This window comes from Artemia sp. Qi Xiang Cuo, chromosome 9 (genome assembly GCF_049724085.1).
Source record: "Artemia sp. Qi Xiang Cuo chromosome 9, ASM4972408v1, whole genome shotgun sequence".
Taxonomy (NCBI): Eukaryota; Metazoa; Arthropoda; class Branchiopoda; order Anostraca; family Artemiidae; genus Artemia; species Artemia sp. Qi Xiang Cuo.
Window position 1 is genome coordinate 47,945,417 of NC_142802.1, and position 105,667 is coordinate 48,051,083.

Consider the following 105,667-nt stretch of genomic DNA (forward strand, 5'->3'; position numbering starts at 1 on the left):
GGTATTCAGTAAGGCGAGGGATATCGTAATCAGTGTCTATACCCTTTAATAGACAAAAATATTTCTTTTCGATAAGTTTAGCTTTAGAATTTGCTAAAACTGAGGGCACAGGCTTGCAAAAAACATTCATAGTCACATTATCGATTCTTACAACAAGTTTATCGTTGGACGATCGTATGCAGCTAATTGCCTCTTGACCAGAGATCTTGTCAATTACCTCTCTACGATTTGCTGGGTTATTCAAAACCTTAGGCACATGCGAGATAACAACTGTGGCTAGATTATCATTCGCGGGGACAGTAGGTAATGCCGGGAAATTCATATCATAATTTGTGAGTTTAGAATCAATAACTTCTAGAGTTCGGCCAATTTTAATAATCTTGGTAGCTAATCGTGAATATGCTACAGCCGGTATGGTAGGAACTTCGGTTGGAAGTTGGATCACATAAATAGGAATAGTTATGTTCTCAGAATCACATTTCCGGATTAAATCAATCATATCTCTGATATTGTTTGTAATTGCTTTATTGCCAACGCGCTTAGGACAACAGTCATCTGGAACTGTAGCTGAATATAGTTCAATCTTTGCAGTTGAAACAGCCGAATTCTTAAAAAAATCAACCGCATGACTCATGATGATATCGTCGTCAATTCCCGCTTCTAAATTCACTTGGATAAAGTTCAAAACAGGCGAATAAACATACCTGTCATTATCGCTTGCAGCACTCATAGTCCGCTTTAAACCGGTTTATCTAGGCAGGCAATTCACATCACGTCTTGTCTTGGCAAGAGCTAAATGAATAAGTTACCCACACTTTTTCATTCACTGTCTTCACAAACTCATTATTATCTTCTCTCTTTTTTGTATGTGGAAAGGCAGTGCGGTCTTCGTGATTATTTTATACATACTTTTATTTTATACTTTAAAACTTTATACTTTATACTAACCACGCTTTTATACTATTTTTCATACTTCTAAAGCAGCGTTTACAAGCGTGGCTAGCTAAAATTCCATGTCTATACACGTGTCTAGCCAAAATTCAATATCTGAGCAACGACTGTTCAAATGTAAAAGTTCGCAATTAGCTAAAACAGCAAATTTAGTTTCGAATTGTTATTTTTAGTAAATCAACAAAGCTTATGTGGGCAAAACTTTCAAATATTAATCTCTGTTTTCACTGTCACAAGATAATTCATGAGATAAGCAAAAGAATTGCCTTAGTGTGCTTCACTTTTATGTCTGGTGTTGCATATTTGCCTAAAATGAAAAAAAACAACAACAATTAATGAGAAAACAAAAATTAAGTTTCAGTTTAAAAATGTAAACATAAATGATGAAAATAGTGGAACTAAACACATTCTGATTGGCTGTAATACAAAATCCTGGACATTGAGTTCTAGAGTCTAGAACTCAATGCCTAGCCAAGCGCCTTGTCTAGCGTGTCTAGCTAAGCGCCACATTTTACTTGTGAACGGTCGTTGCCTAGACATTGAATTCTGGCTAGACATGTGTCTAGACGTGGGATTCTAGCTAGACACGCTTGTGAACGCCGCTTAATTCTCTTTTCAGTTTGTTTATAATTTGTTTTTCTATTTCAGAATAAATTAAGACAAAAGCATACCACTGAAGGTGTTCAGCAGAGGTACAGTGTCCATTATTCCCCTCTTATAGATAGGGATGAAATTACAGTGAATAATTCTCCTGATTCAGATGATGAACAAACTTCAGAACAAATTCTAAGCATAAGAACTTAGTGATCTATGTTTTATTTTTTCAGTGTTTTATTATTAGTGATAAACTTTAGCGAATATTTCTCATCTGTGAAATTGAGAAACTTTTGAAATTGTCAATGGAGTCACATAGTGTCCTCACTGGGTACATCTTGAAGGTATTAAGGTATCAAATACCATTAAGGTATCAGATGACATTAGGTATGAAATGAAAACTTAAAGGTATTAAGCAGTTGAGCTTTTACTTTAGTGTCGCTATATTCAAAACGTTCCAAAATAATTTTACCTTTTTACTCTGACTTTTTTTATATTTAGTAACCTTGATGTTAACAGGGGACAACTTGCATAACTTACAGCCCTTGCATTGGGGGCCTTTGTCAACCCCGGAGGCATCGTTATTTCCTCTTTGGACTATTTTTGAACAACATGGTTATCTCAAAATATTTATCGGATATGTTTTAAGAAAACAGGCGTGGTGGGGGTAAGTTACCCTCCGATCAATTTTGACTCCCAAAAAGGGCACTAGAACTTCTGATTTTCAATCGAATGAGGTTTTTAAAAACTTGTTTTAAATTTAGTAACCTTGATGCTAATTGAAAAATAAAGTCAAACCTGAAATTCTGGACAGTATCTTTTTAACAAATGCTAATATATTTAGGCTAAATTGAACTTTTCAAAAAGAAAATTTTGGTCTTTTTTCTTAAAATAAAATTCTTTTCTTACAACTCAACATTATTCTCAATTTCTGATGATTGGGAATTTATAATCTTAATAAATAATATTTATACTTTATCATTTTATGGAATATTTATTTTTTGGAAGCGATCAGTTTGACCTCTGAATGACGTGATTGGCTAAAATTTCTCCTGCCCCTAACATTTCTCCTGCGTGATTGGCTAAAATATTGTAATTGCCCATAATGTACAGTATTTTTCTCTGGCACCTTTCCAAATTAAAAAAGAGCAAATTAGGTGACGTGAAGCTTGAACGTTTATGCAATGTTTCTAAGTGCCAATATTTCTAAATATTGAAAATGAGTTATCTAATAGAAGGATGGAGGGGGGGCAATAATTTTTGTTTATGTGAATGGATTCAGAAAGAAATTGTATGCTGTCTAATAAGGAAGAAATTGTCTAATATGGTGCATATTTAAAAAAGCTTTGTATCTTGTTGCCTATTCCAAATATGGCGTGATACTGTGTTATGAAACTGAAAGGGGGTTGACCTAGGAGAAGGCCGGGTGCCCCTTTTCTAGAAGGGCACACTTTTTTTATTTTTATTAGAGGTAATCTAAAGCCACGAATTGGAAATTAAAGCTGGTGGGCTTCTTAAATTGATAAAAATAACATTGAAGTTTGAGTTCTAAGGTTAAATAAAGTAATCGCAGTATTGCAGTTTTAACACAATATTCTAGTTTAAAATTTTTATGTGTTAAAGAAAAGGGTCTCGGACAGGGACGTAATTATCTATGGGATACGGGGGCAACTCCACTACCAGACCCCGGTTTGAACACCCTCGGACCTCAGTTTGCCCCCCTCCCTCCCCAGCTGAAAAATTAGTTTCTTCAACATCTTTTCAAAACTAAGATAAGCCTGCATAATTCAAGCATCAACAGAAACGGGTCAGTTTTCTTTAGTATATCTTAACACTTTTTGTTACTATATGGCTCATTTTTCACTGTAATTTTCACTTGATTTGGGAAAATATGCTCCAACTTGCCCCCCCTCCCCGGTATTTTGATGAAGTTACGCCACTGGTCTCAAATGCTAGACAATTTCCATGTAAGACAGACTTACATTTTTGACAGTAACATCTTATGAATGAATTTTTTTTTCGTATAACCCTTAGACTGATAGAAACAGCTTAAAATTTTGACAGTTTAGTGAACCAAGGCAGGCCTGGAAACTTTATAATTCATACCTGTCTGTTGTAAGCCGTTCTATCGATGCGTGGCAACCCTGGTAGCAACTCTAGCCAATAAACTAACATAGCTTTATGCTGTATTGACCTTTGATTGCTTTCTGCCGTCATACTGCTGTCAGTGCTGGTGGGCTGTCATAGTGCTGTCAGTGCTGGTGCGCTGTCATAGTGCTGCCAGTGATGGTGGGCTGTTATAGTGCTGTCAATACTGGTGGGCTGTCATAGTGCTCTAAAGAGTTTTCAAAATCATTATTTTATTGCCTAAATTCGTACTAAATTTCTAAAGAAATATTTTTTCGTCGATGTCCCTATGATAAGAGTCACTTAAATGAGTCGTCTGGTTGAAAGTTCCGGGTTTGATTAGTGTTTCTAGAAATAATACATTAAATTTTTAGCTTTACTATTATACTAGAATATTGACATTTAGTCTTTTTATATCATCCTTATTTTTAGGGACATAAATTCACGAAAATTGGGGGGGGGGGGGTGGCAAAAATGTATTTGTCAAAATCTAGGTTTAGGCAACTTTGTTGTTTGATATAGTTTTTTTTTTTTTTTAAGTTAAAGTTCTAAAAAGCTAGATTTCAATAAAAATACCAATAAAGGATATTTCCAAAATCTGGTGGGGTGGGGGCTATACCCAGTACTTTTGAGCTGTTATTAGTTTATTGCTACAAAAGCGGAGTGGTAATTAAGGCCTTGAAACTGCAATTGGGTGTATAAATTAGTAGCCTTGGGGGATTTGGTGGGAATATATACAACATGACTTAAGCAAAACCAAATTTCTCAAACTACTACAACTTCTCAAGTAACTTCTCAAAATATTACAAACCGATATTAAAAAACCGGAGTGTGAATTTGGCATTTAAATTTAGGATGTGGGGGCTGGTTACATATTTTCAAAACTTACGGATATCGGATATACTTGTATCCCAAAAATGAGACTCAATTTTGGTGCCGGAGCCGACCACAAAAATTCAGACACCGCACATCTGTAATTAGCGAAAAACTTTTTTAGAGGGAAAAAAAAAAAAAAAAAAAAATCAAAAATTTATGGCTAAAAAAGATCACTTATCCAAGATGATGATACTCACTTTGTAATGGCCTTGAAAAACTTGTTTAAAAAGATGCATATTTTATTGTTTCTCTACCCTAGAAAACAAAAACAAAAAAAAAAAATTGTAAGTATCTTAGTTGGTAATTCAGATTTTTGACAACTGAACAAATTAATGATCCTATTTAGAGTTTTGGCGAAAATCGAAATTTTACAAAAGAAAAAGACCCGTCCCTATCTATTTCGAATTAAAGCAGTCGAGTGGCGAAATTCTGGAAATGTTCAGTCTCACTTTTCATCGTTAAAGAAGGGCCATTTAGTTTCGTAAATAATTAAGAAGTAATGCGCCAGACCAAAGCTTTTGTTTATCCTATCATTTTAGGAGGGGTAGAGGAAGGATTAGAAAGTCATGCTCTAGGCCAAAGCTTTTGTTATCCTTTCCTATTGCTCATTTGTAAATTGGTGGCTTCCTATGAGTGATTATAGATTTGGCAAATAATAAAATAATCATAGTTAGATAAACAAAGGGGAATGAAATTTCGAGCATAATTTTGGAATTAGTATGGAAATAATTTTGCAATCTCATCAGGTACTATAGCTCTATTGTAGTAACCGGACTTCTAAAGTATAAGTGATATTTCCTTGTTTTTGTCTCATCTATATGTGTTATAAGTCGCTTTGGGGCTTATTTAGATGGAAGATATATTTCTGAGCGGGCCTATTTAGCGCGTGCCATTTCACTGAACTTATGTAGTGTTTTTTTTAATGTTTTTCAGAGAATGTGTAGCTTCTTTTCTGAGCCTTTCTTTTATCGTTTTTTCACTTTTGAGCCTTCAAATTACTAGAGAAAACACTGTTTCTAAAATAATTTCTGAAAAGTTTTTTGTTTTCAAATTTGCATTTCTAGTTTGAACAACTTCTTACTTTAGTTAAATGTATTGAATTGAGATGTAGAGTAGTTTTACATCAAATTTGATGTGTTTTTCAAATTTTTTCTGTAACCCTCCGAAGAATGTTTCCATGTTTCAGGAATTATAGCATGTTTCAAATGAATATAGCATTAACCTAAAGAATATGGGTAACTTTTAAGAGTGGAAACTGGCGCTATTTCCAGAAAAAAAAATCAACGCCATATAGAGTCTGGCGACACTTGTCATTTTTTCAAGCTTTGTATTCGTTTTTCTGTCAGGAATTGAGATCAGATTACTATACTAATTTTATCAACTGGACAAGTTAAATTAATTTTCTTATTATTACACTAAAAAAAATTATAAATACCCTAGATGCTAGATGACGCTGGGATTTTTTTTTGTGTTTATTAGTGCCAGTCCCAACTCCTACAAGTTATCCTTTAATACCCTACCCATACCCTTTGGTAGTAACCTGTGGTGCACTTAATACTTTATTCTTTTCTATCCTGCATCAGATCACTTAAAAACATAATTAAAAGGTAATATTAGAAACAGTTTTCAACTTTTGAAAAATTCTAGTTCTTTCAAATTTTAGAGAACCAAAATAAGAAAAAAATATATTAGTAGAATAAACAAACGCAAAGCCCGGTGGCAAATAATTGCTTTGTTTAAAAACAAACAAGATTTTATTCAAACAAAATTGTTGGACTCAAAAGTAGTCTAATATTAACGTAGGATATAACATTTGTTTCTTATTCCTCATCTATAGTATTTTCTATGACTTCAAACATGGATGGTTAGAAATGGAAAACCTAGCGGTAAATAAATAATTGTGAAAATTATTTTAGTTACTTAAGGAGGGAAAAATTATGTTTTTATGAAATCATACTTTCTTTTCTTATTTTTATATATTAATTTTTTAAGGCTTAGAACGAGAATTGTTACTATTTCTCTCTGATATGCTGTGATTATTACAAGAAATGCGAATGTAAATTTTCGCTATTTATTTGTTTCGAACAAAGTTTGTTTTGTAACACTTTTGTCGTGAGACGTCTAATCTGGATTACGACTGGATTTTATTTGTCATTTATTTTATTATTATTTGCTGTGCGTTCGAATATGTATCGAATATAGCTTGTGTGATCAAATGTGTATTAAATTTTTGTTACGATTTAAATGGTTGATTTGTACTGAGTGGCGTGAGAATTTATGGAAATAAATAGATGATATATTTTTAATGCTATTAACAGCTTTAGTTGTTAACCGTTCCGTCATTTAGGAATGGAGTGAGAATGTACTTTAGAGTATGTGGAAACACAAAGGCCCCGAGATACATCGAAATGGAGTGAACCCATCGTTTCAGGATCCTTTGCATATTTGCCGAGCAAATTTCACTTTTTGCAAAAACAGAGGTGACTTCAATGCTATCAAAAGCTTTGTTTTATAACCATTCTGTCATTTAGTAAAGGATTAATAATGCATCTTGGAGTAAGTGGAAACAACAAAGGTCCTGAGATACGTGGAAGTCGAGTGAACCCATCGTTTCAGGATCCTTTGCATTTTTGCCGAGTAAATTTCACTTTTTGCAAAAATAGAGGTGACTTCAATGCTATCAAAAGCTTTGTTTTTTAACCATTCTGTCATTTAGTAAAGGATTGATAATTCAAATTGGAGTAAGTGGAAACAACAACGGTCCTGAGATACGTGGAAGTCGAGTGAACCCATCGTTTCAGGATCCTTTGCATTTTTGCCGAGTAAATTTCACTTTTTGCAAAAATAGAGGTGACTTCAATGCTACCAAAAGCTTTGTTTTTTAACCATTCTGTCATTTAGTAAAGGATTAATAATTCACATTGGAGTAAGTGGAAACAACAAAGGTCCTGAGATACGTGGAAGTCGAGTGAACCCATCGTTTCAGGATCCTTTGCATTTTTGCCGAGTAAATTTCACTTTTTGCAAAAATAGAGGTGACTTCAATGCTATCCAAAGCTTTGTTTTTTAACCATGCTATTAAAAGCTTTGTTTTTTAACCATTCTGTCATTTAGTAAAGGATTCATAATGCATCTTGGAGTAAGTGGGAACAACAAAGGTCCTGAGATACGTGGAAGTCGAGTGAACCCATCGTTTCAGGATCCTTTGCATTTTTGCCGAGTAAATTTCGCTTTTTGCAAAAATAGAGGTGACTTCAATGCTATCAAAAGTTTTGTTTTTTAACCATTCTGTCATTTAGTAAAGGATTAATAATTCAAATTGAAGTAAGTGGAAACAACAAAGGTCCCGAGATACATATAAATGGAGTGAACCCATCGTTTCAGGATCCTTCAAATTTTTGCCGAGTAAATTTCACTTTTTGCAAAAACAGAGGTGACATCAATGCTATCAAAAGCTTTGTTTTTTAACCATTGTGTCAATTAGTAAAGGATTAATAATGCACCTTGGAGTAAGTGGAAACAACAAAGGTCCCGTGATACGTGGAAGTCGAGTGAACCCATCGTTTCAGGATCCTTTGTATTTTTGCCGAGTAAATTTCACTTTTTGCAAAAATAGAGGTGACTTCAATGCTATCAAAAACCTTGTTTTTTAACCAGTCTGTCATTTAGTAAAGGATTAATAATTCAAATTGGAGTAAGTGGAAACAACAAAGGTATCAAAAGCTATCAAAAGCTTTGTTTTTTAACCATTGTGTGAATTAGTAAAGGATTAATAATGCACCTTGGAGTAAGTGGAAACAACAAAGGTCCCGTGATACGTGGAAGTCGAGTGAAACTATCGTTTCAGGATCCTTAGCATTTTTGCCGAGTAAATTTCACTTTTTGCAAAAACAGAGGTGACATAAATGCTATCAAAAGCTTTGTTTTTTAACCGTTCTGTCATTTAGTAAAGGATTAATAATGCATCTTGGAGTAAGTGGAAACAACAAAGGTCCCGAGATACGTGGGAATGGAGTGAGCCCATCGTCTCAGGATCCTTTGCATTTTTGCCGAGTAAACAGCTCTCAATTACTTGGACTGTCTGTCTTGGCTTTTCTATTTCTACAATCAGCCATGTATTGATACAACCTACTGCAAAATACTTGATAACTTCAATTCAAAATCAAAATCAGGTGACTTCAATGCTATCCAAAGCCTTGTTTTTTAACCATTCTGTCATTTCGTAAAAGATTAATGATGCATCTTGGAGTAAGTGGAAACAACAAAGGTCCCGAGATACGTGGAAGTCGAATGAACCTATTGTTGCAGGATAAGTTAATTTCACTTATTGCCATAATACAGGGGACTTCAATGCTATTAAAAGCTTTGTTTTTTAACCATTCTGTCATTTAGTAAAGGATCAATAATGCATTTTGGAGTAAGTGGAAACAACAAAGGTCCCGAGATACATAAAAATGGTGCGAACCCATCGTTTCAGGAGCCTTCACATTTTTGCCGAGTAAATTTCCATTTTTTCAAAAACAGAAGTGACTTCAATGCTATCAAAAGCTTTGTTTTTTAACCATTCTGTTATTTAGTAAAGGATTAATAATTCAAATTGGAGTAAGTGGAAACAACAAAGGTCCCGCGATACGTGGAAGTCGAGTGAACCCTTCGTTTCAGGATCCTTTGCATTTTTGCCGAGTAAATTTCACTATTTGCAAAAACAGAAGTGACTTAAATGCTATCAAAAGCTTTGTTTTTTAACCATTCTGTCATTTAGTAAAGGGTTAATAATGCATCTTGGAGTAAGTGGAAACAACAAAGGTCCCGAGATACGTGGAAATGGAGTGAGTCCATCGTTTCAGGATCCTTTGCATTTTTGCCGAGTAAACAGCTCTCAATTACTTGGACTATCTGTCTTGGCTTTTCTCTTTCTACAATCAGCCATCTCTTGATAAAACCTACTGCAAAATACTTGATGACTTCAATTCAAAATCAAAACCAGGTGACTTCAATGCTATCCAAAGCTTTGTTTTTTAACCATTCTGTCATTTAGTAAAGGATCAATAATGCATCTTGGAGTAAGTGGAAACAACAAAGGTCTCGAGATACGTGGAAGTCGAACGAACCTATCGTTTCAGGATCCTTTGCATTTTTGCCGAGTAAATTTCACTTTTTGCAAAAATAGAGGGGACTTCAATGCTATTAAAAGCTTTGTTTTTCAACCATTCTGTCATTTAGTAAAGGATCAACAATGCATCTTGGAGTAAGTGGAAACAACAAAGGTCCCTAGATACGTGGAAGTCGAACGAACCTATCGTTTCAGGATCCTTTGCATTTTTGCCGAGTAAATTTCACTTTTTGCAAAAATAGAGGTGACTTCAATGCTATTAAAAGCTTTGTTTTTTAACCATTCTATCATTTAGTAAAGGATCAATAATGCATCTTGGAGTAAGTGAAAACAACAAAGGTCCCGAGATACATAAAAATGGAGTGAACCCGTCGTTTCAGGATCCTTCACATTTTTGCCGAGTAAATTTGACTTTTGCAAAAACAGAGGTGACTTCAATGCTATCAAAAGCTTTGTTTTTTAACCATTCTGTTATTTAGTAAAGGATTAATAATGCATTTTGGAGTAAGTGGAAACAACAAAGGCCCGTGATACGTGGAAGTCGAGTGAACCCATCGTTTCAGGATCCTTTGTATTTTTGCCGAGTAAATTTCACTTTTTGCAAAAATAGAGGTGACTTCAATGCTATCAAAAGCTTTGTTTTTTAACCATTCTGTCATTTAGTAAAGGATTAATAATTCAAATTGGAGTAAGTGGAAACAACAAAGGTCACGCGATACGTGGAAGTCGAGTGAACCCATCGTTTCAGGATCCTCTATATTTTTCCCGAGTAAATTTCACTTTTTGCAAAAATAGAGGTGACTTCAATAATATCAAAATCTTTGTTTTTTAACCATTCTGTCAATTAGTAAAGGATTAATAATGCATCTTGGAGTACATTGAAACAACAAAGGTCCCGTGATACGTGGAAGTCGAGTGAACCCATCGTTTCAGGATCCTTTGTATTTTTGCCGAGTAAATTTCACTTTTTGCAAAAACAGAGGTGACTTCAATGCTATCAAAAGCTTTGTTTTTTAACCATTCTGTTATTTAGTAAAGGATTAATAATGCATTTTGGAGTAAGTGGAAACAACAAAGGTCCTGAGATACGTGGAAGTCGAATGAACCTATCGTTTCAGGATCCTTTGTATTTTTGCCGAGTAAATTTCACTTTTTGCAATAATAGAGGGGAATTCAATGCTATTAAAATCTTTGTTTTTTAACCATTCTGTCACTTAGTAAAGGATCAATAATGCATCTTGGAGTAATTGGAAACAACAAAGGTCCCCAGATACATAAAAATGGAGTGAACCCATCGTTTCAGAATCCTCCACCTTTTTGCCGAGTAAATTTCACTTTTTGCAAAAACAAAGGTGACTTCAATGCTATCAAAAGCTTTGTTTTTTAACCATTCTGTCATTTAGTAAGGGATTAATAATGTATCTTGGAGTAAATGGAAACAACAAATGTCCCGTGATATGTGGAAGTCGAGTAAACCCATCGTTTCAGGATCCTTTGTATTTTTGCCGAGTAAATTTCACTTTCTGCAAAAACAGAGGTGACTTCAATGCTATCTATAGCTTTGTTTTTTAACCATTCTGTCATTTAGTAAAGGATTAATAATGCATCTTGGAGTAAGTGGAAACAACAAAGGTCCCGAGATACGAGGAAACGGAGTGAGCCCATCGTTTCAGGATCCTTTGCATTTTTGCCGAGTAAACAGCTCTCAATTACTTGGACTATCTGTCTTGGCTTTTCTCTTTCTACAATCAGCCATGTCTTGATAGAACCTACTGCAAAACACTTGATGACTTCAATTCAAAATCAAAACCAGGTGACTTCAATGCTATCCAAAGCTTTGTTTTTTAACCATTCTGTCATTTAGTAAAGGATCAATAATGCATCTTGGAGTAAGTGGAAACAACAAAGGTCTCGAGATACGTGGAAGTCGAACGAACCTATCGTTTCAGGATCCTTTGCATTTTTGCCGAGTAAATTTCACTTTTTGCAAAAATAGAGGGGACTTCAATGCTATTAAAAGCTTTGTTTTTCAACCATTCTGTCATTTAGTAAAGGATCAACAATGCATCTTGGAGTAAGTGGAAACAACAAAGGTCCCTAGATACGTGGAAGTCGAACGAACCTATCGTTTCAGGATCCTTTGCATTTTTGCCGAGTAAATTTCACTTTTTGCAAAAATAGAGGTGACGTCAATGCTATTAAAAGCTTTGTTTTTTAACCATTCTATCATTTAGTAAAGGATCAATAATGCATCTTGGAGTAAGTGAAAACAACAAAGGTCCCGAGATACATAAAAATGGAGTGAACCCGTCGTTTCAGGATCCTTCACATTTTTGCCGAGTAAATTTGACTTTTTGCAAAAACAGAGGTGACTTCAATGCTATCAAAAGCTTTGTTTTTTAACCATTCTGTTATTTAGTAAAGGATTAATAATTCATTTTGGAGTAAGTGGAAACAACAAAGGCCCCGTGATACGTGGAAGTCGAGTGAACCCATCGTTTCAGGATCCTTTGTATTTTTGCCGAGTAAATTTCACTTTTTGCAAAAATAGAGGTGACTTTAATGCTATCAAAAGCTTTGTTTTTTAACCATTCTGTCATTTAGTAAAGGATTAATAATTCAAATTGGAGTAAGTGGAAACAACAAAGGTCACGCGATACGTGGAAGTCGAGTGAACCCATCGTTTCAGGATCCTCTGTATTTTTCCCGAGTAAATTTCACTTTTTGCAAAAATAGAGGTGACTTCAATAATATCAAAATCTTTGTTTTTTAACCATTCTGTCAATTAGTAAAGGATTAATAATGCATCTTGGAGTACATTGAAACAACAAAGGTCCCGTGATACGTGGAAGTCGAGTGAACCCATCGTTTCAGGATCCTTTGTATTTTTGCCGAGTAAATTTCACTTTTTGCAAAAACAGAGGTGACTTCAATGCTATCAAAAGCTTTGTTTTTTAACCATTCTGTTATTTAGTAAAGGATTAATAATGCATCTTGGAGTAAGTGGAAACAACAAAGGTCCTGAGATACGTGGAAGTCGAATGAACCTATCGTTTCAGGATCCTTTGTATTTTTGCCGAGTAAATTTCACTTTTTGCAATAATAGAGGGGAATTCAATGCTATTAAAAGCTTTTTTAACCATTCTGTCATTTAGTAAAGGATTAATAATGCATCTTGGAGTAAGTGGAAACAACAAAGGTCCCCAGATACATAAAAATGGAGTGAACCCATCGTTTCAGAATCCTCCACCTTTTTGCCGAGTAAATTTCACTTTTTGCAAAAACAAAGGTGACTTCAATGCTATCAAAAGCTTTGTTTTTTAACCATTCTGTCATTTAGTAAGGGATTAATAATGTATCTTGGAGTAAATGGAAACAACAAATGTCCCGTGATATGTGGAAGAGTAAACCCATCGTTTCAGGATCCTTTGTATTTTTGCCGAGTAAATTTCACTTTCTGCAAAAACAGAGGTGACTTCAATGCTATCTATAGCTTTCTTTTTTAACCATTCTGTCATTTAGTAAAGGATTAATAATGCATCTTGGAGTAAGTGGAAACAACAAAGGTCCCGAGATACGTGGAAATGGAGTGAGCCCATCGTTTCAGGATCCTTTGCATTTTTGCCGAGTAAACAGCTCTCAATTACTTGGATTATCTGTCTTGGCTTTTCTCTTTCTACAATCAGCCATGTCTTGATAGAACCTACTGCAAAACACTTGATGACTTCAATTCAAAATCAAAACCAGGTGACTTCAATGCTATCCAAAGCTTTGTTTTTTAACCATTCTGTCATTTAGTAAAGGATCAACAATGCATCTTGGAGTAAGTGGAAACAACAAAGGTCCCTAGATACGTGGAAGTCGAACGAACCTATCGTTTCAGGATCCTTTGCATTTTTGCCGAGTAAATTTCACTTTTTGCAAAAATAGAGGTGACTTCAATGCTATTAAAAGCTTTGTTTTTTAACCATTCTGTCATTTAGTAAAGGATCAATAATGCATCTTGGAGTAAGTGGAAACAACAAAGGTCTCGAGATACGTGGAAGTCGAACGAACCTATCGTTTCAGGATCCTTTGCATTTTTGCCGAGTAAATTTCACTTTTTGCAAAAATAGAGGGGACTTCAATGCTATTAAAAGCTTTGTTTTTCAACCATTCTGTCATTTAGTAAAGGATCAAAAATGCATCTTGGAGTAAGTGGAAACAACAAAGGTCCCTAGATACGTGGAAGTCGAACGAACCTATCGTTTCAGGATCCTTTGCATTTTTGCCGAGTAAATTTCACTTTTTGCAAAAATAGAGGTGACGTCAATGCTATTAAAAGCTTTGTTTTTTAACCATTCTATCATTTAGTAAAGGATCAATAATGCATCTTGGAGTAAGTGAAAACAACAAAGGTCCCGAGATACATAAAAATGGAGTGAACCCGTCGTTTCAGGATCCATAACATTTTTGCCGAGTAAATTTGACTTTTTGCAAAAACAGAGGTGACTTCAATGCTATCAAAAGCTTTGTTTTTTAACCATTCTGTTATTTAGTAAAGGATTAATAATGCATTTTGGAGTAAGTGGAAACAACAAAGGCCCGTGATACGTGGAAGTCGAGTGAACCCATCGTTTCAGGATCCTTTGTATTTTTGCCGAGTAAATTTCACTTTTTGCAAAAATAGAGGTGACTTCAATGCTATCAAAAGCTTTGTTTTTTAACCATTCTGTCATTTAGTAAAGGATTAATAATTCAAATTGGAGTAAGTGGAAACAACAAAGGTCACGCGATACGTGGAAGTCGAGTGAACCCATCGTTTCAGGATCCTCTGTATTTTTCCCGAGTAAATTTCACTTTTTGCAAAAATAGAGGTGACTTCAATAATATCAAAATCTTTGTTTTTTAACCATTCTGTCAATTAGTAAAGGATTAATAATGCATCTTGGAGTACATTGAAACAACAAAGGTCCCGTGATACGTGGAAGTCGAGTGAACCCATCGTTTCAGGATCCTTTGTATTTTTGCCGAGTAAATTTCACTTTTTGCAAAAACAGAGGTGACTTCAATGCTATCAAAAGCTTTGTTTTTTAACCATTCTGTTATTTAGTAAAGGATTAATAATGCATTTTGGAGTAAGTGGAAACAACAAAGGCCCCGAGATACATGGAAGTCGAATGAACCTATCGTTTCAGGATCCTTTGTATTTTTGCCGAGTAAATTTCACTTTTGCAAAAATAGAGGGGACTTCAATGCTATTAAAAGCTTTGTTTTTTAACCATTCTGTCATTTAGTAAAGGATTAATAATGCATCTTGGAGTAAGTGGAAACAACAAAGGTCCCCAGATACATAAAAATGGAGTGAACCCATCGTTTCAGAATCCTCCACCTTTTTGCCGAGTAAATTTCACTTTTTGCAAAAACAAAGGTGACTTCAATGCTATCAAAAGCTTTGTTTTTTAACCATTCTGTCATTTAGTAAGGGATTAATAATGTATCTTGGAGTAAATGGAAACAACAAATGTCCCGTGATATGTGGAAGAGTAAACCCATCGTTTCAGGATCCTTTGTATTTTTGCCGAGTAAATTTCACTTTTTGCAAAAACAGAGGTGACTTCAATGCTATCTATAGCTTTGTTTTTTAACCATTCTGTCATTTAGTAAAGGATTAATAATGCATCTTGGAGAAAGTGGAAACAACAAAGGTCCCGAGATACGTGGAAATGGAGTGAGCCCATCGTTTCAGGATCCTTTGCATTTTTGCCGAGTAAACAGCTCTCAATTACTTGGATTATCTGTCTTGGCTTTTCTCTTTCTACAATCAGCCATGTCTTGATAGAACCTACTGCAAAACACTTGATGACTTCAATTCAAAATCAAAACCAGGTGACTTCAATGCTATCCAAAGCTTTGTTTTTTAACCATTCTGTCATTTAGTAAAGGATCAATAATGCATCTTGGAGTAAGTGGAAACAACAAAGGTCTCGAGATACGTGGAAGTCGAACGAACCTATCGTTTCAGGATCCTTTGCATTTTTGCCGAGTAAATTTTACTTTTTGCAAAAATAGAGGGGACTTCAATGCTATTAAAAGCTTTGTTTTTCAACCATTCTGTCATTTAGTAAAGGATCAACAATGCATCTTGGAGTAAGTGGAAACAACAAAGGTCCCTAGATACGTGGAAGTCGAACGAACCTATCGTTTCAGGATCCTTTGCATTTTTGCCGAGTAAATTTCACTTTTTGCAAAAATAGAGGTGACTTCAATGCTATTAAAAGCTTTGTTTTTTAACCATTCTATCATTTAGTAAAGGATCAATAATGCATCTTGGAGTAAGTGAAAACAACAAAGGTCCCGAGATACATAAAAATGGAGTGAACCCGTCGTTTCAGGATCCTTCACATTTTTGCCGAGTAAATTTGACTTTTTGCAAAAACAGAGGTGACTTCAATGCTATCTATAGCTTTGTTTTTTAACCATTCTGTCATTTAGTAAATGATTAATAATGCATCTTGGAGAAAGTGGAAACAACAAACATCCCGAGATACGTGGAAATGGAGTGAGCCCATCGTTTCAGGATCCTTTGCATTTTTGCCGAGTAAACAGCTCTCAATTACTTGGATTATCTGTCTTGGCTTTTCTCTTTCTACAATCAGCCATGTCTTGATAGAACCTACTGCAAAACACTTGATGACTTCAATTCAAAATCAAAACCAGGTGACTTCAATGCTATCCAAAGCTTTGTTTTTTAACCATTCTGTCATTTCGTAAAAGATTAATAAAATTCATATTGGAGTAAGTGGAAACAACAAAGGTCCCGAGATACGTGGAATCGAACGAACCTATCGTTTCAGGATCCTTTACATTTTTGCCGAGTAAATTTAAGTTTTTGCAAAAATAGAGGGGACTTCAATGCTATTAAAATCTTTGTTTTTTAACCATTCTGTCACTTAGTAAAGGATCAATAATGCATCTTGGAGTAATTGGAAACAACAAAGGTCCCGAGATACATAAAAATGGAGTGAACCCATCGTTTGAGGATCCTTCACATTTTTGCCGAGTAAATTTCACTTTTTGCAATAACAGAGGTGACTTCAATGCTATCAAAAGCTTTGTTTTTTAACCATTCTGTCATTTAGTAAAGGATTAATAATGCATTTTGGATTAAGTGGAAACAACAAAGGCCCCGTGATACGTGGAAGTCGAGTAAACCCATCGTTTCAGGATCCTTTGTATTTTTGCCAAGTAAATTTCACTTTTTGCAAAAATAGAGATGACTTCAATGTTATCAAAAGCTTTGTTTTTTAACCATTCTGTCATTTAGTAAAGGATTAATAATTCAAATTGGAGTAAGTGGAAACAACAAAGATCCCGCGATACGTGGAAGTCAAATGAACCTATCGTTTCAGGATCCTTTGTATTTTTGCCGAGTAAGTTTCACTTTTTGCAATAATAGAGGTGCCTTCAATGATATCAAAAGCTTTGTTTTTTAACCATTCTGTCAATTAGTAAAGGATTAATAAAACATCTTGGAGTAAGTGGAAACAACAAAGGTCCCGTGATACGTGGAAGTCGAGTGAACCCATCGATCCAGGATCCTTTGTATTTTTGCCGAGTAAATTTCACTTTTTGCAAAAATAGAGGTGACTTCAATGCTATTAAAAGCTTTGTTTTTTAACCATTCTGTCATTTAGTAAAGGATTAATAATTCAAATTGGAGTAAGTGGAAACAACAAAGGTCCCCCGATACGTGGAAGTCGAGTTAACCCATCGTTTCAGGATCCTTAGCATTTTTACCGAGTAAATTTCACTTTTTGCAAAAACAGAGGTGACTTCAATGCTATCAAAAGCTTTGTTTTTTAACCATTCTCTCATTTAGTAAAGGATTAATAATGCATCTTGGAGTAAGTGGAAACAACAAAGGTACCGAGATACGTGGAAGTCGAGTGAACCCATCGTTTCAGGATCCTTTGCATTTTTGCCGAGTAAATTTCACTTTTTGCAAAAATAGAGGTGACTTCAATGCTATCAAAAGCTTTGTTTTTTAACCATTCTGTCATTTAGTAAAGGATTAATAATTCAAATTGGAGTAAGTGGAAACAACAACGGTCCTGAGATACGTGGAAGTCGAGTGAACCCATCGTTTCAGGATCCTTTGCATTTTTGCCGAGTAAATTTCACTTTTTGTAAAAATAGAGGTGACTTCAATGCTATCAAAAGCTTTGTTTTTTAACCATTCTGTCATTTAGTAAAGGATTAATAATTCACATTGGAGTAATTGGAAACAACAAAGGTCCTGAGATACGTGGATATCGAGTGAACCCATCGTTTCAGGATCCTTCACATTTTTGCCGAGTAAATTTCACTTTTTGCAAAAACAGAGGTGACATCAATGCTATCAAAAGCTTTGTTTTTTAACCATTGTGTCAATTAGTAAAGGATTAATAATGCACCTTGGAGTAAGTGGAAACAACAAAGGTCCCATGATACGTGGAAGTCGAGTAAACCCATCGTTTCAGGATCCTTTGTATTTTTGCCAAGTAAATTTCACTTTTTGCAAAAATAGAGATGACTTCAATGTTATCAAAAGCTTTGTTTTTTAACCATTCTGTCATTTAGTAAAGGATTAATAATTCAAATTGGAGTAAGTGGAAACAACAAAGATCCCGCGATACGTGGAAGTCAAATGAACCTATCGTTTCAGGATCCTTTGTATTTTTGCCGAGTAAGTTTCACTTTTTGCAATAATAGAGGTGCCTTCAATGATATCAAAAGCTTTGTTTTTTAACCATTCTGTCAATTAGTAAAGGATTAATAAAACATCTTGGAGTAAGTGGAAACAACAAAGGTCCCGTGATACGTGGAAGTCGAGTGAACCCATCGATCCAGGATCCTTTGTATTTTTGCCGAGTAAATTTCACTTTTTGCAAAAATAGAGGTGACTTCAATGCTATTAAAAGCTTTGTTTTTTAACCATTCTGTCATTTAGTAAAGGATTAATAATTCAAATTGGAGTAAGTGGAAACAACAAAGGTCCCCCGATACGTGGAAGTCGAGTTAACCCATCGTTTCAGGATCCTTAGCATTTTTACCGAGTAAATTTCACTTTTTGCAAAAACAGAGGTGACTTCAATGCTATCAAAAGCTTTGTTTTTTAACCATTCTCTCATTTAGTAAAGGATTAATAATGCATCTTGGAGTAAGTGGAAACAACAAAGGTACCGAGATACGTGGAAGTCGAGTGAACCCATCGTTTCAGGATCCTTTGCATTTTTGCCGAGTAAATTTCACTTTTTGCAAAAATAGAGGTGACTTCAATGCTATCAAAAGCTTTGTTTTTTAACCATTCTGTCATTTAGTAAAGGATTAATAATTCAAATTGGAGTAAGTGGAAACAACAACGGTCCTGAGATACGTGGAAGTCGAGTGAACCCATCGTTTCAGGATCCTTTGCATTTTTGCCGAGTAAATTTCACTTTTTGCAAAAATAGAGGTGACTTCAATGCTATCAAAAGCTTTGTTTTTTAACCATTCTGTCATTTAGTAAAGGATTGATAATTCAAATTGGAGTAATTGGAAACAACAAAGGTCCTGAGATACGTGGAGGTCGAGTGAACCCATCGTTTCAGGATCCTTCACATTTTTGCCGAGTAAATTTCACTTTTTGCAAAAACAGAGGTGACATCAATGCTATCAAAAGCTTTGTTTTTTAACCATTGTGTCAATTAGTAAAGGATTAATAATGCACCTTGGAGTAAGTGGAAACAACAAAGGTCCCGTGATACGTGGAAGTCGAGTGAACCCATCGTTTCAGGATCCTTTGTATTTTTGCCGAGTAAATTTCACTTTTTGCAAAAATAGAGGTGACTTCAATGCTATCAAAAGCTTTGTTTTTTAATCATTCTGTCATTTAGTAAAGGATTAATAATTCAAATTGGAGTAAGTGGAAACAACAAAGGTCCCGCGATATGTGGAAGTCGAGTGAACCCATCGTTTCAGGATCCTTTGTATTTTTGCCGAGTAAATTTCACTTTTTGCAAAAATAGAGGTGACTTCAATGCTATCAAAAGCTTTGTTTTTTAACCATTCTGTCATTTAGTAAAGGATCAATAATGCATCTTGGAGTAAGTGGAAACAACAAAGGTCCCGAGATACATAAAAATGGTGCGAACCCATCGTTTCAGGAGCCTTCACATTTTTGCCGAGTAAATTTCACTTTTTGCAAAAACAGAGGTGACTTAAATGCTATCAAAAGCTTTGTTTTTTAACCGTTCTGTCATTTAGTAAAGGATTAATAATGCATCTTGGAGTAAGTGGAAACAACAAAGGTCCCGAGATACGTGGGAATGGAGTGAGCCCATCGTCTCAGGATCCTTTGCATTTTTGCCGAGTAAACAGCTCTCAATTACTTAGACTATCTGTCTTGGCTTTTCTCTTTCTACAATCAGCCATGTCTTGATACAACCTACTGCAAAATACTTGATAACTTCAATTCAAAATCAAAACCAGGTGACTTCAATGCTATCCAAAGCTTTGTTTTTTAACCGTTCTGTCATTTAGTAAAGGATTAATAATGCATCTTGGAGTAAGTGGAAACAACAAAGGTCCCGAGATACGTGGAAGTCGAATGAACCTATTGTTGCAGGATAAGTTAATTTCACTTATTGCAAAAATACAGGGGACTTCAATGCTATCAAAAGCTTTGTTTTTTAACCATTCTGTCATTTAGTAAAGGATCAATAATGCATCTTGGAGTAAGTGGAAACAACAAAGGTCCCGAGATACATAAAAATGGTGCGAACCCATCGTTTCAGGAGCCTTCACATTTTTGCCGAGTAAATTTCCATTTTTTCAAAAACAGAAGTGACTTCAATGCTATCAAAAGCTTTGTTTTTTAACCATTCTGTTATTTAGTAAAGGATTAAAAATTCAAATTGGAGTAAGTGGAAACAACAAAGGTCCCGCGATACGTTGAAGTCGAGTGAACCCTTCGTTTCAGGATCCTTTGCATTTTTGCCGAGTAAATTTCACTTTTTGCAAAAACAGAAGTGACTTCAATGCTATCAAAAGCTTTGTTTTTTAACCATTCTGTCATTTAGTAAAGGGTTAATAATGCATCTTGGAGTAAGTGGAAACAACAAAAGTCCCCAGATACATAAAAATGGAGTGAACCCATCGTTTCAGGATCCTCCACATTTTTGCCGAGTAAATTTCACTTTTTGCAAAAACAGAGGTGACTTCAATGCTATTAAAAGCTTTGTTTTTTAACCATTCTGTCATTTAGTAAAGGATTAATAATGCATCTTGGAGTAAGTGGAAACAACAAAGGTCCCGAGATACGTGGAATCGAACGAACCTATCGTTTCAGGATCCTTTACATTTTTGCCGAGTAAATTTCAGTTTTTTCAAAAACAGAGGTGACTTCAATGCTATCAAAAGCTTTGTTTTTTAACCATTCTGTCATTTAGTAAAGGATTAATAATTCAAATTGGAGTAAGTGGAAACAACAAAGGTCCCCCGATACGTGGAAGTCGAGTTAACCCATCGTTTCAGGATCCTTAGCATTTTTGCCGAGTAAATTTCACTTTTTGCAAAAACAAAGGTGACTTCAATGCTATAAAAAGCTTTGTTTTTTAACCATTCTGTCATTTAGTAAAGGATTAATAATGCATCTTGGAGTAAGTGGAAACAACAAAGGTCCCGTGATACGTGGAAGTCGAGTGAACCCATCGTTTCAGGATCCTTTGCATTTTTGCGGAGTAAATTTTACTTTTTGCATAAACAGAGTTGACTTCAATGCTATCAAAAGCTTTGTTTTTTAACCATTCTGTCATTTAGTAAAGGATTAATAATGCATCTTGGAGTAAGTGGAAACAACAAAGGTCCCGAGATACGTGGAAATGGAGTGAGCCCAGCGTTTCAGGATTCTTTACATTTTTGCCGAGTAAACAGCTCTCAATTACTTGGACCATCTGTCTTGGCTTTTCTCTTTCTACAATCAGCCATGTCTTGATAGAACCTACTGCAAAATACTTGATAACTTCAATTCAAAATCAAAACCAGGTGACTTCAATGCTATCCAAAGCTTTGTTTTTTAACAATTCTGTCATTTCGTAAAAGATTAATAAAATTCATCTTTGAGTAAGTGGAAACAACAAACGTCCCGAGATACGTGGAAGTCGAATGAACCTATCGTTTCAGGATCCTTGGCATTTTTGCCGAGTAAATTTCACTTTTTGCAAAAACAGAGGTGACTTAAATGCTATCAAAAGCTTTGCTTTTTAACCATTCTGTCATTTAGTAAAGGATTAATAATGCATCTTGGAGTAAGTGGAAACAACAAAGGTCCGGTGATACGTGGAAATGGAGTGAGCCCATTGTTTCAGGATCCTTTGCATTTTTGCCGAGTAAACAGCTCTCAATTACTTGGACTATCTGTCTTAGCTTTTCTCTTTCTACAATCAGCCATGTCTTGATACAACGTACTGCAAAATACTTGATTCAAAACTTCAATTCAGAACTTCAATTCAAAATCAAAACCAGGTGACTTCAATGCTATTCAAAGCTTTGTTTTTTAACCATTCTGTCATTTCGTAAAAGATTAATAATGCATCTTGGAGTAAGTGGAAACAACAAAGGTCCTGAGATACGTGGAAGTCGAATGAACCTATCGTTTCAGGATCCTTTGTATTTTTGCCGAGTAAATTTCACTTTTGTAAAAATAGAGGGGACTTTAATACTATTAAAAGCTTTGTTTTTTTACCATTCTGTCATTTAGTAAATGATCAATAATGCATCTTGGAGTAAGTGGAAACAACAAAAGTCCCCAGATACATAAAAATGGAGTGAACCCATCGTTTCAGGATCCTCCACATTTTTGCCGAGTAAGTTTCACTTTTTGCAAAAACAAAGGTGACTTCAATGCTATAAAAAGCTTTGTTTTTTAACCATTCTGTCATTTAGTAAAGGATTAATAATGCATCTTGGAGTAAGTGGAAACAACAAAGGTCCCGTGATACGTGGAAGTCGAGTGAACCCATCGTTTCAGGATCCTTTGTATTTTTGCCGAGTAAATTTCACTTTTTGCAATAATAGAGGTGACTTCAATGCTATCAAAAACTTTGTTTTTTAACCATTCTGTCATTTAGTAAAGGATTAATAATGTAAATTGGAGTAAGTGGAAACAACAAAGGTCCCGCGATACGTGGAAGTCGAGTGAACCCATCGTTTCAGGATCCTTTGCATTTTTGCCGAGTAAATTTCACTTTTTGCAAAAACAGAGGTGACTTCAATGCTATCAAATGCTTTGTTTTTTAACCATTCTGTCATTTAGCAATGGATTAATAATGCATCTTGGAGTAAGTGGAAACAAAAAAGGTCCCGAGATATGTGGAAATGGAGTCAGCCCAGCGTTTCAGGATTCTTTACATTTTTGCCGAGTAAACAGCTCTCAATTACTTGGACTATCTGTCTTGGCTTTGCTCTTTCTACAATCAGCCATGTCTTGATAGAACCTACTGCAAAATACTTGATAACTTCAATTCAAAATCAAAAACAGGTGACTTCAATGCTATCCAAAGCTTTGTTTTTTAACCATTCTGTCATTTCGTAAAAGATTAATAAAATTCATCTTGGAGTAAGTGGAAACAACAAAGGTCCCGTGATACGTGGAAGTCGAATGAACCTATCGTTTCAGGATCCTTTGCATTTTTGCCGAGTAAATTTCACTTTTTGCAAAAATAAAGGGGACTTCAATGCTATTAAAAGCTTTGTTTTTTAACCATTCTGTCATTTAGTAAAGGATCAATAATGCATCTTGGAGTAAGTGGAAACAACAAAGGTCCCCAGATACATAAAAATGGAGTGAACCCATCGTTTCAGGATCCTTCACATTTTTGCCGAGTAAATTTCACTTTTTGCAAAAATAAAGGGGACTTCAATGCTATTAAAAGCTTTGTTTTTTAACCATTCTGTCATTTAGTAAAGGATTAATAATGCATCTTGGAGTAAATAGAAACAACAAAGGTCCCGCGATGCGTGGAAGTCGAGTGAACCCATCTTTTCAGGATCCTTTGCATTTTTGCCGAGTAAATTTCACTTTTTGCAAAAACAGAGGTGACTTCAATGCTATCAAAAGCTTTGTTTTTTAACCATTCTGTCATTTAGTAAAGGATTAATAATGCATCTTGGAGTAAGTGAAAACAACAAAGGTCCCAAGATACGTGGAATTGGAGTGAGCCCATCGTTTCAGGATCCTTTGCATTTTTGCCGAGTAAACAGCTCTCAGTTACTTGGACTGTCTGTCTTGGCTTTTCTCTTTCTACAATCAGCCATGTCTTGATACAACCTACTGCAAAATACTTGATAACTTCAATCCAAAATCAAAACCAGGTGACTTCAATGCTATCCAAAGCTTTGTTTTTTAATCATTCTGTCATTTCGTAAAAGATTAATAATGCATCTTGGAGTAAGTGGAAACAACAAAGGTCCCGAGATACGAGGAAGTCGAGTGAACCCATCGTTTCAGGATCCTTTGCATTTTTGCCGAGTAAATTTAACTTTTTGCAAAAATAGAGGTGACTTCAATGCTATTAAAAGCTTTGTTTTTTAACCATTCTGTCATTTAGTAAAGGATCAATAATGCATCTTGGAGTAAGTGGAAACAACAAAGGTCCCGAGATACATAATGAGATCATGCGAGTGAACCCATCGTTTCGAGGATCCTTCACATTTTTGCCGAGTAAATTTCACTTTTTGCAAAAACAGAGGTGACTTCAATGCTATCAAAAGCTTTGTTTTTTAACCATTCTGTCATTTAGTAAAGGATTAATAATGCATCTTGGAGTAAGTGGAAACAACAAAGGTCCCGTGATACGTGGAAGTCGAATGAACCTATCGTTTCAGGATCCTTTGTATTTTTGCCAAGTAAATTTCACTTTTTGCAAAAATAGAGGTGACTTCAATGTTATCAAAAGCTTTGTTTTTTAACCATTCTGTCATTTAGTAAAGGATTAATAATTCAAATTGGAGTAAGTGGAAACAACAAAGTCCCGCGATACGTGGAAATCGAGTGAACCCATCGTTTCAGGATCCTTTGTATTTTTGCCGAGTAAATTTCACTTTTTGCAAAAATAGAGGTGCCTTCAATGATATCAAAAGCTTTGTTTTTTAACCATTCTGTCAATTAGTAAAGGATTAATAAAACATCTTGGAGTAAGTGGAAACAACAAAGGTCCCGTGATACGTGGAAGTCGAGTGAACCCATCGTTTCAGGATTCTTTGTATTTTTGCCGAGTAAATTTCACTTTTTGCAAAAATAGAGGTGACTTCAATGCTATCAAAAGCTTTGTTTTTTAACCATTCTGTCATTTAGTAAAGGATTAATAATTCAAATTGGAGTAAGTGGAAACAACAAAGGTCCCGCGATACGTGGAAGTCGAGTGAACCCATCGTTTCAGGATCCTTTGTATTTTTTCTGAGTAAATTTCACTTTTTGCAAAAATAGAGGTGACTTCAATGCTATCAAAAGCTTTGTTTTTTAACCATTCTGTAATTTAGTAAAGGATTAATAATGCGTCTTGGAGTAAGTGGAAACAACGAAGGTCCCGCGATACGTGGAAGTCGAGTGAACCCATCGTTTCAGGATCCTTTGTATTTTTTCTGAGTAAATTTCACTTTTTGCAAAAATAGAGGTGACTTTAATGCTATCAAAAGCTTTGTTTTTTAACCATTCTGTCATTTAGTAAAGGATTGATAATTCAAATTGGAGTAAGTGGAAACAACAAAGGTCCTGAGATACGTGGAGGTCGAGTGAACCCATCGTTTCAGGATCCTTTGCATTTTTGCCGAGTAAATTTCACTTTTTGCAAAAACAGAGGTGACTTCAATGCTATCAAAAGCTTTGTTTTTTAACCATTCTGTCATTTAGTAAAGGATTAATAATGCATCATTGGAGTAAGTGGAAACAACAAAGGTCCTGAGATACGTGGAAGTCGAGTGAACCCATCGTTTCAGGATCCTTCGCATTTTTGCCGAGTAAATTTCAGCTCTTTTGCAAAAATACAGAGGTGACTTCAATGCTATCAAAAGCTTTGTTTTTTAACCATTCTGTCATTTAGTAAAGGATTAATAATGCATCTTGGAGTAAGTGGAAACAACAAAGGTCCCGAGATACGTGGAAGTCGAGTGAACCCATCGTTTCAGGATCCTTTGCATTTTTGCCGAGTAAATTTCACTTTTTGCAAAAATAGAGGTGACTTCAATGCTATCAAAAGCTTTGTTTTTTAACCATTCTGTCATTTAGTAAAGGATTAATAATGCATCTTGGAGTAAGTGGAAACAACAAAGGTCCCGAGATACGTGGAATTCGAGTAAACCCATCGTTTCAGGATCCTTAGCATTTTTGCCGAGTAAATTTCACTTTTTGCAAAAACAGAGGTGACTTAAATGCTATCAAAAGCTTTGTTTTTTAACCATTCTGTCATTTAGTAAAGGATTAATAATGCATCTTGGAGTAAGTGGAAACAACAAAGGTCCCGAGATACGTGGAAGTCGAGTGAACCCATCGTTTCAGGATCCTTTGTATTTTTGCCGAGTAAATTTCACTTTTTGCAAAAATAGAGGTGACTTCAATGCTATCAAAAGCTTTGTTTTTTAACCATTCTGTTATTTAGTAAAGGATTAAAAATTCAAATTGGAGTAAGTGGAAACAACAAAGGTCACGCGATACATGGAAGTCGAGTGAACCCATCGTTTCAGAATCCTTAGTATTTTTGCCGAGTAAATTTCACTTTTTGCAAAAACAGAAGTGACTTCAATGCTATCAAAAGCTTTGTTTTTTAACCATTCTGTCATTTATTAAAGGATTAATAATGCATCTTGGAGTAAGTGGAAACAACAAAGGTCCCGCGATACATGGAAGTCGAGTAAACCCATCGTTTCAGGATCCTTAGCATTTTTGCCGAGTAAATTTCACTTTTTGTAAAAACAGAGGTGACTTCAATGCTATCAAAAGCTTTATTTATAAAACATTGTGTCATTTAGTAAAGGAATCATAATGCATCTTGGAGTAAGTGGAAACAACAAAGGTCCCGAAATACGTGGAAGTCGAGTGAACCCATCGTTTCAGGATCCTTTGTATTTTTTCTGAGTAAATTTCACTTTTTGCAAAAATAGAGGTGACTTTAATGCTATCAAACATCTTTGTTTTTTAACCATTCTGTCATTTAGTAAAGGATTAATAATGCATCTTGTAGTAAGTGGAAACAACAAAGGTCCCGAGATACGAGGAAATGGAGTGAGCCCATCGTTTCAGGATCCTTTACATTTTTGCCGAGTAAATTTCACTTTTTGCAAAAACAGAGGTGACTTCAATGCTATCAAAAGCTTTGTTTTTTAACCATTCTGTCATTTAGTAAAGGATTAATAATACATCTTGGAGTAAATGGAAACAACAAAGGTCCCGTGATACGTGGAAGTCGAGTGAACCCATCGTTTCAGGATCCTTTGTATTTTTTCCGAGTAAATTTCACTTTTTGCAAAAATAGAGGTGACTTCAATGCTATCAAAAGCTTTGTTTTTTAACCATTCTGTCATTTAGTAAAGGATTAATAATGCATCTTGGAGTAAGTGGAAACAACAAAGGTCCCGCGATACGTGGAAGTCGAGTGAACCCATCGTTTCAGCTCCAAGAGAAATTTGCTACTTACTTAAAATTTTTGATAATTCCTTAAATGAAATTTCTGCATTGTGTGTCCATGAGGTAACATGAGTGTGTTACCTATTTACAATTCTATCATAATTTTTTGAATGAAATTTCAGTATTGTGTATCCAATAGGTGAAAACAATAAAGACTTTATTACTTACTTGCGATTTTATTATGATTTCTTGAATTAAATATCTGTATTGTGTCCAGGAAGCGAATTCAAGAAAGCTATTGTTACTTACTTACAATTTCTTCATAATTTAATGAAATGAATAAAACTATTCTGAAGAATAAAGACGGGTTAAGCTTAAAGATATTTATTGCTTAAACGTATTAACATATTTGTGAAAGAATTTGCCACTTACTTACAATTTTTGATAATTTCTTAAATGAAATTTCTGCATTGTGTAGCCATGAGGTAACTTCAAGAAAGAGTTTGTTGCTTACTTAGAGTTTCGTCATAATTTCTTGAATGAAATGTCTTTTTTATTTATCCAGGAGGCGAATTCAAGAAAGAATTTGTTCCCATGTGTCTGACAATAGATGTATACAAATTCCTTTCCGTAAAGCTCTTTTAAAAGATACAAAAACTACTTATTTAACACAAAAATTTCATTTTTAATGACCATCAAGTAAGGAAAAATCACACGGAATTAGGCAACTGAGTCTCTCAATCCCCATAAAGCACTTTTAAAAGATAAAAAAACTACTTATTTAACACAAAAATTTCTTTTTTTTAAAGACCAACAAGTAAAGAAAAAACACATGGAATTAGGCAACTGAGTCTCTCAAACCCTGTAAAGCTATTTTAAAAGATACAAAAAATACTTATTTAACACAAAAATTTCGTTTTTAATTACAACAAAGTAAAGAAAAATCACACTGAATTAGTCAACTCAGTCTCTCCATCCACGTAAAGCTCTTGTAAAAGATACAAAAACTACTTATTTAACACATAAATGTTTATTTTAATGGACACCAACTAAATAACAAACACAAGGAATGATGCTAATGAGTCACTCCATCCCCGTTAAGCAATTATAAAATATACACATACTACTTATGTCACTAAAAAATTCCGATTTTAATGTCCATCCAGTAAGGAAAAATCGCATTGACTTAGTCACCTGATTCTCTCCATCACCATCCAGCTATAAAATGTGTGACCAAATAACAAAAGTACACACACAAAAATCTTTTATGATGACAAAAAAGTAAAAAAAAATCCCAAGGAATTAGGTAACTGAGTCTCTCAAACCCTGTAAAGCTCTTTTAAAAGATACAAAAACTACTTATTTAACACAAAAATTTCGTTTTTACTGACCACCAAGTAAAGAAAAATCACAAGGAATTAGGCAACTGAGTCTCTCAATCCCCGTAAAGCTCTTTTAAAAGATACAAAAACTACTTATTTAACACAAAAATTTCGTTTTTAATGACCATCAAGTAAAGAAAAATCACACGGAATTAGGCGACTGAGTCTCTCAATCCCCGTAAAGTTCTTTTAAAAGATACAAAAACTACTTTTTTAACACAAAGAACCCCCATGTAACTGAACCCCTGTATAACTGAAACCCTGTACAACTGAACCTCCTTACCAAATTTCATTACGTTTAATATCTAGCCACCAAATGCTCCAAGCCTCAGAAGAAAAAGGGATTTTGAAAACAGAGAGCCCGATTTTCGAAAAAAAGGGGTACCCCCCGGGCACCTGACTCCCCTTGTAACTGAACCCGTGAATTCACAATGTCATTCTATCGTTACTTTTCAATTAAGCTATTGAATACTCTCTAGCAATGTCTCTTGTAAACGTCAAATCTATTTAGTATCTGAGCTTATTCTTTGTATTGTTGACACAAATGGTCCAAGCCTCAGAAGAAATTGGGATTTTGAAAACAGGGAGCCCGATTTTCTAAAAAAAGGGATGACCCCAGTGAACCTGACGCCCCGTGTAACTGAACCCGGGTATAACTGACACCCCCCAGGCACCTGGATCCCCTGTCTCGGAACCCTCGTGCCCGTCACCCCTCTCTGTAACCCCTCCCCCTCAGAACACTTTTCAGCCATTTCTTTTTAAATTGACAAATTTTTCAAACGTTACTTATGTATTATACAGATCACATCGGCGAGGTAAAGCTAGATCAAGTCACAATGTCATTCTATCGTTACTTTTCAATTAAGCTATTGAATACTCTCTAGCAATGTCTCTTGTAAACGTCAAATCTATTAAGTATCTGAGCTTATTCTTTGTATTGTTGACCCACAATCTACAATCCTCAGAATAAAAAGGGATTTTGAACACAGGAGTAAATATTTTCGAAAAAAAGTGACCACCCCCGTGCCCCTGACTCCCCGTGTAACTGACCCCGTCGCTCCCTGACCCCTCACGGTCCCAGAGCGCCTTGGGCTATGACCCAGTGGGCCCGGCCTCCTGCGCTGCCACCCATCCCCCTCAGCACACTTTTCAGCCATTTCTTTTTAAATTGACAATATTTTTCAAACGTTACTTATGTATTATACAGATCACATCGGCGAGGTAAAGCTAGGTTAAGTCACAATGTCATTCTATCGTTACTTTTCAATTAAGCTATTGAATACTTTCTAGCAATGTCTCTTGTAAACGTCAAATCTATTAAGTATCTGAGCTTATTCTTTGTATTGTTGACACAAATGCTCCAAGCCTCAGAAGAAAAAGGGATTTTGAAAACAGGGAGCCCGATTTTCGAAAAAAGGGGTACCCCCGTGCAACTGAATCCCCTTGTAACTGAACCCGTTTATAACCAAAACCCCCCGTGCAACTGAATCCCCTTTAACTGAACCCTCGTGCAAGTCACCCCTCTATGCAACCCATCCCCCTCAAAACCCTTTTCAGTCATTTCTTTTTAAATTGACAATATTTTTCAAACGTTACTTATGTATTATACAGATAACATCGGCGAGGTAAATCTATGTCAAGTCACAATGTCATTATATAGTTACTTTTCTATTAAGCTATTGAATACTTTCTAGCAATGTCTCTTGTAAACGTCAAATCTATTAAGTATCTGAGCTTATTCTTTGTATTGTTGACACAAATGCTCCAAGCCTCAGAAGAAAAAGGGATTTTGAAAACAGGGAGCCCGATTTTCGAAAAAAAGGGGTACCCCCCGTGCAACTGAATCCCCTTGTAACTGAACCCGTGTATAACCGAAACCCCCCCTGCCACTGGCTCCCCTTTAACTAAGCCCTCGTGCCAGTCACCCCTCTCTGCAACCCATCCCCCTCAACACACTTTTCAGCCATTTCTTTTTAAATTGACAATATTTTTCAAACGTTACTTATGTATTATACAGATCACATCGGCGAGGTAAAGCTAGGTTAAGTCACAATGTCATTCTATCGTTACTTTTCAATTAAGCTATTGAATACTTTCTAGCAATGTCTCTTGTAAACGTCAAATCTATTAAGTATCTGAGCTTATTCTTTGTATTGTTGACACAAATGCTCCAAGCCTCAGAAGAAAAAGGGATTTTGAAAACAGGGAGCCCGATTTTCGAAAAAAGGGGTACCCCCCGTGCAACTGAATCCCCTTGTAACTGAACGCGTGTATAACCGAAACCCCCCGTGCAACTGTATCCCCTTTAACTGAACACTCGTGCAAGAAACCCCTCTATGCAACCCATCCCCCTCAAAACCCTTTTCAGCCATTTCTTTTTAAATTGACAATATTTTTCAAACGTTACTTATGTATTATACAGATCAGATCGGCGAGGTAAAGCTATGTTAAGTCACAATGTCATTCTATCGTTACTTTTCAATTAAGCTATTGAATACTTTCTAGCAATGTCTCTTGTAAACGTCAAATCTATTAAGTATCTGAGCTTATTCTTTGTATTGTTGACACAAATGCTCCAAGCCTCAGAAGAAAAAGGGATTTTGAAAACAGGGAGCCCGATTTTCGAAAAAAGGGGTACCCCCCGTGCAACTGAATCCCCTTGTAACTGAACCCGTGTATAACCAAAACCCCCCGTGCAACTGTATCCCCTTTAACTGAACCCTCGTGCAAGTCACCCCTCAATGCAACCCAGCCCCCTCAAAACACTTTTCAGCCATTTCTTTTTAAATTGACAATATTTTTCAAACGTTACTTATGTATTATACAGATCACATCGGCGAGGTAAAGCTAGGTCAAGTCACAATGTCATTCTATCGTTACTTTTCAATTAAGATATTGAATACTATCTAGCAATGTCTCTTGTAAACGTCAAATCTATTAAGTCTCTGAGCTTATTCTTTGTATTGTTGACACAAATGCTCCAAGCCTCAGAAGAAAAAGGGATTTTGAAAACAGGGAGCCCAATTTTCTAAAAAAAGTGGTACCCCCCCTGCACCTGAATCACCTTGTCACTGAAACCGTGGATAACCAACTCCCCCAATGTCCCGGGCGCCCCGGAAAATAAACACGCGTGCCCGACCACCCTCGCTGCACCCCCTCCCCCGGAAAACACTTTTCAGCCATTTATTTTTAAATTGACAATATTTTTCAAACGTTACTTATGTATTATACAGATCACATCGGCGAGGTAAAGCTAGGTCAAGTCACAATGTCATTCTATCGTTACTTTTCAATTAAGCTATTGAATACTCTCTAGCAATGTCTCTTGTAAACGTCAAATCTATTAAGTATCTGAGCTTATTCTGTGTATTGTTGATGCAAGCATCTCATTCTTTAATTACCCGTTGACAAAGAGTGTAATGCTACCAGAAAAACCTGTTTGGTACGGGGGCCTTGGCAAAGTATAAGGTTCTAGTCTTTGAAATTGCGTCATTCCCCTGGCAAAGAGTGTGATGCTCCTGTAGAATAGGACTACTAGAAGAACCTGTTTGTACGGGGGCGTTGTAGAATAACATGGTATTTGCTATAGCTTCCATAGAAATAGTACCTTGGTTACTACTGGGGGGCAGTTAAGCTCGATATATAAGTTCGGGATTGATTGATATATTGTAAGAAAGAAATAATTTGGAAGATGTCAAGATGCCAAATTGGAAGAAAACATAAAATCAGCAAATTTTGGGCATAGTTTATATTGATCCATCAGGGGGGGGGGCAGTTAAGCTCGATATATAAATTCGGGATTGATTGATATATTGTAAGAAAGAAAGAATTGGAAGATGTAAAGATGCCAATTTGGAAGAAAACACAAAATCAGCAAATTTTGGGCATAGTTTATATCGATGCATCAGGGGGGGAGGGCAGGGGCAGTTAAGCTTTATATATAAGTTCGGGATTGATTAATATATTGTAAGAAAGAAAGAATTTGGAAGATGTCAAGAATTCGGAAGAAAACACAAAATCAGCAAAATTTGGGCATAGTTTATATTGATGCATCAGGGGGGGGGGGGCAGTTAAGCTCGATTTATAAGTTCGGGATTAATTGATATATTGTAAGAAAGAAAGAATTTTTTTATTGTAGTGCTTAATTCAGATGAGAGGATAAAGTAGATTGTTGCCGAATCTCTCACTATTTCTTTTATCGCAGTCACTATTTCATTAATTTTTTGCTCTAGCCATGATACGGTCTTTTCCCGAGAATAATTTAAGACTTTTAAAGAGCGTCAGTAATAGCTAAGGAAATGGCTTATATTTTAGTTTGATGTTGATGGTATCTCCTTAGTCCTGAAGAAACGAAGGGGAAAAAGAAAATAGTGAAAAAATAAACTATTGATAGAAAAGTAACGAGAAAGCAAGCTGAAAAACCCTCAAACTAAAAAAGTAAACGAACGTAACAAAATAAATGAAAAAGCGAAAGACTATATTCCGACAAAAGAAAGTGAAGACAAAAAACCAAGAAAATGCATAGTTACTTACCTTTGCAACTGAAGTCATTCATAAGTCGCCTTTTGGCCTTGTGGAAATCTAAAGGACAACTAATTCAAATGAATCAAAATGGTTTAAGGCTGAAATTTATCTTGTTGAAAAGGTTACGTCAATAGCCTTCCTGTTTGGTCTTCTTTTTCTTGGACTTTGAAGCAAGTTGAAAGAATAAAATTTCACTTATTTTGCCCTTTTTGCGGGAATCATTAATCGGTCTTTATTCCTGTCTTTTATTTGTTTTGACTTCTAGTGTTCTTTCGAAATCAAAAGGGAAAACATATCGAAATAAAGTTTGATCACTATTGAACATGCTTCCTACTTCAAATTGCTAAGTAGATCAACTTTCTTTTCAAGGTGTTCGCTGCGAAACTTCATGCCCTCGTGGCTTCTATGGCATAGACTGCCAAATTCCTTGTCCTTGTTCACATAACAGTTCATGTGACCTTCGTACTGGAGCTTGTGTCTGTGAGAGAGGATGGAGAGGTGAAGACTGCTCAAAGCCTTGTCCCAAAGGCACTTTTGGACACAGCTGCACAGGAAAATGTCCGCCATGCGTCAATGGTATGCTAGAATATTGAAATTATAGTATGATAATCGTACCTGCATACAGGGGAAGGGATGGTGTTACCCCCCCCCCTTGCTTAGGACTTACTTAGAATAGTTGCAAAAAGGTACTTTTTAATATTTGTGAGTAGAAAACCTGTGAATTGTTTGGATTATTTTATTAAGTAAAGTAGAAAACGTACATGAATTTGCAGTGTCCTGGAAGACTTAGCAATACCGAAACTAAGGTTCAAATGAAGATGCTAATTTTGAAACACTGTACTGGTGAATTAGAACGCTTGTTAAACTTGCATACGGAGCTCTGTCACTCTGGGACCCTATTTCCTTGATAGGGCTTGTCCCTGTCTTGAATATAAATTTTACAATGTTGAACTGTTGTGAATAGTTACCTTTTCCAACAATAAATAGCTTAAGAAATGAAGGGTCTATTCTATAATTAATTTTTAAAACGATTTTTTTGTATAAAAGTAAAGAGCGCAGTTGAAATTTAAAACAAAGGAAAATTACTGCTGTGTGGTTTATGCAATATATTTTTGAAAACTGTTTCAAACAAGCTAGCTCATGTTATTTCCCTATATAAGTGGAATTTGGCAAAACTAGCGCTTTACTGAAAACTGAGCTTTCTTGAGTTTTTAAGAGAGTTAAAATCGCATCATAAAAGTTATTGGTTTCAGGGCCGGTAAAGACTATTGAGACCTTCGTATATAAGTTATTTTCTGCCGGCTTTTAAGGTTTTCTTGTTTCTAATTCTGTTTTGTAGCGTCAGTTTGTGTTTTCCATAAACCACTAGTTTTCGGTATTCATTTCAGAAGTCATAAATTAGCTTTTAAATGAGCCCTTGAACAACTCTCTAGGATGTTCCAGTGCCCCACCCAGCCTATCTTTTGCGCAAATGACATCCGAGTGGCACTTTTAGGGTGCCATATGGCGCTTTATGATGGCGTTATCAATTATAAAACGCAATTAGATATAAAAATTAGTTTTCAAATGAACCCAAAAACATCTCTCTATGAAAAAAAAAACATCTCTCCATGCAAAAAAAAGTCATTTATTGTTGTTTCAAGATCTTGGGATGCAAGTTTTCTGTACAGGGTTTTGACAATGGCAATTCCATTGGTGTACTTTTCGTTTTGATCTGACGTCATTTTTGAGTTTCAGGCTCTTTCAAAATTCCTGTAAATTTGTTTTCAAAATAACATTTTACTATTCAGATTAATCGAAATATTAATTATCATTCCTAAATCAGCTACAAACTACGACTTTTTCTCACGAGAAAGTTTTTCTTATTCATTTTTATACTTTTGGTTACTCTGGACTATGGTTCACTCTTCATTATGTTGCAGCTGTCACTGTAACCATGAAAGTAAATCGAATAAATAAAAAAGAAATCAGAAATAAATTTGGCTGTTGTCTTTTTTAATTGCCCCCCCCCCCCTCTTCCTACAAGATGTTGAAGAATACATTTTGCGCTCCTCCTCCCCCTCCCCCAACATTTTTGTGAATATGCGACACAATGCATACCCGTGTCTGTTTTTGTGAACATTTAGTCTAAGAAATTTAAAAGTGATGTTTTTTTTACCGTCTGAAAGCTTAAGCTGCAGACCTGCAAGCCAGGAATATTTTGAATACTTTTCATCGCCAGAAATCTTGAGCTTAATATACTTTTCTGTGCCTATCGACAGACTGCAGTATACCAGGGCATGAAAAGTTTTCTATAGACCTGAAACTTGACGAATGGCAAAAAAAACAAAAAACATTTTGGATTTTGGTGTTCTTTATAAGCTTTAATACTAAAATGGGCTAAAAATGCAGTCTTTGGTGGGGCAATGGTAGTGATCAAGGACACTCACAGTGATTAGCTTATTTAGCTAATTCTTTCAAAGTCAGCAACACAGTAAATGTTCCTTAGCTGAACGTCCGATAGTTAACCAGCTTAAAGTTGCAAGTGGCTGTAATTAATATGGCTTCTCGAACAACTAAGTTCTAATGATCAAAGACGTCCTTTGTCTTTTGTTGCAAAAAATGGCTCACTTTAATACCAACCCGTCCAAATCTTATTTTATGTCCTTTGCGCATCAAACAGTCAACGCGAATGTCATACTTTTTGATTTTTTGAACATCAGCAATTTAATAAATGTTCTTAACGTAATATCCGACAGTTAACCTCTTCAAAATTGAGCTTGAAAGGGGCCATCAATTTGGATTTCCTCTTTAAAAATCCATTTTATAGTCAATGGAAATGGAGACTGACGTACAGTTCTCTCATTGCTGTCTCAGCATTTCCCGAAATTCATTCCGTCAGGAAGGTCGTCGAATGTAATATCTTCCTGCTGCTTTTCAGATGGAAAGGCTATTAAATAGGGCGGCGATAGATTGATTGTAGTCTATTCCTTTATTCCACTGATTAATATAAACTTTTAATGTGGCTTTCTTACTAAGCTTAGTTTATGACAAGCCAGTTTAATAATTTTCTAATCAATATTTGCAGTGCCTGTCTGACCATAAGTAACAAGGTTAAATCAAACAAACAAAATTTTGTTCGGGGTGTATTTTTTTCGGCGTAGGGGGGAGGGTAGTTTTTTTAAAGGCATCGCAAATTTGTTTATACGCATTTTTGTTGCGTTTTTACGAGTCAGAAAAAATTTCGTGGGGGGGGGTTCAATTCCTCCCCCCCCCCCCCCGCATGGCCTTGTTACCCACTTAAATATTTTTCAAGACAAGAGAGGGCAAAGAGAGTCATAAATTGTTCAGGAGAGAGTAGACCTGTAGTCCTTCTTAGGGAGGTAGGAAACGTTTAGAACTTCTGTTTCTTCCTGAAATGTGTCCTACTTTTGGCAAAAATATACATTTTTGGTCTTCCGGTGATTGAGGTTACGTTTGTAAGCTACTGTTTTTTAATTATCTCGAAATTCCGTCATAACCGTCCTGTTTGCACCTATGCATATAATATTACTAATCAATGAACTATTGCAATTTAAAAGTCCTTCACTGCTTTCCACTAAAATATGGAAGTACCTACTTCTACGAAGAAATTATTTCCGATATTCTATTTTATAGAACCGATTCATAATGAAGAGATTATAGATAGACATGGTTCCTAAATCTAGAAAAGTTCATCAAACACTGAGCAAACAGTTAAATCTGTATTGTTCCATTGTAAGTTCTTTTCGTATTGGAGAGCTGGCTGATCACTGATAAGAAGTTATATTACTATTTCTCTCATTTTTGAAAGGATTGAAAATAAAAAAGGAAAAAAAAATCTTTTGAAGAAAAGAATTCTATGATCTTTTCACAATGGACATTCGAGTTCCTTATAGTAGGTTTATAGGTAGTTAAATAAAGGAACCTATGTTAAATAAACTACCTATATAGATATAGTATATATAGTTAAATATACTATATAGTATATTAACTACCTATACTATAAAGTTAAATAAAGAAGATACTATAAGGAACTTCGAGTTCCTTATAGGTAGTATGTATCGAAAGTGTTTGTATTAAATTGTTCACCAATTGTGACAAAAAAACAAGATGTACAGAAGACACCATACTCATAGCAATAAACTCTGAATTCATTTTCAAATAGAATCTACAGATGACCTACGAAGTTTCGCCTCGAATTATTGGTAACAATTTTGAACAATACTCACACGACTACAGTTGGTCATGGCTTCAGTTAGACCCCCTAGGGCTCTACATTTAAAGTACTCTTGTTCATGCATTAGAAAGATCTGATTCTAAATTATATGCTTGTGTTATCCAAAAAGTAAAGGGTTCTCGCCCCTGAAAGCACTGAAGACCAGGGTTGCCACCCCCTAGTGATTTATCACTATTTGTACTGATTTTTTTATTGCCTAAAGAAAAAAATCACTAAATCAGCACACAAATTACTAGATTATTGAAAAAAAAAATCAATATAAATATTCCTATATATATATATATATGTATATATATATATATATATATATATATATATATATATATATATATATATATATATATATATATATATATATATATATATATATATATATATATATAAGAAAACTTTTTTGAAACCATAAGAAAAACTTTTTGTTTTTTTTCTGTTAATAATTTAAGAATAGACCTCCTGATTCCAGTAGTAAATACAAATGCACAAAGATCAGTGGAATATTTTATCATGTTTGACAAGAAAAGTTGCTTGAGGATTCACATTGATACTGTTTTTGCATGCATCACGCTATATTTTTTTTTTTTTTTTTTTTTTTTTTTTTTTTTTTTTTCATGACATTTTGTATTCATTCTATGAAAGATAAAAATGTAAATCAATCATTCATGATATAAGGAGTCAATAAAAAGCTGGAAAAGGGCTTTTGGACAATTAGCTTTGAACAAGAAGATTCGTGCATATCAGTAGGTTTGGGTTTTTCAACTCGAGAAACTAAAACTATCGGTAAGCTTTATATTACTGGAAATCAAGTCATCTCGAGAAACTGACACATCTGAATAGTAAATATTGCTCGATATTTTTAGTGCACTCTGGTTAGCTCAGTTTTTATTAGCTACCATTGTGTTCGACTTTTGTATCTGTATTTGAAATTTTTATCTACCTTTATATAGTATTTTGTGTCTAGCTTTCTACAGGGTTATAGGAACTCGAGTTATCTCAAGAACTGAGATATCTGAATAGCAAATGTTGCTCAGTGTTTTTCATGTACTCTTGATAGCTCAATTTTTTTTTAGCTATCAATGTGTTGAGCTGTACTCGGAGTTTATACATAGATTTTTGTACCTTTATATCACAGTTTATATAATTATCCAGTATGATCTTTCCCTGTCTCACCCATTATAAAAACTCGGACCGAGGTGCGAGTGCTCCAGAGAACGTATAAACATAAGCGGCATTAGATCTTTTCACGGGTAGACAACGAAAAATCACCTACGGAACAATTACTGACAAAACCACTTGGCCGGCTCACCAATAAGTGGACAATAAGTGCACAAATAAGTGGGAGGAGCTTTTTGTTCGCACCGAGAATGAAGAGCCAGAAATCATCTGCGGTAAACGTACTGGATAATTATATAAACTGTGCTTTATATGATAGCAAATCGAATTGTCTCAAGAAATGAATATATCTGAATAGTAATTATTGCTCAATATTTTTATTGGATTCTTGTTTGCTCAATTTTTTGCTGTCAATACGTTGAGCTATATTCGAAGTTAATACGTAGCTTTATATTATTAGTATAGAAAACAGACTTGTCTCGAGAATTGAGACATGTGAATGGAAAATAGTGTTCATGTTTCTATTGAACTCGTGTTAGTTGTTTTTTTTTTTTTTTTTTTACCGTCAATGTGTTTAGCTATATTTGAAGTTTATACTGACTAGAATATCTTGAGCACTAAACGCTACTTAGTGGAAAGGGTATTGTGTATCCGTCGGAATCTATATAATCAGTTAGTAGATTGTTGCAATGGAGAATGTACCAGTCGGAATCCATGAAATGAATCCTGTCCAAATTGTGTCAAAAGAGGCTCCGAATTCAAAGTGTAGCGTACATTTATAAAATAAATGCATTGAAGTTTGAGTTCAAAGCAAAATCTGGTTCAGTTAGCGTTGAACTTTATAACTAATTATAAGGAATTCATATAGATAAGTTGAATGACTGTCCTAATAACTTTTCTTTTTGTTCACTGGTTTCCAAAGTGGGAGATTTAACTTTAGGGATAAATCATTAATTTTGAGTGTTCGTATCCCAAATGGTATCTTTTTGACGCTGAGCTGTGACTTTTAGCTTTAAATTGTGTTTAAGAATTTAATTCTTCCAGAATTACTGTTGTACGTCTTTTTGTAATTTACGCCCCTCTGCCTAATCTTGTCCCGTTTTATTGCCCTAGCGGTGATTTCGTTGTAAGTTTTCTCAGAGTTAATTCAGTGTTATGCTCAGCAGTTCTACAAACGCCCGTTATCATCGAAGTGGGCTTTTGTCTTCTTCACACTAAGCTGAAATTTGTATTTATGTCATACTTTAGACTTTCCATTGTGCTTGACAAGACGAGGAAAATGCAGTCCCATTTTATTTCATGTTTACGCATGAAATGACATTGATAGATTCGCTCGATTATGTTCCTTTTTTGGCATTCATGACCATTCACTTGAAACCACTTTTCGTTATAAGCTGACTGAAAAAAATTCGTTACGTTCCTTTTATGGCATGGAAAATACTAGATTTTGGGTTTTAATCTATTGTTTAAAGCGGGGAATTTAAAAAATTTTATTTGGAATTTGAAAATCTTATGGAGTTAAATGAATTAAAGAAAATTTAAGAAAAATATTCTGACATCTTTTTATGGTAAAAACTTTAGAAAAGAATTCGTTTGAAAAGCTATTTGGTGAAATCTCCTTTTTTTCCTCTCTTATTCGTGGAAATATATAGTTATATACTTAAAAATTTTATAAACAGTGGGTTTTGAAGTTTATAAGAAACTAATCACCAACTAAAGATTATTTTTTTTACGGCACGCAAGCTTACAGAACTTTAGCTTATAACTAGGAGTAAGCAAGGACACAGAAAGGTTTTTTACAGTTGTCTCTATATAAAAGGGATATAGTTCATCAAGCAGTTCGTGTTTAAAAAAAAAACTGTAGGTAAGGAGCAACTCAGCGCAATAGTAACCAAAACTCTAAAACAGGAATTTTGGTAACAATTAATGCATCAAAAGAATTGGCTTTTTTGTTGACTCCAAACATCTATGAAATTCATTTAATTTAATATTACCCACCAAAAGCTGTGAACCTGAGAAAGTTTGCCTGATTTTTAAAAAAGAGAAATCACTTCCAAAAAGTCAAGGGATCACAGTGAACATCCACCAGAAGATTCAGCATATCAGGGAGCCCTACTGTAGAGGTTTCAAGCTCCTATCTACAAAATGTGGAATTTTGTATTCTTTGCCAGAAATTAATTTCTTAAACCACATTAGCCTGACATAACATAAAAAAAGAAAAACGAGCAAAAATGGGGTTTTTAAAGGCCAAATAAAATTACTTAAAAAAACACAACAAAGCGAATATTTCGAGGGTACAAACGCCTCTCTTCTTCGTTACGAAAGGAAAAAATATAATCAATGCGAGTGCCGAAGAACAAACCAACAAATAAAACGCGGAAAGTCAATGTGAATGTGAAAAAAAAATAATTAAAAGATGAATAAAAATCAATAAAGGCCAAACAATTTTAAGAATTAAAACCAAATACCTTTTTTAATTAAGGTATTTGTATGAACAACCCCTTAAGTCTCAAAGAGTGTCTGCGAGGACTGCAATTATTAAAATCAGGAGTCAGGTGACGTAGCTCTCAAACTCATTCAATGCTGTTTCGTTTTGGTTTGAGTGAATGAATGTTTGTCTTTTATTTCTCAGTTATTCGCTAGTATCCGTCGATGGCAGTTCAATTTCTAATTACTTTGCAAATCACGGATATTGGTGAATGAATCACTTTTATTGTTGTTAGGTATTTGGTTTTAATTCTTGAAATTTTTTGGCTTTTTCACATTCACATTGACTTTTCCCCATTCGTCACTCGCATTGATTATATTTTTTCCTTTCGTAACGAAGAAGAGAGGCGTTTGTACCCTCGAAATATTCGCTTTGTTGTGTTTTTCAGTATTTTCATTTGGCCTTTAAAAACCCCATTTTTGCTCGTTTTTCTTTCTTTATGTTGCCAGAAAAAAGATCACGGTCCTCTCGTGTCGAGCTAATGGTCCTAGAAGATTGAGAGAGCGCTCATTGAAAAGGAAATTAAAAGTTCAAGTGTCCTTTTTCAGTGACCGAAAGGATTAAAGGGCAACCCTGGGTAAATGGCTGTTAGTTAGGAAATTTGTTGATTGTTAACGTTTAGTTTTTGTTATTGGGAAATATACAAGTATTTTTTTAGGGGAGGGGGGATTTTCTGTGGGGTATATTTTCAACGGGTAGAATTTTTTTGTTGGAAAGAAAGTTTTCGGGGGAATTTTCCAGGGGAAACTTTATATGGTGGGAATTTGCCGGAAGTTCCGGGGGTATTATCTGTGCGTTGGCTATCCGGGAAAAATTTCTAGGAAGGAAGCTGGGACTTCCGGTACAATTTGAAAAACGATCAAATAAAACAAAACATTTTTTCGCAAGAAAATATCCGCAGGAAATTTTTTCGGTGGAATTTCTGCAAGGACGGAATTTTCCAGGGAGATTTTTCCCGGTTTGGGACAGAATTTTTTGTGAGGAGAATTTGTCACGGAGTGGGAGGTGGATTTCCCGGTATTGTTTGGAAAAACGATCAGATATTAAAAATTTAACGCAAGATTTTTAAGCTGAAATTAAGGGGCAGCATTAAACTTAAAACGAGCAGAAATTACTCCGTATACGAGGGGGGCTACCCCCTCCTCAATCCCTCTCTCTTTACGCTAAATTTTTAAATTTTTACTTTGTGTCCCCAGTCAAACAGTTCGTGGTAACGAACTGTAAGTAAGGAGCGACCCGACTCAATGGTAACCGAAACTCTAAAAAACGGTATTTTGATACAAATAGATACACCAAAAGAATCAGATTTTAATGCTGATTTCAAATATATAAGTTTCATCAAGTTTTATTCTACCCATCAAAAGTTAGGCGCCTGAGAAAATTTGGCTGATTTTCGAAAAAAGGAGGGAAGACCCCCTAAAAGTTGTAGAACCTTAATGAAAATCACACCATCATATTCTGCGTATCAGAAAACCCTACTGTAGAGATTTGAAGCTCCTATCTACAAAAATGTGGAATTTTGCATTTTTTGCCAGACGTAAGATCACGGGTGCGTGTTTATTTGTTTTTTGTTTTTTTTTTCCCCAGGGGTGATCGTATCAACGCAATTGTCCTAGAATATCGTAGAAGGGCTCATTGGAATGGAAATTAAAAGTTCTAGTGCCCTTTTTAAGTGACCAAAAAAATGGAGGGCAACTAGGCCCCCTCCCACGCTCATTTTTTTCCCAAAGTCACCTGATCAAAATTTTGAGATAGCCATTTTGTTCAGCATGTTCAAAAATATTATAAGTATTTCTTTTAGGATGACTTAATCCCCCTAAATTCCCGAGGGGAGGGCTGAAACTTATGAATTTTGCCCAATGTTAACATATAATATTGGTTATTTGGAAGTATACAGACGTTTTCAGGGGAGATTTTTCCTGGTCGTGAGGGAGTGGGGTGGGTCGGGGGTTATGTGGGAGGATCTCCATGAAGGAAGTTTTCATGGGGGAAGGGACATTGCTATAAAGGGGACGCCGGACTTCCCAGCATTATTTAAAAAAGATCAGAAATTTAATATAAAAAAACAAGTATTTCAACTGCAATAGCAGCAAAATCGAAACTTAAAACGAACAGAAAATATTACATATATTATTGGGTTCACCCCGTAGTCAATACCTTGCCCTTTAAGCCAAAGATTTTTTAGTATTTTCATAAGAGCCATGTATTCTAATTACCGGCCTTTGTGATTAAGCGTTCATTTTTAAAGAATTGGAACAAAATTCGAACTTTAGCTTAAAGAGCAAGGTATTTACTAGGGGGTGAACCCCCTAATAAACAAATTAAAAATTTATGAATATAGAAGTTCGTTACGTAAGTTAATTCGTAAGTTACGTATATTTATTACTAATAAAAACGTTCGTAAATAAAATTAAACAAGTTTCGAGAAAGCCATTTAACTAAATAAAAGTAAATTAGTATGAAAATTTTGTTTTAATTATTCATGTACGGTGAGAAAAGATCAAAACCTGCATTTATTCAAAAACGTTCAAAAATTTAATAAAAAAAACAAGTTTTTTTAACTGAAAGTAAGGAACGACATTAAACCTTAAAACGAACAGAAATTATTCCGTATGTAAAAGGGGCTTTCCCTTTCTCAACACCTTGCTCTTTACGCTGAAGTTTGACTCTGTCTCACAACTTTATTTTTTAAAACACTAAAAAACTTTAGCGTAAAGAGCGAGGCGTTGAGGAAAGGACAGTCCCTTTCATATACGTATATTTATTACTAATAAAAACGTTCGTAAATAAAATAAAACAAATTTCGAGGAAGCCATTTAACTAAATAAAAGTAAATTAATATGAAAATTTTTTTTTAATTATTCATGTACGGTGAGCCAAGATCAAAACCTGCATTTATTCAAAAACGTTCAAAAATTAAATAAAAAAAAACAAGTTTTTTAAACTGAAAGTAAGGAGCGACATTAAAACTTAAAACGAACAGAAATTATTCCGTATATGAAAGGGACTGTCCTCTCCTCAACGCCTCGCTCTTTACGCTAAAGTTTGACTCTGTCTCACAACTTTATTTTTTAAAACAATAAAAAACTTTAGCGTAAAGAGCTCGGATTTTCTACTGTATTTAGTTATTTTTCATTACTATTTAAAAAATTTTAAGATGATATGTTTATGGAAATTTTCTTTGAAACACATATTCGCTGGAATCCTCCTTATTTCTAAATGCGTTACGGTATTTCAGAACGCTAATAAAAGTGAATTCTCAGAGTATATTATAAGTACCAATTGTAATTTTAGGAGACGGTTCTTGTGACTCTGTGACTGGTGAATGTGTCTGCGGTCCAGGCTTCATGGGTGTACGCTGTGAAGAGCCTTGTCCTAGAGGAACCTTTGGTCCTGGCTGTAGCCAAAAATGCAAGTGTAAAAATGGAGAATGTCACCATATTGTTGGTATGATTTATGTTGTTGCTTGGGCTTTATTTTACAGGTTTTCCCAAAAGTAAACCTACTATGGTAATCATGTTTTTACTAAAACTTAAAACTTACAGTTTTACTCTATCGGGCATGCTCTGGAATTGAGGGCTTTTCTTTTGAAATCTCTGTTTCGTACAACCCTTTATATTGTATTCTTTTCTACGTTGTTTATCGTCATATCTGCTAACTTTGTCTGTTTGAAGCTCCTTATTAGTTGTATGCACACACTATAGAGAGAGAGAGGGGGGGGATATTTCTTGGAATAAGATTTGAAATATATCTTAAAAATCTTTGGTTAAAGCAGTTTGATAATTTTTGTTGCTGTAAATTAAAGAGGTTTATCCATTTTAATAGATTTCGTTGAGAATTTCTGAATACTTGGCAAATATCTTTGATATAAGCGGAAGATAAAAAAAAAGAGATAGAGATATTTATCAAATTTTCTACTGTATACTTTTAGGGTTGGGTCTGTGAGACTCTTTAGCGAACATTGGGAATGAATAGTAAGTTGTATTTAAATCGTTGGCTTGTGGAATGCGTTAAGAACCAACCATTTTTGGTCAGGTTGTTCATTTTGTGTCTGGGAGGAGTTCAAGTTCTGAAAGGGAAAATTACTCACTGTTAAATTTTTCAACGTTCTTGTATACAACGTTGGTTGGTATTTTACGTATTTTACGTTCTGGTATACAACGTTGGTTGGTATTACGTAGTTGGTTGGTAAATTTTTCAACGTTGGTTGGTATACAATTGGAATGTCTTGTAATATACAGGGCTTCGATTTGAGCGCTTACCTTTTTTCTTTTGTTTTGTCTTTTCTTTGTTTTTGAGTTGATGTAAAACTACGACTTTTTAGATCATTGAAGTATTATGAACGCTAAAAATTGTTTTGCACAAAAAGATTTGAACTTTTCGGATTCATAAGCAGTAGGTCTATAGTTAGTTCTTGTAACAGGATTCAAAATGCATATTAAAATTAGGCAAAGTGGTTCGGAAATTTTCTGTCGTTATGAATTAAAGGAATCTATATCTTTTTATTTAGCTTTTGTTAAAATTTTTATTTTCAGGCCGAAAGTATGTTTTTAACATATATTAAGGACTCTCCCGTCCGTTTTATTTTATCTATTTTCTTAGAGAGAGAGAGATTTATTTTAAACAAACAATCAATTTAACATAAGTTTAGTGGCCACCCCAAGAAGTAAAAACTTGTCCAAGGGGGTGGCGAAAATACACTAACATAACAAACAACAATAAAAAAAAAACGAAAAAAATAATAACCTATCTATAACACAGTCCCCAAACAGCACCACAAACCTTAAACCTTAACATTTTCATTAAATTTGCAATCATATTCATAATCATCACCCCCAGGAGCCATAAAAATTTACCAATATCAATATTAAAAAAAAAAAAAAAAAAAAAAAAAAACACCAAAAATTAATACTTACTAAAAAGCATCCCTTTAATTACTATATTAAACGAAGAAATATCACCTATATTTTTTTTATTTTGATCAAGATGGTTCCAACTTCTGATCCCCCTGTGAAGCAAAGAAAACATCGATCGGGCCGAAAATACCAGTGGAATATTAGTCTCTGCAGATGACCTAGTATCATAATCATAGACAGAAGATCTCAGGTTAGCCAAGCTATCAAAACACGGGAGGTTTATACCCCTCTGAATCCTAGAAATGAATAGAAGTGTATAAAACTCCCGTAATCCGGAAGCTGGCAGTATCTTTACGCGCTCATACACGTTTCGTACCGAATCCCGGGGTTGTAGGCCATCTAACAGCCGAGCAGCGTTGTTTTGTAGAACTCGTATTGGCCGAGCAATAGAAGGAAATGTTCCAAGCCAAACGCTACTTCAATACAATATATATGGATGGATAAGGGAATAATAAAGAAGGCGCATAACAAAAGGAGGAAAAAAATGCTTAAGTTTTCTCATTATACCCAGGTTACGAGACACGGTTTTACAAACATAATGTACATGGCGCTTGAATGATAAAACATCATCAATATAAACCCCCAGGTACTTATAAGAACACACCCGCTTTAAAGCTCCATACTGTGTTGCAATATCCTGAAACCATTGATAAAAATCTGGCGAACGGGAAAAAATAACAAAATTAGTCTTACCCAGATTAATCTTTAATCTATTTACCCTCAACCAGGAATATAACCTTTCAATAGCATCTTTCATCGATATCTGAAGTAATTCTTCTGTCTTCGCGGTACTAACAGCAACTGTGTCATCAGCAAATAATGACACCGTCTCATTCCTGGGATTTTTGGCCATATCACTAACATTAAAACAACAACTTGGGATACAATCAGGCATATCATTAATATACAATAGAAAAAGAATCGGACCAAGAACTGACCCCTGCGGGACACCACTAGGCACTGGGCGGGCGCCTGATTGTATACAAGTCATCTCTACAAACTGGTACCGGTTACTAAGGAAACTCCGTATAAAGTCAAGAGCTTTACCTCGGATCCCGTAGACCTCACATTTTTCCAGGAGTAGGCCATGGTCAACTGTATCAAAAGCCTTCTGTAAGTCTAGAAACACTGCACCAACCTTAAAACCTTCATCTAAAGCTATGTTAATTATACTAGTCAAAAATATCAATGCATCCTCTGTCTTCCTATCTTTTCTTAAACCTAACTGATTATTATTCAACAATTTAAACTTCTCTAAAAAATAGGTCAACCGATTAATAAAACACTTTTCAATAAGACGAGAAATAACTGGCAAGACTGATATTGGGCGATAATTACCCAAATCATTTCTATCACCACCTTTATAAACCGGTGTCACTCTTGCATTTTTTAAACAATCTGGAAACCTTCCTTGACGGAAACAATCATTAATCAGTGATGTCGGAAAACCAGATATACAAGGGAAAATGTATTTTAGAATTTTTAGGCTAACTAGGTCACTACCGGACGAACTATTTTTCATACTATAGATAATATCCCTTAACTCATCTAATGTAATCATCTTTAGATGTAGCGATACATTTGCAGGAGATGGTAGAGTAGATCCAAAGGGTGGGTCATCTGGAAACGAGGAAATCATCTCGGCTATTTGTAGGCCTACTGAACAAAAATGATTTAGAAACTCATTACATATCCCAGTACCATCTGCAATTATAACCTCATTAACAGTCACTTCTGTTGGTAGAATATTAGACCGCTGACCTATAACATTACGGATTATTTGCCAAGTTTTCAACGGGTTACCTTTAACATCATTAAACTATTTGGTCCTTGTTTATTTTTGTGTCATAGGCCCTTAAGTGCTTCAGAATCATTCGTCGGGATTTATAAGAAGCGAAACATTGGCGTTCTATTCTAGCTGAGTTGTGTTTCCTGTCCTTTCAGGAAAATCACCTAGTATGGCTTTTACCGGTATCCAACATCAAGGGGTATTTAGTGTTTTACAAATATATTTTGGTTTAAAATGGGTTGGATTAGAATTTTAATTTTGGTTTTAGTCGAGTGGGTCTTAATTGTTAGTTATTCTTAAACCGTAATATACTGACAGAAGTTTGAAAGTTTGAAAATTCTTGAAAAATTAGGGGTAACTCAATAAAATCAGTTTTTTTTAGTGTGTTAAGTTTTCGCTCCTCTTTTTTCCCCGTCTAATCGTTGCAACTCTGGGAGAGGTCCTAAATGAATGAGACATGAGAGAACCACCGGTGGCAAGGAGTCAGTGTCGGTTACCTTTATCTAGAGAAAAGTGGCTGATCATGCTCTGGATCATGGAGTTGGATGGACGATGGATATTATCAACGTCGTCACTTACTCACCTTAGACCGTAGTTTCTCCGGAGTCATTACTGGCACATAGGGAGTGGACGAAGCCTATCCACTCGTCCCGAAGCGATGCTGCAGCGGTGATATCTTCCCATTCAGGTAATAACGAGGTTTCAGTCGTCCTCAGATCTCACTCAAAAGTTCGCCGCGAAGGGCTCTTTGGACGACCTCGTCTTCTTCTGTTGCCTGGTTTCCAGTCGTAGGCTTTCCGAAGAAGGTGGCCTTCTTTCATGTGGAGTATTCTTCTTTCTTATAACAGCAGTAGTGTGAGGCTGGCTGGTTCTATTACAAATTTCAGATTTACTGACTCTTTGTTGCCAGCTTATATTTAAAATTCTACTGAGGCACATATTTTCGAATGGAAGAATTCTTTTTCAAGCTGTTGATTCATTTTCCAGCACTCACTAGCGTGGAGGAGCATGGAGAGCACATTGCTATTGAATAGACATAACTTCAGTCGCAATGAATATTTGCTGCTCCTCCAAATGGGCTTTAGTCTATTAAAAGTTCTGGTTGATTGACCAATTCTGCATTTAATTTTTGTCATTATCCAACATCACAATCGATCCAGCTACCCAGGTATTTGAAATCCTTCACCTGTTCTAGATTTGTATTCTTGTGATGCAGAACAAGCGGTGAGCTTGTGATGGACATACTCTTTGATTTGTCAACGTTAATGGTTATTCCGACGTTTTCTGCATTTTCAGGGATTGCGTCAAGTAACTGCTGTAACCTCCGTTTAGAATCTTCTAAGAAGATTACGTCATCCGAAAAATATAAATCATAGAGTTGCTTACTGCTTGCTTTTACGTCATATCCCGAGTTTCGTCTTAATATGTAGTCCATTATAACTGCAGAAAGAAACGGGGAACGTACACATCCCTGACGCGCACCAGACATGATCTTGAAAAATATGGTTGTGCCATTCTCGGTCTTAACGTAGCACTCAGTCTTTTCTTATAGGGAAATAATCATGATATCTAGTTTTTCTGGCACTCCATAATACTTGAGGACTCTCCATAAACTTTCTCGGTCAATCGAGTCAAACGCGTTTTCGAAGTCAATAAATAGTAGATATAGCTTGTTGTTCCACTATTTTAATTCCTCAACAAGCGTTCTCAGTATAAATATCAATTCAGAGCACGATCTGCCGGCTCTAAGACCATGCTGCTCTTCTCGCAGATGTGTATCTAGTGCATCTCGAATCCGGTACAAAATAATAAAAGCCAATAGTTATACACGGTACCGGCAGAAGGTTGATACCTATCCAATTATCACATAACATTGTGTCTCCCTTTTTGAAGATTTTCAGTAATATCCTCTTGGTCCATTCGCTTGGAACCTTCCGAACATTCCATATTTTTGTGAAAAGGGTAAAACACACAGACAGGCATGTGCTCAGTGAATACGTCTGCATTTCACCCGTGATTCCTTCTATGTCAGGAGTTTGTCCTCTTTTTAGATTTTTTGCTGCATATGTGACCTCAGCAGAGCTTGGCCTGTCTGTATTGAGGTCGAGCTGTAAAAAGGGGGTACCGTGTACATTTTCTCGGTCACTAGTTTTCGGTCTATTTAATAGTTTCTTGAAGTGGGCAGCCCACCATTCGTCAATTTTATCCGGATCTGATAAAATATTAGTGACGATTAAATTGAAAAAAAATTGAAATAAACGGCAATTTATTTTGAGGTAGTTTTGGGTCATAATTAACTGGGAAAAGCGACATTGGTAAATCATTAGAATACTTGGAATTTATTTTTGGGTTTTCTGCATATTGTTAATTGCTAAGTTCCACTGGAGTCTGAATTTGACAATGCGTTTCTATGTCCGTTTGAAGAGTGTTGAAACTGTTTCATCAGTTCTTCTTTTCTTTTCTGAAGCAGTATAAAATTGTACAAGGTAACCCATGACTTGCTACTCCTGAGATAAGTTGGACATTCTCCGACTTCTGCTAAGTCCCCTTGTCTAATTTGTATTCATATTCAACTTCGAAGGGTGTTTGGTCTTCTGACATTGAGGATAATCTTATTTGGTGACTTAGTTTCCATGTACTTTCTGGCGATTTTCTCATGAAATCGACTTAGCTCGTAATGGTACACGTCAAACAAGTAATAAGTTCATGTATAATCCTGCTGAATCAATTTTGGGTTGAAGTACAGATTATGTTTAGCTCTTAGGGTATCTTAGAGGAAGAAGTATTTGATTATGTCCTAATCTTGCCGTTGCTCTTTCCTCGAGATATTTAGATCCAATTTTAGTTTGTAAGTTTGATGACAAGCTAATGGAATTATATTCTTATCTTCAGAAGAGAATATAATTGAAAATTTTATAACAAGATTATATAGAAAACGTGACGGATAAAATATTGGACTTGCTGGTGTTTTCCAAATTAATTTGTGGCATTTGTCTCTCTTTATTTATATCTTTTTTTATCTTCATGGTGTGTATATTATTGTTATAAAATAAATTTGTTTTATTATTATTTAAATAGTTTTATTATTATTTAAATATAATAGAAAGTTTTGTAGCTTGCCTGAAATCAGTAATGGCTTCTTTCGTACTGTTTTAAGAGAGGCAAAAAAGGACCAAGAGGTATTGAGACAGGAGCGTCTCAATACCTCTTCCTCCTCCCTCCCAGCTTTACTCATAGGCTGTTAGATTTTTTTGGGTATTTCTAAGCTTTTATAGGACTGTGTTAAACCTCGACTTTTTATTTTAACATTCACAAATAATTAAATAAAATAAACAACACTTTCCCACTGAACAAAAACTATGAGGGTTTGCGTTTGTCATAAAGTCTACGTGACTACTGATCTATTAAAATGATTATTTAATCAAATCAAAATTAATAATGTTTATAATAAATATATATATATATATATATATATATATATATATATATATATATATATATATATATATATATATATATATATATATATATATATATATATATATATATATATATATATATATATATATATATATATATATGTATATATATATATATATATATATATATATTTATATATATATATATATATATATATATATATATATATATATATATATATATATAATAAATAAATAAAAAATAACTCAAATAAAAATAATAATAGATAAATAGAAATATAAAATAAAAAAAAGACCATAACATAAGTTTAATGTGTTTAGGAATCGTCTTGTGAGTATTTAGCTGACGTTTTGCTTATTTTTCTTGTTGGATTTATTTATTTTACTTTGCAGGGGAATGCAGATGTTTTCCTGGCTGGCTCGGCGAGGATTGTAGTCAATCATGCCCAGAGGGTACATATGGAGGTGGATGTGCTCAAAAATGTGATTGCACCCAGAACGCAACATGTAGGGCTAATGACGGGCAGTGCCGGTGCCCTCCAGGCTGGATGGGCCCCAAATGTCGGGAATGTTAGTACATCGAAATTAATCTCTGATTTGCTATTTTCATTTTCTACATTTTGTTAAGTGGTACCAGTAACTACTGACCTAAACAATAATAATTATAATAAAAAATATATAATAATAAATAAATAAAAATGACAAAACTGAAAATAGCTCATATAAAAATTATAACAGATCCATTCTCCATCAGTCATCAATCAGGTTCATTTTGAATATATTTCAATAAGATCTTTTTTGATTATATTAAGAAAAATCCATTTTTAAATAGACTTTATTGTCCCGAAAGGTAATGACTAGAGCTAAAACTAAGTTTTAAAGAATAAATTTAGATCTTCTGAATTGATCAACTAGAACATGGCCAAGAAATGATATAATTTTTAAAGTTCGACTTACTGTCATGATTATATCTTTACATCTTTTAGTGTTTCATGTGTTTTTGGATCCCTCTTGGAATGTCCAGTCGAGCAGATCGTGTTGTTCTTGAAAAATGAGAGTTATTGGTTTGCTAAAAACCTTTCTTTTCTGCGGTGCAAAATATTGTCGGTCCCGAGAATTTAAGAAAGAAAAACGGGTTTAATTTAAATAAAGCAGAGACAACGAACTAAAAACAAAAAAGGCAACATAAAATTCCCAATATTTCAACTCCACGTCCTGGAGGCATAATCAACGGGGAAAAAATGGAAAGAAAAAACATTAGTTAAATCCTCTAAAGAAAAAAACAAAACAAAAAACAACACAACAAGAGAAAAAAAGAACAAAAGACAAACAAATAAACAAAGCTCACATCCTAGTAAACTTCAAATAATACTGCCCCACTGTAACACAATTGAGTTTTATGAATTTTATTTATTTGTTTGTCTTTGTTCTTTTTTTCTGTTGTTGTGTTGTTTTTTATCTTTTTCTACAGAGGATTTAACTAAAAAAAATTCCATTTTTCCCCCGTTGATAAAGGTTCCCCGATGGGGAGTCGAAATATTCGAAATGTTTTATTAATTAATGTTTTGTTGTTTTTTTTTTGTTTTTTTTTTAGTTCGTTGTCACTACTTTGTTTAAATTTAAACTGTATTTCCCTCTTAAATTTTTCGTAAATGGAAAAGCAGTGTGGTCTAAGAAATTATCTATTGCCGGTCCCAAAGTATTTATTGTATACAACTTCGATTTTGAGGGCTTGTGCAGTTTCAGATGCCTGATATGAAGTGGTGTGAAATAGCCAATTAAGCGAAAATGTGCAGAAAGTACGATTCTGTGAGCGAAAATGTGCCGAGGGCGCGATTTCTTGCAAAAAATTGTTTTGAAAAATACAATAGTTTAAAAAATCCATTGCACAACCGCTTCAAAAGCACCAAAATGGTGTGATATATCCCCATCTAGCAATAGGGAATGATAAGGTAAGGATAATGCAATTGAAATATGATAATTGAAAGATAAGGTTACTTTTCCATCAAAAGATATCATTGCTGTTTTTTATTTCAAATTATTTGGCAGTATTCAGGTATATTGCCCGATTCTGAAAGGTGTTTTTCATTTAAATACGTTCAAGTGTATTAATATTCCTTTTCTGAAGTGTCAGTTCTTGTAGTTTTGATAGTCTACTACAAATGATTATGCCTACAGCTTTTTGAACGTTCAGGTAGTAATTGCGGCAATTTACTTTGTGCTTGCCCTAAGTTTTGGTGTTGTATTTAATAACTTGAAATTTGTATAAAAAGAAAAGTTAAGCTTGGACTCTTTTCAATCGACTGAAATGACAATAATGATTTATATCTTATCACTGTTTTCCGTTGTAGATTTGTTGGGGAATAGTATTCCTTTTTTTCTTAATATTTATTGATTTTAACAATTTTTAATTCTTAATATTTATTTCTTAACTTCTAATTCTTTTATTTCCTAATAGCAATCTTTGAACAAATTGAAATATTGCAGCCGACTACAGTATTTAAAGCAGCAAAATTTTACCTAAACATGTTTTTGAGCGAACACCGTAGGCATACAAAGGGCAGGACTTTTTTAGGCCTACTTTCACTAACAAAATTTTAGATTTTTTTTTTACTCGCTCCTAAAATACCCTAAATTGTTCATTTAGTTTGCATTTTATATATATATATATATATATATATATATATATATATATATATAATACTACTACTATTAACAACTCACCGCAGCACCAAGCCGCCTGAGGCCAACACAGCTACGCATAATCTTTCTTTATGACGTCCTCCCACCCCAGACGGGGACGACCTGCTTTCCGTTTAGCCCTAGACAGTTGGTCGAAAAAAAAAATCTTCGGCAATCTGTCATCATTCATTCGCACAACGTGCCCTAGCCACCTCAACCTTTTTTTCATTATAGCCCGAGAGAGCGGTATTGAACCACATTTTTCGTATAGCCTATTGTTTGAAGTACGGTCAGTCAGCCGGGTACCCAGAAGAATCCTTAAGCAGTTTCTCTGGAAAACATCTAGCAAATCTTCATCCGCTTTTCCGAGCGTCCATGCTTCAGAGCCATATTTGACCACTGTCATCAACGTCACCTTTTCATCTTTACTTATTCCTAGCCTTAGTGACTTAGTTTTCCTAACATTAATTTTCAAACCAATTCTAGCCCCCTGAACTTGCAAAACCTCTAAAACTTCATTTATTTTGCTCACACTTTTATCTAGGATGCTTAAATCATCAGCATAATCCAAGTCCAGGAGACTTTTTCCTCCCCATTTGATTCCGTGGTCTCCCATTGCCTTTCCTGTGCTCCTTAAAACAAAGTCCATCAAAATAATCCATATAAAGGGGGATAGAACACAATCCTGCTTAACTCCTGATTTAATTCAAACCAGCTGCTAACCTCATTTCCTACCGTAACCGCAGCAGTGTTATTGTCGTACACAGCACTAATCACTTTAATGTATTTGCCTGGTATACCATACGAGGATAAAACCTTTACTAAAGCTCTTCTATCAACAGAATCGAACGCTTGCTCATAATCTATACAACTGAGGACCAAAGGTGTTTGAAAACTCAGGCACTTCTTAATTATTAAGAAGTGCCTAAGAGTGAAAATTTGGTCGACGCATCCTCTACCTTTTCTAAAACCGCACTGCTCTTCTCTTAAAACTTTGTCGATGGCATCTCTCAGTCTAAAAAGTATCATATTACTAAATAATATACTACCTACAGAGACCAGACTAAATGCCTCGATAATTACCACACTCACTTTTATCACCTTTCTTATAAAGTGGCTTAATTAAGGTTTTCCTAAAATCGTTAGGTACTTCCCCTTTTTCAAAAATCATATTCATAATCTTCAGTAACTTATTTATATATATATATATATATATATATATATATATATATATATATATATATATATATATATATATATATATATATATATATGTATATATATATATATATATATATGTATGTATATATATATGTATATATATATATATATATATATATATATATATATATATATATATATATATATATATATATATATATATATATATATATATATATATATATATATATATATATATATATATATATATATATATATGTATATATATGTATATATATGTATATATATGTATATATATGTATATATATATATATATATATATATATATATATATATATATATATATATATATATATATATACGTATATATACATATATATATATATATATATATATATATATATATATATATATATATATATATATATATATATATATATATATATATATATATACATATAGGCCTATGTTGTTAAAGTTGAGACCTTAAAGTTACAGAATGAAGTATCAACTTTTTGATGTAGTTTTTCCAGTTTCAGCGCACTTGTACTTCCGTTTTACCAATTTTACCGTAATCATATTGCGAATCTGCTGATTTCCACCGAAATATCGATTTGGATTGATAAAGTGACCAGCAGTCTATAAATTCTTTTGACCTCTATGAAAATACGCGCTCTTTTAATTCCCTCCTTGTCTTATTTCGCGTATCGAAAAAATTCGTTCAAATCGGTCTGGCGATACCTAAAGGTTTTGTGTTTGAAAAAACAATGTTTATACGAATCTCATTTTTTCATTGGGTAAACATTTAAATGTATATTATGGAAAAACTGAGAAGCGGCTGGTTTTATTATTCGGTATTAAGACTTTGATAGACTTGAAACTTGAAATATAAGACGAGAAATCATAAATCAATTTTTAAATAAGTAAATCCATCAACCTTGAAGTTGATCATCCTTGAACATCCTTGAACATGCTTGCATGCATTCCCAACTTTATGATGGATCAGAATTTTTTTTATACATCTCACGTGCTTATTTACAAAAGTGGATCTAGAAAAAAACCTTTTAGGGGGAGAGGATATGACAAGGGTGCCAATAATTGATCAAATTGACAAATTTCTTTGAAAAAAAAATGGAGAAAAAACGGAATGGGGGCGCCAGAGAAAGTATTTTCCTTTGGGGGGAAGTAGGGTCTACCTCCTCGCCCTCTGGATCCGTCCCTGCCTATCTATCGCAAAAAAAAAAATATTTTATGCCAAAATAGCCAACCCAATTGCCACGTATTCCAGTCCTTTGAGGATTTTTCAAAGGACTTTAGATAATTTTTAAATTGAAGAATTGGCACTCACATTCTTCCTACCATCTGGGATGGATACAAGCTTAATAAAATGAGAAATAATCTTTAGCTATGGTCGAACACCATCCAGAATGAAAATAAGTCTAGAAAACAACAGCTAAACGGAAACTCAGCTCTTCGGTAGTTGGGTTGAGTCTCTCTGGTTCTAAATTTTGGGTAACAGCCTGCTGATTTTCGCATCCAAGAAACTTAATGATATCTAAAGACGGTGATGTAGAATGTACGATGCTACCTCCGTATCAGTAGTGAGCGCACAATGTATCAGTAGTGAGCGCACAAGGTATCAGTAGTGAGTGCACAAGGTATCAGTAGTGAGCGAGCAAGGTATCAGTAGTGAGCGCACAAGGTATCAGTAGTGAGCGCACAAGGTATCAGTAGTGAGCGCACAAGTTATCAGTAGTGAGCGCACAATGTATCAGTAGTGAGTGCACAAGGTATCATTAGTGAGCGCACAAGGTATCAGTAGTGAGCGCACAAGGTATCAGTTGTGAGCGCACAAGGTATCAGTAGTGAGATCCTTACTCGTTAAAACCAGTGAGCAGGAAAATAGATCAGCAGTATATATGGAAGTAAACATGAGACAGTCCTTGTCTATCTTATGTGTTACCTCCACCTCCTCCCTAGAGCCAAAAATAAACAGTTACAAGAAATAAACATATATATCTGGTCGAGAATGTGCATGACTGTTCTACTTATATATATGAAAATGCTATCATGCCATCTATTTTAAATTATGTTTTCAAAGGGCATAGGAATTAGTAAGCTGCTTTCCGTAATTTAGGTCTAAAGGACTTTTGACCTGGTTACTAAAAGCCTCATTGTGGTGAGAACCTAATGCAATGAAACAAAGTTATGAGCAGTTGTTGTTTAAAATGACTAAATTGTCTATAGATGACGACAAATTTCATGTACTGAGTAAGGATACATCTTGGGATTTCTTTAGGCGTCACCAGTCACTACAGGATGGTCGATAGCCATATAAGGTGCATCTAACTCAAAACCATATATTTCGCGGGGAAATTGTTATCATTTGGAATTACCGCTGGCTGTCCGAAATTTTTTCCTAAAAGTGAGAAAAAATGGAATAAAAATAATGGGCCTATGGTCTGATGCTGTCTAAAAATGATTTTTGAACCATGCTTGTTGCCGTTTAAAAAGCATTGTCAACTTTAATTGCATTTGATGAGCACACTTTATGCTAAATAGAGAGTTCTATCTGAATATGGATCTTTGCTTTTTGGCACTAGTAAGGAAAAGTAGGAATATAGAATAAGATTATACACATGTAAATAATGTGTTTCTATTTTCAGTGTGTCCGGAAGGTTACTACGGAGTTCATTGTATGGAAAAATGTGAGTGCCCGAACGACAATTATATTTGTCATTCTGCAGATGGATGCAGATGTCGTTTTGGTTTCAGTGGTAAGTAACAAAGGGGTTGCAATACTCTAGATCCTCTTTTTACTCTAAGAATTATCATTATTCTCTGGCCTAACCTTGGAGGGGGGGTATAAAAAGTCTCCAAAGGGAAATCGTATGACGTCTAAAAGCTCCTGTTTTCAACCCAGGTCTTTGGTACCCTATTGGGGGAAAAGTACAGGGACGTGTGGTTTTATTTGTTTTGGCCCCTTCCCCCTAAGGAGTTGACATTATCCACTATTTGAATGTAGATTTCGTGTCTCGTATGTAAAATTGATTTGTTGCGTAGGTTAAATGCTTTGTTAAATACCTATGTTGGGTATATACTATGTTTGTATGTTATATACCTATGTTGAATACTATGATATTGTAAATGGAAATCACAAGAAATCACAGACTTGACTTTACGTAAGAAGAATCTTGAACGCAAAGCCGATATAAAAAATCAAAGTTTGCTCAGTGATACTTTGTCAGGCTCAGCCGAAAGAGGAGGGGATTGTTGGGAAACCCAACCCCTCCTGAAATATAATGATTTTTCTTTTTCGTATTCTCGGATCATATATTTAACGTTTATATGCTGATCGGGCACATCCCAATTATTCCAATATGGAGGTGCTTTTTTCAACTTTTGTCAACTTGTCTGGGTTTTTTTCCGACTCTTTGACACATTTCTTATTTTTGGAGGTGGGGGAGGGGTAACTTTTCTTCAATATTAGGTAATGGCTATAATGTATTTTACACCAGTCTAGACAACCGTCATTTTGATGGATTCCGTGTTAATGCCAAGGGTCATTAGGCACCATCGCGTGACAGCGTGTTGTTGACATTTTGAAATTTTTTTAAAATGTTTGATATTTTTAAATTGATTGCCTGTCTCAAAATTTTCAGCTGAGATCATTTTAACCTTCTTAAGGAAAACAATTTTGTTTCATATCACAGAATAATGGAAAGTGGCACTTGGGTCTAGTCTGATATCTATCGCTAATTATAAAAACAAAAGACCAAAAAATTTTGTTCAGACAAGCCATCCCATAAATATATACGATCTTTGGTCCTGTGTGATCATCCCTAAAGACAAAATGAGAAAAAAGAAAAAAAGGTTACAGTGTCAACATATCATTCTTTATTATTTTAAAGATGGTGTTGAAATATTGGAGATAAGTTCTCTGGGACAGTAAATCGATTGATGTGGCAATCTTCCTTTTGCATTCTATATTGTTAAATCAGGTGGACTTGCTAAATCAAGTTACTTTTTAAGAGTAACTCCAAACCTTAATAAAAGCAGTTCGTTTAAAATCAGTTTAAAACGTAGAAAATATGTGACAATAGGGAAACACAGGCCCACGCTCAGGATGGGGGGGTGGCTCCATGGCTCAACTTTACAAAAGAAATGCATTTTTGCATTTTAGGGTACATTTTTTAGGTTTTTCTTGACCAGTCTCGACAATCCCCCATTTATAGAGTCTATGCAGCTATGTGACTGATTGTAAATTTGCTCCGAGTTCTTTGTTTTCTCGTTATGCTTTTACATGGAGCCTTACTATTTATTACTATTTTTTACTTTCTTTTTTACTGTTTATTACTATTTTTACTTTCTTTTTTACTATTTTTACTATTTTACATGGAGCCTCCTTTGCTAAGTGCGCACCAGCGTATACAACCTACCTTTTAGACTTGACTATAAAAAAGTATATCTGATGTTTGTTTGCCGCGCGGGACATTTTTCAGCAGTAAGTCTGACCAAATCCACTTTTTATATTTGATTATATTTTGCCTTCAAGGTACACGATTGGTATGTTAAAAAGGATACTTCTAAACGAAAGGTATGTATTATGCCTAAAAAGGAAAAAAAATTTCCTTCGAATACTAAACGATTTTCTTTTAGTTGGTTTGATTAAATCCAAATTAAAATGTAATTATGAATGTTCTTCATTCTTAATGATATAAAAATAAGAATAAGCCTGAGCAATTCCTTTACCAGATGATTGTAATGTTCAAACCAAAATGAGCCGTGAATTTTCTTTTTGACTCTGCTCCACAATTTGTTTTGTGGAGTCAGAATAGCTCATACTCTCGAATATCCCGTCATAAAAATGGATTAACCAATGCAGAGGGTTGATCAAATTTCATCTTGAATTTTGTCGTATCCAATTTAAGAAGCATTACGTAGTTTCATGATGCTGTCAACAAAAGATAATGCTGACTCCTGCAAACTTCTGTATAAAACGGGAAAAGATTCTCCTGAGAGAGTGTATTTTCTAGGTGACAACTGTGACATCCCAAGTATAGCCATATCCCGTGACGAAGCACAAGTCCAGGGTGACAGTGACCCCCCAAACGTTGGGGGTCTTGTGGCGGGATTAATTATCGCAATTCTCATTGTATCGATGGCATGCGCTGCCCTTGTTTACTATAGGCGTAGAATTGGTCATTTGAAAACGGAACTGGCACATGTACATTATATTGCAGATCCGAAGGGTGGTAAGTGTCTTACTTGTTTATGAAATTATCCATGTTTATGAAATTAAACGCGAAATAGTTGAAATTCAAGATTTAAACTTTTTTTGTATAAAAGTCATAAATTCTTTTTGTATAAAAAAAATAATAACTTCTGGATTGAGTATAAAATAATAAGGTAGTTTTATTTGGTGGAAGACTATGTAATTTTTTTCTTTGTTTATTGTCAAAACAATTTAAATGTGCTCCTTAATTTGTTGTAAGTAAACACAACAGTAATTTCTTCCAAAATAAGTAAATACTAATAAAGTAAGTAGATTCTATTCTTGTTCAACTGGAATAATACTCTTTTTGGTAAATTATAATGCAGTCATGGAATAGAGATTAATTCAGAGAAAAGCATTGACTTTATAAGCGTTTCCAAACGGCGAAAAAATACGAATAAAGTATAGAATCAAAATAATCGCCAGCTTTAATAGTTAACTCTATAAACTATTTTTATACTATATTTATATCTATTAATAGCTATATTATTATCTTTTAACTATAGAGTGGATCCATTCTATTTCACAAGTCTCTTCTTTAAGGCAAAGTAAACTAGCTGTGTAAACAGTGTAATTCGTATATTATTTGTGACACCTTTACGAATAGCTGAGTTTTAATTCTTGAGATTAAGATGAAAACAGGCTTTTATTTATTATATTAATTAATTTTGTTAATATTAATAATTTATTATATATAATTAAAATGTAACTCTGTTACGTTGCTTTTTTTGAAAGCATTGCTTTTTAAACTGAAAAAAAAACAACATGAAAAACTGAATTTTTTCAAAGACTTTTCTATTTTGTTTTTCTCATTATTCTTCTTTAGTAACTTGTATTTTCTCTTTTTATTTTAAAAAGAGAAATTTATTTCTCTTTTCTTATCTATTTTCTCTTTTATCATCCTATCTTGAAAAACAATTGTTATCCGAAATTTACCCGTATTTACCCATTGTTACCAGTAATATTTCTTATATTTCAAGATATTGGTAGGTACATAAAGCGTCGACTTTTTTACTCGTTACCTAATAGTAAGCAATAATTAAGCTTTGTATATAATTATATATATTTTTGACATTTCTAAACTATATTTCTTGTGCTTTCTTTGGAGTTAAATTAGACACTAAGAAAATAGATATCCGTGTATTCTTGAACATGTTCAATGTTATTCAAACTAATGCTTGTCTTGACATGCAATGTATTCTTCTTCTTCCCCACTGTTTCTAGTCAGTGCACCAATGAAATACACGATGCCAAAGGAGAATTTAAGAAGAGTTCCCCTGTATTTTCTTCCTCTCTGGAGTATAGTTTCATTTTGTACAGTTTTTTAGCAACTATTCTGGATATGGTGGAATCATTTGGGAAAACTAATTGAAGAAACAAATTTTCTTTACAACTTCTTTGCTAAATTCACAGAAAATGTCTATTTTAACTCTTTTTGAGCCATGACAGAAGATTAATGACTCAAAGTTTGTAAAGGATGGAACCAAATGAAAAACAACCTTCAATGTGGTAAAAGTGGCATTTTTGAATGGCTCCATTACCCGATTTAAAATTATGTCATGTGTTCAGCTCAGAAAAATTAGAATTTTATTGCTTATATTCTATGTATTTGGTGTGCTTAGAAATATTAGTGAACAGTTGTTATGTTTAATAGAGAGCAGGAGGGACTTGTACTAGAATTATTTGAGTGATAGATAATAGGAAAACAAGAGGAATGTAAAGAAAAGAGGTATATATATATATATATATATATATATATATATATATATATATATATATATATATATATATTATATTTATATATATTTGGTGTGCTTAGAAATATTAGTGAACATTTGTTATGTTTATTAGAGGAGGAGGGACTTGTACTAGAATTATTTGAGTGATAGATAATAGGAAAACAAGAGGAATGTAAAGAAAAGAGGTATATATATATATATATATATATATATATATATATATATATATATATATATTATATTTATATATATTTGGTGTGCTTAGAAATATTAGTGAACATTTGTTATGTTTATTAGAGGAGGAGGGGCTTGTACTAGAATTATTTGAGTGATAGATAATAGGAAAACAAGAGGAATGTAAAGAAAAGAGGTATATATATATATATATATATATATATATATATATATATATATTATTATATTTATATATATTTGGTGTGCTTAGAAATATTAGTGAACATTTGTTATGTTTATTAGAGGAGGAGGGGCTTGTACTAGAATTATTTGAGTGATAGATAATAGGAAAACAAGAGGAGTGTAAAGAAAGTGGAGAAAGCATTAAAATATGAATTAAGGAAGTGTAAACTAGAGTCCATGGATAAAATTGCCGAAGATCTGGAAGATGCAGCCAGACGGCATAATAATAAAATACTGTACTGGCATGTCAATAAATGGAGAGGGGACAGTCAGTCTGGACTTGTCCCAGTTGAAGATAGGAATCGGGCCACTATTAGTCAAAAGGAAAGAGTTAAAGGCAGATGGGCAAAACATTTTGATAATGTGGTAAACCGTGATAGTTACAGGGGGAAAAAAATTAGAAAAGAATGAAAAGGTTTGTGGCACCGTGGATGTGAAGGAATATTCATTTTGTGAGGAAGAATTAATGATAATATGAAAATGATTAAAAATAATAAGGCCCCATGTGCTGATTGGGGTAAATGAATTTCTTAAATATAGTTGTTACGAGCTTAGAGATAAGTTACTGAAGATATGAATAAGATTTTTTAAAAGGGGAAGTGCCTGTTGATTTTTAGGAAAACTCTAATTAAACTAGTCGATAAGAGTTAATGTGGTAATTATAGAGGCATTAGCATGTTTTCTGTACTCAGTAGATTACTTAGTATGATGATACTTTTTGGACGTAGGAGATGCTGTAGATAAAGTTTTAAGAGAAGAACAGTGAGGTTTCAGGAAGGGTACAGGATGCGCCGACCAAATTTTCACTCTTATATTAACAATAGAGAAGTTCTTGAGTCATCAAACACCATTATGCCTCATTTTTATAGATTATGATCAAGTGTTTAATTCAGCTAATAAAGAAGCTTTAGTAAAGGTCTTATCCTTGTATATTATACCAGTTAAATATGTTAAAGTGATTAGTGCAATGTACGGGAATAACACTGCTGCGGTTAAGATGGGAAATGAGGTTATTAGCTGGTTTCGTATTAAATCAGGAGCCAGGCAAGGTTGCGTTCTATCCCCATTTATATGGATTATTTTGGCTTAGTCATAAGGAGCACAAGAAAGGCAATGGGCGAACCCTGAATCAGTTGGGAAGCAAAACTCTCCTGTACTTAGATTATAATGATGATTTAAGCATCCTAGATGAAAATACTAGCAAAATGAATGAACTTTTAGAAATTTCGCGATTTCTGGGTGCTAGAATAGGTTTGAAAATTATTGTTATGAAGACTTAGTCGCTAAAACTAGGAATAAGTGAAGGGGAAAAGGTGATGTTGGGTAACGAGAAGATTCAACAAGCGGAAAGCTTCACCTAAATAGGCAATATCATAGGCAGCGCAATAGCGCTGCCTAAGTAAAGAACGATGTTGGCACGATGTATTATTTTTTTTTTTTGGTTTTAGACCAGGGCACTTCGTATCGAAGGAGTCGTTGTAGAAACTTCGAAAAGGGCTCATTCGATTGGAAATTGGAGAGGCTTGTGCCCTTTTTAATGGTCGACAGTGATTGGAAGGCAACTAAAACCCTTTCCACGCCCACCATTTCCCCAAACACATCAAATCAAAATTTCGAGATAGCCATTTTGTTCAGCGTAGCTAATTTCCAGATAGAAATTATGTTTTTGAGGAAGACACTCCCCCATAGCCCTCGGGGCAAGGGTTGTAAGTTATTCCCTGGGGGCATATAAGATTTTTATAAAAAGTATTGTCGTAGAAACTTCAAAAAAGGCTCATTCGATTGGAAATTCAAAGGGCTAGTGCCCTTTTAATAGTCAAAAGTTATTGGAGGGCAATTAACCCCCCTCCCACGCCCATCTTTTCCCCAAATACATCCAATCAAAAATTTTAGATAGCCATTTTGTTCACGTAGTTGAAAATTCTGGAAACTAGGTCTTTTAGGATGACAACCCCCCCCCCCCCACACACACACACACTCATCCCTCAGGGCAAGGGTTGTAAGTTATGCCATTGGGCCATATAAGGTTTTTATAGAAAGTTTTGTCGTAGAAACTTCAAAAAGGGCTCATTCGATTGGAAATTCGAAGGGGTTCTGCGTTATTAGATATCTAACAGGGATTCAAAGGCAAATAGCGCCCCTTCCACGCCCCCAATTTCCCCCAACATATTCTGTCGAAATTTTGAGATAGCCATTTTCTTCAACGCAGTTGAAAGGTCCGGAAACTGTATGTTTGAGCTGGACACTCCCCCCAAAGTCTTCAGGGCAGGTGTTGTAAGTTATGCCCTGGGGGCATATAAGGTTTTTATAGAAAGCGCTGTCGTAAAAACTTGAAAAGGGGCTCATTCGTAAAAGGTACTGAAAAGGTACTAGCTCAAGCTAGTACCTTTTTTAATAGTTGAAAGTTATTGGAAGGCAACTAACCCCCCTCTCGCGCCCACCTTTCCCCCAAACACATGCAATCAAAATTTTAAAATATTCATTTTGTTCAACGTAGTTAAAAGTTCGTGGAATTGGGTCGTTGGGGATGATAACCCCCTAAGAGTAATCAGGACACGTGTTATAAGTTATGCTCCGGGGGTAGATAAGGTTTTATAGGAAGTGTTGATGTAAAAACTTCGAAAAGGGCTCATTCGATTAAAAATTAGAAGGGCTTGTGCCTTTTTTAATAGTCGAAAGTGATTGGAGGATAACCAACACCATCCTCCAATCACTGGGGAGTGTCATCCTCAAAAATGTAGTTTCCGGACTTTTTAACTACATCGAACAAAATGGCTATCTCAATATTTTGAAGCCAGAACGTAATTTGCACTTTACTGAAAAAAATGCAAATGAATGTGCATTGTCAGTTTAATATACATATACCGACTATTAATCAGAATGTTAATATTTTTTGATTTATTAAAGCAATAAAAGTAAAAACATTTATGTTTTTTAGTAAAGTGCAAATTTAATTAATTGCAAATTTTATTTAATTCGTTTTTTTAATTAATCATTAGTAAAGACGTTGGGTGCAGTGGAGATGGTAAAATTAAGCCCCAGAGTGTTTTTCACAGTTGAAAAACGTCTAAAAGGATAGGAAGATAAGTATGGGAACCAAGATTAGAATATTAGAAGTTATTGAGGGATACGTTTAGATGGCTAGGCACTAGATGGCTAAGAGTTTCCTTGCCGGCCAACCATTTAGGGCCAAGCGAAAAGTAGGTCATCCTTCAATGGGTTGGGAGGATGTCATAAGGAAAGAACTTCCTGGGTCGGTGTAAAGTGGGAGGGTTTGAATATATTGGGATGGAAGAGGAGCGTGTGTAGCTGTGTGGGTCTCATGCGGCTTGGTGCTGCAGTGATTTGTTTGCAGTAGTAGTAGTAGTTCGTGAAATTGAACCTTCATTTAACTGAGCCCCGTTTAAATCAAGCTCCGTTTAGCTCAACCCTCATTCAACACAAACCCCGTGCAACTCAGCCTTCATTTAACTCAACCCCAACTGAACTGCATTACTGTAACCATGAAATTCAAGTGTGTTTGGACCTTGGACATGAAAAGATAGAAGGATAAATTGTTGTTTTTAGAGGGGGAAATAAATTTGCTTTAAATAAGCATAAAAAAAACACTTTCATAAGAATTACTCAATGAAAAAAGATCATTTCATTCGAGTCGACTTTTATCACTTCTGACAAATCGGCTAAATTGCGTTTTCTAGGTAAATTGTTGGCTTAAGGAGGGTTGAGCTGAATGGATTGGATTTGAATGGGGGTTCGGTCAAATAGTGTTGAGTTAAAGGGGGGTTGGATTGCATGGGGATTAAGTTTAGTGAGGGTTGAATTGCACGTGTGTTGAGTTAAACGGGGGCTGGGTTATATGGGGGTTGAGTTTCAAGGAGGATGAATTACAGGGGGGGGTGAGTTGCACAAGGGTTGAATTAAACGGGGCTCGAGTTGAATGAGTGTTAAGTTGCATGAGGCTTTAGTTGAACAACGTTAAACTGGACGAGGGTAGAATTGAATGAGGGCTGAGTTAAGCTGGGGATGAGTTAAATAGGTTTTGAGTTGATATATATATATATATATATATATATATATATATATATATATATATATATATATATATATATATATATATATATATATATATATATATATATATATATATATGTATTTATATATATATTTATATGTACTCTGTTGTATTACTGTTCGTGACATTAACTTCGTTTTGAATCCCCGCTTAACGTTTATGTGGCGAAGACTTGTCCTTTCTAGTTTTTAGCTTCTATTATTGTCAGGTGAAGCTCCATTTTGAGTGCTTTTGGTTGTCAGGGAGGGCCTCGGGTTGAAAATCAGAACTGGTAGTTTAAATTGAAATCAAATCTTGGGCAATAGATATCCCTACTATCCATTTATATTACAGCTTGTTTATTTTTTGTTTATGTTTACATGCTGCCAAGTACCAAGACCGCCGAGCGTCTATAGTTATTGCGGTAAGACCTTTCTCTGTTTTAGGATTCCCGGTGGAATATTTTATGTTTACGTTTGTGTATCATCGTTACTATTTCGCAGAACCAGAAGTTTAATTTTCGAGAAAAAAGGCAAGCAAATATGAGGGGGGCTAACCTAATTTATGAATTAAATTGTAAGGAAGTAAGTACTATTCAAGTAAACTCATTAAAATATGTCAAGATAAAGATGAAAAGCATTTACGCATTAAAAAATTTTCAGAACGCAAAAATGTACACACACATATACATACGCACATGCATACAGAGACAAAGCTACTACTAAAGCATGTGAACAAACCTCGGTATTCAAGACTCTTCCTGTTACTAGAGCTTAAGGCTTTGATAAGTGTTGACGACTGAGTTATTGCAAAACCGTTTTTTCAGGTCTAGACCTACTAAGGGTAGAAAGCCTAGCAGGCAGATAATCATGAGAAAGAAATATGCTTTTAAAAGCAGTTTTGTTTTTAAGAAGAAAAAATACACGTGGTTAAGGTATAGGATTTCTGAAATTTATGAAATATTGACCCTTTAAAAAAAATCCCACTGGTGGGCTAGACAAAACTTTGTGACAACACAGTATTGCCCTGCCCATGGTGTAGCGGTATCTTTGAGGGAAGGGGGGCTACTAAATTGTTATTTGGTGTACGCATAAGTAATACATGCTCTTGACTCCTTATTTTCGACACAGGGTAACCTGCTATGTATATTCTGGCAGGTTGATAGAAAAACTGGTCATAGGTTCTTCAGGAAAAAATGTATCGGATGTACTGAAACATTTAAGACACTAAAGTTAGTCCAAGTCATGCTTACGTTTTTTCCACATGGGGACTCTTTAAATAGTAGGCCAATTGGGGTTTTAAATATACCACTTTAACTAGTAGCAATTTCTGTGAAACTTGACGCTAATACTATAAATATGTAAATACAGCCTTATTATTTTTGCTGATGTGAGTGCGAAACAGCCCCTAATGATACAAATAAAGACATATTAGAATTCTGTGTTAAAATTATAAATTAAAAGAAGAAATGTTGATACATAATCATCTCCAAGCGCGAAATAATTCATAAAAGCAAGAAATTTTAGAATTTGTTGTTTAACTTGTAAAATTATATTAAGGGAAAGAAACACTCAAACGGATTCATTTATTCCATTTTTTTTTGTAGGTTGGCACGATATAATTTCGTGTTTTTTTTGTGTTTTTTGTAATTTTGTATTGTCTTTTGTATGTAGTAGGCTACTTCTTTTTTTCTCCTAAATGCTTCATCTTTTTTTTCTTAATATAAAACTATTGAGAATGGTCACGGATCTTTGGCTGATTTACACCTGTCACATCTAAAATTATGGGTATTTATTGAACGGTTAGTTTCAATCGTTAACCTTACTATTATTTGGAAACGCTGTGCGTTTCAAGTCTTTTTTTGTATTCTGACAGCTATCCCAGTGGATTCTGCAATGACAAAGGGGAGTTTTATTGAAAATACTTTTTAGAACAGACAGTTTGTCGTTTCAATCCTGGTTTCTATTCTTGTGACATACTTGGCATAGCAATCGCCTGCTTTTTACTTCTTTTTTTTTAAATGTACCAGTGATCGCAGATGACACTTTTTTTTTTTTTTTTTTTTTTTTTTTTTTTTTTTTTTGAGAACTGTCTCGGTTATCTTCCTAAGAACGTGTCGTAATCTTTCAAATGTTATGTTCCCGTGGGCTCATACCGTGGGCTGTATATAAAAGTGTAGTATTCTTGGTGCCAATGCCTCTAATGTTTTTTTTTTCTTTGATGGTTATTCCGTTTTTTTTTTGTTTTTTTTTTTGCTGCTGCTGCTGCTGCTGTCTTTCTTACAGTGGTGATTTGTGTAAATTTGACAGATGGGTCTGAGAAATAAAATATATTTTTGTATTTATGTTAATATTGTGCCCCATCCTTACTTGAAAAGCTTTAGATATAGTTGTCTTAATTTATAAAAATGAAGCCCGTCTTGCTGAAAGTCTGTTTCTTTTAGAGTGTAAGATTTAACGGGTGCTGGTTAAGATTGAAACAGGATTCTGGGGATTATTTTTTTTTTCAAGGTGGGACCTCTTTTCGCAAAGCTTACAACAGAGAAAGCTTACGACAGAGAAAGCTTACAACAAAGCTTACAAGTAGAGAAAGAGGAGCTCCAGAAGCTTAAAACAAAAACTCAGGATTTTGGCTCTCAGGATTGGCTCCAGTTCAGGATTTTGGTCCATAGAAGGAAAAAGAGTGGAGATAAGAACTTGAAGACACCCATCTGCCCCTAGTTTAACCTAGTTACGGAATATATATATATATATAATAATGACAAAGTTGTTCGTTTATACTTCTTCGATTCAAAATGGCTCTCAGCTGCGTGGTCCCTGACCACAATCACACATTTCAGGGAGACATTATTCAGACAAATAACCTGTAGTAATGGCTATTTCTTTAAGATAAACAACTATTTACTGAGTTCTAAATGAGTTGGTGGTTCTTGTATGATATGCCCCCTACCGCTCAATAAGTGAAGTTAGGTTAATCCTAATAAAAATATACCTAAGTAGGCTAAAAATATAATTCTTTAGAAGCAAATTTAGGCTATATATTTACACATTAGAAAGGGGGGTAAAGTACAGCGGGTCCGCATGCGAAATGTGTTAGCTACAGTTATTCTGATATTGTGAAGTTATAGTTGTTTTCTGACTTCACATTGTCCAAATACTTTATCCCACCTCATCCCCTAATGAGCAATATATAGCCCAAAGTATATAATCCCCATCTATTCTGTCACTTCTCTTTGTCTTTTCTCACGCTAAATTGAAAGAAACCAGCGAAACCGGTTTGCAGTGCGTCAATGCATGAACAACTTGAGCGGTAGGAAGTATATCATACAAGTACTGGGTTGGTTTATTTGATTGATCCATGGCTTTTGGATAGGGGGACAAAGGTACCAAATGCTTCTAGACTTGGGCAAGATCTAGATAATACGAATATATCTACTATCTAGCAGAAGAAGCCCAGAGATTATTTTGTTATTGGCAGACCCGCATGCAGTACTTACAAGAAGAGGGGGGGGGGGGACAAATTCGAAAAAAAATCATAAGTTGGTGAACTAAGTTGAAAACTCGTAAGCATTACAAGATTCTGGGAAGGTCATTGGCCTAAAGGACCTCTCCCCTTTGCGCACTCTCTGGCCCTGGGTCCATCATATTTAATTAATTATTAATGCTGTTGCACGCGGTCCTGTTAGAAAATGTCAAACAGGGATATATACAGGAGGACCTTTGGGGGGTACCCCTTCCCCCCGATATTTACAAATTTCCTATGTGCCTTGGCACTTTTATCCATTTTCTTTATTGTTATCATCTCCCGCCGGAAAAAAGACTCGAATGTAGAACTCCATTGCCATGTTTAGTTGCATACACCATAAATTGTTCTCTTTTTTAGAGCGCCATCATTTTGATAACCCGGTATATTCTTATCAGAATGGCTATGTAATGTCAAATGAAAAGGACACCTCACAAATATTGAATAATGCAACGCCAATCACCGTGATAAGAAATGATCTAAGCAAAGGATGTAACTTAGATAAAGTGAAGGCTTGTTGCAGCCATGATGAGGAGGACCAAAGATTTGATAAAGGTTCGTCTTAATGTCATCCCTAAACTTCTAAAAGGAGGTATGGCCAAGCGAAAAGTTTCATATCAGGAGCCGTAGCTTAATGGTGTCATTCGGGGGAATGGGTCAGAGGGAATGCCACCCCCCCCCCCAAAAAAAAAACACCCCCCTTCCCCCTTATAGGTTTAGAAAAAAAATAACCTTTCTTTGGTATTTTCATGGAAAAATAGCTTTTTTGAAGAAAAAAAATTGCCTTCCTCCCCCCCTCCCTAGGTTTTGAAAAATACATTTCTGATCCCTCTCCCCTAATTTCTGTGGATAGACACCACTGCCAGACTTGACCTTCTGTTTATAATTTCAGTAAGAAAATAATTCAATTTCACTATTGGCTTTGGTATTCATAAGCCTCCAGTGCCTAAAAAGTCTCAAGTACTCATATTTCATAACTTAAGAGTTACTTTTTCAACTTTTTCATTATATTGACCAAGCAAGTAGCGCCATAAGAAAGAAAGTGTCATCGAAGCGGCGTGTTTCGAATTATAAATTTCTATTAACGTCTTTGTACTGTCAGATTTCGTTCCTTTTATTGCATTGGAGTAAAGTTTGTTGAATGTAAAATAATTTATGTTTTTACATTCATTTTCAGTGTTGAAAGCACAGAAGTAAAGAAACGAGAATATAAAAGTGTTGAGTGTTTTTAAAAGCATTGAAGTAAGGCCATTGTGTAAACAAATAAAAAATCAAAACGCATTAACTACAGAACAGCTAAGGACTTGAAATTTCATATTTATTTTGACATTCTCTTCCTAAAAAAGAATGAAAAACGAGAAACAGAAGTTCCTAGTCCAAGGAAAAAAAAAACAAATAAGGAAGTGCATAGGATTCAAAATGTGTTCTAAGTGTAATAAATAAGCGACCGTTTACCAGTCTCTGATTTGCATCTCAAATGTCTTCCCCCTGAATTATCATGGACACACTTTAAATAACGGAAGCAGTTATCTTTTCTAGTGAAATTCATTCAGTTCTTCGCTTTACATCTAATTAATTTTAATGAAATTCTTGGGAAAAAGATGAACTTCTTATAGCATCCAGGAGCTTGTAGTATAGCAAATTCTATTTATATATAATATTATCAAATTCTAACTATAATATTATGTATTTATATATAATATATATATAATTATATATAATATAGACCATCTTATAATAAGTACTTTGCGTAAGACAAAAGACTGCTGCACCTTGCATCTAAGAGGTGGTGGGGAAATAAGCTCCATTTACAACAGACCTAAGAAAAAAATTTAATAAGAAAAAATAATAATGGTACAAGACTATTTCACATTGCGCTTCACAACTCAATTGGCGAATCACTTATCTATCCCCCAATCTAATTGATTATTTTAGGAACTAAAGAGATTGTTGCTAAAACTGGAAATGAATGTTTTAAAAGTTTCTTTTATGTATTAATGTTCTGTGTTTTTAAATTAGATGGAATCAAAAGGAATGATGGGGATTACAAAGCCCGTTAAAAATTCTAAACAGCTATACTAATGAATTTTAGATAAACTAAACTAAATAATAATTAAATGTTTGTAATAAATTTAATTAAATAATTAAATCATGAAAGAATATACTAAACTAAAAAAAAATTATATTGGGTGAACTAAACTAGAATCCGCATACGTGTCTAATGTAAACATGCTTATCATCACAAGCTAGATTAGTAAATATATATATATATATATATATATATATATATATATATATATATATATATATATATATATATATATATATATATATATATATATATATATTTTTTTCATGCTGTAACAAAAAAAAACACTGTTCAAAATTTATGATTTTCAGTAAATCGAAAAAAGACAATTGAGGCCTTAGGGTGATTGAAGGGGCTGTTGCCCCATTCTTATTTGTGGTAATTTACGGTGGTAAATGTATGCAATCAAAATAACAGCTGTCAGCAAATTCAAAGAAATCCAACTTCTGGAACACCAAAAAAAAAATATACAAAACAATAAGAAATTAGCCTTCCTCAAGTTTTACTCATTTTTTAGCTTTAGTAACAGTATCAGTAGTAGTAGTAGTAGTAGTGATCAACAGCCTATTTCGTTTTCTCCTATTTTGTTTTCTCCTTATTATGAAAAGGATTTGATTTTTGTATCTAGAAATATTCAATGAATTCAATGGCAACCGCATATGTGGTAAAGATGTTGAAAATAACATAATGTATTTCTTATAGATATATATTGCAGTAAAGCAACAGATTTGAAAAACAGAGAAGCCGATTTGTGTAATCCTAATCTAGGTATTTACTCAACAATTGACAAAGATGATGACAAAATGAAATTTGATCATGTATATGATGAAATTAAGCAAAAATCTAAAGAAGCTGCCGGTAAGTTTAAATTTTTATATTCTTTTTTTTAAATATACCACACACACATATATATATATATATATATATATATATATATATATATATATATATATATATATATATATATATATATATATATATATATATATATATATATATATATATATATATACTATATATATATATATATATATATATATATATATATATATATATATATATATATATATATACACTATAGCATGTAGTGTATGCTACCCGACTGACAGACCATATTTCAAACAGTAAGCCGTACGAAAATGTAGTTTATTGATATATATATATATATATATATATATATATATATATATATATATATATATATATATATATATATATATATATATATATATATATATATATATATATATATATATATATATATATATTACTATAGCATATAGTTTACTGTAAACTACCCGACTGACTGACCGTATCTCAAACAGTAAGCGGTACGAAAAATGTAGTTAATCACATTTTCTAGGGCTATAATGAGAGATAGTTTGTGATGGCTAGGACACGTTCTGCAGATGAAGGATGGCAAGTTACCAAAGATTGTCCTTGTCGGGCGACCGTTTAGGGCCAACAGAGAACCAGGTCGTCCCTGAATGGGGGTGGAAAAATTTAGGGAAAATGGGAACTTCTTGGGATGGTGTAAAGACGGAGGCTTTGTATAGATTGGGATGTATGAGGAAAGTGCGTAGCTGTTTTTGCCTCTGACGGTTTGGGGCTGCAGTGAGTTGTTAGTAGTAGTAGTATTATTATATATAATACTATATAAACTATGATTAAAGTACTTCCATATTCATTACTATTTTACTGGGTTTTATTTGGACAGTTTAATCCTCTATGCATATCTTATTATAACTTTGCTCTATAGAAGGTTTTGAGGTTTGTGTTGGGGGGGGGGGGGGGACTAAACAATTGTTTGTTTGATTCTGACCAAAGAGTGTCCTCTTATGTTTTTTTTTTCATTTTTGTGTTTTTCGTCCGATAGGCTTTTCTGCTAATTGTTAACAGTGCTGCAATTAATCACTTCATCTATGACTCGTACCTAGCTATGGAGCAATAACACCATAGTTGAATATCAAAGAAATAGATACTTAATTGTTCTTTGGAATGTGAATAATAAAAGATATGACGTCATGAACACTCATGTAGTGAATAAGACAGAGATATACTCTTGACTACTGGAAAATAAAATTCTGTCAGTTTTGCTGTTAATTTTCATCCATCTTCATGTACTTTTCGAGTAGCTCTTAAAAGGAATAAAAGCAAAGGTATAAATTAAAACAGTGTAAATTAAAATGAATAAATAATACAAGTTTATAATTGTTGTGCATATGCTGCTATTTCTATGAATTATTGGTGAACATTTAGCTTTAGTTAGTGTTAACAAAAGCTGAAACAAAGCAGTATTGAAGTGAAACAAGTATCAATTTCCCTCCCATCGAGTTTTATAGGGGCCTGCCGAACCAGTTTCTATTTAATTTTCCACTCGTCACATTTGCAGTTGTGTGGGCTTAGAATAGGTTCCAACTAGACGCGATAGCTATTTGAAACCACTGTATGTATTCAAATAATGCGGAACGTTACCACTAAGTAAAGTATGCCATTAATAAGCTCTGCCATTTTTTTTGTCCTATTACCAATAAGCACGTACTTTTTTATATAATGGTGACTGTTGTGAAAGTATTCTATTGGCGCTCTTGTATTGGTGGTCAATTTTTCTTTAAAGAAGAGTTGTTCTTCATGCAAAATAGATTCCCCATTACATTTTTTTTCAACTTATGACATTTTATCTAAAGTTAACATTGCAAGCTTAACCATGATATTTTTTTTATATTTAGCTCATCTGAAAAGTATCCATATGATGATGCATACTCATTTTCCGTGCCTACGTCTTAATACTATAGGAAATTTCGAGTTCATAATTTGAAATTCGCATTTGAACTGAAAATTTAGAATTCGCATCTATCGCGCCAAAACTGATTCCGTGTTAATTTTTTTTTACAGCTTGTGGTATTTTTTATTAAAGTTAACATCATAAGCTTAGCTGATATCATTTTTGTTCTAATTCTTGTTTTCTATTTACATGCAGCTTATCTCAAAAATCATTTTTATTTGATTACGCATACCCGTCTCATACGCTTAGTTCTTTATGTTTTAGAAAATTTTGATATCACAAAAAAAAAAAAAAAAAAAAAAAAAAAAGATAACTACCAATTTTTTCAGTTATTAGTAGGAGCAGTAGTACTAGGGCTCATATTTTTTAAGTCAAAATGTCTTGTTTTCGCAATCGGAAGTAGTCCGTTGTTGTCTGTTTTTCAATGCTGCAAAAATCAAGTAACAGATACTTTTTTACGCTAAATTTTGCAGAGTGCCAACTGAATCTCTTGAAAACCAAAATTCAAATATGTAGTTTTTCCTTTAGAGCCTAAAAGTCATAAAATGTTTCCATATAACAGAAGAATTTCCCCAAAAAGCGATAAAAACAGTTTGGCGGGATTGCCCCTTTTCCCACCTCTCATATGTATTCCTCTTCCCCCTTTCCATCCTTTCCTCCTCTCACCTCAAGGTAAGATCTAGACCAAACTCATGTCTTAATTACCATGTCAATGCTTTAATCTTTGATTCTAATTTTCCCCATTTTAATGACTCGAAAAACGATGAGACGTGGTTGTAACTTAAAGTACTTTCACTTCAGTATTGTTAAATGCGTAGTATCTACAAATGTAATTAGTTTCATACCTAAATCAAAAAGACTTGCCTATGTTTTTTTTTACTTTTTTCTACAATTATTTTTTTATTATCGTCAGCTTTCGTCAGATGTTTCACCTTTCGTCAGATGTTGAATTTTTGAAAGAAAAATGTAATTTTATTGAACAATCGTAGTTATTGTAATAATCATAAATTTATTGAATAATACTTTATTAAATAATTTTGACTTAAGTTTAATTGAATGACCAAATGTTTTTGTTTAATGAATTTAAAATATAATTTATAGGTGCAATCATTTTTATGTAATGTGTTTAATTTTTTGTCCGATGGGATTGGGAGATTTAGAATAAGGCCCCTTTCCTCCAGAAACGTCTTCACAAAATTATGCATTTTGTACTTGCTTCCTGGGTGGCGGAGGGACTTTTTTTATATTTCTTTTTACAAATATATTTCAGTTTTTTTTATATTAACTTACACGAGGTAGAAATATTTGGTCGTTGATAATATAATTAGAAGTTTTCTTACGAAATCATTGAAGTTGGCTTTATATCTACACTATTAGAACAGGTATTTGTTGACGTTTTTTCTGTTGGTCTCTGCAATTAAAGTCTCAGTCACTCCTGGGGATTTTCTACCAACGTTACTAAGAGTTACTACTTAAGAGCAAGGCCGTACCCAGGATTTTTTCTTTGGAGGGAGTCTTACACAAAGATTTTTTTCCCGTGGGGGAGGGGGTTTATACGAAAACACCTCAAAAAACGCATATAAAATTTGTTTATATCCATTTTCATTGCGTTTTTACGAGTCAAAAAACATTTCGGGAGGGTTTCAAACCCCTCTACCCCCCCCCCCCTCTGGGTACGGCCTTGCTTAAGAGAGATGAAGAAATAAAAGACTCAATATGTGTTTTCATAATAATAGAAACTTGTTGTTCAAGTAAAATTTATTGCCTTTTTTTATCAAGACATTGCCTTTGTTTGTTGAATTATACTTTTTTTCATCCTTTAGATTGCCAACCACTACTGTTAGCGGATTAAACTTTTCCACTTGGTAAATTCCTTATTAGAACTCATAGGTATGATAGTCTGTCCTTTGCCTGAGATATGCGAATGTATTAATATAAATATATATAAATGTGAGTGATGTCCTCAGCTACCTCTCTTTTCTAATTCACCTTTTGTTTAACATGCAGCTATGTTGGCGGTACCTTTACCTGTACCGTTAACATTTTTAGATTATGAATATTGTGGTAAGTTCTAATGCTCTAAGCTGCCTCCTATGAACGGCCGCGGTAATTTCAAAGGCATTGCCCATAAAAGTTTTATCTTTCTAAGGAGAGAGAAAAAAATAATGAATTTTGCCTATCGATATCGACCATCTCTCTCTCTCTCTCTCTCTCTCTCTCTCTCTCTCTCTCTCTCTCTCTCTCTCTCTCTCTCTCTCTCTCTCTCTCTCTCTCTCTCTCTCTCTCTCTCTCTCTCTCTCTCTCTCTCTCTCTCTCTCTCTCTCTCTCTCTCTCTCTCTCTCTCTCTCTCTCTCTCTCTCTCTCTCTCTCTCTCTCTCTCTCTCTCTCTCTCCCTCCTCTCTTTTCCCCTCTCTCTGTCCATTTTACCATATTTCTGCGACGAGGCTGTCCCCATAGTTGGGACTGCCGGTTTGAACCCCCTCCTTCCTCCGAAACATGTCTTGACAAAATATCCCTTAAAGCCTTCAAAACTACCGCAGCCGATGCTTCCTCTAATGATAAAAGGCGGTCTAAATTCCTCTCTAGTATTTTCAAGCCTAGAATTCTCAGTGAGCCATTCTGCCTTATCCCCCCCCCCCCAAAAAAAAAAAACTTATTCCCGAATAGAAAAAAAGTAATTGCTGAAGAATATAACATGGATTTCTGAGCCTGTGAACCAGTAAACCTCATTAAAATGCTGAAATCCCAAGAGTTAGGGACTATTGAGATACGCCTTTTGGACTTAGGGGAAATGTATGCACCATTCCCGTTTTCTTCAAATTGCTAATGCTCGATCGCTTTTTGTGTCACTGTTCTACTTATACAAATGCAATAGCAAAGCTCGTGTTATATGACTCTATTACTTAAAATATATCATAGCATGTGCAGTAGAATGAAAAGGAAAAATCAATTTTTTATGTTTTTTGGCCTCATCGTATAAACGAACGATCTTAGAAAGTTGAGTGAGAACATAATTCACAGATCTAGTCCCAATTGTAAGTGACGGATCCGATCGCAACTCCATCCAACCGCCCTTTCCCCCCTGGGTGCTAAAATATGGGTAACACGAAAAAATAGCTTTTGGGGCAATATGATACATGCAGCCCAGGGGCAAGATTGCAAAGTTATGCAAATAATGTATTTCAAAGTAGTGGATTCAAAGGTACGCCTCTGCTTTTTCTTGGCTTTTAAAAGAAAGGTTAAAGATGGCTAACTTTTACCGATGAAGGGTGATTGGCTGCCACAAATCGTGCTTTGTGGTCAATCCAGTTAAAACTAAAAGAAAAGAAAGACGTCCTTGAACGGGATAGGAAGAGATAATGGAGGAAATTCTAAAGGAAGTATGAACCTCTTAGAAGGGAGTAAGGAGTCAATTTCCAAAAGACGTCCTTGAATGGGATAGGAAGAGATAATAGAGAAAATTCTAAAGGAAGTATGAACCTTTTAGAAGGGAGTAAGGAGTGAATTTCCAAAAGACGTCCTTGAATGGGATAGGAAGAGAAAATGGAGGAAATTCTAAAGGAAGTATGAACCTCTCAGAAGGGAGTAAGGAGTGAATTTCCAAAAGACGTCCTTGAATGGGATAGCAAGATATAATAGAGAAAATTCTAAAGGAAGTTTGAACCTTTTAGAAGAGAGTGAGGAGTGAATTTCCAAAAGACGTCCTTGAATGGGATATGAAGAGATAATGGAGGAAATTCTAAAGGAAGTTTGAACCTTTTAGAAGGGAGTAAGGAGGGAATTTCCAAAAGACGTCCTTGAATGGGATAGGAAGAGATAATAGAGTAAATTCTAAAGGAAGTTAGAACCTTATAGAAGGGAGTAAGGAGTGAATTTCCAAAAGACGTCCTTGAATGGGATAGGAAGAGATAATGGAGGAAATTCTAAAGGAAGTATGAACCTCTTAGAAGGGAGTAAGGAGTGAATTTCCAAAAGACGTCCTTGAATGGGATAGGAAGAAATAATAGAGTAAATTCTATAGGAAGTTTGAACCTTTTAGAAGAGAGTGAGGAGTGAATTTCCAAAAGACGCCCTTGAATGGGAGATGAAGAGAGAATGGAGGAAATTTTAAAGGAAGTTTGAACCTGTTTGAAGGGAGTCAGGAGTGAATATCCAAAAGACGTCCTTGAATGGGATAGGAAGAGATAATAGAGAAAATTCTAAAGGAAGTTTGAACCTTTTAGAAGGGAGTAAGGAGTGATTTTCCAAAAGACGTCCTTGAATGGGATAGGAAGAAATAATGGAGGAAATTCTAAAGGAATTATGAACCTCTTAGAAGGGAGTAAGGAGTCAATTTCCAAAAGACTTCCTTGAATGGGATAGGAAGAAATAAAAGAGAAAATTCTAAAGGAAGTTTGAACCTTTTAGAAGAGAGTAAGGAGTGAATTTCCAAAAGACGACCTTGAATGGGATAGGAAGAGATAATGGAGGAAATTCTAAAGGAAGTTTGAACCTTTTTGAAGGGAGTAAGGAGTGAATTTCCAAAAGACGTCCTTGAATGGGATAGGAAGAGATAATGGAGGAAATTCTAAAGGAAGTATGAACCTCTCAGAAGGGAGTAAGGAGTGAATTTCCAAAAGACGTCCTTGAATGGGATAGGAAGAAATAATAGAGAAAATTCTAAAGGAAGTTTGAACCTTTTAGAAGAGAGTAAGGAGTGAATTTCCAAAAGACGTCCTTGAATGGGATAGGAAGAGATAATAGAGGAAATTCTAAAGGAAGTTTGAACCTTTTAGAAGGTAGTAAGGAGTGAATTTCAAAAAGACGTCCTTGAATGGGATAGGAAGATATAATAGAGAAAATTCTAAAGGAAGTATGAACCTTTTAGAAGTGAGTAAGGAGTGAATTTCCAAAAGACGTCCTTGAATGGGATAGGAAGAGAAAATGGAGTAAATTCTAAAGGAAGTTTGAACCTTTTAGAAGGGAGTAAGGAGTGAATTTCCAAAAGACGTCCTTGAATGGGATAGGAAGAGATAATAGAGAAAATTCTAAAGGAAGTTTGAACCTTTTAGAAGGGAGTAAGGAGTGAATTTCCAAAAGACGTCCTTGATTGGGATAGGAAGAGATAATGGAGGAAATTCTAAAGGAAGTTTGAACCTTTTAGAAGGGAGTAAGGAGTGAATTTCCAAAAGACGTCCTTGAATGGGATAGGAAGAAATAATAGAGGAAATTCTAAAGGAAGTATGAACCTTTTAGAAGAGAGTAAGTAGTGAATTTCCAAAAGACGTCATTGAATGGGATAGGAAGAGAAAATTGAGGAAATTATAAACTAATATTGAACCTCTTAGTAGGGAGTAAGGAGTCAATTTCCAACTGACGTCCTTGAATGGGAGCGCAAGAGATAATAGAGGAAATACTAAAGGACGTTTGAACCTTTTAGAAGGGAGTCAGGAGTGAATTTACAAAAGACGTCCTTGAATGGGATAGGAAGAGATAATTGAGTAAATTCTAAAGGAAGTATGAACCTTTTAGAAGGGAGTAAGGAGTGAATTTCCAAAAGACGTCCTTGAATGGGATAGGAAGAAATAATAGAGGAAATTCTAAAGGAATTATGAACCTTTTAGAAGGGAGTAAGGAGTGAATTTCCAAAAGACGTCCTTGAATGGGATAGGAAGAGATAATGGAGGAAATTCTAAAGGAAGTTTGAACCTTTTAGAAGGGAGTAAGGAGTGAATTTCCAAAAGACGTCCTTGAATGGGATAGGAAGATAGACTGGAGGAAATTCTAAAGGAAGTATGAACCTCTTAGAAGGGAGTAAGGAGTGAATTTCCAAAAGACGTCCTTGAATGGGATAGGAAGAGATAATAGAGAAAATTCTAAAGGAAGTTTGAACCTTTTAGAAGAGAGAGGAATTTCAAAGACGTCCTTGAATGGGATAGGAAGATAATGGAGAATTCTAAAGGTTGACCTTTGAAGGGAGTGAATTTCCAAAGACGTCCTTGAATGGGATAGGAAGAGATAATGGAGGAAATTCTAAAGGAAGTTTGAACCTTTTAGAAGGGAGTAAGGAGTGAATTTCCAAAAGACGTCCTTGAATGGGATAGGAAGAGATAATGGAGGAAATTCTAAAGGAAGTATGAACCTCTTTAGAAGGGAGTAAGGAGTGAATTTCCAAAAGACGTCCTTGAATGGGATATGAAGAGATAATTGAGGAAATTTTAAAGGAAGTTTGAACCTATTAGAAGGGAGTAAGGAGGGAATTTCCAAAAGACGTCCTTGAATGGGATAGGAAGAGATAATCGAGTAAATTCTAAAGTAAGTATGAACCTTTTAGAAGGGAGTAAGGAGTGAATTTCCAAAAGACGTCCTTGAATGGGATAGGAAGAGATAATGGAGGAAATTCTAAAGGAAGTTTGAACCTTTTAGAAGGGAGTAAGGAGTGAATTTCCAAAAGACGTCCTTGAATGGGATAGGAAGAGATAATGGAGGAAATTCTAAAGGAAGTATGAACCTCTTAGAAGGGAGTAAGGAGTCAATTTCCAAAAGACGTCCTTGAATGGGATAGGAAGAGATAATGGAGAAAATTCTAAATGAAGTATGAACCTTTTAGAAGGTAGTTAGGAGTGAATTTCCAAAAGACGTCCTTGAATGGGATAGGAAGAGATAATAGAGAAAATTTTAAAGTAATTTTGAACCTCTTAGAAGGGAGTCAGGAGTAAATATCCAAAAGACGTCCTTGAATGGGATAGGAAGAGATAATAGAGAAAATTCTAAAGGAAGTTTGAACCTTTTAGAAGGGAGTAAGGAGTTAATTTCCAAAACACGACATTGAATGGGATATGAAGAGATAATGGAGGAAATTTTAAAGGAAGTATGAACCTCTTAGAAGTGAGTTAGGAGTCAATTTCCAAATGACGTCCTTGAATGGGATATCAAGAGATAAAAGAGTAAATTCTATAGGAAGTATTAACCTTTTAGAAGAGAGTTAGGAGTGAATTTCCAAAAGACGCCCTTGACTGGGATAGGAAGAGATAATGGAGGAAATTCTAAAGGAATTATGAACCTATTTGGAAGGTATTAAGGAGTGAATTTCCAAAAGACGTCCTTGAATGGGATAGGAAGAGATAATAGAGAAAATTCTAAAGGAAGTTTGAACCTTTTAGAAGGGAGTAAGGAGTGAATTTCCAAAAGACGTCCTTGAATGGGATAGGAAGAGATAATGGAGGAAATTTTAAAGGAAGTTTGAACCTTTTAGAAGGGAGTAAGGAGTGAATTTCCAAAAGACGTCCTTGAATGGGATAGGAAGAGATAATAGAGAAAATTCTAAAGGAAGTTTGAACCTTTTAGAAGGGAGTAAGGAGTGAATTTCCAAAAGACGTCCTTGAATGGGATAGGAAGAGATAATGGAGGAAATTCTAAAGGAAGTATGAACCTATTAGAAGGGAGTAAGGAGTTAATTTCCAAAAGACGTCCTTGAATGGGATAGGAAGAAATAATCGAGTAAATTCTAAAGGAAGTATGAACCTTTTAGAAGAGAGTGAGGAGTGAATTTCCAAAAGACGTCCTTGAATGGGATATGAAGAGATAATGGAGGAAATACTAAAGGACGTTTGAACCTCTTGGAAGGGAGTAAGGAGTGAATTTACAAATATATCATTAAAAATACTACAGTATTATTGCCAGTGTGTTAGGGCTGAACCAGCAGCAAACATTTTTGAATTCAAAAGTGTTGGTTAACTTACAACAGTAGGTTCAGGTTCATTTATTTTCCAATCATATATGCATAACATACTTAGTATACCAATATGTGGCAGAGAGACAAGCTCGTTTTGCACAGATAAAACAACTAAAGTAATAAATAATGAAACCTATGGATAATTAATCAAAGAAAGAAGGAAGAAAAAAAATAATAGATATAAAGTTAATTACTCACCACGCCACAGCAGACATCCCACCCGACGATAAAACACGAAGACTTTTTGACTTTTTTTTTTTTTTTTTTTTTAAACAAGCAGTGGGACAACGGAAGGAAAATGAAGCCCCGAGAAAAAGGCCCAAAAACAAAAAACATCAAATTAATAATAATAATAATTAGTAAATTAGTAAAATAACTAATAAATATCCAAAAGGAAGGACTTTAACTTATTTTTTGAAACTCCTAACGACAAATCAAAATCAAAAGCTCATAACGGTTCCATGCAGCAACCACGCTATTTCTTAGAGAAAAACGGGATCTCTTTGAAATTATCAATGGCTGGCGTAGTTTGCATGTATTGCGAGTTAGGTGTGAAGATGGCACAGCAATTGGGAACAGATCAAAAGAAAGAAATTGCTATGCAATGCCAGGAGATTGTGCTTAACTTTGGGTAATAACGAATGAATTGAATTGAAGTAGAACTGTATACTTCAATAAAAAGTGAAAAGAAGGGAGCTAAATAAACTTTGAACTCGAATAATAATCCATTCAACTTTTCTCTTTTCCCCTTGTTACAAACATGGTCATTTCTAAGATAGTCCCCGGGAGAATTTTAAGGAATTTCTCCTAATTAATACACATTCACACTTTCTCTTAGATAGACGTCTTTATAAAGTCAAAACTTTTCCTTTTCAGTTTCCTTTTTCTCTGCGGGACTTGTCATATTTAAATTGAAGCCAATTCCATTTCTTAACAAAGGTATATCCAAGGAAGTTTCCACTTTAATATTCCAAGATGTCTCCTAGTTTTCCTTTTTTCATTTGGTATAATTTGAATATTAGAGGTGAATATACATTCTTCACATCAATTCTTTTTCCTCTTCACCCATTACGAAATAGGGAAAAATAATTTTCCTTCTTGATTTTAATTATTAAAGTGATGTTTCGAGGGGATAAATGATGTTACGATGGGCTAACAAAGTCTTTGCAATGAATCCATATAGCAATGAGGAGTCAATTCGTTCGTGTTGGAACCTGGAAAATGCCTGTTGGAAATTTTTTAACAATTCAGCTGACATATACTAATATGGGTTCCCATTCATATCCAGGATTTTCTTTGGGAGAGGGGGGGGGGCTACGAAAAAAACTTTTAAAAACTCATCAGAAATTTGTTTGTATACAGTTTTGTTATGTTTTTACGACTCGGACAAACAAAATTGGGAGTGGGAGAGATTCAAACCCGGCAACCGATCCCTGGATAGGGCCTTGGTTCCCATATATTCCACTTTCAAAAAACCTGAAAAATAAAAATAAAGGAAGGTGTTACCTTTTCTATTTTAGCTTCCCTTTGAGGTGTATCGATCATTAGGGTCACCAATGCCTAAAATATATTAATATTTAGTAATTCTTTGAGTAATTTCTTCCTTTAGAAGTTTGAAAAAAGATTAGGACTATGGGTTTATAAGTCTTTGAACGAAGATTAGAATAGAGGAACCACAAGAAATATGCTTCCTACTGCAGAACCCTTCTGTATTTCCATGGTTAAATGTATCTCAAATGAGACAAATTTTGTGATGCTTTTGAGTCCTCAATTGGCACCAAAAGACAGTTTTTGCCCAAAAATGTTTTGTAATCTAGCCAGTAGTGTTTCTGATGTCGAAGAAACCAGATTTACTTTGCCATAGTAGAGATAAACAAGGTCTTTGCTTTTTGTATAGATAGAACCACATCAAGATCGCAAGAGTGTTGATTTAAATACGAATGTTATGCCTTGTTATGGAAAGACGGGGAGGGTTTTTTGTATAAGAATGAGACAATCAAATGTATAAAAATAATTAAAGAGTATGTGTTTCTGTGACTTTAACAACAAACAGTTAAAAGTCTAATTTTTTGGTTAAAGAGTTTCTAAAATCAGACAAAACTGAGTGAGGCGTTGGCAACTCTCTGGAGTGGCGTACCATGTTTTAATTTGCACAATATAAATATTTTGCCCCTGGGCTCTGAAAAACTTAGCTGCGCCTCTGTATTGATATTATTGTAGAGCAGCTTCGATTCCATTAATGAAGTTCTTGAGCAGCAGGATAGAATAGACAGAGGAAATAACTAACGAAAAGACTGAAGCTCTGCATCTTTACACTACTTGCTTCGATTTTGTTGTGATGTTCATGTTCATGCAACAAATCATATTCAAAGTGAAGGTTCTTACAGACAAACAGCAGGGAGAAAATATTGGGACTGCAGCGGAAAACAACATCTGGCATCCTATAATTGACGGCAGTATTCAGCAATACAAGGATTCTGCAAACTTTGAAAGATAGGTCTCTTGGTTAGAGTTTGGTGCAATCAATTAAGCAAAATTGTTTGATTTGTATAACAGACTTGCTATTAATAACAACGCAGGAATTTAAATTCAATTGGTTTTCGGGCGGAACTCAAAAGTTTACTATCCTACACTGTTCGAGGCAGCTTTATGAAGTGACCAATTAGTTACACAGGTGGCTCTTACGGTAAAACAACAGAGGAAGCAATTTTTCATATACATTCTTACATTCTTCACATCCATTCTTTTTCCCCTTCACCCATTACCAAATAGGAAAAATAATTTTCCTTCTCGATTTTAATTATTAAAGCGATGTTTCGAGGGGATAAATGATGTTATGAGGGGCTAACAAAGTCTTTACAATGAATCCATATAGCAATGAGGAGTCAATTCCTTCAAGTTGGAACCTGGAAAATCCCTGTTGGAAAATTTTTGACAATTCAGTTGTCATATACTAAAAAAATATCGGTTCCCATCCATATCCAGGATTTTGTTTTGGAGAGGGGGGTGGGCTACGAAAAAAACTTTTAAAAACTCATCAGAAATTTGTTTGCATACAGTTTTGTTTCGTGTCTTCTTTTTTACTGGCAAATGGTATTATAATTTAAAATTTTGAAATTGTAATGAAAGCTTAAACTGCTTCTTCAAAGCTACTGATCACAAAATAATTGTGCTTAAATAATCAAAACTGCATACAGTTTTGTTACGTTTTTACGACTCGAACAGACAAAATTGATGGGATGGCCTTGGTTCTCATAATAAAGGAAGGTGTAACCTTTTCTATTCTAGCTTCCCTTTGGGGTGTAAAGATCATTAGGTCACCAATGCTTAAATATATTAATTTTTAACAATTTTTTGAGTCATTTCTTCCTTTCAAAATTTGAAAAAAGATTAGAACTATGGGTTGATAAGTCTTTGAACGAAGATTAGAATAGAGGAACCACAAGAAATGTGCTTGCCACTGCAGAACTCTTCTGTATTTCCATGGTTAAATGTATCTCAAATGAGACAAATTTTGTGATGCTTTTGAGTTTGGCTCTTACGGTAAAATAACAGAGGAAGCAATTTTTCTCCAGAGAATATTATATGAAAGAAACAGCCTAACTTAGAGTTAGTTCGTCCGACACACAGTGGTGTTTACGGCAGCAACGGTTGACCTCCGCGTTGGACGATCCTGAACCAGAGACCACGGCTCGTTTAAGGACGACCATAGAGCTCTAGACTTATCATCAAGTGAACGACCAATCGTGGCTCGTTGTCTAGCACTCTTCTGGTGTCCCGGAGGAGTTCAGCACTAAACATCGCAAGGAAGTCTTCCTTGTCTCATTTAAGTCATGTGATCTTCCTTGTCTATAACCTTCTTCGTCCGACTTCGACGGTTACTTGTGGATGCTTTGGGAGAGACCTGATTTGAGTGTTCTGTATAAAATTATTGATGTTAGTTATTGATGTAGTAATTGTAATTATTATTGTGATGTAAATTATTATTGATATGATGTAAATTATTATTGATGTGATGTAACATAATGTGATGTAAATTATTATTGATGTATTGATTGTAAATTATTGATGAAATAAAAGAAGTGAGTAATTTATGACCAGCAATTCGGGGAAATCTATTGCCAATAAAACTATACTAGGTACAGTACGGAATAAGGATTATATCTATTCTCGGTTTTCGTTGTTTCTTATGCATGATATAATTGCATCTACAGTAGCTTTTCACACTTTGCATGTTTTCAACACAGCCGGTTTTGTCATTAATCGTGTCTTCTTTTTTACTGGCAAATGGTATTATAATTTAAAATTTTGAAATTGTAATGAAAGCTTAAATGTTTCTTCAAAGCTACTGATCACAAAAATAATTGTGCTTAAAATTCTGGACAAAAGATTTTGATGAAAATTGTCATGGTATAAGATTTATTCAGAAAACTAAGGACAGGCAGAAGTTTTTTCCCCTTTTTTCTTCTTATTCTTTTCCTTCTTTTTGTTTAAACATCTAAATTTTATTAGATTTTCAAATGAATATTACAAGGAGGAAACAAAGTAATTTAGTTAAGGGTACGACATGAACACAGAAATAAAATCATTGTGAATCCCAAGGTGGGTTTTAAACTGTTTTGTGAAAAAGAAAATATTTATATATACATTTTGAAGAAGATAGTCTATATAGAATGAAATATTTAAATGAATTAAATACAGACTGCATTTGGCCGCATAGACTTTACTTAAAAGCAAAGTGTTGCTTGTGGGCTCTTTTCTTTACGCTGAGCAGGTCAGACCTCTGTCAATTCTCTTAAGTTTACTTTGCAATAAGAGTTGAAAGCGCTGGGTAGCTGACAGGTAATCAAATATCTTAATTTTTACGTCCGTTTGATTTCCTAATATTGTCAAAAAAATAAGTGTAAGCAATATATGTCAAATGTTTTATTTCAAAAATGTTTATGATGTCAGTCAATACACGAATATTTTCCCTATTTTTAGTAGCAGAAGAAGAAGAGGAAGAAGAATACGATGTACTTGACCATAACCGGCCAATGACAGAAGTGCGACCTCATTACCATAGAATGCCAAGTATGCTTCATTTGAGAAGAAGCCATGATACCCTTTCAGAGATGCCTTTAGATAGTGAGGACAGCAGTGAAGATAACCAAATTCATGTATAGAACTTCAGTTTTATGCCTATTTTTGACAGTGTTTGAGAGGTTTTGCATATCGATTTGTTTTTCAAATGTAACAGTTTTATTTGCCTAAAAAGGGTACAAAACAAGAAAATATTATGATACAGCAATCAACAGTTGTGTTTGTTTCTAATAGCTAGTCCAAAAATTATCGGTAACTAATAAGAGTGGAAACTGGCGCTAGTTTCGACAAAAAAGTATCAACGCAATCTAACATTTGGTAGCACTTGGTTTTTCAAGCTTCGGAGTCTTTTTTTTTTGTCACGAGCTAAGATCAGACACTTATTACTACTTAATTTTACCAATTTTGCTAATTAAATTATTTATTCTTCTTATTACACCAGAAAAAAATGGCGCATTGTCAAACGCTAGATGCCGCTGATCATTTTTTTACGCTAGCATCAGTACCCACCCTTATAAGTTTCCCATATTCTTTGAGCCAGTCATGGTAACCCAGCTATTAAACGTTATGTGACGTTCGAAAAAAAATCTATTTATTTGTAGGCCTGTCAATCCTTGTTTCAACAGAGTTAAAGGGCTGGTAAACAGGGATAAATAATAACTGCGTATGCAAAGTTGCTTAATTTCTTTGTTAATTCCCTGTACAAATAGTTTATAAACCCTTTTTTCCATAACAAGAAAGTTAATGAGTCACAGGAGGTCTCCATGACCACTGTTGCTGAAAAAGAAAACTATATTTGAAGAAAACCTTGTTTTTTAAGACAACATTATTTGCTGTTAGTCTAACAGCTAACCTGTTATTTTGCTGTCTGCTGTTTTGCTGTCTGCTGTCTGGTGAGCTTTGCTCGCCATCAGCAATACAAAAAAAACAATAAAGAATGAGTATAATCTTCTTCATTTTAAATTAAAAGTTACTTTATTTCTGAATTTCTTAAATAATCAGGTATGAATAAGAACTTGTTAATTTAAATGAACTTTGTTCTTGTTTTTATTGTATTACTTCGGGTTTTTAAGACTAATTAATGTATTTAAGCAATTAAAATTGAAAAGAGGAAAATGCATCTAAAGATTTTTAGTTTGAATCCTTTAAATTCTATCCTTAGCCTATTTTAGATGCATTCCTAATTCTGATTTTTTTTTTTTTTTTTTTTTCTTATGATTTATTTAAACTGGAATTGGTTCATTTGAACCATTTTTATTGATTCTTTATCAAATATTATTTACTTTTATAGTTAAGAGGATTTGTATATAGATCAATGCTGATGAGTTCTTTTTTTTAGTCTGTGGTTTTTATTAGTTGACCTGTATTGAAAAAGATTTCGATTGACTTTCCGAAGATTCAAATTTTATTTCTTAAATTTTATTCCGAAAAGTAAATACATATGAAGTCATATATTCAAAAGAAAAATGGTGTTAAGATAAAACTGTAACATTAAGATTCGTATCTTTTTCATTTATTTCATAGTTATTTTATTAATTTTAAAATCCAGATCTATCGATGTTCCAGATTTTATTAATTCATATTATTCTTTTGGACATGAAAGGTAGTGAATTAATTTTGATTTTTGAAGTTCATCGTAATATCAGTATCAGTGTAATATCGGCATCGCTATATATCATGGAATATCGGTAGTACTGCTCCATGGTTATATTTGGTAAAATTGGGAAATAAATGTCCTTCATTTCAACCTACATAACGGTGTTTAAAATGAATCAACAAGAATAATATTATTTAAATTATTATCAAGATGTCTCGGTTATCAAAAAGTCACGTTTAATGTTTAGACCCATCTTCGAAAGAGTTTAATTTCAAATTTTCTATCGTCAACTTTCATCAACAAGGATAACAACGCAAAAACGGCTTAATTGCACATCATTTATCTTGTTTTTCTAAATCGATAAAAAAAGGTTTGAAGCGCGAATTTTTTTAATCCTGCTGTGAAATTAATTTTTCAATAGTTATTCATAAGCAACCTTTCATTGAACAATTTTTTTTTTAAATAGGAGTAGCTGTGAAATATTTTTTTTTTTTTTGAATTGTGATTTTATGAATTCGGTTGCTATCAAATCGAGGTAGCGTATATTAACTTTGTGACTATGCATTTGATTTGCTTTTATTAAGCAGATTTTTATGGTGATGGGTTGTTTTAATATTTTATTTCAAATTATTTTTAACTTATTTAGTTATTTAGTTTTGTTTCGATTTCTAGAGATTTATTTATATATTATGCAAAGTTTATTTAGTGGATAAAATGATCTTCTTCAATTTTTTTTTTTTTTTTTTTTTTTTTTTTTTTTTTTTTTTTTTTTTTTTTTTAAATAGATGCTGTAGCTATTGTTGACTATACGGCAGCTATGAATATAATTTTTTTTGCTCTTTTTCGAAATTTTCAGACACTTTCCCAGTAGCTGTGGTCTAAGTCCCCCTCCCCCTTACAAAAAAATACGACTTAGCGTTTCCCCGTGACTCTATAATGTTGAAGTAAATAAAAAAAATAGTTCTGAGAAATATCTGCCTCCGCCTAAAACCAATAATGAGCTGAATTCGTCCTTGCCTGTTCCTATTTCTTATTAACTTATTTGTGTAAAGTAAATGAGAATAATATCATTGAATTGTATTTCTTATTGTGCTAATCCTAAAATAATTTATCGAACTAGCATCCTTTCTCTGATAAAAAATGAGCACCTAATTTCAGTCATTGACAAGGCCGTATCCGGTAGGGGGGGGGGGCTACGGGACGCGGCCCCCCCGTCTCCCTCACGGGAATGTTTTTTTGACCCGTAAACGTAATAAAGATGCATAAAATCACAATTTTGATGCGTTTTTTTTAAGTTTTTTAGCGAATCCCCCCGCCCCCCAAACAAAAATCCTGGATGTCGCTCTGGTCATTACAATAAGAAAAACGACAAAAAGTCTAGATTTCCTATGCCAGAGCGATTTTTCAAATATAATTATATGGCATTTCACTGTTTTTATAATCTGTGAAAAAATATGCAAGACGTCAGAATTACTTATAAAACCTTGAACAAAAATAAATAAATTTTTTTATCTTTAATCTTATTTATCATGGTGTAACTTTCCCTTGTATCTTTTCTTATGCTTGTACTGATTTGGCTATTGTTTTTCTCGTTACTTGTGCCTCTTATAAATTAGATTTTTTAGTAGATTTTATGATACCTGGTTCTTTCCCAGAGTGTGTGCGTGAGTTTTCCTTGTTATTTCTTTTTGGAATAAGACATTTTGTAGCAAAAAACGATTTTTATACTGAAAAATGTTTTTGGTGTATTTTAATGTTTCCTTGTCATGCTAGAAATATTCGTGAAATATGTTTTCACGTTTTTTTTTGTTTTTTTTTTTGTTTTTTTTTGTTTTTTTTTAGGTGCTCTATCTATTTTTGACTATACGGCAGCTATGGATATAATTTTTTTTTGCTCTTTTTCACATTTTCAGACACTTTCCCAGTAGCTGGAGTCTATGGCCCCCGCCCCTCCCCCTACCAAAAATTACGACTTAAGGTGTTTTCCCGTGACTCTATAATGTTGAAATAAATAAAAAATGCAGTTCTGAGAAATATCCGCCTCCCCCGAAAACTAATATTAAGCTAAATTCGTCCTTGCATATTCTTATTTCTTATTAACTTATTTATGGAAAGTAAATGAGAATACTATCATTGAATTGTATTTCTTATTGTGCTATTCCTAAAATCATTTATCGAACTAGCATCCTTTCTCTGATAAAAAAGTGAGCACCTAATTTCAGTCATTGACGAGGCTGTATCCAGGGGGGAGGGGGTTGAACCCCCCCCCCCACTGGAATGTTTGTTCGCCCCGTAAAACGTAATAAAGATGCATAAAATCACAACGAACGGGTAGGGGGCTCAACCCCTCCCCCTCACTGGAATGTTTGTTCGACCCGTAAAACGTAATAAAGATCCATAAATTCACAATTTTGATGCGTTTTTATAAAACGATCTATTCTTGTAACGAATTCAAATTACTTATTGCGATTTTATACTGAAAAATGTTTTTGGTTTATTTTAATGTTTCCTTGTCATGCTAGAAATATACGTGAAAACGTTATAAGTAATTTGGTAGCATTCTTGTATATGCCTTCTTCTAGAGAAGCACTATTCCAGCTAGATTCGCACTGCATAATAACCAGAAAATTTATATCAAACGAAATTTATGAGTCGCTTCCACTATAATTCGCTTTTTCAACCCATATTTTCGACTAGCACCGTAATTACTCGGTCAATCTGACTTGTTTTATTTTTAAAAAGGTAAAATAATCAGATTAACAACGCTTCTTGACTACTAAGGTCCCTGCGTTGGCCCTGCAGTGCGTTGTTACACCGGGCATTCGATATCTGGGTCCCATATTACCAAGTAAAGGTCAAATTCCGCTGCGCCATTAGAGGACTCATACAATATTTATCGTTACTATAACTTGAACTACTTTTTATTTGATTACCCCATGTTGCCGTATTTTGAATAAACATGCTATTAAGCGCCATCTATTTCTTTGTTGATGAAGAAATGCTTGTCTCCGAGATTCTAGAATTTTGAAAAGGCATTTTTTTATTGTACTAAATTGGGCAGTATAAAGACTATTTGGGAAGGGCTAATTATTTAACTGAAAATAATAATTTTCCGGTTTTTTCAGAATACTTCGATACGCGTATATTTTAAATACGACTACATGCTACAACATAACAGTGGCATACAATTAGTATGTCCTGTGGTGGCCGAGTGGGTTTGAACTCAGCTTTGTAATGCGGTATCCAGAGATCGGACCCAACTGTGGCAGCACATAGCAGGGCCAACGCAGGCACCTTAGTAGTCAAGAAGCGTTGTTAAGCCGATGTAATGCAATAAGAATGACATTGAAAACTAGAATACTGTGTACTAAACGTCAATTAAAGAGGAATTAAGCCAGAAAATCCTCATGACGTTAATTTTCTGCATATTATATAGGCAGAATTTCGTTATCGTAGTTTTTCCTTTGAAAGAGAGCATAGACAAGAATGATACTAACTATATAATTATATATATACATGAAAATGTAACTCTAAGAAACTCTCAGTAAAATTAAATACATGTGCGCTCACCAAATCAATTATATTATTACAAATGTTTTGTTATTCTTGTCATGTAACAGAGTAAAAAATGCTTGAAATTTTATCAAATAGGTATAGTTACTCGCACTTACTTGACTGAGTGGATGACATGCTAGACAAGCAATCCTATCTATCGGGGCGGAGGTTCAAATCCTGTTGTCGCCAATTCTTTGGCTAGGAGTAGGTGTCAATCGTGTGACTGCAAGCTAAGTTACTGTCATTTTGGGGGGATTCTGTCTGAACAAATTCTCATGAAATATCTGAATTTCAGATGCCAGGTGAGGTAGAAAACATTTGCTCCTGCTGCTAGTATCAAATATTTATGTCAGCTAAATTAAGAGCATGGGTAGTCTACAAAATATTACTTATTACTACCTACTATTTTCATTATATTTTTTGTATGAAAACCATATTCTTAAGTCCGTTCTACAACTTTAATAGTAGATAAGTCAGGGTCAAAGACGTGTCTTTGACTCTACGGTCAAGTATTTTCAGAGAGAAAAAAATTTGGGGAAGGACCTGCCTAGACAAAACACTTGTTGCTACCAGATGAAGCTAATTTTATACAGCTAATAACACCCCATCAAAGTTGAAATACAGACAACTAACACGTCTGTCTTCGTTCTTCATCGATTAATATCATATATTCCATTTTGGTTTATTTGCCTAACTGAAAAATGGATTCGGTTGGATATCCCCCTCTCCATATATGGTGCTTCTGGCTCATATTGGTAGTCATAACTTTAATAAAAATTCGAACTCTTTCCAGATTTACCTTTTTAAAATTGGTCCAAGTTTAAAAAGACGATAGATGTTTTTTTTAATCTCCAAGGGCACAATTTCGTTTTTCTGCTTACTGTTTCCGAAGCAGCTCTCCGATCCTTCCCTCCCTTCCTCAAAAGTGAAAGATTTATTTATGTTTCATTCTGCACAAGAACTACTCCAGCAGGCTGTAGTTATTTAAAAGATGTTTTGCTGCACGACATAAATTTTAAAGGGGTCAAAATCCTGAAAATATTTTATTCATATTCTATTTCGTATTTGTTTTTCATATTTATATGAAAAAAAAAAATATTATATGATAATAATAGATTGAATAAAGAATATTTATATGGAAATTGTTTTTTCATATTCGTATTTTTTTCATATTTTATAAAATATGTTTTTATTTCTTTATTAATATAAAGTTGCTTATACAAAAAAGTTTATACTTGGAAACTAAAACTGCAGAAAAACAATTTTATTATTAAAAGCTTAATTTTTTATTTACGTGAATGACAGAGAGAGTATAAATTTCTAATGATACCTGAGACTTCTGTGTATCTTGAGAGCCACCGAAGAATCTATTGGGTCATCCAATATGGCCCAAAATAAAGGAACTACTTCTGTCGAAAGTGCAGCATAGGAACATTGCGAGCTTTTTTTTTCTGATAAACTGTGTTTTCCACATAAGTTTAACTCTAGGTGGTACAATCAGAAGTAAATACAGTAAAATGATGACACAAGCAAACGGTGGCAATTTTTAAGTAGTTTATGTTTTTACACGGTTTTGTCGAGTCCATAAATATATTACCTGAATAGATGGCAGATAATACAGGAAAAGCATTGCAATTTTTAGCAGGTAAACAGCCACTGTGCATTTAACAAGACTGGTGGTAACAATAATAATCAATATCAATTTCTAGAATAAACAGTTTTCGGTGAAACTTACTTTACTTTACTTTCGGCGGGAACCAGACGATGAACTGTCCTGCCCGGCACCAAAGGATCTTGGGATGACTTCCGACGACCACTTTGACCTGTCGGCTGCAGCTTCTCTGGCGATCTTCAGCCAGTCTTTGTCCCATCTCCGACCGTGTCTCCTGAATCCTCCCCATGGTTCCAGGTCCCTCTTTAATTTTCACTACAGGTTCTTCTTTTGTCCTCCTGGTTTACGTTTCCAGGAGGGGGCTGGTTCACAGACAAGGACATCCCGACATACCGTGCCTTCGGGACGGCACAATGTGAGGCCGAGGAGCTGCAGGCGACGTCTTTTAATGATAAGCGATAGCTCTTCTGATTGGCCACAGCGACTCCTTACTTCACTGTTGGAAATCCTGTCATAGGAAACATTGCTGGTGGTATGGAAGTAATAAAATGTCGAAAGTTTGTTAAAGAAAAGACACTGTCTGTAGCCTATTATAAACTGACACCTATGTTTGAGGCGGACGACTCCCGCCCTAGTTTAATGATTAATGTGAGTTTCCATATACCCAACAAGATCTAATTCAAAACTTTAGGAAAATAAATTTTGCATTCAAGCTCGTTGAGGAAAGGGAAAAGCTTCTTCAAGGATGTGTTGTTTGTTTTATCTTATCTTCTGGTTAGGGGTATTAAGTGTAAAAAGTTATAATTCTTTGGTGCCCAAGGTCTTTTTGAGACTGATCCTATTCACCCAACATTGAAATCTCTTTCCCTGAAGCTATCGGTCCAAATGGATGCATATCGAACTGGTGCTATCAAACTGAACTCTCTCGACCAACCGGACTCAGAGCTCGTAACTTGCTGGTTTTGTAGGCCCGAGCTAGCGAGGGGTAAACTAAGGTAGTTATGATTAGGCGAAGATTCTTTTGAGTCCTGAACGAGGAAAATATAGGTTATCTCTTGATTATATGTATATATTACTCAAAGAATACAATGAGAATATGGCTGCAATATGATTTACTAGACAAATACTTAAATAAATAATACTTAATAATCGAAGCAAACTGGTCGTCTCAAAAGTACCGTTCTACATTGTAATAATAACTTTGAAACGCCAAATTTTTCTATTTTCTCAACCTTATACAGTCTTTTTCCCAAACACAATTATGGGCTTTTACACCAATTTCTTATCCCATGTCTTGCATGTTGTCCGGGAAGTTTCAAAATCTCCCGGCCTTTCAGTATTTATTTATCAGATCTAAATGTTTTGTTTTTTCAAATGTCAAAATTTGGATTATTAAGTTATTTTTATTTTAGCAGACTATTTAATTTAATTGATTCTACTTATTACATAAAAGTAAAATCAGTCTACAAATAAGCATAGAGATTTGAGGCCGTGGAATTATATAGCTACGTTTATATTTTCTATTATTGACAATAGTTTTAATACCATTCCACCTAACCTAATGCTCAACCATAGTCGTTTTATTTTTTTCAAGATTAGTGAAGATATTGGGCGCTGGCAGGGGAGGGGGCCTGTAAATTTGGGGCTATAAAGTAATTATAAGGAAACCAAAGAAAAGAGAGCACAGTCGGGGGGAAAACTATTGAAAAAATGTGCGTTGCCCCATTGTTGGCTGCCTGCCAATAGATCTTGACCCGTAATAAGGAAAATGTAATTATAAGGAAACCAAAGAAAAGAGAGCACAGTCGAAGGGAAAACTATTGAAAAAATGTGCGTTGCCCCATTGTTGGCTGCCTGCCAATAGATCTTGACCCGTAATAAGGAAAATGTAAGTTCTAATTTGTGGTTAAGTGACCCCTTTCAAGTTTTTCACAAACATTTTTTCTTTATGATTTGGTTCGTGTAAAAAAAAAAGATAAATAAAATTCTGCATATTAATGAATGGTAAGTAAATAAGAACCCTTTTCAATAACAGAAGCACAAAAGCTTAAGTATTGTTAAAATTAAATAAAAGAAGCTGATTTTTATGGTGATTCTAAATATGTATTTGTTTATTAGTAATTAGTGCAGTTATTAGTACACAAGAAAGTTAGTATAATAATAGAAAACACGAGGAAAATAACTTAATATGGGGCAATTTCGGTAAAAATATGCCGTCAAGTTTTGCGTCCACTGCAAGAGTACCCATGAGCTGATATATGAAGCAACTATAATGAGAAATGTTCTCCCTAGACGGAATGCTGGGAATTTCTGTATTTTCCACCTGAACGGATACGTATTTTGTGTTTTATTATCATTTATTTTTTTTCCAGGAATTTCTGATCGTTTTTTAAATAACGCCAGGATATCTGGCTCCACATCCATAGGAAAATCCCCCTCCCCACAGAAATATCCTCTGGACAATCCAATCCTGGTGAAAATTTACCCCGGACAATTACGTTTAACATCTCCACGCGTAAAATTGAATCGGTAAAGAGAAAGCATGATTTATAAAGAAATTTCGTATAGGAATTCTGGCAAGTTCACCCAGTGTAAAATTCCCCTGAAAATTTCACCGCTTGGACACTTCCCTCTCCATGGAAAATTCTTCATGTGCAAAGCCCTTCCAGTAGAAAATTCATCCTTCCCTCCCCATCCAAAAAAAAATGATAAAAATAGACATTATACAAATAGATACAAATAGACAAAGTTTGCAGATTTGAGCTTGAAAACTCTACAGTAGGGTTTTTTGATACGCTGAAACTAATGGCGTGATTTTCAGTAAAATTCTATGACTAAAATTTTCTCAGGCTCGTAGCTTTTGATGGGTAAGATTAAACATAATGAAACTTATATATTTGAAATCATCATAATAAACCAATTTTTTTATATATTTATTTGTATCAAAATTCTGTTTTTTAGAGTTCAGTTACTATTGAGCTGGGTTCCTCCTTACTTTCAGTTCGTTACCACGAACTGTTTGAATAACCATCAAAATCCAAACAGAGATATTTTAATTGATCGTTATTTCTGTATTACCAAAGTATTGTATTCATAAGACTTTACAGTACAAATACAAAAGGTTTTTCAAAAAAAGTAAGGAGCAAGTTTAAAACTTAAAACAAATTAGAATTACTCTGTATAAAAGGTGGACTGCCCCCTTCTCAGCACCTTTCTCACTAAACAAAAGTTCTTTAGTGCATTGAAAAGTCTTTTTTTTCCAATTGCAAATTTTCTTAAGAAATTTAGACAAAAGCCAAACTTCACAGTAAAGAGTAAGGAGCTGAGGAGGAGAAAGCTTCCTTCATATAAAGAATAATCTATTCGAATAGGTTTCAAATCTGTTCCTTGCTTTCAGTGGAAAAGCTTCATTTTTTGTTTAATTTCTGATTGTTTTCCAAATCATACCCAGGCCTAATTAAGATTTAATTTGAGGTACCGGTCCCTTAAATCCCTGGTTAATTGCTTTTAGAACGTGTAAATCAATAATTGTACGTTGATTAGTACCATCCTATGTTTAAATTTGTAACTTCATTTTTGGATAAAATTTTAATCATAGGCCGCACGCTATCGCTCGGGCACAATGTGTTTTTTTTTTTTTCTAAATACCCGGGCACTTCATATCGAAGGAGTTGTCGTAGAAACTTCGAAAAGGGCTCATTCGATTGGAAATCGGAGTGGTTAGTGCCCTTTTTAAAAGTCGAACGTGATCGGCTAGTCCCCCCCCCACGCCCATCAAACCCCCAAACACATCCAATCAGAATTTTGAGATAGCTATTTTGTTCAGCGTAGGCTAGTTGATTTCCAGATAGAAAATATGTTTTTTTAGGAGAACGCTCCCCACAACCCTCAGGGCAAGGGTTTTAAGTTATGCCCCGGGGGGTATTTAAGGTTTTTATAAGAAGGCTTTGTCGTAGAAACTTCAAAACAGGCTTATTCGACTGGAAATTTAAAGAGCTAGTTCCCTTCTTAATAGTCGAAAGTAATTTGAGGGGAACTAGCCCCTCCCTCACGCCCATCATTCCCCCAAACACATCCAATCAAAATTTTGAGATAGCCATTTTGTTCAGCTTAGTTGATTTCCAGATAGAAAATAGGTTTTTGAGCAGGACACTCCCCACAAAACCCTCAGGGCAAAGGTTTTAAGTTATGCCCTGGGTGCATATAAGGTTTTTATAGAAGGCGTTGTCGTAGAAACATCAAAACAGGCTAATTCGATTTTGAATTCAAAGGGCTAGTGCCCTTTTTAATAAGTGAAAGTGATTGGAGGGCAACTAGCCCGCCACGCCCATCATTCCCCAAAACACATCTAATCAGAATTTTGAGATAGCTATTTTGTTCAGCGTAGACTAATTGATTTCCAGATAGAAAATATGTTTTTTTGGGAGGACACTCCCCCACAACCCTCAGGGCAAGGGTTTTAAGTTATGCCCTGGGGGTATATGAGGTTTTAATAAGAAGGCGTTGTCGTAGAAACTTCAAAACAGGCTCATTCGATTGAAAATTTAAAGGGCTAGTTCCCTTCTTAATAGAGCTAGTTTCCCTTTTTTTTATAGAAGGTGTTATCGTAGAAACTTCAGACAAGGGCTCATTTGATTTGAAATTCAAAGGGCTAGTGCCCTTTTTAATAGTCGAAAGTGATCAGTAATATTTTTTGTTGTTGTAGTTTAGACCAGGGCACTTCGTATCGAAGGAGTTGTCGTGGGAACTGCGAAAGAGGCTCATTCGATTGAAAATAGAATCCTCCCATTTCCCCATTATGTTTAAAAACTAAATGTTGCCTTAAGATCAAATCAAAATGCACTGTGATAATGCTAATTCTCAATAAGGCATCAGCAGTATCCCAAGAACGACTGAGGGTATTATGTTCAAACTTTCGAGGCTACTTCTTCTCTTAAAATTTAACCAAATCAAAATAGTGTGAGTGTATCCAAGCTATTAAAGAAAGTAAACAGATTTTTTTTTGCGAATGGTATCAAGTTTTCCATTTCAGGTCAAGTAGAGGAGGTATTAAACTAAGTTAAACACTACTATTTGTGTCCAGATTTTTAAAAGGGTGCATGTTGTTAAAAAATGCTGAAAATTTTTCTCCACCATACAAATAGTAGGCCAAACTGTAAAGTCTTAAAAAACGAAAAGATTTAAAGTATTATTTTCTTTTTCCCTGAAAAGACTATGTCAATATAAAAAGAACAGAAATTAATTAAAAAAATTTCCCACAAAATAAGTTTTTCAAAGAAAAGTAAAGAGCTACATTAAATGAAAAATTAGCATAAATAAAATCAAATAATCTATCAAGCTCGAAACTACCACAAATCAGCATCAATAAATAAAGAAAACCCAAAACGAACAGAAATTACAATAAATAACCGAGTCAAACTCAAAACGAGCAGAAATAATCATAAGTTGGGCGCAAAATTCCTATGCCTTCCCAAGGCCAGAACAAAATTTGCACTTTACTAAAAAAATACAAATGAATGTGCATTGTTATTTTAATATACATATACTGATATTTAGTAATCAAAATGTTAAAATTATTTGATTTATTAAAGTTATAAAAGTAAAAACACTTATATTTTTTTCAGTAATGTGCAAATTTTGTTCTGGCCTTGGGAAGGCATAGGGGTTTAGCGCCCAACTTATGGTAGTTTCTACTTGTTTTGAGTTTGACTCGGTTATTTATTGTAATTTCTGTTCGTTTTGAACTAGCTCTCAAAGGGAATACACCTGTTTTGACTTGATTCTTTAACCTTGAAGTAATTCAGTGATAAATTGTGCAATCAGATACTTGAATTTTTTACGCAATCAGAATTTCACACAAGTAATGTAAGAACTTGAAATAAGTACCTGTATTTTGAAGATTGCTTATAATTTGAATTGATTGGATACTTGTGTATTTAAAAAAAAAATATTATCTGAGTTAATAATCATAAATGGAATAAGGTGTGTTTGGTCGATAGCAGTGAATGAGTGAACATTTTAACTCAAATTGTAATAATGGATTATGCATTACGGTCTATTACAGGCTAGTTTTGAATTACCAAGTTGATTAGTTTGGAATAAAATAACATTTGTAATGTATTGTATCGTGACTGATAAGGACCTGTTACGCGAGAGCCGCTTATTTTTTTATCCAGTGGTGGTTACAGGTTTATTATGAATATAAGCCATTCTGAACTGTGATTCTGATTTTTGATCGAGTGTTCAAATTATATTTATTTGTATTAATTTGGTACATTTAACCTGAAGAGGAATTGCTGCTGACCTATTGGCCTAAATTTCGAGTTGTTCTTGGAGCTGAGTTCGGGGTTGGCGTTTGCCGTGCCCTTGTAAAGGCTAATGCTTTATGCACGTTGGCAGCTCCGTGGATAAATATTTGTTGCCTAGTGAGGTAAGCCGTTATCTTGTTTAATTATTTCTAAGATGGGACGTCAGCGTAAAGTCCAGCGTGCTGGAGCTGATGGAACTGGAGCAGTTTTAGATGTTTTAGCCACTTCTAGCGAGGAGTCCCAGTCACCATTGTTAAAGTTGTCCGAAGATTTTGTTACGATGCTGGCAATCGTGAGAGAAAACGGATCTAAGTTAGACTCTATTGATGGACGTATGAGATCTCTGGAACAAAGGGTTATATCGGTGAAAAAAGCGCAGCTTGAGTTTCACGCATCGGTTACGGAAGTTCAAGCCCGTGTAGTATCAGTTGAAAGCCAAACTGATAGCCTAAAAAATCAGATAAGCGCTATCAGAGTGAAGCAATGGCACTCAAGAAAAATAATATTGATCTGGAAAGTCAGTTAAAGATGTGTGAATACCATGTATCTGAGAGTAACATTATTGTTCGTAATTTGCCCTGTGACCGTATGGAGGACACTAGTGAAGCATTTAAGCAATTATGTCTGACTGGACTTGCAGGAAGTAAGGTTCTCAAGTTTACAGTGCTACAACACATGAAAGACCGTAAATTTTTCAAAGTTAATGGTTTTTCGAGGGAAAAGAAAATTGATTTACTAAAACTTAGCAAGAATTTGAAAGGGAAATCTGTGAGGAATCTGAAAGAGATTTATATTAGTGATGATGCCCCTCTTTCTGTCTGGGAGGCACGAAAAAGTCTTTTTGAGAAGAAGGCTAAGCTAAAGGATATAGGTATTTTAGCTTGGGTGTCTAAAACCGTTCCACCTTTTCTTTATTTTGATCGTCCTAATGGTTCGCGAGCCAAATTCTGCCCTAGTGATATAATCCCGGAGCTTAATTCACCGCGCAGTGATAGCGCGGAATTTGAAAGGGAAATCTGTGAGGAATCTGAAAGAGATTTATATTAGTGATGATGCCCCTCTTTCTGTCCGGGAGGCACGAAAAAGTCTTTTTGAGAAGAAGGCTAAGCTAAAAAATATAGGTATTTCAGCTTGGGTGTCTAAAACCGTTACACCTTATCTTTAGTTTGATCGTCTTAATGGTTTACGAGGCACATTCTGCCCTAGTGATAGAATCCCGGAGGTTAATTCACCGCGCAGTGATAGCAATGCGCATCAGCGCAGTCAAGCGAGGGGAAGAGGTTTACGCGGTGGTTAAGGTAGAGAAGGAGTTTAATATAGGTCCCTATTTGATAATATGGTAATCTTGTGAACGGATGGTTTGTAATCGTGTGAGTATTGTTTAGTGTCAGTTATGAAATTTAAAATAAGCGGTTGTTGCGTTTATTATTAACTTATTAACTTATTCATTTTTTTTGTGTTATGAAGAATTCATTATTTTTGTTATTTATATCCCCTATGTTGGCGTTTCTTTTTGTGTTATTATTTTTGTTGCATGTTTTCTTATCTTTTGTTTTCTTTCAGGATTTGTTGGTCTGGATTTTCTCGGTTCTTGGTCGTTTCACTCATAGTATGGTAAGGTTACTATTTTTTCACATTCCAAAATTCCGGTTTCCATCCCTTCGGATTGATTATTTTGAATGTCAAGTTTAGGTAAGGAACGGCTGGGTTTTCTTGAGAGTGATGAAATTACATGATTTGGGGGGAGGGGTACTTCACAGAGATTTTGATTTGGGTGAGTTTTATGAGGTTAATCCTGATTCTCGTTATAAGTTTCTGTGTGATTTGAGTTCTAATAGTTGTCAAAGTGAATTTAATATTTTTCATTTAAATTGTCAAGGGATTGGAAGTTCATACCATTTTTTGAATGAGTTATGTCTGCAGTCAACCCCTCATGTTTTAGCTTTAACGGAGACTTGGTTGAAGAATCATAGTTCTTCTCTGTTAGAGATTGGTAATTATAAGCTGTATATTAAAAATAGAGAGATGCATCAACATGGTAGTTTAGCAATTTATGTGCGTAATGGTTTTGAGGTTAAGGTGAGCCATGACATAAGAGTTAATAGAGAAATGGGGTTTGAAAGTGTGGCGTTAGAATTGCATGGCTTAATTTTAAGCGTTTTACGATTCCCGTTTATAGACCCCCTTCTTGTAATGTAGATGAGTCTAGCTCAGTTTCAGAAGAGCAATCGGATAAGTTAACAATTTCAACTAGACCTTGTTTGATTTGTTGATTTTAACTTGGATTTAAGAACTGTGAATAGTAACCTTAGAGCTAGGGAGTTTCTAAACACTATGCTAGGTTATGGACTACAGCCTTCTATTAATATATGTACAAGAGTGAGCCATGATTATTCTACGTTGATTGATAACGTTTTTTTCAATACTGGATACAGTAGTGCGAGTGTTATTGAATATGAAGTTTCGGATCCTTTTGATCTGTTGATATCTATTCCTTCTCTTTTGAGCCGGCCAATATCAGAGCGTTCTGAAGTACCGAAGAATTGTTTTCCTGTTATTAATGTACCGAAGTTAAAAAATGAGCTTGGAGGAAAAAATTGTGATTTTTTATATAGTAATGATATGGATGTGAATGATAAATTTACACTTTGGTATTCGATGATTAAGGATACGGTAGTTGCTTGTAGTCAAGCTAGGAAGAAACGTAAGTATTTTGATTCGCCGAAGAAGCCTTGGGTTACGAAGAGTATTCTAGTTTCTCTAGCTAGGCGACAGCAATTGTATAAAAAGTCTGCATTAAGTAATAGTATTAGCGATGTAAATATTTATAAAGCGTACAGTAATAAGTTGAATAGTATACTTCGTAAAGCTAAGTTAGATTACCTGAGTGATAGTTTTTAAAATGCGGGGGGTAACCCGAGAAAGACTTGGAATGTTATAAATTCTGTTATTAAACCGAATAAGCCTGAAATTGCTTGTAGTCTTGTTGATGGTGAAATTATTCGCCAAACTACTGAACGCAAGTGTGAGCACTTTTCTAGTGTAGGGGGCCGGTTAGCGTCGTCTGTTGAGCAGCATGCAAGTGATGGTGATTTTACTCAGTTTTTGCCTGAAAGTAGTGACGTTTCTATGTACTTGCAACCGGTTACTGAAAAAGAATTGTGTGATGTGGTAAAAGGTATGCAAAATAGTGCATCCGGGTCAGACTTTATTTCAACAAAGATTTTCAAGTCAATTTTTCCTGTGATATCACAACAAATTTTGTACCTGATTAATGCTAGTTTTAAATGTGGTATATATCCGGAGTGTCTTAAAAGTGCCAGAGTAATACGTTTATTTAAAGGGGGTGATAGGAAAAATGTGAATCATTATCGACCGATATCCCTTCTTTCTGTTATATCTAGGCTAGTAGAACAACTTATTAATTCTAGAGCATCTGAGTTTTTGGAGAATCTTTCCTTTTTCTATTCTAATCAGTTCGGTTTTCGTAAGGGGATGTCTATTGAACAGGCTGTTTTATTTTTGACAACGTTTGTGCATGATGCTTTGGACCAAGGTTTTAAGGTGGCGTCTATTTTTTTTTAGATATTGTTAAAGCGTTCGATTCAGTTGACTATGAAATTTTAATTATGAATCTTGAAAATTGTGGAATTAGAGGAAATGCGTTGAAATTATTTGAAACTTTTTTGAGGGGTAGGACCCAGTACGTTGAAATTTCTAATGTGTGGCCTGGTTAAAGATTGGTTGATTATGGTGTTCCACAGGGCTCTGTTTTAGGTCCGCTTTTATTCTTGGTTTATATTAACGACTTACGATTTTCTGTTTTGGATTTTTTAGATAGTGCACATTCTAATTGTAGGATGATTATTCCTAGTTTTGCAGATGATACCCATTTTACTGCCGCAGCAAAGACTGAATCTGATTTAATAGAGATAATGAGAAGAGGTATGTCAGGTATAGATAAGTGGATGAGAGTGAATAAGCTTTTGTCAAACCACAGTAAATCAGGTTTTATTATGTATGGTAGATCATCAAATTTTTACCCTTTGGTCGTTGATTTGCAAGTGGAGAAATATGTAATTAAGCGTACAAATACTATACGATACCTTTGTGTTATTGTGGATGAATGCCTTAGTTTTAAAAATCATGTTTCTTTTATTAGTAGTAAGATTGCAAGAAATGTTGGAATGATGAGAAAGTTAAAAAATATTTTCCAGGATTCTGTTTTGAGATTGATTTATTTTTAGTTAGTTCACCAGTATTTATTATATTGCGTGAGTATATGGTCTAGCACATTTTCAGTGCATTTGCAGCAGTTACGTGTGATACAAAAAATGGCACTGCCAGTGTTGTCCGGAGATAATCGGAGAACTTCGGTGAGATCCCAATATGTACAGTTAAATATTATCCCTGTGTCAGGTCTTGGAAAATTTTACCATGGGTTATTTATGTTTAAATATTTTTCTAATTTGGTTCCCAAGTGTTTTTTAAATTTATTTATTTCCGGTGATGATGTACACAATTATCCTACTCGTCAAGCTAGAGATATACGGACACCTCAAGTTGCTAGTACTAAATCGCTATTTTCAATACGTCATGTGGGGCCAGTTGTCTGGAATAATTTGCCTGTTTCTTTAAAAAGGTCAGCGAATCTATGTGAATTCCGTCGGGACCTTAAAACCCTTTGTCTCCATACGTATGAATTTGTATGAATTTGTTTAAAGGGTGGTATAGTTGAGTCACTCTCAGGTTTGCCCGGAACCCGTTTTTCCGGTTTTTCCTATATATTTAATTTTATATTTTTTTTTGTTTTGTTTATTTATTATTTATGGGATGGCGGCGGGAAGTTTTGGAGTATGTGAAGTATTGATTTTTGGTTATTGCGACCAG

The 105,667-nt window shown here is 34.5% G+C and overlaps 1 protein-coding gene across 1 annotated transcript; it reads left to right on the forward strand.

The window, feature by feature from the left end:
* Positions 1 to 6,405: 6,405 nt before the first annotated feature.
* LOC148948734 (uncharacterized) lies at positions 6,406 to 88,913 on the forward strand. The gene is made up of 9 exons (XM_089095006.1): positions 6,406 to 6,412; positions 33,557 to 33,763; positions 44,317 to 44,469; positions 51,561 to 51,737; positions 57,698 to 57,808; positions 60,068 to 60,286; positions 70,396 to 70,590; positions 72,827 to 72,982; positions 87,607 to 88,913. The coding sequence occupies exons 1-9, from the start codon at positions 6,406 to 6,408 to the stop codon at positions 87,786 to 87,788; spliced, it is 1,407 nt and encodes a 468-aa protein (XP_088951132.1). The 3' UTR covers positions 87,789 to 88,913.
* The last annotated feature ends 16,754 nt before the right edge of the window (positions 88,914 to 105,667 follow it).

Bases quoted from the DNA above. Each gene is read 5' to 3' on its own strand.
- LOC148948734 (XM_089095006.1), top strand. The intron at 44,470-51,560 runs GTATGATTTATG...TTTACTTTGCAG, and splicing joins AGAATGTCACCATATTGTTG to GGGAATGCAGATGTTTTCCT. The intron at 60,287-70,395 runs GTAAGTGTCTTA...TCTCTTTTTTAG, and splicing joins TATTGCAGATCCGAAGGGTG to AGCGCCATCATTTTGATAAC.